General features: G+C 46.3%; 3 protein-coding genes and 1 long non-coding RNA gene across 15 annotated transcripts; 2 read left to right on the top strand and 2 right to left on the bottom strand.

The window, feature by feature from the left end:
* The first annotated feature begins 8,599 nt into the window (after positions 1 to 8,599).
* LOC119149460 (zinc finger protein 501-like) lies at positions 8,600 to 21,286 on the top strand. Of its 2 annotated transcripts, none has more exons than XM_037390725.1 (3): positions 8,600 to 8,658; positions 17,144 to 17,250; positions 18,529 to 21,286. In XM_037390725.1, exon 3 carries the CDS (start codon positions 18,540 to 18,542, stop codon positions 19,956 to 19,958), a length of 1,419 nt encoding a protein of 472 aa, XP_037246622.1. In that variant the 5' UTR covers positions 8,600 to 8,658; positions 17,144 to 17,250; positions 18,529 to 18,539; the 3' UTR covers positions 19,959 to 21,286. The 2 variants fall into 2 exon arrangements, with proteins under 2 accessions (XP_037246622.1, XP_037246620.1); XM_037390723.1 differs by having other exon boundaries at positions 18,526 to 21,285.
* A 283-nt stretch (positions 21,287 to 21,569) lies between these two features.
* On the top strand, positions 21,570 to 40,315 carry DDX11 (DEAD/H-box helicase 11). Of its 6 annotated transcripts, none has more exons than XM_037390716.1 (26): positions 21,571 to 21,752; positions 21,969 to 22,211; positions 22,576 to 22,662; positions 24,232 to 24,389; positions 25,524 to 25,569; positions 26,120 to 26,227; positions 26,782 to 26,869; positions 27,343 to 27,545; positions 28,119 to 28,271; positions 28,377 to 28,423; positions 29,228 to 29,307; positions 30,594 to 30,638; positions 30,761 to 30,828; positions 31,364 to 31,402; positions 31,869 to 31,992; positions 32,520 to 32,657; positions 33,119 to 33,231; positions 34,554 to 34,626; positions 35,002 to 35,105; positions 35,904 to 36,053; positions 38,011 to 38,079; positions 38,257 to 38,357; positions 38,782 to 38,866; positions 39,454 to 39,529; positions 39,708 to 39,862; positions 39,983 to 40,315. In XM_037390716.1, the coding sequence occupies exons 1-26, from the start codon at positions 21,687 to 21,689 to the stop codon at positions 40,010 to 40,012; spliced, it is 2,649 nt and encodes an 882-aa protein (XP_037246613.1). In that variant the 5' UTR covers positions 21,571 to 21,686; the 3' UTR covers positions 40,013 to 40,315. The 6 variants fall into 6 exon arrangements, with proteins under 6 accessions (XP_037246610.1, XP_037246612.1, XP_037246613.1 ...); XM_037390717.1 differs by having other exon boundaries at positions 32,523 to 32,657; XM_037390713.1 differs by having other exon boundaries at positions 21,570 to 21,752; positions 39,708 to 40,315.
* Positions 38,970 to 86,866, bottom strand: WASHC1 (WASH complex subunit 1). Of its 5 annotated transcripts, none has more exons than XM_037390719.1 (11): positions 73,883 to 74,061; positions 52,724 to 52,835; positions 51,868 to 52,014; positions 46,806 to 46,942; positions 45,742 to 45,877; positions 44,419 to 44,623; positions 43,761 to 43,925; positions 43,245 to 43,403; positions 42,530 to 42,598; positions 41,818 to 41,973; positions 38,970 to 39,357 (listed from the first exon to the last, which is right to left on the bottom strand). In XM_037390719.1, the coding sequence occupies exons 1-10, from the start codon at positions 74,059 to 74,061 to the stop codon at positions 41,822 to 41,824; spliced, it is 1,461 nt and encodes a 486-aa protein (XP_037246616.1). In that variant the 3' UTR covers positions 38,970 to 39,357; positions 41,818 to 41,821. The 5 variants fall into 5 exon arrangements, with proteins under 5 accessions (XP_037246616.1, XP_037246617.1, XP_037246618.1 ...); XM_037390720.1 differs by lacking the exon at positions 38,970 to 39,357 and adding an exon at positions 86,759 to 86,866 and having other exon boundaries at positions 41,195 to 41,973; positions 73,883 to 74,036; XM_037390721.1 differs by lacking the exon at positions 38,970 to 39,357 and adding an exon at positions 86,031 to 86,425 and having other exon boundaries at positions 41,195 to 41,973; positions 73,883 to 74,036.
* Positions 86,867 to 96,105: 9,239 nt separating this feature from the next.
* Positions 96,106 to 101,035, bottom strand: LOC119149455. 2 transcript variants are annotated; one of them, XR_005104693.1, is made up of 4 exons: positions 100,962 to 101,035; positions 100,202 to 100,427; positions 98,814 to 99,055; positions 96,106 to 98,682 (listed from the first exon to the last, which is right to left on the bottom strand). It is a non-coding gene; the product is annotated as an uncharacterized LOC119149455 (long non-coding RNA). The 2 variants fall into 2 exon arrangements; XR_005104692.1 differs by having other exon boundaries at positions 96,106 to 99,055.
* Between the last annotated feature and the right edge of the window lie 2,020 nt (positions 101,036 to 103,055).

The following is a 103,055-nucleotide window of genomic DNA, read 5'->3' on the forward strand; positions in this document are numbered from 1 at the left end:
AGGTTGTATTACCAAATACACCTGTGAACTCCTTAGACTTATGAATTAGTTCCAAGTCAGAGAAATAATTAATGTCTCACCAAGCTATACGTGAGACAATTAAATATTTTAAGAGTAAGAGCCTAACTGCTAGTTCAACCATTCAGCTTGGTAAGAATTCAGATTTAGAATATTGTGTGCAAACCTAAATATTCACAGAATTCCTGAGGGGAAGTGCTTTTAAGATAGCCCTCCTAACAACCAGGACGTTAAGCTTAATCTTGCACCCAGCTGTAATAATATCTACATTTCAAATAATTACATTGATGTCAACTGTTGCATAGGTAAATTATATATCAGACCTGCAATGCCATATAGAATAACTGGGTTTTTTACAACAAAGGTTTAGGAAAAGCAGAGTTTGAGATACTGCCTCCCTACCCCAAGGGGTGGGTACGGCTCGGTGTTAGTTTAGACCCTGGCTCGTTAGATGGTGACCTAAGAGGCAGGAACCACGAACAGTCCAAAAGTCAATGTTTTTTCAGGCCTCTTAAACAGACCTTCCTGTAACAGTGTGCTGTGGCACTTTAGGTGTTGTAAGTGGTACACATGAGAGTATCTAAGAACCCATGGCTTTGGTTTTAAGTAAAGTGTGTTCTCCATCAGCAGAAGTCAAGGACTGAACTTCTCTCAGACACTGGTGATCTCCATAGCATTTCATGCTGCTGCTTTATAGAAATGTGCTACAGGTTACTGCCATGTGCATTATAATAGTGAAGCAATGCATATCTGAATGTGCAGTTATGAACCGATATTCATAGCTGTTGTTCACCTCAAAAAAAAAACCCAATCTGCCTCGCAGCTGGATCCAGCCTCTGCACCTCCCCTGTCCTGCATGTTCCCATGTCAGTCATCTTCAGTCCATGGAGTTATGGTAAGTCTCTGAGGGGGACCAGCTTTTCGCTATATGAAGTAATGTGCTGCAGGGGGATGTGACTGAAAGAAAGGATGGCTTTACAAGCAGCTGGTGGTGTGGGATGGAGAAGCAATGCTTCTCTTTTGGAATTCTTTTTACTTGTGAGACCTTACGTTTTTCTTCAGTCCTTTGTGTCTAAAATTATGTGACTTTGCACAAGAATCTCAGCTTTCAGAAATGGGAAAATTATGTTTTTATTCAATATATATGCATATAGAGGGGCTGAGGAAGGAGTTTTGAAGGGTGTGCTGGGGACAAAGAGATTAGAAGGGCTGTAAAGAAGATGACATTGCCTCCTTCAGAGGAGCAGTGAGAGCAGGTCTAAGCAAGTTAGGCACAGATATATATATACTTCCCCTGGTCTTATGCTCTTTGTTATATATTTAGTTTGTTACAGCTGCTGGAAACAAAGAGCCACTATTAGGTTTGAAAACATGACTTGTATAAGATAAGGGAACCCAGAAATACAATGCACATAAATATGAGGAGAGAGAATTGCTTGCTCTCAGAAATGTGGAATAAATTCGCAGAGGCACAGTAAAAGATGAGAGATTATAAAAAGGCATTAGGGCTGTCACTGTAAAGGAGTCAGGGAATTACACAGCAAGCTCACATTACCAATTCAAACTGGAGTTTGCTGTGAAGAATGGCCTGGTCTTTAGAGGTAACTGAATAGCAGTGCAAAGTGCATTGAAATCTGATATTCTTTGGAGAATTCAGCAGGTTTATATGGGTATAGAAAAATTTAAATGGTAAGCATGAGCTGTGTACATGTAGCAGCTTCATAAAACCTCAGAGATAAAGAAAATTGTAAAACTGAGCTATTTCTTCAAAATATCAACCTAGAAAAGAATAGAACTCATGCTGATAGATTAGGACACATTACAGCCATGGTTTGAAGTAAGCGTAGATATATTTACACTTTGCTTTTCTGGCAGAGACTACACTGCAATGTTGGATCATTATTTGCATTTCACTGTGGTTGTGCTATAGGGAATGTAGCATTAGAGCATCTCCTAACACACATCATATCTGCATGTGCCAGGCAGAGAACCACAGAATGGGGCTGAGTAATGAGCCATGGTTCAAAGAACAGGAATTTCAACCATTTTCAAGGGCTGACAGGGGAGATTCCACTGTGTAACATCTAGTCCCAGATATCCTGTATTGAAAGGTCTACGGAAAAATAGATTTAAGATCCTTGAGATTTCTTTAAAAAGCTACTGGCTCTAAAACAGATTCTTTTGCTGATGAGCTTGAGAAACTGACTTTAAAACAGTCAGTCTCCTTTTATTTTAAAAGGTGGTTGACAACCAGACTTAATAGTATAGGACTAATCTGGGTGCTTATAAATATGGTTGAAGATATGCAAGAGTCATACCATTTTATGGGGAACAAGGATACTAAAGTGCAAGGAGACACAGCCTGCATACAAAACCAAGACTTTGTGGACTCGGAGAGCTCTGCCTGCCAAGGAGGTAACTTCTTTCTCCTTCAGAGTACGAATGCCTGAAGGACAGGCTTTGGGGAGACAAGAAGAATATGGAGATGAAGCCTGGGGAAGTAGCATCTTAAGAGACTGCTGAAATCAAGCAGAGAGCAGTAGAGCTCCTGAAATACGTATCTGTACGCTGTTAGAGCAGCTAATGCTATTTTATTTTTTTATTCTTTATAAGAACCATAGCAGGAAAAAAAGAAAAAGGAAGAGGGAGGTGTAATATGTGCTATTATTAAGAGGATCAGTGAGAACTGCTCTGAGAGGATCAGACTTGAGAGAAACTGGGGCAGAGAGGCCCATTCTGGTACTTATACTTGCTTACTGTATTATACATTTGTATTAATGTTCCCTACCATAAACCCTTCTTAAGGTCTGCCGCCCAAGAAACACAAACACTACTGAAATGGCATTTTGAACTTGTATGGTTGGGTGCTCTTGTGTCTGGTTTTCCTGTTTGTTTTTTTAAGCTGTGGTTCAAGGGTTTAAAGGGCAGCCAAAAGCAACTTCGCAAGTGTTTGCAAGCCTGTATCTTTCCACTTCTGTTAATGTCACTAACGCATCTCTAGCCACAGCCCTGTGCTCTTCAGCTGGCACAAGCACTGTCTCACCAGAGCTCCTGCCCTACCAGGTGGACGACAACAGCTCTCAAGTGTCTGTCCCAGTGGATGTGTGACTGACTCTAAGCCCCAGTTCTCCAGCTGGAGTTTCACCATGCTTGTGAGCTCACTTGCACTCGTGAGCAAATGCCCCAGACCTTTGGAGCCACCTGTTCAGGATCACTGCGTACCCTCTGCTGCTTGTGCTGCCTGTTGTAGGGAAAGCCCGTGTCACATTGATCTCCCCTGCCCAGAAGAGGGTGGTGATTACTAGCAAATCCTTCAGTTAACTCTAACCACACCCCACCTCCATGGCCATCACCTGTCTCACCTCCCCTGGCTTCTCTTTCCTTCCCTGGCCATTCCCACTTCCAGGACTCCCGCCTTTCTGCTCACACAGCTCAAAGGATGGCCAGAGCTCTCCTACGAAGACAAGGCTGCTTGGGGGTGCTGAAGCAAGCAGACACGGTGGGTAGGCAAGCTCTGGAAGGAGCAGATAGGTGTCGCGTTGGGTTGTGCACAGCACAAATGTGTCATCTTGGTAAAATAAAAGGACCGATGTTTTGGATTCTGTGGCAAGGTGTTAGGGTACAAAAGTCTTAGTGAACTGCCTGCTTACCGCAATGCTGAGAATGCATTTAAATTCAGTCTGATTTTTTTGTCTCATCTTTGGCTGTGACTGAATGGTGGCTTTGTTTATAGCACCTGTTTTCATGTACCAGTATAGCAGCTCATGTGGAGGTGATGTTCAGGTGAGAAAGGGTGAGTCTTTCTGGATGAGGAGGCAGAAGGAATTTAATGGGGATTCTCATGGTCAGAAAATTGAGTGCCAAGGGTGTATTGAACCTGATGAGACTTCAGCACCATCTCTGATCTTATTTCACTTTGGAGAACCTCTACAGAGAGAAGAAACTATGTCCATTTGTACCAGACTGTATTTCAAGGAAATACACTCAAAGGGTACCTTTGTTTGGTAGTGCTGAGAGATTAACTCCGTGAGAGATGAACAAAATGGGGATAAATGGGGGGTTTGCTGTGTTAGATATGCAACTCTAGTGGTGTGTTCAACTGCCCATTCTGTCCTGTGGCTTCTCTTCCTTATCTTTGGAGTGGTTACACTGCAATGCTGAAGGTACCCATTGCACCTCCACATGGGACCTCAGGAACCTCTGCCCTGCCTGCTTGTCAGTTGTTTGTAAGCTTTTCTGGAACAGCTGCACTTACTGATGTGAATACTCCAAAAGAAAGAATTTTTTTCCCCTCTTCCCTACTGTCCTCTTGCACTTAAAACTCTTCTGCAACAATTCTAGGAGACTTGCAGCATGTACCCATGTGTGTCGTATTCCTCCCACAAACAGCTTACTGACTACTTGCTAGAGACAACATGCTTGACTAGGTGTATCTTTGCATCTGAGACTTGTCCTCACACCTTTTCATCCTTATCTTCAAATTAAAGAAGGCAAAAATAATTTTGCATGTTACAGTTACACGTGAATATAAATCACAGATCTTTGGGTTAACTGCTTTTGAGTTGACAGGTTGCCTTTCAGCACCATTTTCTCTCACCTGTATGACTTCAGAGCCACGCATGTGGGAGGAATTGCTGCCTAGTTGGCTGCAGACACCTCTGTAATCGGGGATCCGTGGTCACCCAGGGACAGAACATAAATCTCTGACTTGTCTATGAGACATTTACTTTTCTATTACTTGTGAATGTAATGAGAGTCCTCAGCTACACAAATGGAAGTCAGGAAAAATGAGCCTGTTTATTTTAAGGCTATGGAAAAATAAACCTGACTTTCTCCCAGTCCTCAAACGTTGCTCTGGGAGCACAGTAAGGTTTTTGGGAGACTTTTTAACTGCAAATTTCAGTGGTTTAATGCTTCGTTTTCTTTGAAAGTTACCTGCAAAGAAACTAGTTTCTGGTTATTTCTTCCACGTATCTCTTGGTTTTCTGAAAATATCTCAGGTAACATACCTATAATTACAAAGTCAGATCTTTTTTGTTTTGAAAGGCTGTGCCTAATAGGCAAACAAGTAATTAAGATTTCCAGCCACAAAACTGTTCATTTCAGAGGGAGCTGGAATAACTGACTAAACTTTAGTCTGCTTTGAAAAACTTAAACAGTTGTTTCAGAATACTGGCAATAAAAGAAAATTAAATTGGACTCACTGAATCAGGAATTGTTGATTCTGGTTTCATGTTTGAGTTTTCAGAGTTATTTAAGGTATTCCTTTCTAGTATATAGTGGGCTGGGCTTTTTCAGCTCTTAATTAACAAAGAAGATTTTTTTAAAGACTTGAGTCCTTAACTGAAGGAATATGCTCTTAAGATGGGTAAGACTGTCAAAGTTCATAACCATCAGGGAAACTAGAAAACAGTGATCCTATTACCGCTGAGATTAAAAAAAAAAAAGGAAAATGAAGGTGAGGACTTGCATGACGAGCCTGTGAAATACAGTCTGAGCAGACTGACATTTTTGTACAGTCATGAAGCAAAGCAAGGCTTGTTAACCTTTTTCATCGATTCCAGTTTCCTTTACATTTAAATTGGAATTTGTAATGTTTCCTTTTTTTTCATTACTATGTATCGTAATACAGTTGCTGTTGTTATTAACCTTCAGGCAGACAGAAAATCAGTGAAGGCTGATGTGTGATACACTTTTATCTGGAATTAACAGCCCTTGCCCTCAGTTTCAGGGAAAATATTTTAAGACTTGATTTGTGATAAAAGTAGTGGGAATGAGAGGTAATGTGGCTCAGAAAAGCCATTTTCTGTTGTCTGATGGTGAACTTGACTTTTCTTGGTCACAGGTGTCTCAGTGCAGAGGAAGGAGTTAGAGAAAGCAGAGATAATTAAACCCCTACATAAGCTTAATGTTCCATAAATGGCACGCAGAGAAAGCACGGCAGTAGCTGCTTTTGAATCCCCAGTGAAGAAAATCTCCTGTTACCTGTGCAGGGGATGGGAGCAGCAGCAGATTGATAAAGATGTCATGAAACCTGCTTTGTTGGGCTGCGCTCTGCTGGGACCTGTGGTACGCGCCCCCAGTGGGACTGCTGCTGGAAATTGTGTTGAAAAGATGTGGACTCATCCTCCGCCCAAACAGGTGGCAAAATTTCTTTGTTATGCAGTGAGTTTTGTGGGCCTTAACATTCATTTGTAGGCAGCATCATCTGTGGGGAAAGAGATGTGGTTTCATGGGGCTAGTGAGTGGGATGACTCATATTTTCACAATTTCTGCTTTCATGTATGCACGCAGTGTCGTTCACATCATGTGGGTAATGTCTGTGGAAGCAACACGCTACACTGGGCTGCTGAAGATACAGCTGCCAAAAGAATTGTGCAACTGAAGTAGTATGAAACCAGGTTTATAGAGCACACTGGGGCAACAGATGAACTGTAAGAGGTAGGACCATTAGGTCCTTATATTTTGAGTTCAAAACCGGAGGTTTTCTGAATGGTGTTTAAACTAGTCAAGGCTATTTAGCCAGTGCTCTGGTACTACTATGGAAAATTCAGCTGCCAATTCTACTTAAGACACAAGCCAGTCAGGTACAGGACACTGACTGATGTATGCTTTCAGGAGCCAGACAACAACATGCCAATGAAAGGCAAAAATGTAGACAGGGTGGCACATTGCAACAGAGGCCACCGGTGATAACTGCACTTGGGTTCATAAATCATGTGGCAAACTCTGATAATACCAGTGCTCTTACTGTGGAATACCAATTAGCACAAAGTATTAAATCACAACTTAACCCTTTCATAATTTGCTTTTGATACAAAATGTTGTTGAAACAGATTTTTTCCCCTTAAAGTTTCCTGTCAGAGCTGAGCTGCGTGTGGCCTTTCACAGCACTCTCAACAATTAAAGGCAGAGGAGATCTTGCCCTGCCCGCCCATCAGAAATGCTTCCCCTGCCCTTCTTTACCTCTCACTGTTTGGACCTATGTTCTGGTAGCTGGACTCTTTGCACAACTGGTTTGGTTTCCGCTACCGGTGGTATTATTTTTACTTGCCTATGCTACAAAGGAGAGCATCTTCTTCAAAAGAAAGGCAGAGGGAGCTGGGGCAGGGCTCATAAGAAAGAACGTGTGATCTGTGCAAAGTCCTTCCCTTTGTGCAAAGTCTAGATTTGCTCAAGCTCTGTGTCTAATACCTTTGGAGTCTGCAACTGCATTGCTCAGGCGAGACTTGGTATCTAGGAATACCTCTGCTCTCTCTGCCTTTGGAAAAGCTGCTATCCATGGGTAGGAAGGGAAGGCAGTTGGGGTCGTCTTAAGGTGGAGACAAGAATAGTCTTCAGTGTTGCTGAGGGCAATTAGAAATCAAGAAATGGCCCAGTATTTACCGAGTTCTTGGATCATAAAGTTAATTTTCTTGAAATTACCTATGTGGCACGCTGTTGATGTTCTCTGCTTGTGTGATTAATGCTTTTCTATGTCCCAAGATCAGGAGGCTTCTGCGCAAGTTGGCAAGCTACCCATGAGCCACTGAGAAGTCACCCCCTGAAAAATTACGAACTTTTTCTTCAGCTGTATGCCTGGAGGGCCTGGTAAACACTTTCCCACCATTCCTCTCAGAAGCCTGTAGAAAATGTTATGGTAATTACTAGAAACTCATTGCCTCATACCTCATCCCCTTCCTTACTGCTGTATCTCATTCAAAGGCAACAGCTACTCCTGCATTCCACAGAGGGAAAAACACCTGGCTAAATGCCTGTGCATCAGCAGCACTTGCAGGATGTACAGTAACAGGTACACTTTGCCTGGGGTGGATGGATCCTTTGCTGTGGCATAAGCTGTATGCCTGTACGCCCTGGGATGTGCTGTGCTGTATCCAAACAGCAAAAGGTGGTGCGGCGACCAGCATCTCAGAAAAACCTTAGGCACAGTAGCAGAGTGAAGCCTCCTCACCTGAAGGAAAGTGCCCCCAGGGGAGAAAATACCACCCTGTCACCAAGAAAGCAGCTCTAGGCTTTAGCGTTGGTGCTTCCCTACCTGCCAGGGAGGCCGCAGGCGCGGTAACACGCAGCCAGTGCTGGGGAACGCGGGCGAGGAGCACTGCCAGCTCGGGGTGCGTGGTTCCCCGCGCTCTGGGTCGTGTTGTTGGCTGCTGGCTCAGGGGGGACCTGAGCGCGTCCAGCACGGGAGCCCCTCGGCCCCAGCAGGATGCAAACGCGCGCCCCGCCGCCTCCCTCCGCCGGCCTTGCCTGCTCCTCCCGGCGGGAGCCCCGGGCACCGGAGGGTGGCGGCGACCCGGCGGTCCCGCCCGGGCCCTGCAGCCTCCCTAGCCGCCTGGGGCGGGTCTCCGCTCCCCCGCCGCCTCTCGCATGGTGGCGAGAGGAAGCCTCCCTCCGGGGGCGGCCCTGCACAAGCACGGGGCAGCGCCGCCCGGAGACCCCCCGGCCCGGCGGAGGCGGCGGGGCCGCGGCCGGCGCAGACAGGGGTTAACACCAGCGAGCGGAGCGCACCGCACCGCCCCTCGCATCAGCGGCCCCGCAGCGCCGCCGCTCGGCCCCGCCGCCGCCCCCCGCCTCCCTTCGGCCCCGCCGCCCCCGCCTCGGCTCCGGCCCACCGCCGCCGCACACATGGCCCGGGCCCCGGTAAGTCCGCCGGGGGAAGGCGGCTCCTCCGCGCCCGCCGCAACAAAAGCGGGGCGGTGCCGGGGCGGGGGCGGAGGGGGCCGGGCCGGGCGAGCGGAGCCCCGCCAAGTAACGGGCCGGGAGCGCGGGGGTCTCTCGGGGCGGCCGCCGCGGTGGGACTGTCGGGGCGCCCGGGGGAGCGGGGCGGGGCGGGCACCCCGCGGGCTGCGGCGCTCGGTCGGGGCCGGCCAGGTGGCGGGGACCGCGCTCCGGCGGCGGGGAGCGGTCCGGTCCGGTCCGTCCGTGCGGGGGCGAGCGACTCCCGGCGGCCTGCAGCCCCGCCGTCCCGGTGGGAGGGCAGCCGGAGCGCGGCACGGGCCGTGGCGTCGTGGAGGGCCTGGCCGCAGCCATCTGCTCAGCAAAGCTCTTGCGTTCGGCTCGCTGAGCCCGGAGCCGGCACCCCGTGTGTACCGGCCCGCGGCGGGGCTGGCAGGGAGGGCTGCTGGCAGCAGTGCCCCGGCCGTGCCGCGGGAGCTGTCACTGCCCGGCGGCGAGAGGGGACGGGGGCCCCGGTGCCTCAGGCGGGGATGTGGCCGCTTGGGGAGCTTTCTGGGGAGAGGGGAACGCGCTGGTGTGGCAGGGTGAGGCCGGGGCAGCCTGCGGCTTGTTAGGGATCCCACCCGGCAAGGACTATGCCCGGGGCAGTCCTACAGGAAAGCAAGCAAGCACTCTTGCTCCAGGGCTTGCACGTTTCCCCTGTTACCTGCCTTCAGCCTTGGGAAAGGTTATGCTTCCCAAGACAAATGGAAGACTTTGAGATAGCCTTCCAAGTAGCTCTTCTAAGGATTTCCATCAATGGATAGAGACAGAGCCTGTATTTCGCTCACATGTGTTTGTGTCACTTAGGCAGCATAAAAAGAACAGGCGTCCCCAACTGTCTCCACGGGGATGTGCTTGGTGTTGTGCATCCTTGAGGAGAGCTGCCTTTGCCCCTGTCTCCTCACAGCCCTGGGCAGAAGAGATTCAGAGGAGGCTTGCGGGAGGAAAGGTGGATAGGGGATTCTCACTTTTAACGGTGGTCTCCTGAAAGCCAAAACCGACCAGTGCAGTTTAGAGCAGGTCTGAGGTAGCTCTAATTAATTCTGAGTGGAGATTTATAAAACGGGAGCTGGTTCCTGAAGAGTTCCCACTCTGCTTTTAGCAGCGAGTGCTGCCTCCAGGTAGCTTCGCACTGTTTTACTTACAGATATAGCCAGTGTTTATAAAAGGAACAGCACTTCAGCCAAAGTTCCCATAAATCAGACTCTCTCATTTTCTGAGAGACACAAGAGGAGGTTCCTAATGTGAATGTTTATCCTGTGTGTTTCATAGCATCATTTCAGAAGTAGATGACAACCATGTGCAAACACTAACACAAGGAGAATGCTAGACTAGCAGTTCCCTTGCAGGGTAAGGCCTTCCTGCATTTAGAAAGCATGCCTTGTGTATATATGTATATATATTTATACATATATTCCCAAAGAATATTCTTCCCTTAATGCTTCTGAGCAGAAACACTTCTATTTGATTAAGAAAGGCCAGCGATCTCCCATGACATTCATTGAATGACACAACAAACCCATCTCTCTGCCGAGGACAGAGAGCTAGTCATGGTGACACAAGCAGGAAAAATGGATTATTTTTCCATTTTGCCTTGTTCAAGAATCGCCATTTCCCAAATTGAACAATAGTGAGTGAACAGTTTTATGGGAGAGGGCAATATCTCTTCAATGCAGTTATTTCCAAGCAGATAACATCTTTCTTATTGAATCCCAAGCAATGTTATTTCAGGTGCTTAGGTTTCCCCATGCACTTGGAAAAGATGGGTTTTCCCCTTGTTTCCCATACTGTTGGCATGGGGAAGCACTGTCGACTTTGACAGTGCCTCAGCCTAGGAAGGAGGACTCCTTCTCTTGTTTTCATCTTCCCCTACATGCCCTCTGAAAGTGTATCTTACTCAACACCATGTAGAAGAGCCACAACGGTTGATCCTCCTTTGCTGCTCACTTCTCTCTTCTGTTCCCTGTGTCAGCGCTGGTTGTCCACTGAGACACATTTGCATTGTTCAGGGCCATCAGCAGCTTCAGAGCAGCAGCCTGCAACTCTTCATCCCGTGCTGCCTTCCCCATGGTCAACAACTGCTGAAGTGTTTGCAGTGAACTCTGCACATGGGTATCTTGTAGCCTCAGGAGGACATCTTGGATGTCACTGGTGGACAGCTCTCCTTGCTGATGGCCACTGGCTGTCACCTCCATGGCATGTGGGTCAGAATGATTTAGTTGCATGCTACTTGATTGTGGCGTGCCCTTAGGTAAGGAGGTGGAGATCACAGCTACTCCTGTGTCAGGGCTGGAGCGGCCTGGCTGGGTGGTTGTGGGAAGTGTGGGGAAAAGGGGCTGGTTTCTGAAGATGCTGGACAACCCTGCATCACTGCTCGTGGTCATGTCATTGAAGGTTTGTGTGCTGTCCAGCTTGGCTTTGCTCTCTCCTGGGCATGCAATCCTCTGTGGAGGAGAAAACACACCTCTGTAGAGTCGGTGGTCTTCAGGAACAGGCACCCCCATCCTGTTCTGTGGGGTTAGCACTCACTATGTAATCCCATCTTTCCCACTCTCTACCAAAGATGAGCTCAAGAAAGGAAAGAAACCTTCTTTCCTTGTCAAGTCTCCCATAAGTTGTAAGTCATCCCCTGTGACTCTCAGTTGTCTTTACTTTCCTTTTCTTCTAGCCTGCATGAATCACCCATTCTCCTGTAGTAACCTAGATTGTCTCAACTTGTTTGGGAATAAGAGCTGGAGATATGGGCTGAGGTGATCCTCAAAGGTTCATTTTCTTGAAGAATACCTTCTGCAAAGTCTCCTTTTGGCATGTGGGTGCAGGTGCCATCAGTGTAAGCCCACCAGTCTAAGATAGTCAGCTCGGTGATTGCCCCCAGAAGGCAGGCTGCCCATGGCTCTCTTCTATCCTCTCTGTCTTTCAGCCTACTCTTTTCCCACTTCCTCATTTTCAGGACTCTCCCTTTGCCCATTACTTGCCCAGAGCACACCATGGTCCTCAGGAAATAGCTGAATAACTCACCTTAATGAAATATCTTTTCCTAGTACAGCGATAAAAAGAAAAGGTGCAGAAGTTGGGGAAGGCAGAAATTCTTGGCAGTTCAGAGCATACGGGTCCTAGAAAGAGGCAAATAAAGACACAAACTTGGTGATAAACTATAGTGTTGGGGTCCCACTAGCCCTCAGCAATAACCTCACTGTTGAATGACATTGCTCCATTAAAACCCCCATGCCATTTGGGTGCCTCCCTGAACCCTGGTGAGAAACTCCACTGCTTCTTGGTCATCTCCATGACCCAAAGTGTGAGAGGAGGCTGGTCCTAGGGACATATGTGGATGCAATCAAGTGTGAGAGAGGATGCTCATGAGCAGAGGTGTCTTCTCCTCACTGCAGGACTCCTACCCACCCCTCTCCCCCACCAGCTTCTGAGAACCATCCCCACCCAGTGATCAGGTCCAGGGCTGGCCATGCAGGACCACCATCCATCTTGCTTGCCCTTGGGAGTCATGATGGCTTTACCCTCAGGGATGACTCCGTGGTTTTCGTACTTGTCCAGTCTCTGGACCAGGGGGTTCTGGCAGCCGTACAGTGCACGAAGGAGGCAAGCAGTGCTGGCGTGGCGGGCAGTCCGGAGAGACCTAAAGAACTCACGGTACTCTTGGTCAGAGAGTGGTGTTCCTGGCTGCTGCGCCTTTGCACCCCAAGGGCCAGCTGTGCAGCCCCAAGCCATGAGCACTGGTGAAAAAATAAAATGCAAAGAGTCAGAGAGAGAAGGAAACGCTAACCATGGCACATTCAGAAGAGCTGGAGGGCTGAACCTAGATCTCTGTTGCTTTCTCAGGGTGGAGGATCCAGCACAGGGAAAATGCAATAACAGGCTCAAGACAGGGGGTCCAGAGCTGGGGAAAACCTGCTCCACCCATGTTGAAAGGGTGTGGTATTTTGGGGACAATACATGGCTGAGAGCCCTTGACCAAAGCTCTGGAGATTAAAATCTTGAACTGGGAGAAATATCTTGGCAGTCATGGCTGAAACTGCAAATGTACCTCTGCTGTCGGGGCTGGATCAAGGATACTCTTTCCTTTCAAGATTTTAGCCTCTGCAGGTTCTGTTCCTCTGGGTAAGTTGGTCCAGACCCCCTGAGTTAATGGAGCGTGCTCCAGTGGACATGTGTATGCCCTTACAATGGTCCAAGCATTCACTGAACCATTATGCAAAACTTCAAGTCAGTTCTTCCCTGTACATTATGAAAGCTTGTGAAATCAAACCTTTGGAGGTTAGTTGTGCCCAAAGAAAAGCTTCATGTGCAATCATAATTTCACCTCCTCTTGCATACGCTTTTTATACATTTTTTAAATACACAGCAACCTACTCTTCTTTCCTAAAGACTTGGCAGCTCTTTAAGTGTAGAGACTGGACCTGCTCTGGCAAGGAATCAGTTTCCTAGGTTAGGCACTTACTATTTTCAGGACACCTGCCTCATTTCCCACAGCTTGGAAGGTGTATGGAAGAATGAATCAGGAAGACACTGGAAGGGCATGGATAGTTTTGTGGATACTCTTCCAACAAGTAGGTTTTATTTTTGGCTACACAACAGAGGCTCCTGTAGGATGCTAAACAAGTACCAGGTTTCGTAACATATTATTAATGGCATTTTCCTTTACCTTCTGGGTTGCCATTTATAGGAAGGCTGAGCTCTCTTGCAGTTTTGGAATCTGCATATGGTGTATTTTGAATGGCAAGTAAGTGCTACATTAACGTATGTACTCTGAGAAGCCAGGGCTGAGATATCTCAAACTGAGATTCTAGAAGTAGTGGATGTTTTTTACTTTAATCCCTCACTGACCTCATTTTGCCATTTGCAAAATCCCTATAAGCCTATTAATAGCTGTGAAGCTCTAAAACATAGAGTATGTAAAAAGTTCATGAGGAAATGAGCCATTCTGTCTATAGCAGAGTTCAGGTAAATAAATTGGAGTCAAACACTGAACAGTAAGGGTGACATAACGTACTGAATAAGCTGCTCATTAGAAAGGTGGTGTCCATCCAGGGACTAAAGAAGATAAAACCCATGTGAAAACAGTGAAGCCAGCTAATTAAAGTGCTGGGTTACTATGTCCATACATGACAGGAACAAATCTAATGTTCCGAAGTGACTGTGATTCAGGCATGCTCCAAGTTTGACTTTGCAACTTCTGTAAAAGTCTCTTAACCTGTAATATCTTTTTTTTAAAAAAAAAAAAAAAGAAAAGAAAAGAAAAACTTCCTCGTGGCCTATATCTGGTTAACATCTATGCCATTTTATTAAGACCTATCCGTCTGTAGATGCAGCAGGGTTAAACAAAAGCATGTAACTTTCTTCCCAAGAGGACACCAGGGGCTGTCGCAGTGAGGCAGTAGGAGAGGACAGCACACCGCTTTGCCAGGTGACTGGGGGTGGGGGGTTTGCAGAAAGCAGGGAACGAGGAGACTGTGAGATGTGAGACCCCTCCATGGCCTCCTGATAGGATGTGGCCAGAGCAGCCTGGCCTTTCTATCCATTGCTTTCAGATATATCCCTTTCTGTTTGCCTTTACTCAAGGTCCTCTCTCAGATCCTTTTCTCCTGCCACCCCAGTTGTATCACCTGGCCAGCTCCTCCCTTCTGGCTTTGTAGGTCAAGTCTAATCTCTGCCTTTGTGCTCATGTCTGGTCAGCTCGAGCCCTCCTCCCTGGCTCCTGGGTCACTCTCTGGCCCTCCTCAATGAATAAAATACCAGCTCCAATGGGTGAAGACTGGCAAAATTTTAAACATCCCAGATCTTTCCACCTGAGGTGTTCGAGGGTGCTCCTGTCTCTTCCCCTTGTGTCCAAACTGCCAAAGCTGAGGGGTGATGGGGAGGGGTAAAGAGCAGCCAGGTCGGCTGCCCTTCCTCGCGGCCTGGCCTGACGGAAAGGCATTTCCTACTCACCAGACAGAACCAGACAGGCCCAGTTCGCCCACATCACGCCGCGTGCGGTGCCTGTAACAGCCTGGGGTCCCTGCCCTGCTGGAGGTGTCGCCTCTGCTGCTCGGCCCGCCTCCCACTGCCGCATCAGGTTTCCAGGCAGCGGGCGGTGGCGGTGGCGTTGCTGTGGTGTCACAGCCCCTCAGTGCCAGCTGTGCCTCCCCTCCTGCCCCAGCGCCGCCCGCTGGGTCCGTGCTGGGGGAGGCAGCGGTGGCCGCCTGCCTGAGGCTGAGCTCGGGCACAGGCCGTCCCCGGCGGGGTCTGCCCTCCTCCTCAGTGCCGCTGGGCCCAAACTCAAGATTTATCCGAGTTCGGTTTCCCCAGGGTGACATGCACTGCAGCTTTCTGTTCTCCATGTCTCTCCTGCTTCCTCAAGGCTTGCGGTGGTCTTAGTGGTGGCTCGTCCACCCCCGGCCAGCCACGTCCTTCATCCTTCACGGGGCAGCCCCTTGGCCTCTATCTGTCCATCTTCACAGGAGCTCAGCACAGCCCGTCACCTCCCTGTGCTGCTGGTCACCTCTCTGGTTCCTCAGTCGGCCTCACAAGGACTGGGTTACCTCGTCAGGCCTGGGGACTTGCCTTTGTCCAAACGTGGCTGCTCTGCAGGCTGGCACCTTGTCCCTGTCTGGTGCTCGGTGGTGGTCCAGGTTTCACATCTTGTTTAGGGACAGATCTTTACTACCTGTTGCACAACACGCTTTTCTGTTGTATCCCACAACTTGCCTGGCTCTATGCAACATCAGTCATCTCCTGCAACCATCTTCTGCCTTCTGTAGGTGCTCACCTACCATTTTAGGGTGCGTGTTGACCACGTGCTTACAGTGGCTCTCAAACAACAGCAGGACGGGACTGAACCAGAAGGACACATTTCCCCTAAAATTAGAAGGATGGTTCAGCAGGGTCAGGCTCACCTACAAAGTGGTACTGCCTTGTAGGTGGATGAGTGTTGTCTGGGGAGAGAGACCTCAGGCTTCCCTGCCTCTTACTTGGGATCAGCACCTGCAGCTGCAGCCTGCTGCTGGGAGGAGTGGAAACACCCTCTCCCCAAGGGATGATGCCCACCAAATCCACTGTGGAGGAGGCAGTGGGGAGCAGCAAGGACAGGACTCCAGGCTGAGGCAGAGCCAACAGAACGCCAGTTTTCCATTTTATCAGGAGCTTTCTTTTATCATGGTGGTGTTATGCAGCCAGGGAAATCTTCCCTCTGTCTTTGGGAGGGTCTGGCAACTGACGTCTATTGCAGTACTCTCCTCTGGTACACCACTGAGCAGCCAGTTCAGTTTGTTTCTCACTTTGAAAGGAAAAGATGCTGGTTTACATTTCTTTTTCTTATGAACACCCAGTCATGAATAATTTTACATTCGTTCCTAGTGGCATGGTGGGAATCCACATGACCAAAATGGTGCAACGCCATTGCAGAGCTGGCATTCACATGTGTAGGTTTTAAGCGTTTTCTTTGTGTAACCTGTACATTTCTAGGACATCACTGAGCCCTCAGAATCTTAAAAAGCCTCTGTACAAACACCACTGCACAAACGTAGTGCTAAAGCTAAAAATGGGTGACCTAATTTCCTATCCCTCAAACTGCCCTCCTGCACGGTGTACTTCTGCTTGAAAAAGTGATCCTTGAGAGGTGGGGTTGCATGTTGGTGGTCAAAACTGGCCAGAATAAATCATCTTGGTGTTCCTGCATAAACAGCTGTGTGTGACTGGGTTTTTTCTGCTCACTACCAGCCCTGTAAACTCCATTTGGAATGAGGCAGCCAAATTGCCAGTTTTCTGGAGCACAGGACTGGAAATTCTGCCTTTGGACTGCTTCTGTCAATAATGTGTGAGCAGAGCAAAACCTCTTCTCTTGCCCAGACCTGTGCGTGCTTAGCTGAGCCACTGAGACCAACCAAGCAAAATACGCCTTCAGTAAAGGCAATAAATGGGACTTTAGACAGACGCAGAAAACAGTCCAGTTGTGAAGGTGGCATTTTTTCTCCGGCTGCAGAACAGAACTGCATTAACTACATTATGTTCTCATTTAGTTCACTAGGAAGAAAGGCGATGGAGAGAAAATGGTTTGAGGAATCAATATATTTCTTATACAAAACTTAATAGGAGACATTTTTGGTCTGGAAGCACAGCAGGAGGAACATCCAGACACTTGTGAGTAGGCAGCAAACTGGCAGGCAGCTCTCCACAGCATGTGTAGTTGACCCCATCTTTGCTATGTGAGCTGGTTATGGGACCCAAACAGTGGTGTCACGGTGTGCGTGGCAGAACAGACAGTAGTGACCCTTACTCATCTTTCTGGGTATGATTTTCCTCTGGTCAAGGTTGCTTTTGTCTCCTAAATACTTAGTCTCCTGTAATCTCACTCTACAGCACCACTACTATGACGGGTATTTATTACATCTGTTTTCTTTCCTCTGATCAGGATCTGCAGTCCCTGACTTGGCTTTAAGCTCCTGGATGAAGTGAAGAGAAACAGCTTTGTGGCCAGAAGCAGCTAAACACCAGGACAGTAGAGAGATTGCTCACAAGGTAGGAAATTGAATAGAGCATGTCTGGGAAGGGAAGGGAAGAGCTGAATGCTGAAAATTTGGTGTGTACTGTGCTGCACGCTCCATACACACCCTGCCTCTTCTGCTCCTGTACTAGATAGATTCTGCTTTCGAGAAGATGCATAGATAGGATATGATAAAGATGAAACACACTTCTGGGGTACCTAATACCCTTTCAAAAAGACCCTATCCAAAATGAAATTAAATCCTGAGTATTTTTCAGCAAAGATTATACTCAGAAAGTTAGCAGCATAACTAACCACAGTGTGGCTTTTTCTTCTTTTCACACTGACAACATTTTTAATGTTTTACTGGTCAGTTCACTGCCTTGAGGTGCATGCCTTGGGCCAGTGCTATACCTTTATTTGTACTACAAATGTTTTTTAGCCCCGAGTGTTGTAAACACAGTGCAGTTGTGTCTTCCAAAATCTGCAGATCACCTGAATCAAAACCTGAAGGATTTATCCTGCTGCATTTACCTCATATTCTGACCTCCTACACGTAAGAGGATGATGTTAACTCTGTAAGCGGTACCATCTAGCTAACTGGCTAACCTCATACTCCAGCAGCCATTTCCAAGGTGTCTTCTCCATGAGTATAACTAACAAAAAATCAGGATCCTCTAAATGTTTCAGTCCAAATATTCATTCCCATTCTTGACTAATAAAATAGTTTATCTTTACACTCGCCTGTCTGTTCTGTAGACAAAACCTAGATACAATTTGCTGCAGAATATGTAGGGCTTTCTTTTTAAGGGAAAGGGCTATGACTATAAAGAAGAAAGAAAATAGTCTACTGGGCAGGGGTGGATGTTCCTGTGGTGTTGGCTGCTTCCTTCCTTGATCAAGCATGGGAACGCTGCAAGACGAGCGGCAATTCACAGGCAATAGGAAAAGAAGCAGCTACAGGGGGGTTGTTGAGGAGAGCAGTGGTGGTGCTCCTCTAACCTCGCTAGATGTAGGAACTTTGAGGACAAGCAAGTGACAAGTTTTGTCCTTTAGGGCTGTAACTTTATGATAGGGGACCCTCTTTGCAATCTGTGCCACAGTGGCTGCCCATCCTCGGATCACACTACCTTCCCGCACTCCTCAGTCTCCATGCCCTCACTCTGCCCAGGGAACATACTGAGGGGCTGGCTCCTTTGCTGTTAGCCAATGGGTGGCTGATGTGCAGCAGGTCTCTGCAGTTGCCCTGTTTGGACTTCTCCCTCAGAGAAGAGCAGGTTATTCATTGCTAGTTCCTCTGTTCGTTCCAGCAGGTGACAGGACCATGGGTGACACACAGAAGGGCGAGCTTCCTCTGGAAAGTCCTGTGAGAGCTGAACTGCATCTGTTCTCCTCCAAAAAGCTCAAAGGAGATAACCTCCAGGACACCGACCAAAGACAGGACCACAAGCAGGAGCTGGAGACAGAAAGTGAGGTGGAGACATCTTTTGGAAAGAGACAAGGAATGCTAACTCCCTGTGGGATGGAAGTTTGGGAGTGTGAGGACAGTGGCAGAGCCCACATCAGCAAGGTTATCCTTGCTGGGGACAAGCCACCACCCCTGTGTAGGAATGGTGCCATTTGGACTCAGCAGGTGGGAGAGAAAACCTACGAGTGTCCTGAGTGTGGGAAGAGCTTCAGCCGGAGCTCATACCTGAGCCAGCACCAGAGGATCCACCTGGCAGAGAAACCCTTCAGCTGCTCCGAATGCGGGAAGAGTTTCACCCGCAACTCGGACCTGATCAAACACCAGCGGATCCACACCGGCGAGAAGCCCTACCAGTGCAATGAATGCGAGAAGACCTTCAGCCAGAGGTCCAATGTGATCAGGCACCAGCGGACTCACACAGGAGAGAGACACTACCAGTGCAATGAATGCGGGAAGAGCTTCAGCCAGAACTCGCATCTCATCGTCCACCAGCGAAGCCACAAGGGTGAGAAACCCTTTAATTGCCCCCGGTGTGAGAAAAGCTTCAGTGACCGCTCTTCCCTGATCATACACCGGAGAGTCCACACCGGAGAGAAGCCCCACAAGTGCCAGGAGTGTGGGAAGCGTTTCCGGGACAGCTCGGCCATCATTCGACATCAGAGAATCCACACAGGAGAGAAACCATACGAGTGTACTGAGTGTGGGAAAACCTTCCGGCAGAGCTCCTCGCTGGTGACCCACATGCGAACGCACACAGGCGAGAAGCCCTACAAGTGCCCTGTGTGTGGGAAGGGCTTTAGCCAGAGCTCGGCGCTCACCACTCATCGCCGGATCCACGGGGGGAAGGTCTTGCCCATGTACCATGGTGGCCTCCTGCCCAACCCCTACCAGTGCACTGAGTGTGGCCGGAGGTGCAGTGACCGCTCCACTCTGGCCAAGCACCAGACCACGCATGCCGAGGAACGGCCCTACATCTGCGTGGAGTGCGGGGACAGCTTCCGGCGGAGCTCGGCTCTCAACGTGCACCTGAGGATCCACCGTGGGGAGAGACCCTACAAGTGTGAGGAGTGCGGAAAAACGTTCAGGCACAGCTCAGCCCTCGGTGCCCACCTGAGGATCCATGCAGGAGCCAAGCCCTATGAGTGCAGCGAGTGTGGGAAAAGCTTCCGGAAAAGCTCAACACTTAAAATGCATTTGAAAATCCATGCAGCCAAGAAACCTTATAAATGTACAGTGGGTAGGAGAATGCTCACGTCGTGCTCACTTCTGCCGTAAGGGCTAGAGCAGATGTTCAGAGCAGGAAGCAAAAGCAGTGTTTGGAGGTACGTGAAAAAGGTGGGTGATGAGAACCACGGTGGGAAGAGACTGACTGGAGACACAGTAACTCTGGGTGTCAGGGCTGGGTGCTTAACTCCAGTGGCACAAAACCCCTTGGGAGGTCTGGAAGCAGGGAGCTAGTCCTAAGAGCCGAGCACTGGTGGTTTAGGGAGAGTGCTGAGAGCCTGAGGAACGGGCACCAGCTTCTGGGTGCATTGGGGATTGTGAATTTGTAGTAGAGTAACAATTGGGAGAATCAGGTTTGTAAAATAACTTTACAGTTACAGAGGAGATCAAAATAAAAAGTTCCATGTTGATTCTGACTCAAAACTTTGGCTTGTTAGATACTGTAGTAGTCTTAGGAACTCTCTTTTTTATTACCTTCCCTTATTTTTCATGAATGTAGTAAGTTTACCCAGTGTTTGACAAGGTGCTTCCAAATCTTTTGAGTCTAAGACTTCGGAGCTGAACTTCAATCTACATGTCTCTTCTTGCTTTTTTCCAAATGTTACATGGGACAATGAATTCCTACCTCAGCACACAAAGCCTGAGTGACATGATAGCTGAGTAATGCAAAACTGTTGTGGCTGTTTCCAGAAAACATGGATGCGCATGTCCAGTTGGAATGCTGCCCGTTGTCTGTGGCAGCTTCTCCCAGATTTGTCCTTGCTGGTTTGAAATACCTTCCAACTCGGGACATCAACAAAACATGGGCAAAAATGTGGCCTTACCTTATTTAACCAAAAAAAAAGTACGTCCCCTCCCCTGAAGTTGTAGCGTGAATATGATGAATATGGTATATGATGAATTCCTACTGGTAATCGAGACTGTTTGCAATTTTGTAGCCCTTTTTATGGTGGAGTACTCTTCTTTAGCCCACTATTGTTTGTGAAGTATTGACATACAAAGTTCAGCGTTAACAGTTAGGAATGCTATATTTGCATTTATTACTATGCTACTGACTGTATATTACACAAACCTCCTCTGTATTGCTATGTTTTATTACTAGCTATGTGTTTCCCTCCTGAGTAAAACCTTTTTTCCCCCGCATCTTCCCGCTTTCTGTCCTTGGACCTGACGGGAGCGGAGTTGCGCCGGGGCCCTGCCCCACGAAGCCGGGGCCAGGAGGTCGCTAAGGCCGTCGGGCTGGGGGGGCGGCCGGGGCGCAGCCGGGGAGCCAAGGCCGGGCTTCCTCAGAGCCCGGGGCTGGCGAGCAGCCCCCGCCGGCCCCTGCGGGACAACGCTCGGCAGAGGCGGCACGGCGGTGCTGCTAATGCCGGGCGGGCGGCCGGGGCAGCGGGGCCTGGGGCCGCACCGACGCGGCAGCCCGCGGCTTCCCAGGCGCCGCGTAGCGGGAGGCACGGCCCGGCGAACGGCCGGGGGCCACGCTCGTCCCACCGGCACGGCACGGCACGGCACGGCACGCCCGTCCGCGCTGCGGGCCTTCCCTTCCGCCCCTTCCCTTCCGCCCCGCGCTGCCCGTCACCGCAGCGTCACGGGAAGGGCGGGGGCGGCTCCGGCTCCGGGCGCCCGGTTCGAAGCGGGGCGGCGGCGGGCGGGATGGCGAGCTGGGCGGCGGCGGGCGCGGGGCCCGCGTTCCCGCAGGCGGCGGGCGGCGGGGCGGCGGGCCCCCGGGGAGGCCGGTTCCCGTTCCCCTACACGCCGTACCGCATCCAGGAGCAGTTCATGGAGGCGCTGTACGGCGCGCTGGAGGCCGGCCGGGTCGGGATCTTCGAGAGCCCCACGGGCACGGTGAGGCGGGGCGGCGGCCGCCGGGGCCCGGGAGGCCGGGGCGGCGGGAAGGGGCCGGCAGGAGGCCCCTCGGGGTGGGGAGGGCCGGGGGTACCCGGGGAGGGGCAGGTCTGGGCCCGGGCCCGCTCAGAAGCGGGCTCTGCCACTGCGCGGGTTGTCCCTGTGGAGTCGTCACCGGCCACCGGCGGGGCCTCACTCGTTCTTTTTTTCTGTCAGGGAAAATCCCTGAGCCTTATCTGCGGGGCTCTGACCTGGCTCCGAGACTTTGAGGAGAAGAAGCAGCAGGAGGAGGCGAGAATTCTGGCGCCTGAGGCCAGCGGGCAGGAGGGGAAGACGCAGCCAGCATCAGCATCAGCCGGGTCAGGGCACCCCGAGAGCAGCGGCGCGGCGGGGGAGCCAGAGTGGGTCACAGCGTTTGTGCAGAAGAAAGAAGAGCAGGACTTGGTGGACAGGCTAAAGGTTGAGAAATGCTCATGTGCAGAGATGGGTAAAATAGCGAGGTGTGAGGATCAGAAAGGCTGATGTCCTGGGTGGCGATGGATGGACACAAGGCAAACTTTGGTGGTGGTCTTTGTCTTTCGTAGGACTTTGTCTCAGTTATGAGGGACGAGGCATTGCCTTGCAGGTTGCCTAAGATAGGAAACTGTATCGCTCTGAACATAATAACATGTAATAGGCATGCACCCCAGGAGAAAGGGACAGTGTACTGACAGTTTTGTTTCAGAGTTAATTTTTTACTATACCTAGGGCATAGGAAAGCAATTATACCCAGGATTTTGGACTAAATACGCTTCATCCTTCCTTCACTCTCCCTTTATTTTAGGAAGAGCAGATCAGGAGGAAAAAGCGAGAAGAACGTCTTGAGAGAATTCGCCATAATGTGCAGTTAAAATACGCAGCAAAGAGGAAGGTGAGTTATCTTGCAGAGATTAGAGCTTTCTCTTTTGGTTACCTCAGGTGTTTTTCACTTGATTTTATTGGGAACTTTACACTGAATTTCTAACCCATCTGTTTGGGTAGCTCTGTGTATTAGGTTGCTGAAATTGGCCATCCAAAGTTTTTGGTTAAATATGGAAAACAATCTGTGCATAGAGAATTTTCTGTGACAATGTGTGTGTGTGGATGGAGAGGTGGTGTGTTCTGATGGTCTTCTGGCCTTCTGCTTTTAACAGCTTTAATACTTGGAGTTATTATTTTGAAGGCTCTCCGTTTTATGAGCATATGTGAACACACTGTACTACTGTACTAAAACCTGTAGAACTATGATTAAATTCAAGGTCATGAGAACAGAAGACCCCCACAAAAAAGCCAGGTCAGGCTTTGGTTGTGCTTTGCTCACCACCAGGGAACGAGTGTATTTTGTTTACTCTTATAGCAAACATGATTGTATTATTCAGAAATGTCACTTTTCTACATATAAAAATTCCACATATAAAAATTTCACAGATATCTTTTCCTGATATTTAGGTGGGTGAGCTGGGCTCAGTACTCTTGCCTCTAAATGCTCTAAGGTGGTATGAAGCAAACTTCCCAGAAATACATACTTCAGGTCCCCAAACGGGCAGATTTATTAGGCTGCCAGGCTATTAGTTTTTAGTGTGCTCCATCTCAAGTGCTGTGCTGTGTTTTGGTCAACTTTTGTGAAAAGGATATGGCAGAAGTAGCAACAGTGAATGGCATATAAAAACAAATGGAACAAAGAACTTTTGTCTCTTAAAGAAGAATGAAGATCATGTGAAATGAAAGCATGATAAAAAGCTAGAAAGCAAGTGTGAGAAATACTATAAAGACTTGGAAAAGCAACTAATTCTTTTCCCCTGTTGCTCATTAACTGCATTTCTTCATAATGTCGTGGTGAAAAAAAGCTCATTGACTGGAAGATACTATTTTCAGATTAAAAAATGAAGTTTTCTTTATCAGAACACAAAGTTAATCAGAAAACTATTCTTAACAGTTTAATGGAGTTTTTGTAGAGGGGTAGACCTGTGTTAGAACAAGAACTGCATAACTGGAGAAAAAACAGCAAAAGTTTGGTGCTCTGCATTCTAAAACAGATGCTGAGTTTATCTTGGCTTTGGGTTAAGTGTGGATGGTGTTTGATTATGTCCTTACATGTTTGTTTACACACTTTTTTCTCAGGCAGATGTCTTTTATGGGCCACTTCAAGCAAATAATACTGGATTACATGGATACTGTCATTTCAAGATCTGTTAGTTCTTAGTTGCATAGAAGTTTCCCCTTCATATATGTCTGCGAGGGCAAGTCTTTGGTTGTTGGTAACAGCTGCATTCTGTAGGGCTGAACAGCTTCAGACACCCTGGGTGCATTTCTTGTCCTGCTGGGGGTTTAACCCAGCAAGCCATTCCCTTGGCTACCTGTGAGGAACTGTGCCGTCTTCTGACGTGTTGATGGCATAAAGTGATGGGCGTGCTACCTCTCTTTCTGTGTGAGAAATAATGTGATCACATGTTCCTTTTAGAGGTCTGAGGAGGATGAGACAAAGCGCCTTCTTCAGCTCAGCAAGGAGGTTTTTTCAGAGGGAGATGGAGTGGATGTTCTAGAGCAGCTGGATCACAATGAGGAGGAGCTGATTCTTGCTGAATATGAGAGTGACGAAGAAAAGAAAGTGGTATATGGGTAAGGTCAGGGACTGAGAGGGTTCCATGCCAAGGGAACATTTTCTGTATCATTCTTGGCTTGCCTTGATTAAAGAGATTTCACTTGTGATTGTGCAGATCTGGAGTCTCTCCCCCATTCAAGCTGTGTAAGGTAGTGGTTGTTCTGGGGGTTTGTTTGTTTAATTGGCTGTTTGGTGTTTTGGGGCAATTTTATTTTTGTTTGTTTGTTTTCTAAATTTTTGTTAGACTGAGCAGAGTGTCCTGAAGTGTTTTCTGAGAAAGTGCATCTTTCTTAAAATGTGTGGCAATGCCCTGCCTTTATCTATGTCCAGTTTCCCAAAGAACACTTCTGGTTGCTGAGTGAATGACTTGAGATCAAGTTCCTTACATTAGAAAAGCGAAAGGGAACTCGGGGCATCATAGAAAGCTGTCAGTCCTGTGGATTGGCACTGGCATCTTTTGATACTCTAAAGGGAGAGATGTTCATATTTCTAAAGACCAAGTCTCAGCACGAAAACCCCATGCACACTTCTCTCTTTCATACATTTGCTTTATGCAGAAAGCCAGAAGCCATACTTCAGCATGAAAAGTCAAATACATTTAAAATACAAATTTACTAATTAGTATCTAGACAGATCCTTCTGCCTTAAAAATTGCAAAACATTTAACTACTTAGTTTACATGTAGTTTATCAAACATTAAACTGCTGTTGCCTTTGAGGAACTCTATGGCAGCTGAATATCTTCCTGAAGCTTTTCTGTATGCAACAGCTTGAGGGTGGTAAATTGTCTCTAAAGGGAAAGTTTTACAAAAATAAATAAATAAGCTCACCAAAGAATAGTATAGCACTGATTAGCTTATGCCCAGGGCTTAGAAGCCCCAGATTTAAAAAATAAAAAAAATCTTGAAGTTGCTAAAGACACAGCCCTACAGATATTTTTCTTTTAAAGAGCAAGCTTGACTTGATTGTGCACACTTACACTATTCTTAAAAGGTCGATTTTTCTTGTACCTTGTCAGTTAAGATCTGAGGCTCTTGAGATGACATAACCATCTCTCTTGAGGCCTTTCTCTTGTAGTAGAGCATTGTTTGATTCTAACTGTCAGTGATCTGCTGAAAGGAAACTGAGAAACTGAGCTTTCTCTTCTCTTAGGCTGGAAGCTGACGACGATGATTTGGAAGAAGAGCATGTGACTAAGGTGAGATGAGGAAAGTAAGTAGTGCCACCTCATAAAACGGCATAGGAGCGAGCAGAATTATGGCTTCCTTGCACCCTTCCCAGAGTTGTGCAGTAAAGGAGGATTTAGGGACTAGCATCCAGTACCTGCCAAATGTGTTGGTAATAGCAACCAGTTCTGCTGTGCTCATCTCCTTCTGGACTGCACTGGCTGCCTAAACAGCTTGCTCTGCTAGCACTGCTGAATTTTTGCTGTGGTTTGCTGTGAAAGCATGCTGCAAGAAACAGTTTTTTATTACTCTCCAATGGTGAGTGCCTTTTTGTTTTTTTAATAGGCACCTTGGAAAATTAAATGTAAACAAAGGCAAATGCATAGGAGAAAACAAAGATAAGGCTGTTGGCCTCAGCAGTTGTAAGATGGCACTCAAACATGTGCCTTCCCTTGTGTTTTTGAAGGCTTGAGCAAGATTAACCTTGTTGAAGTGCTTGGCTGATTCCCTGCAGGATTGGTTGTAGGTAGGGGATTGATTTCCACGTTCTTCTAGTCTTCCTTTTGTTCTTCCTTACTGTAGATTTACTACTGCAGCCGCACTCACTCCCAGCTGTCTCAGTTTGTGCATGAGGTGCAAAAAAGTCCTTTTGGGAAAGAGACACGTCTGGTCTCCTTGGGTTCCAGGCAGGTATGTGGTGTTGTTCACAAGTGACCCAGACTGCATGTTAAAGTTGATGGGAGAGACTTAGCCGAGGTGTGTGGGTTTGACACCACAGAAGGCATCTCAGGGACTGACTGAATCTCCCATTGAAAAACTAAAGCAGTCACGGGTTGTGACACAGATCTGTGATGTACATTTTTCATTTTTCTGTGAACTGTGTTTTGGCCATTTAACCTTTGGTGTAAATGCAAGAAAACTTTGGGGGTTTTTGTTACCTTTTCTGATGTGGAATATTACAGACATCTGGGTTACTGGGAAGGCGCTCTTAGTATTACTTCTGGTAGCATTTTTTAGAAGCTATTGTGTAGCAGTGAGCCATCTTAGTGCACCTTTTCCCATTTTTATTCTGCTTGCTAAGTTTTTATGGGTTTCAGGCATATTTGTAGCAGTTAGTATGCCCAATGTCTGACTGATAGACTATTCCATTTCTGAGATTGATTTGAAGAAATACTTTCTTGTACAGCAAAGGGGCACTCAGTTCTTAATTGACCACTTACCGCTTTGCTCTTTGCCTGCTAAAGAACCTGTGTGTGAACGAGGAGGTGCAACGCTTGGGGGCTCTCCAGCTCATCAATGACCGCTGCATGGAGATGCAAAAGAATAAACATGGTAGGAACACTTCTGGCCTGGGGAAGCAATCGCTGATAAAGCTGGTATGAGAGTCTGGAGACAGTGGGCACTGCCAGTCAGTTCTAGCAAGACAGTGGTAGGAGCCTGAAAATGGCAGGTTGGAGGAGCAGAGCTGGAGGTCCTCAGCACTTTTCTTGACGTCCAGTCTAGGATGCTGGTACCTGTATGTATTTTCTGAGTGTCTTAAGTTGGTCAGGCCTTCTGCAACGGAAGGATACTTGTCTTTGTAACTCACCACTAGAAACGTTGGAAAATGTCACGTGGCTAAATCTAACTGGTAAGAGCAGCGCCACTGTGGAGATGCAGATGTTACCGCTGAATAATTTTGAAATAGATGATAGGTCAAAAATACATGTGACAAAGCCTGCTTTGAAATCCAGGCATTTCTGCAAAGTGGTTGTTTCAGGCTAGGGTGTGTGTTGCTCATAGCTCGCTTTGATTTCTGCTGTTAGAAAAGAAGAGTCATGAAGAGAATGAAGGGAAGAAGAGACGTGTGAGTCGCACTGTATGCCCATTTTATTCCTACGAGCAAATGCAGTTTCTCCGTGATGAAATTCTAGTGGAAGTAAAGGATATTGAGCAGTTGGTGGCTTTGGGAAGGGAGACCAAAGCCTGCCCCTATTTTGGGAGTCGATACGCCATTCCTGCTGCTCAGGTAAGGTGTACACAGTTTTAGCAGAATTAATGCCAGAGGCTCTAAGAATAAACCAGTTGCCTGCTCCCTCCAGTACTGTTAATCAATGTTGCCAGAATTTGTAAACGGGCTGTATTTCTGTCAGCTGTAGTTTTACTGAGAAAGCAAAGGAAAATGAGAATACCCACGTGAAGTTAACAGGGAGGCTGTGAGTATTTCTCAGCGTTCTGAAATACTTGAAAGGCTCAATAACTGAGGCGATACTGGCATGTGGGTGTAATCTTACTTCTTGCCACCACTCTTTCTTGCTTGGTTCTCTTATCAGAAGACATGCTTTCAGTGCTTCAAAGGAGAGTCAGAAGGTAACCTGAGCCAACAGGCAATTGTGGCATAACTTACCTTCAGTTTAAATGCCAGTGCCCCTCTCAAGCATGGGCTGTCTCTCTTCCTACCTTTGCCATAAGTGTAACTTACTTGACTGAACTCTGCAAGGCCATCTGATTTGGACCCTTAGTGAGTGGTTGGGGAGTGCCCTAAGTTTGTAAGGATCTAGTTTGTAAGCTAGAATCAGGGCGGCGTGTGCTTTTTCTGTAGCTGGTGGTGCTGCCCTACCAGATGCTCTTGCATGAGCCTACCAGGAGCGCTGCTGGGATCAAGCTGAAGGACCAGGTTGTAATCATTGATGAGGCCCACAACCTCATAGACACCATCACCTGTATCCATAGTGCGGAGGTCAGTGGCTCTCAGGTGAGTCATAGCCTGGCCTGTTAATCCTAAGTGAGCTCTGCATCCAGCAGAACACCCTTCTTGACTCCTGCATCATAACGGCTCCTTTTTTTTTTGTTCATGTAGCTGTGCTGTGCCCATTCCCAGCTGTTGCAGTACATGGAGCGATACAGGTGAGGATCTCAGAGGCAAATGGCACAACAGCGGCAGGCAGTGTGGATGCCATGGCTTGTCTCATGTCTGCAGGGTCTTTCTTGCTTTTCCCCAGTGGAAAGTTATTTGCATTAATACTTCTGCAGTTGAAAAGCCACTTGCTTCATTATCTCTGTCTAGAATCCATCTAAGCCAGACTCCTGGGGCTGGTATTAAGCAGTGAGAAGGGGGGATACCCTGAGGATTCTGGCTTTCCCTTATACTGTCTGTTCCTTTCCCAGTATCTATCTCCCTCTAATCGCTCCTGCTTTGTGATGCAGAGTTTCAAAAGATTCAGCCTTTCATGTCTCTCCCGGACCTTAGTCCTTCATGTGCTTTATGGCTGAGGCAATAAGCTCTGAGGAGGAGGAAGCTATACGTGGGTTTTGGCTCTGCATCGTGGGTTTTGGCTCTGCATCGTCATCCCTGCAGTGGTTGATTATTGTGCTCGGTGCTAATAAATCTGAATTTGTGGAGCATTATTGCAACAGGGACTTGAGACGTCACTGCCATTGTAATAAACAAACTGTAATTAATGTGTGAGGAGAACAGCAATGGTAGGAACAGTATGAGGTGCATGAGTGAGTTATCTGGGATGACCTTAGGCAGGGTATCCAGAGGTCTATGCCTTGTCACAAATAGGGAGAGTGAGCCTAGGGGAAATCATTCTCGCTTCCTGTCTCCCCAAAATTAAAGGGAGTTCAGATGCTTGCTTCTGCAGCTCAGCTGCTTGAGTTAGTCCCTAAAGGCATTTTGGGGCCTAATACCTGTCTTGTTTTTCACAGGAAACGTTTGAAGGCAAAGAACTTGATGTACATTAAGCAGATCCTGTATCTGCTGGAGCGGTTTGTGGCTGTGCTGGGAGGTAAGCAAACCTATCTCTAGGGGTGCTGTTAGTCTCTGAGCTATTGGTGCTTCCTCAGGCTCTGTCCCCATTCCCCCTCTGCAGAGACTGTGGGGAAGTGTTGCTCATGTGTATGTTCAGATGCCATCAATTTTATTTCTCAGGCTGTTTTGTAACATGGGGACGTTGACTGGTGTATGCCTGAACCCCTCTCTTTGATTAGCTGAGGAGCAGCAGATGACATCATAAATTGATAGAGACAGTTTCCTTCTTCTGTGTGGTTTTCAGATTTGATCTCAGTGGGGATGAGGTAGGATGGTAAGTGAGGAATACAGCAGATGTATTACAGTGATCAGATGGCATAAGAGCTTCACAGAATAAATCTCCTGGGTCATCTGGTAGCAAGGCCTCTATCCATCAGGCATGCCTCTGCAGAATGAGTCTTTCTTAAGTGGTGCTTTTCCTTTGTGAGAAAATACTACTTTGCTGTGATTTTTAAATCCGGTGGGATTTGCAGGGCTCCTTTCCTCTAATGACCTGTTTGCTAGACCTCAGTGTGTCTTGAGGAGAGCCTGTTGTATGTTCATAAAGAACTTCCTCCTTGCTTAGGGAAAATGCAGTAATTTGGGGCAAGGGCCTGGTGGTACTCTCTGCCTTTCTCGGAAACATATACTTTTCTTCCTGCTCTGTTCCTGCCCCTGTTCTCTTCTCCACACTCAGTTAAGTGCTTTCCTTAGAAAATGCAGCTTGTGTGCAGCTTCTTGATTGAGGCTGCAAAATGAGGTGTGAGGTGGGTGTTAAATGCTAGGGCTTAAAATGCGGGGAGTGACAGCAATTAATCCTGTTCTGGCTGTTGGGGTCTGGGCATGGAGCTGGCTGGAGGCTTTCCCCAGTTCCCAGTCTCCTGTCAGCCTATGCGCCTCCCAGCTCCCCGCTGCTGCATTGAGGAGGGGTGAGGGATGCATTGCAGTCGCTGTCCCTTCTATCTTTGCAGCATGATGACTACGTAGTGTGTGAGCATTTGTATGCACCCACCCTACCTCCTGCCTCCTGCTTCAGAAGGAATGTAGGTGGTGTTTCTTAGGATGCAGCAGCACAGTTGTCCTACAGTGCAGGACTGTCATACAGAGGAAATGAAAACTGAGCAGGAACTGATGTTTTGTCTGTAATAGCTGCATTTTGCAGATGTACAGTTATTTCTTGGGTTTTGTCCTGGTGTGGGTGTCTGTTTCAGCTCAGTTGTTAGTTTCTTGCTTTGTTTTAAGATGGACTCGTAAGTTTCTTTGAATCGGTTTCATGTTTTACAGGTAATGTGAACCAAAATCCTAGCTGTCAGGCAGTTTCACAAACAGGTAAGACTGGAGTGAACACCTGGGGTATGCAGCCATCAGTCAGGGACATGGTTGTGGGCAGTAAGGGGCTGCAGGCCCAGCAGCTAGTAATTTTTTTTCTCATTTCCCCCCCTTTCTTTCAGGGACGGTGCTAAAATCTATCAATGACTTTCTATTTCAGAGCCAGATTGACAATATCAACCTCTTCAAGGTAATGCAAGTGTTGTAGTCTTCTAGGGCACTCCTAGGTGGTGCTGACTTGTTCAAGGTTATCAGGAAGCGTGTGTGAGAGGTGGAAGTAGAGCCAAGGCCCACATGGTCGAATCTGCTTTCTAGCAGATTCTCCCCACCTCCCCAGTAGGTCGATCTCTTCTGCTGCTGTCTGGATAACAGTGCATTAGAGCTGGATAGGTGGTTTTGGGGTAGAGGGAAGCAAGCAACTAAACATGTACGAGCGCATAAGGTGTTTGTGGGCAAAGCTAAACTGTAAGGGTTGAGGATGAGGAAACTACTACTCCAATAACCTCAACCCATCCCTTGAACCTCCAAACACAGCATCTTAACACCATGTGTTTCCACTCTGGAAGCAATGCCTTTGTCATAAACTGTTGTCTGGGAGGCAACACTCAACAAGGAATGGTGCACCCCTCCCCAAGAGCACACCCCTGCTGGACAGGGATCAAGGACGGCAGGATGGGAGAAGGGGTGCTGAATGCCAGTTCGTTTTTCTGTCTTTCTCCCAACAGGTTCAGCGTTACTGTGAGAAGAGCCTCATCAGTAGGAAGGTACTGCCCCTGAGGCTTAATGGTCAACAGTTTTCAAGTGCAGTATCACACATTGAGTTTGAAGTGGAAGATGCAGCAGCTGGGTCTTCTCCACCCTGCTCCGCAAACAAAATGGTTCCTGCAAAAAGCACTATGTGGGCAGATTACCTTTTGCTTATACAGTAAAGAAATATACAACATGGTGTACCACGGTTTTCCAGTGGGTGCTAACACTGTGCAGCTTGGCCTCGAAACTGCCAGCCCGGTAGGCTGCACCACACTGGAGGAACAAGCATCAGACACTTGTTTTGGTTTTGGTTCAGTGGGTAGAGGAAAGTAACAGGAGCTTGGGGCTGTGCTGATAGATTGTGATTGGGCTGGTTTGTGAACACCTACCAGGGAACTTTATCTCTGGCAGGCCAGCAAACCCGTTCTTGTCTGGTTCCTGCTGTTGGTAATATTAGTCTTTCTGGCTTTTGCTTGGCAGCTTTTTGGGTTCGTGGAGCGCTATGGAGGCACTGCCACAGCTGTGAAGACCAACAAGGAGAACCAGAAGTTGGCTGGTTTGCAGAACTTTCTTCTAACCCTCCAGCAGGGACCTAATAAAGAGGGTGAGTTCAGACATCCTCTACTTGTGCATCTGCAGACAAAGTGAGGAGGTACAATCTGCATCTATCTGCATGGAGAAAGGGGGGAGGCAGATCTGAAGAATGAGAGACTGCAGAAGCTGTCCTGCACAGGTGTTTTTTAACATATCTAACTGGAGGACCCAGGCAAAGATACATGTGATTAGAAGATCTCCTGAGGTCCCTTCCAGGCAAAATGATGATGCCATTCCGTGTCTACACTGCATGCACTCGAGCTTTGCACTGCTGTGACCTGCTGGCTCTGTGACCTGAGCTACCATGGGTAGCTCTGTTCAGTGATGCTGAACAGCTACAAAAACAGATTCCACCCTGCCCGCCCCCAGCAATGAGACAGAATTTGATTTCTCACCTTTATTTGGTCTTTGTTCTCTGCCTGCCTACGTAGACCAAGCACGTTCCTGTGGAAAGGACTCATCTGTATTTCGTGCTTAGTCCCTCTGTTTAGAAGTGTGGCCTAAGTTGCCTGCCTGTCCTTTTTCTCTTTGGGCCAGCAGGTACTCCCCAGAGCCCTCCCATGGAGGCTGAGAGTGACCAGCTCCGAACTGCCTCTCCGCTGATGCAGATTGAAGGATTTCTGTCAGCCCTTACGAATGCAAACCAAGATGGTAGAGTCATTCTCAACAGGCAAGGTACTGGAAAGGGCGAGCTGGGGAGAGGTTGCATGAGTTGCAAGCAGGATGCTTCACTGGCAGGGAGGGAGGAGATCCTGAGCTTGGGGGGAGCCTGCAGCAACGTATCTGCCATCCGTGATGCAGGCTGGCAGGCTTGGTCTGTCTGAGGACGCTCATGAACCTAAACAAATTCTTAACCAAGGATGGTGGGGCCAGGGTTTGCAGAGCTCTGCTCCCACTTTGGATGTCAATTTTTGTCCTGCAAATTACTGCACCTCTTCTACAGCACCAGGAAGATTAGGAAGCAGAACGTAACTTCCAGGTTTGTGTTACCTGCTTCTGTCTCTGGCAGTGCTGAATAACAAGTCCTTGCTTTGAGAGGTGGTGACCTGCCGCAGTGCCCAGGGCAGGGGGAGAATCTCTCGTCTCCGAGTGTGTGTCACAGCTAGCTCCTGATGCTGTTTCTCTTCGTTTCCCAGGCACAGTTGGTCAGAGCAGCCTCAAATTCCTCTTGCTGAATCCAGCTGTCCACTTTGCCAAGGTGGTGGAAGAATGCCGTGCTGTAATCATCGCTGGGGGCACCATGCAGCCGGTAAGGGAAAAAAGATGCTATGCTGAGGCCTCAGGAGGTCTGTGGTGCTATCTGCAAGCAGATGTGGAAGGATAGCAGCTTGGCCCTCTGGAATGTGCTCTTCTCACTTCCAGTGGTGTGTGTGTGGAAAAAAACCTCTCTCCTACCTCCCCTTTTATCTCCCTGGTATGTTTTCCCTGCGTGACATGGGCACACTGCCTGTTGGTGCAAAAAGTTGTAGGTGCAAGGGCAGGATTAACCTTGTCAGCCTTGTCCTCGGGACGATACAGGCTGAGGCTGAGCTCATGGTAGGTTGGGACTAGCATGGGCAGCAGTCAGAGGACCTTGTAAAACCATATGACCTTCTAAAGGGACAGGGATCCCACAGGGACCATCCCACAGAGGATCTTTCAGAAAAAAATCAAGACTTCAGTACTGGTACGGTGGCAGGGAGCTGATCACCCTTTCCCCACTGCTTTAGTGTCTAAGGGGCAGTGTGTCTGCGTGGTACAGGTGCCGTGGGGTGTCAGATACCCCCGTTAGTGACTTTTATCCCGTTCTGGACATGAGTGTCCTGGGATTTCCTCTTTGCCCTTGTGGTGATGAGGGAAGGGGGTTGCAAAGCGCCGAACCTCCTTTTAGCAAGGCCACCGTTCCAACTTTGAGCCCTTCAGGCTGCAGCTGGGAGAGCCGATGGGTTGCAGCCCCAGCCGTGCTCCGTGCGGTGCTCGGGGGTCCTGGGCCCGGGTAACTCTGCAACTGGAGCGTGTGGGCCCGGAGAGGCGGGGTGGTTCCAGGCAGGGCACCTGCCCGGTGCAGCAGGGCCTCGGCGAGGCTCAGGACCGCGGGCACGGACAGGGGAGGCCGCCCCCGCCCCCACCCCCACGCAGCCTGTTGTCCTCGGGCGGGGGGGCCCCGGGGCAGAGCGCGGCCGCAGGCTGGGCAGCGCGCGGGGCCGGGCCGCCAGCAGGGGGCGCTGCCGCCCCTCGCCCGGCCGGGGCGCTGCGGGGGGCTGCCCTGCTCGGGGCCGCCGAGGCAGACGCGCTCCCCGACCGCGGGATCAGGCAGGCCCTTTCTCCTGCCTGCCGTGGTCTCCAGCACGCCTTTCAGCCCTGGCTTGTGTGCTCGGCATTCCCATGCTCTTGGGTTCCCTCCATGATGCGAAAGTCATCCCTCCTGTGGGATGGTTGTGTGCCATCTCATCATGCTGCGGCCAGCAACCCACCTTATGGAGCTGATTAGCTCTCCCCCGACATCGGTGCTCGAGAAGCAGTACCAGTGTTGCTGATGTAGCATCTTTTGGGACACTGGTACTTTACGCCTCTTTGGCTTGTGGTTCATAGGTGGCTGATTTCCGAGAGCAGTTGCTATCCTGTGCTGGTATGGACCCTGCACGTGTCGTGGAGTTCTCTTGTGGTGAGTGTGTGGGGGTGGCAGGGAGAGATCATCTGTCTCTGCAAGACCCGAGAGCAGCAGTTTCTTTGGTGCTGTTTTGTCAGCACTCCATAAGCAACATGGCATCTTTCCTAGAAATCGGGGCAACAAAGGGGTGCTAGTTCCCTTCCACTCTCAGCTTCCTCAGTGGTCTTGGCCAGTATCAGCAGGCAGTGTGCCGTGACTTCCTCCCAGGGGCGCAGGGAATGGAAGCCAGCGCAGCAGAGTGACTTAGGCACTTTGGCTTAGGCAGGGAAACAGGCGCCTCTGTCACTGCATGCAGATAAAGCTTTTTAGCTAGCGGGGTTTGTGCTAACAGCAGCAATGTTGACTCTTACTACTTGTTCTTGTCTCCAGGACATGTGATTCCTCCAGAAAACATTTTACCCATAATCCTCTGCAATGGTCCTTCCAACCAGCAGCTGGAGTTCACCTACCAGACGAGAGACCTGCCCCAGATGGTCAGTCTTTCCTTTGTTCCCTTCCTTGGTATCTCTTTTTTTGCTTCACGTGCTTATGTTTTGTAGGATAGTGTGCTCTCTGTTTGAAAGGTGAGCGGATCAAAAGCCATGGCAAGGGAAATCCATAGGATTTGGGGCAGGTGTGTTGCCAAGTAACTGGGAAAGAGTAGCAGTAAAAGGGGTTTTGAGCTGCCTGCTCAGAGATAGCTGTTGGAGATGAGGAATGCTAGCAACTCCTGTTTGGCTGTACTGAGGTCCTGCATTTGTGTGCTGGGTATCAGAAGGAGATTTGTGACTGTGCTTTGCAGTCTGAAGGGCTCAGTGACAGCGGAGTGTGGCAGCCTTGCAGAGTGCAGCCCAGACCACAGGGGCAGCAGCAGATGTTTCTACACTTTCTCCCTCTTCCTTTGGTGGGTCAGTAAGCACCCAAGGTCAGACACTAGATCTGCTCTGCCCCTGCTGAATCTCCACCAGATGTGCTAGCTAGCTCTCCACATCTGTTCTAGTGTGACAGGTCCCATCCACTGGGACAGCAGACACAAACCCTCCTTTCCTGAATGACCACTGTTCCACAGCAGGAACAGAAATCCTGGATTAGGCAGAGAGGCCAAGCTGTGAAGAGCTATTTCATGATGCCCAGCTCCCCTAGAGAGCTCTCTTAGACCTGGCATATTTCCCACATTTTCCCTCCCCTAAGGTATGTCACAGGGGAGATGTGATCCTGAGATTGAGCGCAGAATTGGAGCGGCATTAGTGGGAGCTCCTGTCAGCTGCAACATGCTCTTGTCTCTCTTACAGATGGATGAGACAGGTCGTATCCTTTGCAACCTGTGCAACGTGGTCCCAGGAGGTGTGGTGTGCTTCTTCCCCTCCTATGAATATGAGAAGCAGGTGTATGCACACTGGGAGAAGATGGGGCTGCTCACCCGCCTGGCAGCTAAGAAGAAGGTAATTGTGCAGCCAGGGGCAGTTGGTACTTTAAATGGAGGCTTCAAAAATCAAACAATTATCTATGCGTTACAGACCTCTCTTGCCGAGTTGTTCTCATACTCTGCACAGCAGAGCAGAGCGGATGTTTATCTAGCCAATCCCTCCAGTAATGAATAAATGATACTTCCCGGGCGGCTGATCACTGAGCTGGGATCTAAATTAGATTAAATGCAGCTATAGATTCTTTTAAGCGTGCAGTCTTGTGTAGTGGCCATGGTGGGAGACAATCCTCGCTTTCCATAACCAGCGAGCTTTTTCCCGTGTGGCTGAGAGGCTGTTCAGGTTGAGCTCTTACAGGGAATTTGTTTTTCCCAGGCTCAGCTTGTGTGCCTTGAACACAGACCAGCACAACAGAGGGCTGGGCAGAGTGGGACTAGACTGCAGTTCATAGGACAAATGGTGGGTTTTTTCTGGTAGAAGTACAGAGATAAGAACTGAAAGAGTAGCAGCGGTGACTCCCATTGAAGAAGCGATAAGAAACATTAAATCGGGAGATCACTGCAAATATAAAATCTTTGCAATGACTCTCACACAAGTATTTGAAAGTTGGGTATTGAAGGTCAGGCAGTCTGTCTCAGGGTGTGGGGCAGGGATCTTGGATCACGTGCCAGGGGAAGAAAAAAGAATTACCTACACCCTGGTTGTGAATTCTGTTTACCAAAAGCTAAAAAGCTTCCCATGTGGCTTAGGAGAGCACAGTCCCAGGTATTTTACAGCCTCGGTGCAGGCATTCTGGCACCTGGGTATGCCTGTAGGTTTTTGAGGTAGAAGTATCATGCTTCAGCTTCTCCATGTGTTTGTACAGCTAACACTCATAGCGCCTTTCAGGTGTGTTCTGTCAGGGTCCCAACAGCCTGCCTGGTGCCTCCAAGGCTTCATGCCACACAGCTTGCTCTGCCTTCCAACTCTGGTTTGTTCTTGTTCAGCCTTTGCAGTCTGCAGCAAATTGGATATGCATTAGCAAGGCAATTTGGTCGAAGTGCCGCAAGTGTGACTTTCAGCTGCCCACACACAAGATCATATCATAGCAGAGGAAGGTTAAAGTCTTTCCTGAGGTGACGGGTGAGATCACACTGAGATTATATATAAATTATGCAGGGAAAATTAATTTAACTAAGAGGATTAACTAGCTACTGTTACAATAAGTTAAATAATTCTGGCTTATATTTGTAATTGCCAATTATTTTTCTAATGAAAGACTGATTCTGGCTGGTAAAATTTAATAGTACTTCTTGTTAACCAAGACAAAACACGTCCTTTTGGTTCTTCACCGTCACAGAAAAGACAGATGTTGCACCTCTTGTTTACAAGGAAAACAACTTGTGATTTAGGCCAAAGTGCAGCATCTATCAAAATGCTGCTTAATTAACTGCAGGGGCTTTCAGTAACTAATTAGGCATGCTAGAATAACATAAAGAAATACTACTTTATGTATGCTTTCCATAGAAAGCTAGTTTATTCAGTGGGCAAGGGGAGCTATGACATGGAGTGAATTGGTGATTTGAACTGATTGGTCTTGTCACTGTCCTCCAGGATCTTGCAGCTGCAGGGTCTCCTCATCCCACTGGATCTTTATTCGTGAGTGGAAGAGGTGCACATTGCCTTCCTGCCTTTCAGCTCTCAGATGACTTGTAACTTCTTGCATAGTTAAGGCAAGCCTGGCAAAGCTGAAAGGGAATGCTGGAGGGGCAGAGCAGCTGCTGGTCCGTTCAGAGCCTGGTTGAAAAGTGCTGTAGTGAGCATGCAGTGTGTTTCCAGGGTGCAGGGGAAAGGTGCTGGTTAAGTTGTTTTTTCAGGCAATTAGTCCTTCTCTGATCTTAGTTCCATGTGCCATTTAATGGCATGGGAGTAAAATGATTTGCTTTCCTTAAACTGCTTCCCTGTTGCTGCAACTGACATGCTGTGCCTGTGACAGATCTTTCAGGAGCCGAAGAAAGCCAGCCAGGTGGAGCAGGTGCTGGTGGAGTATGCCAAGTGCATAAAGGTAAGCTGAGCTGGCAGGCTGGTGGGAGCGTGGCGTCCCAGCTGCACACAGAGTGCTGCTAAAGAGGGCACTGCAGCTTTTAGCAAGGGAAGAGGACTCCAGCCCAGGTGTGGGAGTGTTCCTGAAGCACAGAAATCTTCCCTACTCTGGTTTAAGTTGCTGGTCCCCCTCCTGCAGCGCTGCAGCCAGGCAGGAGGACAGATGACGGGGGCCCTGCTGCTTTCTGTAGTTGGAGGCAAAATGAGCGAAGGGATCAACTTCTCCGATGACCTGGGAAGGTAAGGTGGCTGTTCCTTGGAAGGTGAGCACCGGGCCTGCGATGTGGTGACTCCAAGCAGGATGGATGCATCAGTACTTGCATAGATAGAAAATCCTAGGGAGGACGTGGCCTCGGCTGATGCATAAACCAATGGGACCGAGTCTGCTGGGGGGTGTAAAACCGAGCTTGACCAGACTACTTGTCATGTGAGTGATGCAGTCAGGCTTGCTGTGCTAGATAATCCCTTGTTCTGGCAACCTGAATCCCTCTGCAGCTTTCCATTCAGAATATGCTTGTCAGACTGCTGTGCTTTAATTGCCGCCTTTGGTTTCCAGGGCTGGCTGTCTTTCAGGGATGCAGTGACCTCTAATTCATCAGCCTATTGGCAGGGTGCTCTAGGATGAGACATTAAGAATAACGCAGTCCTCCCTTGCCCCTTGCAGGTGTGTGATTATGGTGGGAATGCCTTACCCCAACATTAAATCTCCAGAGCTCCAGGAAAAAATGACTTGGCTTGACAGAACAATGGTAACAGAGACACGTACACCTCTGCCTGTTTCACTTCTGCTTTTCAGTATTAACTTCCCTCCCAGCACACAAGTCCCAGGGCTGCCTTCGAAGATTTTTTTCCTTTTTTTTTCCTTTGAGCTTGCCCTCATTTCCCAGTCTGTGTGGTACTGACAGCGCAGCCTTCTCCACACTGTCATGTGCAGGGGGCTCTAAACACGGGGAAGAAGCTCAGTGGAGGGAAACACCAGTGGGGCTCGCTGGGAACTCCTTGAGTTCCAAAGGGAGCAAGGTCCCTTCACCCCAGGAGGTAGCAGAAGTCCTCTTGACTCACTTGTTCTTTCTCCCTGCCCACTGGAGATGCTGTTCCTGGGCAGCTGGGGACAAGTTTTCTGCCTTTAAGGGGGCCTTGGGCTGGCTTTTTGTGAATGCTCAACATAGTTTTCTGACTGCAGCCTTTCTTCTGTTGCTGCTCACTCTCAGCTTGGGGATTGCTTGGCTGCCTGCTCGCTCTGCAGGGGTAAAAGCATGTGCCTCACTTTGTCATTAAGACTCTATTTTGCTTTACACCTGGCTCATGTTTAGTCTTACCTATTTCTCCTTTCCAGCCCAGAGCTGCCGGCCAGGCACCTAGCAGAGTGCTGATTGAAAACCTGTGCATGAAGGCAGTAAACCAGTCGATAGGTAATTCATCCTTCCTTGGACAGGTTGGGGGATACAAAATGTGACTGCACTGGAGTAGGAGGGTGGGAAAAGGGACATGTTACAAATCTATCTAAGTACAGATGACAGGAACATGAGTTTCTTTGTCTGAGAACAAACTTTTGACTGGGCCATTTTAATGTGGTTGTACACTGTACAGGCAGAGCCATTCGCCATCAGAAGGACTTTGCCAGCATCCTGCTCCTGGACCACAGGTACACACGCCCTGCCACCTTTAACAAACTGCCACAGTGGATCAGGGAGAGAACCCAGGTGAAACCTGCCTTTGGATCAGCGTTTGCAGAGATAAGAAAGGTCAGAACTTGTATCTTAGATACTTCTACCAAAACTGTTTCCCACTGTACCCATCTGTACTTTTCTCAAACCTTCACTTTAGAGTAAGGCCAGGAGCAAACTGGTTTTGTGTGTTCCTAGTTCCATCGAGGGAAGTTGGATGCTTTGTGACGAGGACCAGAGAACAGGCTGTAGGTCAACTCTGTGAGCTACGCCTCTGAAGAACACCTGAAGCAACACAAGTTCCTGCTTTTCCATACCAAGGAGTTTGTGAATCTCTGCTTCCTGCCCCCCCTGTAGTTGTTTGCTGTTCAATATCTGAGCTCTGTGAAGGTGAGACAAGCCTTCAGCAACATAACTAGGAGGGAAACTGGTTGTAGGCCTGAGGCAGGTAAAGATAGTAGTGGCAGGTTCCTATTTGTTTACAGCTGTTAAGGTTTTATTTAAATTGATTAAATATTTTCAACTCAAACACTTAAGTATGGAGAGTATCATTATTTTGACTGAACACATCTGCCTTTTCCCATCCCAACGGAAATGTAGAGCTTTCCATAGGGTTTGTGTCATGTTGGAATTAGACAGTCAGACTGGCAACTCTAGGTAATATTTCTTGTCCCCTTCTTTCTGACTTGCCTCAAGCAGTCGACAGATTGAAGGGAGAGGTTTGTTCTTTCAAGGGTAATAAAGATATGGCCATAATACAGCACAGCGCTTCTCCTTTGAACACTGTTTAACACAGGATTGCTCTGCTCTTTTTACTGCCTAGGTTTTTTAATTCGAAGTAACTTTCTGTGGAAAATAGTAAGTAAAAGTTTGGGTTTCTAAAGTGTAACCTTCCTGGGCTTCTTTCCTGGGTTGTGGGTCAGTGCTGGAGGGCAGCAATAACCAGGACAGCTCTGTAATCCCACAGCTGTCCTCAGCACTTTCTGGCATCCTGAGCAAGCCTCTTTCCAGGAGCTTCGTTTGCCTCCTTGCCAGTTTCAGCAGCTGGATGCTAACTCTCAAGGCTCTTCACAATGAAGAAAGCACTTATAATTAGATACAAAGCTGGTGCCTGCTCCCTATTGTTAATTAGCCCCACAGGGAAAGAAGCAGCTGCTTCTGAGAAACTTCTGTTGTGAGTCTCCTGCCCCTTCAGTGGGTGCAGACCCCACTGTCTGGCACAAGCTCTGCCTTCAGCAGTGGGCAGCGCCTGCTTGTAACAGCTGATGCCCTGCAGCCCTGCAGCAGCTGGTGGTGCTGGGATGTAAGGCTAGCCCCTGCCTGAGATGAGAATGGACAGCTGGGCTTTCCCTTAATGCACTCGTAATTGAGCGTGCTTCCTGCTTTTATGAAAGTGAAGGCTGCAAGGACCTGCTTCCTTCAACTTTATTGAAATTTTTCTGACAGCAACAGGCAAAGAATTACCATAAGCCAGGTAGAGAAAGAAACCATTGAGTGCAGAGGCACCAGGAATTAGACCTCTGTGAAGGGATGGGGACACACACACACACACACACGTTCTCTCTTCTAGCAACAACCAAGCAAACAGGAGCTTCAGCAAGCACAGAGACAAATCGGGCAAGGGCTGTTTGCCTGCAAGAGATGCTTTTGCAGTCATCACCAGTCACATAGGAAAAACTGAGGGCCCTTTAAATCAGGAGCAATGCTAGTTCTGATCCTCTGAAGCACAGGCTGCCCCACTGCCTGCCAGCTGAGGCAGGATTTATTGCACCAGCATGAGCCACAGCAGTATTTGAGGTGGAATGCAGTAGCATTTAGGGTGGAGAACAGCACAGAGCAGAACAGAAACCCTCATTGGTAACGAGAACTTCAGCAGCAGTTGGCTCCTGTTGTTCCTGCTTCTCTTCAAAAAGAAACTACAGGATCCCCGTGCCATGCCAGTACCCACCCTCTCAAGGGTACTGCCGCAGGCTGGTGTCTCTCAAAGGTGCTTATTTCAAGAGCCCTGGGATTTACACTGATGCTCAACTGACCTCTCTATGACTCCCAGTCATCCTCATCCTCCTCACCCGCGGGCTGCTGTGGGGGTGGGAGGGGTGGTATTGAGTCTGACATACGAGCAAAGGCACCAGCTGGACTTCCAGGAGCATCAGGATTTCCAGAGGCTCCTGGCCCTTTTCCTGAAATACCTGTGAGGGAAGGAAAATCAACAGTGAGTGACACCTGGGGGCTAGAGAACACAGACGCTTAGCAGAGGGGAGGGGGAAAACTGCACCTTGTACTCCAGCTCCCAGCACCCAGGTGACAGGCAACGTGCTTAAATGCTGCCACAACCCTACCTCATGGGCTCATTTAACTAAAGCTCCACCGGAGCAAGTCCATGCCCTCCTCTGCCAAGTGCCGAGGGGGGACACTGGCCCTAAGTGCCCCGGCTACCTGCTAAGGCCTCAGGGCAACTCGGGTCCCCCACAGATGAGGGGCCAAGCTGCCCCAGCACTGAATTAAGACACTGCTGTCCCTTCCTCACAGGTAGCTTTCAGAGTCCATCCTCTGCCTCAGACACAGCCTCCTCCTGTGCCTCCAGCTGGACTTGAGGCAGAGATTCCTCTGCTCACCCTCTGTAAAGACACTCAGGGAAGTGTCTCTGTTCCTGTTTCTAGGGCTATGGCTGATACAACGGTGATGCCAGAAAGTGCTCTCCCTCTTGCCTAGGTGGAAGGAGCAGCCCACCCTGCAGGACAGTACCTTTGCGCCTCAGCACCAGTTTGTTGAAGAGGTCTGACATCAGATCTCCACCTTGTCCTGTAGCTCTCACTGAAACAGAGCAAAACAAGTCAGACAAGAAGAAGCATCAGTCTGAACTCAGCAATACAGTGAAAGCATTCTCCTGCAATACTACCTTCAGTTTAAAGACAACCCCAAACTTCTAATCTTGTATCATACCCCTAATCTTTCCCCCAATAGTCCAGTTTCAGGTCAGGAAAACACCAGGCACCACAGGGTAACGGCATCTTCTGGGGAGATCCAAGAGCAGAATTCCTTGAGGGGCAAGAGGGACAAGGCATTTGCAGTCTCATGCTGCTGAACCAGCTCATCAATCCCTCCACACACACCCCCCGCAGCTACCAAACTGGCTCGGCCCTGTCCCTTTTGGCCCAAGGGTTTTTCTTTGTGTGTCTGCCCCCATGCAGCACACGTGAAACTTCTACCTGTGCCCTGAGACAAAGCGGGTCTCCATCAAGAACATGAATGCTCTTCTGGCCGCTGGGGTTTAGCAAATTCACGGAGCTTTGGCTGAATGGGAAACACCCGAGACCCACACCAGCCTGTGAGGAGGGACAACACCTTTCTGCTCTGTATGTCCACTGTGCTCCTGGCTTGCCCGTCTGCCCCCAGACCCACACCTCCCCAGCCTGGGGCAGAGAGAAAGGAAGATCAGTTCGCTGAAGAGCCTCAGCACCTTGTTCTTGTTCCTTCTGCTTCTTCTTCTCCAGCTTCCTCTCCTTGACACTGCGGAGGTTGGCCTTGCCAATGCCACCAGCCTGGCGGATAGACTCCAGGAGACTGGCACGCCCAGTAGAGGGGTTCACAACCTCCTTCGGGGCTCCCTGGACTGAAGCTGCAGGGACAGGAAGGACAGGCAGCAGCAGCCATAGGTCAGTGCACCAGCTACAGGCCCAGCCAAATCCCTGTGGAAAGGGCTGCTCCCATACCCCGCCAGCGCCTGCTCAGGGCGGTGAGCCAGGCCCAGGCACCTCTCGGTGATGGGCTTACACTCAGCCCAGCCAGCAAAAGCCCTGCCAAGGGGGAGCTGAAGGCTTGCAGCTCCCAGGCAGGCAGAGGCAGCTTGCCCTCCCACCGCAGCCTCCCTGCTCTGCCGAGAGGCTGGGAAACCACAGGGAACCAACCAAGGACATGGGCTGAAGCCAAGGAGTCAGATTCTGCTGGTGAAGCTGTGGAGATGCCCAGCCCTTACCTGCAGGCACTGCACTGCTGCTGTCCTCGCTTGCTGTCTGGGCTGGCTCAGAGAGGGCTGTGGGCTGGGGCAGGGGCGGTGGTGGCGGCACAGTGGTTGGCATAACAGGAGGCGGTGGTGGAGGTGGTGGTGGAGGAGGGGGCAGTAGCTCAGCATCTTGAAGGTCTGAAAGATGAAAGAAGTTGCATCTGAAGAGTCCCAGAGGACAGCACACCGACAGCTTCAGCTCAGAGCTCCGCATGCCGCAGTGGCAACAGATCAGAGTCCTCAGCACACACCGTGCAGCAGAGCACTCCCACCCTGTGCAGCATCTCTTAACAGCAGGCAGGGCCAAGGCAGTTTGAGACTCCCCTACTCTGCCCTCCTCAGCTGCATCCCACTTGCACAAGGGCATCCCACCAGGCTGCCACGAGGCCAGTTCCCGCACAGCACGCTCTCTCACCCCTAGCCATGCAGAAGGTGAGGGATGTAAGGGGCCCAGGAAGTCTGGCCAGTTCTTGAGCAGGTTGCAGCTTTGACTTGGGCCCAAGCACAAGCCAGAGGTATCTCCAACATCCAACACAAAATCTCTGCCAAGGGACTTTCTGCCTTGTCTCCATCTTCTAGCAAGCCCTGCCTTCCTCTTTCACAGTGTCCTGGGATCAGGAATTGGAAATACCTGGTTGCAAAGGCTCCGCCAACTCAGTGTTGAAAGTGGGCAGCTCTGGAATAGCACTGCTAGGGGCAGACGGTGCGATGCCGGGGCCCAGATCAGCACTGTACATGAGATCTGCGGCAATGCCAGGTAGGTCTGGCAGGTAGGATGGCACATCAATCTCGGGGACCTGGCCCAGATCTGGCACGTAGAAGTAATTTTCAGCTACCTAAAAGAAACCCAAACCAAAAAGATAAGGCAGTGACTATGCACTTGCTTTCCCTCGCGGCAAACAGGGGCTGTGCAGGCAACAGCCTGGGTGGCAGTCACAGCTCGGCTTGTGTACCTTGGCACAGTGGCTGCTCATCAGCTAGCCCTAAAACTGTGCTCTTGTCCTGTGGCAGCTTCTCATATGCAGAGGCCATCTCCTGCAGGCCAGGCTCAGAAAAGGCAGGCTGCAGAAGGAGGAAGAGCTGCAGGACTCGTTCTCATTTCTTGCAGGTGGACTCTCTTCTCCTGAACATCTCATGCAACCACCTTTTAGAGCCTACATAAGCCTGCCCCTTCTCCTCCAGAAAAGAATGGTGCCTGAACAGTTTCTGAGATTAAGACGCAGGAGAAGCACAAGCAAGTAGTTACGGAGGTTTGGTTTTGTGTTTAACACACTGGCAAAACAGTACTGAAGGTGCACTGTGAATAAAGGAGTGAGTTTGTTTGCTGTATACCCTGCTATCTTCTCTGGTCCAACAGGATGAGCAAATGGCTTCCAGGCTCCTTTCCCCAGCCCCAAACCACACATTCAACCACGTACCGGCAAAGCTCCAGGTATGGCCTCTAAAAGATGTCGAGTACAAGACCAGCCATGTGCTGGGGCAGATGGGTTGGTGCACTGCCTGCCCCATGCCCACGTTAAGCACAAACCCTTCACTCAGGCTGGCTGGCCCTTCTGTTTGCACCAGCAGGCATGACGGATCAGACCCCCTCCCAGGCACCTTCTAGCAGTGGTACCTCACCCTCAGACTCCTCTTGAGGCGCAGGAGTTAGCACAAGAGGGCTGATCAGGTGATGGAGCCTCCAAACAACTCCTCTACAGCCCTGATGTCAAGCAGCAAGGCGAATCAGTATCACATTTCTCACACCACTCAGCAAATGCTTGAGCAGAAAAACCTGCCAAGCTTGAGGGTTTTGTCTCACCCATCAAACTCACACCAGGACTTCAAGCACAAAACCAGGCAAGGTCCTTCTGATAAGTGAGATGATATTCTACAATCCCATGAGTTGCAGGAGCCTCTCCACCCTACAGGAGCCCTCTCCTCTCAGAACCGAGCGCAATCCTCTGCATCTCACCTGTCGGTCCAGCTGTCCCCTTTTGGTGATGGAAAGAGGAGCATCAAAGAGCTTCTCTTCTGTCTCTGTTTCCAGAGCAACATGGGTTTTGGTCACTGCTCCAGCCAGAGGATCCAGGAAAACATACTTCTTGTACCTAAGGGTAGAGGACGAGTATTTCAGTGATGCCACCTCGAGAGCCAAGGCCAGAAGAAACAGTGTACCCAAGGAGGCCTCGGAGGTGGAGACCTCCTGACTCACAAAAGTGGAACATGTTGGGCTTTGCAGTTTCTGTCTTTTAGCCCCATTTTCCTGCATTTCCTTCCATAACCAGAAGGCAATCAACTCCCCATCCTGCCAGTGCAGCCTCCACATCCATCCTAAAACAAAGCCCCACTGCACTGCCATCATTACCAAGCTCTCCCTACCACCTGGCCTGAAACCGGCCTACAGCCTGCAGCAGGACACCAGTCTTTCCTGGTGACTTGTCACTCAAGGTCCAGGAGGAAAGCAAGTGGAAATAGTCAATGGCTCAGGAGAAGAAAGAAAAGGTTCAGCAGCTGAAAGCTCAAGAAGGGCTTAAAGAAGCTCTTCAATATGAGCAGAAGGAGGAACCAGGAGGCAAAGCCCAACAGGAAAGAGAACTGCATTGAAGAGTGGAGATACTAAAGCAGCGAGATTGGTGAAGTGTTGCTGTGAGGAATCATCAGGAGAAGAGGCGGTATCTAGGCTGGCACATGGGGCAGAGAAGGGCAGAAGTGAAGGCAGCTTTCAAGGCTGGAGAGAAATTAAAGGAGAATGACAGGAAAAACTTAAGTCAGGGAAGGGAAGTGCAAAACTGGGTTGAAAGCAGGTGAGTGGAGGATCAGATGCAGACGAAACAACTCTTCCACACAAGGGAAAGAGTAGGGAGGAAAGGGTTGCTAGCTGGAAGCCAGTGGAGAGGTACCAAACACTGCCCTGTCAGGAGCCTGATATGTAAGACCCCCAGGAATCAGGCAGTTACTGCTGCCCCCAGGGAAGGGAAAGCTCCTCTGAGGAAAAGCAGGGGCAGGCAAGCAGCACAGCACTGCTCCAGCTCTCACAGGTTCTCAGTGGTGTTGAAGAGCAGTAGGGAGCTGAGGGAGCTGATGTTCCTGGGGAGGCTGCCAAGGCCTTCTTCTGCGTCATCCTCCTGGTGAACTTTTGTGCTCACGCACACAGGGAAGTACTTGAGCTTCTCCTGCAAGACAGATAACAGGTGGTAAGACACTAAAACTACAGCTGCTGAGACATCTCTCCCCAGCCACCACAACCGACACTGCTGAATCCACTGCATGGTCTGAGAACCCTACTGCTCCTTCTCCACCTCCCTTTGAGCGAGGAAGCACATAGACAACATTGCAACCCCACACTCAAGGCGAATCTCAGCAGTTCAGACTCAAGGCATTTGCTTTTGGTGCCACAGATGGGTCATATTGAACAGGTGTTGCTGTGGCAAGGATCCACCAAAATAAAACCACCACTCGGGATCTACAGCCAGAGGCAGGGATCAAGCACTGCAGTCTAAAAGGCATTTGTTACAGTGTCTCCAACTACTAGATGTTTTCATGCACGCAGAGTCCCCCAAACATCTCTATTACCTCCCCTCTGCTGCCTTGAGTTGATGTTTTAAGAAATGTGATCCCAGCGGTGGGGTATGCAGGGAAGGCAAAGGAAAAAGAGGTTAGATAAAAACAGAGTGCCTGCACTAGGCAGGAGATCAGGCAGAAGGGAGCGTGCAGGGTGGAACGTGTGCCAGATGGTTTTGCAAAGCCTGAGGGATTTGCAGGAGTTTTCAACTCTAATGAACTGAAATCTCCTCTTTCTTGGTTCTAAAACTTCATGCATAATATATAGAGCTCCCTTTAGAAAAGGACTTATTATATCTGAACTGCTTGACTTTTATAAAGCATGGGAATTGCCATCCCAGATCAGACCAGTGTTTCAGCTAGCGTGACAGTGCCCACTGCCACATCCTCCGGGGAATGAAGCTCAGTGCCCATAACATACTTTGCTGTAGAGGGAGGAAAAGCATCAGCTCCTGGACCCTGAAACAGCCTGAGATGAATAAACTTCCACCCCAGACCTCTCCTCAGCCCCTTCCCAGCTCCTGTTCTTTCTTCACAAACTAGGACAAGCAGCAGTCTGGCAGCTACGAGGTCGTAAGTGTTCATACCAGAAGAAATCAGAGCACTAACCAGGACAGCTTGTCAGGCTAAATAATTGGCCACACTCTTGTGGTTTTCTTCTGTCACCAGAAGATGATCACTGCAAATACCGTCCACAGCTTCCTACTGCCTCACTACTTCCCGCATCCCTGCTCTTATCCCATTCTCTGAGTCCTTCTACCCTCTTTGTACTTATATGGGGGAAATGGAGGCCACCGTTGGTTCAGTTTTAAGACCACATCTCAGCAGCACAAGCAGTTCCTGCTGATTGAAATTTCAGTCCTGGACTTAGTAACCAGAAATCCTGGGAAATGGCTTAGTCACAGCTCAGTTAATCCACTAAGAGTTTGTATGATGCTGTGAGTCTATAAAATGCTCTAAGAAAAGACTTGAGAAGTTTTAATTCCCCCCTCCCCAAATAATACATTCCAACTTGTGAAAAATACACTCAAATAAACATCCTGAATTTTTACAGAACCAAGTAGGCAAAAATATATAAATTGTTTTTTAGAGACTGTAGAAGCAAAGAGTCAAAAATAAAGGTTCTTTTGATCATTAATATTCATTTTCCAATGTTTAATTTTTTAAGCATGAGGGAGTACTGACGTTTTTGCTAGAACTATTCACACACTTAGCCCTCAAGTCATACATATATATTCTTTTAATTCTCTCTTTGTAGATTTCAATTAGCACTGGAAGACTGTGCATCACTTTAAGGGTGTAGTGAGAAACCAACCATTACCTACATTTACTTCTAAGTCTCATCTAAGGCAGTTATAAAAGGACTAAGCATATTACTCTGAAACGTGAGGCTCTACAAAATCCTTCTAATTTAAATGCCACCAAAGTGCTAGTCTTATTCAAGTACCTAGATCTGTTTTGAAATTTAGAACACCTACATACTGTCAATAATATCCTGCAACTGTGAATTCCACAAGTAACATGCCATTGAAAGATTAGTTTTCTTATAGAGACGTTAAGGACTTAAGCCAAAGGTTCCACAGCCTCGACATACTGAAGTCATGGGGGGTGCTTGAATGCTCAAACACCCCAGCCTGGGGTTTGGAACCTGGCAGGATCACACCCCTAAGGATGCTGCATTTCCAGGCATTTTTCTCCCTAAGAGCCTACCGTTAAAAATATATAAATTCACCCTAGCTCTTAAGTTTAATTAAGCACACACTATTACAAAGGGAATTGGCGTGATACACCAGAAACCCCATTCCCCCCATGGCAATGGAGTGCCGAGGCTAGCTCGAAAAGCACTTGAAGATGAGCAAGTGCCAAAAACCTGGTTTGGTCTCCCCATGCCCATGGTGGACTCTGAGGGAGGCAGAACTCACAAGGACACACCAAGTTACTGACATTTTTGAAGACTAATACGGTGACTCCAGCAGCAGACTGTAACTTTTGCTTGGACCTCTTCCCAAGCCCAGGCAGACCCATGTCTCCCACCCTATTTTCCAGCCTCCTGAGGGGCACTTGCAGCACCCAGACACAGCTCCCGCTGCAAAGGCAATGCCCAGCGCCTGAGAAGCCCCACTGCTGGACCCTGCTTAGCTGCTACCAGAGCAACGTGCAAAGCAAGTGACTTTCCAGGCTTAGCACAAAGACTTCGTTTCCATCAGTGCTTACCTTACCAACATGAACAGTGTCCTCGTACTTGGGGTGTGGAGGGGGAAAGGAAAATTTCCCAGGAGGGAAGCGTTTTTAAATAAACTGCAGAACCACACACATTTCCAACTCAGCTGCTTTCCCCCCAGAGCACAAGCCCTAAACATTGAGTACAGGCTGCCACCACATGCCCTCAAACTGACATGAGCAGAGCTTGCTTTCCTGGTGGGGTGTGCATGTGCGTGTGTGAGTGAAGTTACCAAAGGCCACTTCAACTGCTCCCAGCAAAGAGGCCTTTATTAGAAGTGAAAACAGGCAGTGAGCCTCTGCTGAAAGCCCTGAATAATTGAGGAGGGCATAAATGCAAACATTAGACTTCCCTCTGTCACATTTCATTACTGCAAGACACATCAGGCTCCGTGCTCCGCTATGGCTGAGAAGGGCCTGTCCTTCTGGAACATGGTCAGAGCTCGGCCGCTCCGAGCCCCACTCAGCACACCAGCTGCTCCTGGTGCCTGCACAGGGCCCCTCCATTGTCCATCAGCTGACAGCTACTCGCCAGCACAGCAGCGTCCCCCCACGCCACAGAAGAGCTGCAGGAGCTAGTGTCTGTGAGCTTGATCGAGCAAGAGTAACAAGACCACCACATGAGGTAGGGTCAGCAAAGCCAGAGTAAGATCATTAACCTCAAAGGAGGATCGAAAGATGGGTCACAGGAGGGGAAGAACAAATACAAACATCCCCCAGGGCCGGCAGCGAAGTCCCTGTGGTGATGACAGCCTTGGTCACAAAAGGCAGAACGTGGCAATGGTACAGGGACTGTCTGGGAGAGGGAAGTGGTGGCATCACAGGCAGATGGCAGGGGCTGTGGGGAAGGGCACGCAGAGCTTACTGGAGCCAGCAGGCCAGTCAAATGAGCACAGCATTTGCTCTTTGTAGGACATTGCTTTTTACCAGCTCATGCTCTTCTCAGTCCCCTCCCTGTGCAAGGGGCTGTACATTGGCACCAGCCCTTCAGGCTGGAAGAGTATCCTTCCTGTCCACTCACTGCCTGCCTCTGCTCCCCCACCATGCTCTGATGGAATGGGGCCACCAGCCAGACAGCACACCACAGCTGGCCTCCCCTGGCCAGCCAGCAGCAGGTCCCAGGCAGCTCTGCCCTGTACTACTGCCTAAACTCAAAGGAAGCACGAGCCCTGCTCAGGTTTGCCAGCTGTCCATTCAGCCAGCAATCCTGCTTCCTAGGCCTGCCTGAAATATTCATAACTAACTCACTGCGTGAGGTCTCAACACCATTAATACTCAGGAAAGTTTAAGATGATAAATTACTCGGTGGCAGCTTTATTCTTGGGCCAAGGCACACAAGGAAAAGGAAGGAAGTCTCTTTAGGGGTGGAGAGCAGGGAAATTGCCAGGTTGATCCCTAACCTAGCCAGGAAAAGCACATCTGCTACTCCTGGCTCAGCGCATACTTTTAAACTTCAAGTGCAGCAGTTCTTCCTCCTCTCCTTCCAGCCCAGGGATGTTTACCCAAATTGTTGGAGAATCCTTTGCTAGCATTTCCTGCCAAACCCACCACTCCTCAGACCGCCTTAAGAAAGCCCCTCTCTGCCACTAAATCCACAGGCTAAAAGGGAACTCAGTACTTCAGGACCTCCTTCAACACCACCAGCTGCAGACTTCTGTGCTATGGGTACACACGGAAGCCCCAGCTGTGCTGGGTGCTGAGAGATTCAGCCCCTCCGAAGGGCCTGCAACCTACAATAGCTGAATGCAAGGCAAAGGAGAAGCAAAGTGCAAATGAAGATGTAAAAAACCAAAATCATCTTTCTTCACCTAGATGTAAAACTTCGCTGGGAACCAGGGAGAGATAATACCTAAGCGTGATGCTTTCCTGGGACAAAAAAAATGCTCTAATGACTCCTTTTTCTAATGACACACTCACAGGCACTTTTACCTTTCTCTTCTCATCATCACTTATATTACAGCCTTCAGAAACTATTCTTCAAACAGTTATGACCCTGATCCCAGCTGCCTTGCTACGCATAGCTGAAGCCTAAAGCCCAGCCAGCAGCACCCACAGCAGCATTTCAGGAAATGAAACTACTCTGGAGAGTTGGCAGCCACCACCCAGAGCACTCAGCCACCCTGACATGGCCCTCCCAAACTGGTGGCTCCGCAAGCTTCCCAGCCTGATCTCACATACCCCCACCCACAGGCCAAGCTGAAAAGATTTTCTGCTCCCAGCCTATATCCTAAGCCCTGGTCTACTTCACCAAAGAGATGAACAGCCTCCTGGCTTCTCTTTGCTTGTTCATCTCAAGGTCTGTTCTCCTCCTCCTTACCTGCAGAGCTTTTTCATCCAGCATTCGGTGTTTGCTCTGAATCTTGTGCCTTGGCCATTTCTGTTTAGCTGGGTCTTCTGCACCAGCAAAAATTGAACTGTACTCCTGTAGCCGTTCAGGGGCCGGATACTTGGCACTGGAAAATACCTGTGGACAAACAAGGAGGGTCTAAAAAATCCTAACAACTAGGCGATCCTACAATAGAGAAATACATGGAGTAGAGTAAGCACACAATCTGTGCTGCCAGTGGGAATGGACAGCCTTGGAGTCAACAGGCTCCTAAGGGCTATCTGCACAGACTCAGCCACGCGTGGGCTGTCACTTCTCAAACGGGAAACGCCAGAGCTTCTCTCTGTGTGTAAGTACTAGGAGATCATTGTCAAAAAGGCTTCCACTGGCAGGAAGGGAGTTGGCAATAATGTATAAAATGGAGCAAGAATGGGGAAAGAAGGATTTTCACCAGTTTTACGTGGCTCAATGGGATTAAGATGCACTAAGGGGAGGCTCTCTAGCAGCAGCTTTCAAATAGCCAAAGTGTCTATGAGTCTGAAGTGTGAGGGTGTGGGGCTTCGCTCAGCGCATGCCCTTTTTCTTTCTCAGAAAGCAGCTGGGCCAGTGACCTATACAGGCCTCATAAGGCCTGGAGCAGTGTGGGTCATGGGTCTAAAAATCATCAGTTGGCTGAGCCAGGAAGGGGATTCTTATCACAACCCTGCTCAGCTGCAGGGCATGGAGAGGTGAGTGTGCAGCAGCCACAGCAGCCAAGCACCTGCTCTTCTCCAGAGCTCACAGCAGGAGTAAAGAGAGAAGGCAGAAGAAAGAAGGGAGGCCGTGCAGCCTTCACTGAAGTCACTACCTTAATAGCCTTCTTGCTGCCCTTTATCTTCTCAATCTTCGCTTGGGCGAGTGTGACTCTCTCACTGATCGCCTGAAGCTGTGCCCGGCTGGCCTCCACCCGCTGAGAGATCCTAGGAGGCAAGCACCTTTCTAAAAATGAAGAATACAGAGCCAGAGATTTTTTGGCAACAGCCAGTGCCCAGGCCCTCAGGGAAGGATGTGAATCTCAGTGGATTGGATTGTTCCACAGGGCAGAATAGCGCTGGTTCAAATATGCTTGTCTTGGTCCCATTGAGAGCTTTATGTACTCCAACATGAAGGTAGATCTACTCCACGACTCGCAGCACAACATTCCTGCAGCAGTTTGAGGCACAGTGCAGAAAGATGGAGAGCTGCAGCATTTTTGACACCAGACTACCACAAACCCTATGCCTCTCTGCAGGTACTGCTGACAAGAAAGCCACAGCCAGTTATCAACTGCCAACATATTTTTAATAAAAATGACTTGTTACAAATGAAAGGCAACACATTCTAGTGAGCAGAGGTCAGGACTCATGAGGCTTATCCTGTCCTCTACTATACAAGCAGTTTGTTGCACAACTTCTTCCATTTGCTTCACAGCTTTGTGATTTGGTTTCCGTATCAGTTAAACAACATTAGGTCCTCATTTGGTGCAATAAAGCACGCTAACCTGCGTAATTTTTGCATAACTAGATGTGCTGGTTTTGTCTGGGATAAGAGTTAATTTTCTTTGCATTAGCTAGTATGGGGCTATGTTTTGGATTTGTGCTGGAAACAGTGTTCATAATACAGAGATGCTGAGCAGTGCCTGTAGAGTCAAGACCTTTTCTGCCTCTCACCCACCCTCCAGCGAGCGGGCTGAGGGGCCACAAGGAGCTGGGAGGGGACACAGCCGGGACAGCTGACCCCAAGTGACCAAAGGGATATTCCACGCCACATGATGTCATGTTCAGCATATAAACTAGAGGGAAAGCTGGCCAGGGGCTGCTGCTCTGGGTCTGGCTGGGCAGCAGTCAGTTGGTGGTGAGCAATTGTTTTTCATTTGCATAACTTGTCCTTCTTGGGGTTTATTTCTCTCTTTTTAAGTTTATTTTCCTTTTCATTACAATGTTTTTTAAATTAATTTAATTTGATTTTATCTCAATTATTGAACAGTCAACCCATGAGTGCTGTCACTTTCACCCTCCCAATTCCTCTTTCTCCCACATCCTGCTGGCACGAGAGTCAGCGAGCAGCTGTGTGGTGCTTAATTGCCACCTGGGGTTAAACCCTGACACTAGATCAGCATCAAAATGCTTTGAGACTGAGTTGAAAAGCCTCTGTGGCAGCAGGGGATAGTGGTCACTGGTTAAGTACCTCTTCGTTCACCACTTAAGACACATTCCTTTCGCACCTTATAGCAGATACGTTGCAGCCAGGGGCATGACTGAAACTGCCAGGACATCACGCACAGTCACTACCATGCTGCAGAAATTGTCACACAGGTTCAACCAGAGGCTAGGAGGGACATCGGGATCGGGCATCAGCTACAGGTAACTATGCAGTCACCTTCTCAGAAGAGACCTTCATCCCCATGCATAACTAGCGGGTTCTCCCTGGCTTCAAGCTCAAAAGCTGAAAATTGTTCTGAATCTTCACTCCTCTGAAGAAGCCAGCAAAGAAAATTTTTATGGCTATGCAACCCATTAGGAGAGAGAGCACTCCACTTCAGCAATGTTTTGTAGTAATGAGTTCCATCGGATCATTTTGTGCCTGTAAAAATCAGGCTCAAGTATTGCCTTTAAATTTCATCAGAAGTCCCTCTTTGTTTTTGAGTAGAGAGTTCCCATGCTTTATTTCCACTCTGTATAACTTCTTTTAGTAACAAATTTGACATCAGCAGTGAACCGTGATTCTCATTCTCAAACTGTACCAAACCCACCTTTTGAAGCATTTTCACTCTGTGCAGCACATTCCCTATTACAGTACAGAAATGGACTCCACTAAAGCCCCCCCTGCATTGTAGGCAGTGAAAAAACCAGCAAGTACAAGCAGCTTATTCACCTGGTATCACTCTGAAAGAACCTCACTTCTTTCTCTGAACAGTTTTAAGTGTTTCTGACACTTGTTTACAGCCGTGCTCCCCTCTTCCTGGAGGCATGAAAATCCTTCCTCATGCAGACAGCAGGAGAGCACACAGCCTGTTTCTGCTTTGTTCTTTCTGGAGTGGGAGATGAGCAAAACTGAACCTCATGAGATTCTCCCTCTCGGAAATATCCTCCATTTCCTCATCCTTTTATTTTAAACACAGACTAACAGCTTGTATTTTGTACCAACACTAAGTACAAATCTGTTCATGATTTCCTTCCCACACCCTCCCCCTGTCTCAGTGGAGTAAGTCCACATCACTTACACACTTGATAGGTTCTCAAAGTAGTTTCTTTTGCTCCTTTCAGTGTGCATTTCCTAGCGCTTGTCTGCAGCAAATTTCATGTGTCGTAGGGCTGTCCCATTGCCTTGTTTTGTTAGAAGTGTGAGACACCTCTGAAAGACCTAAGTCTTCTCTAACTGGTCTCCCCAGCAAATTTTCCCACCTCACAGTTCACCTCTTTTCCAGATGTTTCATAATTGTATTGATGGACACTATTTCCAGTACTGCTCCTGGGGGCATCTGACTATTTTCACTTCCTTCAAAGCTGAAAAAATTGGTCATTTATTTCTGCTTGGCCACTCTCCCTCAAATCAATGATGCAATTTTCCCTCTCACCTGTGAGCAGACCGCTCTCCTAGAAGAACTCAACAAAGCCTTCCTGAAGCTCCAAATAAAAGCAAGATATCGACTGCCTTTTAGATAGCACCCTGCTGACTTCCAGACACAATTCTCAGGGGCTGACAAGGCACATGTTTCTCTCCCAGAAGGAAATGTTAAGTTGTGCAAGCTCAGTCCTGGAAACCAGGAACCATTGTCCTCCCTTTCCATGGATGTGAGTGGGTCAAGTGAGGCAGTCAAATGCTTCCCTCACTGCCCCACGTTATCCCCAGTGCTTCACCAGGTATCAACTTCTTCCTCTCCGCTCCCACACTCACTCTTTTGCTAGCTATGAAGCAGCAAAGGAGCTTTTGAGGAATCCCAATTATCCTTACCTTTCACCCTTAACGACTTCCACATTTAACATCCATCCTCTAAGACACTCAGTTTAGGAAAGGAAGGGTGCCACAGCTCCCTTTACACCCTCACCAAACACAGGTAGTGCATGGGCTATTACAAAGCGCTTCTTGGTGCTAAGTATTAACAGCTAAGTATTAACAACACCAGAGGAAGAACAGAAAGCAAAGCACCTCTCAGCCTACCGTGCTGTACACATCTACATCTCTCTCATTTAAGGTTTGCTGGAACCTCTTCTAAAAGAGAAGCGTCCCTAAAAACAGAACATGACTGGCAATTACTGTGTCCTAGCTGCAACAGTAATGGTGCATCCAGAAGGGAACGAGGGAAGACTTCTACAGCTTGATCCATCCCTACTGCCCACCAAATATAACTGGGCAATTACATTCACCCATAAAAGGACAGTATCTGGCAGATGGCCTGCTCCCAGCACAAGCTGGGGAAGCTGTCCAGTGCCAGCTTGGGTGTTTCAAACCATGACGGCATCTGCTCTGAGGCACCCTGTACTTTCCCATGATCCCCTAACTCTAGGATTTGACAGGCCAAATCCCACTGACCTTAGGAGATCTGCCAAAAACCTTCACCTGAGGCGGTGTAGATGCAGACCTGCAACACAGAAGGAATACACACCAGTCTACAGAATTAATTCATTTGTTGCTGAGCAAGATAACGATGGAAAAAAATATTAAACTCCCTCAATCCAACTAATCCAAATTCCATCACATGTACAGGCTCCTAGAAGTGCATGACTGTTATGCCCGTACAGTTCAAGATACGGTTGCATATGTTAGTCAAAAAAGACAATATACCATATCGATACTGGAAAATTACATGGTAAACCCCCCTCCCCCCATGTTCAATTAACTCAAACAACTAGTATTTCTACTGCTGTGAAAACTGGACTTACCCCATGGATTCAACTGGTGTTTGTAAAGAAAGGAAACAGGAAGGGATAGAGAGGGTTTCAAGGGCAAAGTGTTTGAAGCAAGGTGGCATTCAGACCTCAATATTCATTTGAGGAGGAGCGTGTTACTGAGTGGTGTTTGTTTGAAAGGCAACTGCAATCAGAACAGGAGGGGTAAGTGTTAATAAAATGACCCATTACTGCCCCTCAGAACCCTGCGCTCAGCCAGCCAAAACCACCATCAGCATCTGAACCTACCCTGTGCTTATCCTATTAGTCATTTCTGTGTTATTTTGCTCTTGGTGCTCTTTTCTGCTTCAGAAACCCCTTCAGTTAGATCCAATGTGACTTTAGAGTTGCAAAGAAGCAGGAGATGTACAGCAACAGCCTCTCCCTTTGGGCAGGATGCAAGCTTTGGGACAAGTGAAAAGGGAGCCTGCTGAAGAAAGGAGAATACATCACCTGCTTTCAAATCCTGAGCACTGAGCCAAACCAACCTTCCCCTCCCAATGCTTTTCTTTGGGGAAGGAATACATGTGGCAGATTAAATCTGTCTAGTGGATTATCTCTTAATCCATACAGATTTTTATTTTTGATCTAAGCAGATATTAAAGCCAATCTTTCTGCTGCTTTGATTCGAGCTTTCACTTTCTCTTGTCCCTCTGAAATCTTTTTGCAGTTAAACCCCCTGCACCTTACACCCAATGTAGATCTTGTTTCTCCTTTCTCATAAAGCCCTCATCCTGCCGGATGAGAGACAACCTTCCAGAGAGAGGCAATTCTCTCCAACACCCACAGCAGGTCCCAGGAATACTTCTTCCCACCTCACTGCCTCCTTCACTAGCCCCGTATCCTCTGTCCCATTTGCAGCCACAGAGTGCAGATCACATTATTTCCTTATAACTCCTTTGATAACACTCACATTCAGGCAGCTACTGAAAGATCTCTTCTGCTGCATCTCTGTCTGCTTAAGGGGTAAATATAACTGCTCTCTTACTCACACAGGAAAAATATTTGAGGCATTACGAATCCAGGACAATGGACACTGCCTCTCAGTTCTCAGCAGTGGCAATACTACTGTATTTCTACGAGGGTCTCCAAGCACGCCACAGTGCCAAAAAAGAATTGTGATTTTTGTAATTTATATTTGCTAGGTATCAGACAGCATCAGAAAAAAAAAAAGTTTAAAATCCGAGCAGGTTTAAAGACAGGCTGACATTCCCAGAAAGCTAGCGTAGCATGATAGAACTGAGCTAGAAGGAAGCATCACAGCAGCAGGAGACCCTTTGCTGTCTATGTTGACGGTACACAACACCCCAAAGTGACAGGGATGACAAAATTCGGGAAGTGGGACAGAGAAGAAGCAAGCTCCCCACCAAGGTGAAGAAGAAAGGCGAGGAAGCAGAGGCTGGGAGCAAACATCTCTAGAATACCAAAGAACTTCAATTTCATGTCTGAAGTACAAAAGTAAGCAATCAACCAAGAAGAAAGAACATTATGGAGCAGAATGAAAAATGAAGTTGCACAGGAGAATAAGGCAGCCAAAGTATTAAATTACTTTTTCCTTAAATGAGGACTGTATACACCACAGCAAGTCAGGCTTCTGGTCTCCTCCCAGCTCAAGCTCCAGTCCTGAGAGATAGCGGGGGGATGCTTGGCATTGTTGTTCTAAACTTCAGGGTACGTACAGTAAATTTGTTCTGTAAACCCTTGGCTTTTTGCCTAAAAGTCAAGTTGCTTTTTTCAATAAAGCATGCTTTTATTAAATTCCTCCCTTACTGCAGAAGGCATGAATTAGAAGGGATGGAGTTTATGGTTTTGTATTTTATTACGTCCCCAGACTCTCCAAGTGGCTGGTGCTGGAGCAGGTTAACAAGAGAAGACAACAGTGCTGGCTGCCATTCATCTTTCCACAGCACCAGTGCCAAAACCAGCATGATACCATTACTCATGAATGATACCACTAAACCTCTAGGACATGTTTCAGTGGCTTTCCAAAAGTGAGAGAACCACTGCTGAGGTGAGAAGAGACTACCTCCCAGGGGAGGGGAGACAACATCCCATGATGAAAGCAGCAGCAGAAGGTCATGCTGGGAGAGCTAAATGTCCACCTTTCTCCTCAGGCTACTGAGGCCCTTCCTCACCCACTTCCTTCCTGAGACCCAGAGACACATCACTGTTCTCTTCTACTTGTATGCTGCGGAGAAAAGAAAATCTCAATTTCAAGTTTTAATTTGTCCAAGAATCATGAAAAAAGACCATGGGCTTTTATGGCTCCTCAGGCTGCTGAAGTGATGGGGAAACATCAATGCATTGCCCCTGGTACCCATAACTCAAGGCTTTGATGCACAATCCACTAGACTGAAGCAGGCCTAGAGAGCTAGGCTAGAATATCTAAGCATGTTCTGGCTGGCTAACAAAGAATAATGTTTTATGAGGCATTAGAGTGTGCTTTACAAACAGCCTCACCGCATGTGGATGTTCCTACACACTGCAGTGGGCCAGCTCAGAATCCATGCAGCAATGACCAGCACAGTCAAAAACAGACTGTGAGAAGCCCAAGCCCCACTTGCCCCCCTCCCATGCAGTGTCTCTGCCCCAGCAGCTGGCAACATAGCAGGATCAAGATGGAGAGAGCAAAAGGAAAGGCTGCTAAGACATTGCGGTTTACAGTGAACCAGGGAAGCACTCAAAGCCAGTTCACCAAGCGAATTCACCCCAGAAGTTTGCAAGGCAAAAAGCAAAAAAGCATGCTTTCATAAAAAGCCAAATACTTTTTAAAAGTATTTTAACCACTCAAAGAAAGATCAACTTGTTTGCTTTCTGCTCTTCTCTCTCCATATTTAAACAGTTTTAAAAGTCTTACTTCATGTCTGAGTAAGTGTAATCAGAAACTGTCATCATACACCATCTCTGACAGAAAGAAATCCCAAGTGAGACAGTGTAATCAACGTTCCTTCCTCCATTAAGGGTTTGGGTATTATACTAATTAATGTTTATCACACTTTGATTGCTCCTCGAGCCTGATTTGCAGGTGTTTCAGCATTCACATATTGCCCCGCTCCTGTGATGCTGAATGGCTTTGCAGATTAGAGGGTGATCAAGGTTGCCAGGTTATCCTCAGCAGGATCTGGCATACATCACTCTCCACAGGTCATGTTCTCACACAAAAATAATTTCGTTTTGATTTTTAATCTCTCATTTCACAAGGTGCTCTTGCTACTGTGAATTAAGTTTATGTAAAACTGGAAACTTAGAATTTTGACCTATCATCACAGCAACCTCCTCCCTCTTCCCTTGTAGCTTGTTCTCCTCCCCAAAAAAGCAGCTTATCTTTTTTATTTTTTCTCCCCGCCCATGCAAAAAAAAAAAAAAAAAAAAAAAAAAGGTCACAAATAAGTTCTTCTTTAACCTTCCAACCTTTTTACTTGCCTCCCACCACTGACTGATCTGAAAGCAGACACGCTTTACTTTTTTTAGAAGAAATATCTACTACTAAGTGAAAGGTCTCTATATACTAAGTAGAAAGTCTGTTTGCAAATAAATTACACTATTAGCTCTTCTATTTAAACTATACAGGCTACTTTTGATCAAACTACTTCTCCATTAATAGTGTTAAGATATATAAACACAACAGTTCTACACCATCACGGTGACAACTTTTGAGAAGGATGCTCTAAAAGAAGTCATGGGAAAAAACTGGTTCTTCTACCAGTACTGCTAGAGTTTTGTCAGTGACCTTTTGAGCTCCTTTGCTGGCAGTGTTGGGGCAGATAATGACCACCACCACGGAACTGCTACCCAGAGCAGCAGCCACAGGAACAGTCTCAAGATCTTAGGCAGCAGATGCTGTAAGTATAAAATCGTAGAATCACAGAATAGTTTGGGTTGAAATGGACCTTTCAAAGGTTGTCTAGTCCAACCCCCCTGCAATAAGCAGGGACATCTTCAACTAGATCAGGTTGCTCAGAGCCCCATCCAACCTGACCTTGAATGTTTCCAGGGATGGGGCATCTGCTACCGCTCTGGGCAACCTGTTTCAGTGTTTCACCACCCTCACTGTAAAAAATGGCTTCCTTATATCTAGCCTAAATCTACCCTCTCATAGTTTAAAACCACTGCCCCTTGTTCCATCACAACAGGCCATACTAAAATGTTTGTCCCCATCTTTCCTACAAGCCCCCTTCAAGTACTGAAAGGTTGCAATAAGGTCTCCCAGGAGCCTTCTCTTCTGCAGGCTGAACAACCCCCCCTGTTTCAGCCTTTCCTCATAGGAGAGGTGTTGTAGTAACTAATACTAATAATGTAACTAGTAAAAGTTACTAGTAACGTACTAGTAACTGGTTTGTTATCTATAGAGTCTTCACTCATCCTTACAGAATTCTCACAAGTATTTACTCACTGAAGCTCAATCTTCTGTAGTAATAGCCAGCCTTAAGTGGTTGTGTTTTGGGTTTTTTTAAATCATTTTTGAAAAGAAGGCAATCCTATTTGGACAGAATTTTACAAGACTGTCAGAAGTAAATTTTCTTTCCATGTTGCTTGAAGCTATGGATCTCATTTGGCAGATAGCTTGAGAAGGTGTTTTGGCACCCTGTAACCTTACATTAATCAACTCTGTACACAAACATTAGGTTTCTCTTTCTCCCATCAAAACTCCTTTCTTAGAATAGCCAAAGATCTTCCTCCCTGTCCACACTGAACAGAAAATGTGTATTACTACACAGAATCACAGGTAACATAAGCAGTGGAGGTGACCCTGTGGTGAACTATATCTGGGGGCAAGGAGAGCTAATGCCTTTAAAAAGGTCTCAGATTCCTCTGGATCACCGAGTGTAGAAGAAACTCCCCCTTAGCCTTCATTTGGGCACTGTGTCTGATTCTACACAAACAACGCTTCTGTTATACAACTCACCCTTAATCAACATTACACTCTGCGTTTCCTATCAGCAGTAGTCACAGGAGACAGATCAGCCTGGATTTAAATGTCTGATCTGTGCCTTCTCCCAGCTGGGGTTACAAAACAAATGCATAAGCCACCAGCTTATGTTTCTTCTGAGCTTCACCTGAAGGCAGCAACAGCAGGAGACTAGCACTGACACGGAGCCTCCCCTGCCCTTTTAGCCTGTGCCTCACTTGAGCCAAAGATGCCTCGGTATATCGCCATGATAATGTGGGAATAAAGCATGACACTTGTAGAGCCTTCCTCCCCACTGGCAAGGCAGCCCACATCAACTCCATGCTCCAGACAAGAGGACAGCCTGATTTATAGCAGGAGATCAGGAAGTCCCTCTTTATTCCTGGCTTTCCCCCACACCTTCCAAGTGGTTATGAATCAGTTCTCTTGACCAAGGTATGTAGCACTCAACTGTGCACGTGTGATAAGATTTACTTGATTTATTGAATATCCCTAAAGGTTCTAATAAGCAGCTTGCCCTAATGTAAAGCTGAACGTACCAGGTAAGCTGAGCTCCTGCTCATTCGCTGAGATGGAGGCTTTTTACATCAACATGGCACATAGCACAAATGCTGTTCCTAGTCTGCTTATCTCTGCTACCAAAACAAGCCATTGTCACCAAGAATAAGAATGCTGATCAAAACACAACCACCTCCCGAGCGGAAAATGATTCCTTGTGATAGAACTTCAAACTCTAACCATTCTCCAAGGAAAGCACTGCTTTTCTTTGCATTTAATCAAATACCATTAGAACTTCATAGCTTTTCACTCAAAGATCTCTAAGCAATTTCCAAGCCTTAATTAAGTCTCGGTTGCTTGTGAAACCACAAGTGGAATCATTTGTCCCCCATGACAAAGGAAATCTCAGGAAATTCACAGTACATTCCAGCAGACTGGATTTTCAGTCCTTCATTCACTAGTTTGAATAATTTTTGCTTTAATTCATGGGAGTTAACACCTACATTTCAGTAGTTGTTTAATTTTCACTTTTACTGCATTTAAGACCTCCTGTGCAAGTATTTCTACACTCTTTGGTGCTTCCCCATCACCAATCCATCCCACTGCCAGTCTCTAGAATAAACTACAGCCAGCAAGCACTGATGCAAAACATTGACTATTCTCTCCTACACGGCTTCTTTCTCTGGATCCAAAACATATCCTCTGCCCGTATTTAAGACATAGTTTGAAGGTAAAGGTTTCTGCATTGACTTTGAATTTTCCCCACTTCCCAGTAACTGATGGCAATCACACAGAATTTGACTAGTGTGCTACCAGTTGAACCCTTCAGTCCCCTCCTCCATAACAGATACTCAAGAGCTATTATTTACAAGCCAGTACTCACACAACAGTCACTAACTAAAATCAGTCTCTATAAAACCAGCTGTCCTGAACAATTGGAACAATATTCAGGAGAAGGAAAGCCTAACCAAGAAAAAAGACTTGCTATCATAAAGCAATCTGTTTCATCAACAGTGAAACCCTCAAAGACAACTGCATTTTATCTCTTCTTGTAACTCTTAGTTCCTTTCTGACTTCCGCCACATAATAGGAGTCTGCCTCTGTGGTCTTTCCTCACTTTGTCCTGAACCTAATGAGGTTGTCATCGGATATCTGGTTACCAGCTTTTGAAGGATGACTTGGAATATCCAGGTTGTTTTGTTTTGCTTTCAATACTGTGTTTCTAATCATCATATTTGCTGCAGTGACCACTGTACTTTCAACAGTTTACAACTCAATCAAATTTCTTTTACTATCTTCCACTTTTCCTTCAATTACATACTTCTGACCATACAAACATTGCCACTCGCTGCTTCAGTACAGCAATGATCCTCCTCAGCATCACAGGAGGACCTATGTCAATTCCCAAGATCTCCCGCAAATTTTGCTACAATGAAAACAAGCCCACCCATATAAGATACACTTTCTCAGAAACAGTTAACAGCCTTTTTCTAGTTACAAAACCTCATAGCTAGCTACATCTTTTCCTCCTCTCACCCATGCTTCTAATTTGAACTTCCTTCTCTTTTAAGACGGGGCTGCTTCTCTTAAAGGGAAGATCTTGTTCCATTTTTTTTGCAAATGGAGCTTTTTATTTCACAATATTTGCTCTTCAGAAACAGAGGTTGTTTAGTGTTACTTATTCATTTTCCTACAATCAATTGCAGTGACACTCAAATCTCAAAAGGCACCTTCTATGATATGCCCATCAACAAGCTAATTTGAGCATAAGTGCTTCTTCAACAAATGAGAGTAACTCTTTATGACACATTATCCATCTAACACCTTTCCTGAGTGATTACAGCACTTTCTTACTTTCTTGAGGGAATCTGAGTTACTTTTCCCAAAAAAACTTTGGGCGTCAGGCAGAGATTTTTTTTTTAACAGCATCAAAGAGCAGATGCCTCTGCTTGGACTGACAGCTGGTCTGTCATTTCAATAAAACAGTCTGTGGCACATCAGTGATCAGGTATCACCTTTAGAGCAGTTCTAGACATACAATTTAATTTTCCTCACTGACCTTTAAAAACTCATCTTCCCCATACAGTGACTTGCAAATAGTCATTAAAAATGGAAAAAGCAGCTTTGCAATAATACCAGAAAAAACTTGTACAGTATACTTTTCAAACGTCCTTCCCTAGCCCAAAACTGCCTGGATCATAAATTCACAAATTTTAATAGCTTAACCACTCACCCTGTGACATACTCGCACAACAAACGTTCTCATGGACCAATGCCTCAAGTAGCACATAAACCCTTCATCCCAGCTAAAAGTAAGCATGAAGTAATGAAGGGCATGATTCTGGCTGTGGAGTGGTTTGTGTCTGTCGTCCCGTCCCGTCCCGCCCCGTCCCGCCCCCCCCCCCCCCCCCCCCCCCCAAATCATACATGTGCTAGAAAGAACAAAGAAAACTCTGCCTGGTGCTCAGTAACTCAACAGGAGTTGGGAGCTTCTCACATTCCCTCCCTCAAAAAAGTCACACAAAGTCTGAATTTGTTCTGGAATCAAGAAAACCCAGGATGCTACTTAAAAAAAAAAGTATTGTGGAAACAAAACCAAAGAAACCCAGTCATTGAGCCAAAGTGACAGAACTGAACTGTGGAGACCATGAACTTTCTAGTTTCTTGGTGCTGAGCTACTGGCACGACTGGCATGTTATATGTATTTCATAGATAATCGGAAAGGCTTTTCCTGCTGCACTAGCACAGAGCAGAAGTACAACAGCACTACCTCCTCATCTAAAAGGAATTTTCTATTATGCCTCTTAAGTCCATCAAGCATGTCTTCTTACTCAGCTTTGATGGTAGATCTAAAATAAAAGTCCTAGAAGTAAAATAAAACCAGGTATTTGCATTTTAAAATTTATCTTAATCCAGAACAAGGATCATATTCTTGGATAAATTAAGAATGGAATCCAACTCAGAAGATACTAAATTTCCCACCTGGGGTTTCTCTTCAACACACTTTACCAACCAAATCCTTCACTCCTGGCTCCAAAAATAATTTCTATCCCCTCCCCTCCCTAAATGGCATAGCATGGTAGATTCCCTCAGTAAAATGATTGTCTGGAGGATTTAGATGGAAGAAAACCAAGAATTCCTTCATTAGCATCTGCAAATGGATCTGCTGTCTCCAAAAGCACTGCTCTGTCTTAATTGTTGCATTTATACCCAAATTCTCACCTACCCCATTTGGAAAAGCCCAGCAACAGCACCACAGCTAGTCAGGAAGGATGACCATGGAAAGAGAATTTAATCCGCCAGTCAAGTGTGAAGAACAGTCCTTTGGCACTGGTGTTCCCTCTCACAAGTCCCTTCAGTGTGCACACCCCAACTTACATAGGAGGGAGCCTGTAATACACATTTCAAGCCACTCAGTGTTATTTTCCAGACAGTTTTCTCCACACTAGATCGCTGATGGAAGTCATGCCTGTAAAACAAAGTGACTTATTTTCATCTCTTCCTCCAGGGCTGACTGAGTAGACAAAACTCATCCACAGGAACAGAAAATTACTCCAACACAAGTGTAAGAGTCCAGCATCTGAAGCTGGTTGAGAAGGTAGAGCTATCACTTCGTGTAAGAAAAGAATGACATAGCAATTGTGTCAACAACAGTGGGAGTGGGAGAATCTGATAGTATTTCAAATTTGTGGGCTAAGAAACTAGAAAAAAGGGAACATCTCTTTTGTTGTGAGGCACACAATGACTTGTTATGATCTGCTCCTCCTTGGGTATTTCCAGAGAGTAACAGCCACAGCCACTTGGTGTATGGGCCAAAGGTGGTGGTGTATGGGAGGGAAGGAATTACTCTCTGGATGGGGAAGTGCATAAAACCTTTTCCAAATATCTGTTAATTAATAGCCACCTCCTGCCCTAGTAGTTTATAGACACTGCTGGACAAAATCTCAGCCACTGTATGTCCCATCAAGTGAATCTGAATCCTCCCAACCCACAGCCATCCAGTGTACTTCAAAGAAAGAAAGTTTATTTAGCAGAATTTCAGAGTTCCCCTGGAGAACCTTCTCAGGGCACCACAACTATGGGAAGACATTAAGGAAGCACATGTAACACTCCCATGCTAAAGGACTGACGCCATGAGACCTCTTTGCATTAGTCACTCACAGGTGTGGCTGGGAGATCAGTCCCACCTCTGCTCTCCAGGAAGCCCTCAAGGCCCAGGTCACCGCCTGGACCCTGGATTGACACTGACATCCCACTAACCTACCGTGGGATTGCTAACAGCCGTGGTGCTAAAACAGCCAGAGCTGCACTGTAGCCCAACTCGTTCACCCCTGCTCTCTAAAACTCATTTCCCTACCACACCTTCCCACCATGCTCTCGCTAAACTGCTGCCTACCTCCAACCCAATGCCACCTTTAAGGCACCCCCAAACATTTCTGAACACCACATACAAGCGATACTCATGTTAACATCTGTCTGAATTGGGTAGAAACCCTGAAACAACACTCAAGAGATGAGCCTAGAAAAGGTGTCGACATGCCCACACAGCTCTGGCTTCAGAATTAACTGAAAATAAACATGCAAAGGTGGATGCTTGGTCCCATTGTGAAGACTTGCATTGCTCACTGGAACAAATCTTTTTGGCATGTGGTAAGGAGGACAGATCACCACCACTTCCACCTTCTCCCACTTTTTTTTTACTTCTTTCTCAAAGGGCTCTCAGTGCTCTTGCTATGTAGAATAGCCTGCTTTAGGGTTCAGTGTGGAATTCTCACATACTTTTAGACCATTATGGATACATCATCACTACTATTATTTCTAGAGCATGAAAGTAACATATCCAGGATATTACAACTATCAGCCATTTAAAGCCTCACTGCATAATGCATCAGTATTTCTGAACTCCATAAGCCTTCACAAGCAACAGCTGGTTCAGACCCTGCTGCACTCAGCTTCAAAAAAGGCTATTTCACTGGAATTGCATGGGCTCTGGGCTATTCACACATTGCCTTTTCAGTCCAGAAACAGTTCAGTAAGCAAAAAGTTACATCTTGTCAATAGAAAAGAGGTTCTGTTGGGCTTCCACTTCTTCAAACAGTAAAAGCAGGGTTAATTACATAGCTGTACTTTTTGTTACTAGATATCTTGATAAAAGTTTAAACCAATTTGTAGCAGTTGGGGGGTATACAAAGTAATCCATCCTTCCACTTAGTCACAGCTCTGTCCTCAAATTGACTGTACTTTAAAATAATCCTCGATGAAAGAAAGCAATGTTTATAGAGATAATTACTTCTTACCTATACAAACAGGTCTAACATTTGTTTCTTTTGCCTCTTGCTGCTACAGGCTTTAATTCCGTAGATGATTTTGAAACTGGCTTCATCTGTTATGGAACACAGCTTTCAAATAATAAAGAATGGTAACTAACACATGTGCCATGTCCCACATTCAAATCTTATCTCTTCAAATGTTTTAGAAAAGTTTTGCTGAGCCACAGGGAGTCTATAGATGGTCGTAAATTGATTTTAGCCTACAGACACATGAAAATATGAACAAAAAGCAAAGACAATTAAGTCAGAAGTCCAATCACATGCAGTTCATAGTGGCTCAGATGTTTTTTGTTTAATGATCTTCTTCAAGATGCAAAGTTCTGCTGTATGAGCAGAGTCTGCACAGCAAGAAGTTCCTCTGTTATCAAGAACTCATTTTTATTAAGTGTATTAAGATTTATCACAGATTTTTCTGGGACACATCTCTTCAGGAAATCCGACTCTCACAGTTGTAGACAGCAACGTCCCTGTTCCAGATGATTGGCATTGCCCTAATCAATCCTCTAGAAGCTAAGGTGCAATTTCCCCTTGTTCATGACCAAACAAAGAAAATAAACCAAGTAACTTCAAAGCAAAGCCCTCCTTTACTGAAAACAGCAACCTTGCCTCCCTCTGTTCTCTTTTGGTATATCACTCCTTCACCCTTTGAGAAGCAGCAAATCCTCCTTCTGGGAACAGAATTGCAAAAGCAGAATGAAAGTTGTCCAGAGGAAGGAACACATTCAGGCTTCAGGATGGTCAAGCCGCAATGCATATTCTGCTGGGTATTTTTCTAGCTACTGAATTGCACTTGCATAGGTAGATGCATCTCACACTTCCTACTTTTTCAGGCAGTCTGTCTTTAAGGGCCAGGGAGAGAATTAGCTCACAAGAACTTGAAAGATGCTACTCAATATTGAATTTTCTCCAACAAGGCAACAACTACCCTGTGGGGGTTAAAAAACCACAAACTAAAATAAAACAACAAACCATATGTACCAAAGTTACCTACGTTTCTCCCTACTGTTTGCCCCTCCTACTGCATATATCAAAATAGATGGTCAAACCTTCTCACATTTCCACTAGATATTCCACTACCATGAAAGGGCCTGTAATAGTAGAGAGAATCCTCTGAAGAGCTCCATTATGTCTGAAACTGTTGCCTGCCTCCTTTTGCTAAGCAGCTCTGAGACCAATTCCAGAAGTGGGAGAACACTTCTCTGGCAACTTTTGCATTTTCCTTCACTTTTGTACTGTCACAGCAAATAGATGTATCAGCAGTTTAGCATGATTGCATCTAAACCACTAATTTTATTTTTAGTAACTGAGGGTACAGGTAAGGCTTGTATTTCATTTGTGCTCCTGGATGGCCATTTCAGCATCCTGGACACAACATTCCATCATTTTATTTTCAGACATAGAATCAAGCACTAAGAGCCCTTCCTTCCCACAGAATGTTTTCTGTGGGTAACACAAACTCATCTCATGCTTTGAGCAACATGTTGCATTAATGCCAGCATGGAGGCTTTTAGTTATTCATTAAAATGTACCACTATTTGCAGATCTGCAATTAGGTTTGAAAAGTTTGAGTCTGCTTGGAGGAGGTTATTGCAGGTGAAACACTTCAATTATTTCTTTAAGTTGCTCATTTTAAACAATGCTGAAGGTCTTGTTAGTGTACAGAAGGCTACAGCTCTCATACCAAGCTCAAGCCTGCCTTTCAATCACTTAAGGCAGAACAGATTGATCACCCTCCTTCTGGGGGAATGGGATTCAAAGATAAACAGACTGATAGATAAAACTGATGTGGAAGAGTTGTTAGTAGACTTAAGAGCAAGGGCTTAAGTAACTGTCACTACATTTCAATGACAATGCCATAAAAAGCATTTTGCTTGCAGAATCAGATTTAGCATTCTGTTCCTCTCCTTCAAAAGACACATTTAATTTGTGGAAGTCCAAAAGACAGATTTTCAGCACTGTCTGAGATGAGCAAGAATCCTGTCTTTGTCTGAAACAAAACTAGACCTAGCATCCTCTCAGATGACCTCTGGGACAACTTCAAAGTACCACGAGGTGACTTGTTGCTTAACAAGAGCTGTTATCACTCTCAAACTAACTGCAGAAAAAATTATTCCCCGTGCTACAGCCAGCCTCCTGGTGTAAACTCACTCGAATGGTGACCCATCACAATGGAGCCCTCTTGACAGCCCTCCTCCAAGTAAGATCAAACCCTTATAGCCAGCAGTGTCCAAGCTCCAAGCTGCATGCCATAGCCATAGTACATAACAAACAACACAGTATAGCTTGCAGCCAGACCCCTCTTTGCAAGTTTCCACGAATGTTTAATAATACGTTCCACAGACCTCCTAAATCAAGTACATTCTTACGAATACAGTCACCCATTTCCATTACTGATCATCATGACTAATCACAGCAGTAAGTTTAAAACAAGGGAGGGAACACTCAAATGCACCTCATGATTAAGGTTTTGTCTGTATTTTCAATTTCAGGAGTACTCGCATCTCAACACTGCTGGGCTCTGCTGCCCAGCTGGCTACTCCTTACCTTCCTTAATCACATACTTCCCAGACTTCCACCTCATGCTTAGCAGGATTTCCACAGTGCTTTTGTTTTTGAACTACTGCTTTCAGAAGCGTGGCACTCTGTTAAAACTTTGTTTAATATTAAAGCCCTTTTCAAATATCTAATATGAAATCAATTTGAATCCAGCTGGGGAGGAGCAAGGAGGGTATGTCTGTTTAGCAAAATACTATTCCAGACAAGCAAAAGATGCTGAATAAAGATCTTTAAAAAGATCTACCCAGAAATTCTTCCATAAACTGAAAACAAGCAGCACAAGGATGAGATATTTTGTGTACTGGACAACTTGTAGGTGGATCACAGGCAAAGGAGACCAGGACCTTGTTAACAACATCCCAACCCCAAGTATTTGTTTTCTTTCTGCTGCTCTAATACTCCACGAGATAACTTGCGTAGGCAGTTTTCCACAAATCTGTTATACAAAAGCGTACACTCCTGAATAATGAACTGACGTATTAGCGATTATTAACATCTCCTGGCAACAAAAACTCTCAGAAACAGAAAATCCAGAGGGTAAGCCTAGCTGGCCAGGGGGCATCTCAGGAAAGCTAAACCTGTCACCTATCTGAAGTACTCATCACAACAACATTCCTGTAAAAAATTCCACAGCACAGGATTCCAACACAAGCTCTCACCCAGAAAAAGTTGGTAACAATGAAACTAATAGTTGAAAAACTACTGGTTAATTGAGTGTTTAAATTGGTCACTCTGCCTCCTGTGACCTGTACCAAAAGCCCTCCTTAAAAGTCCAGGAATTAAACTCATATAGATATATATTACATTGGATTGGCTATGTTAGAATATTTATGTTTAAGCAGTAATGACATGTATTAAAATCTCAGTAGCTACAGGCGATGAATCTGATCTTCACTGCAGCTTCCACAGCAGATTAATTACACAATTTCAGTTAACATACACAAGGTTAAAACTTCCATTACTCCACAAAAAAACCCTGGAACGTACGTGCAGCCTCTTGATCTACTCACAGTGCTGATAACAGGACCAAGAGGACGGGACTGTTGACAGTACTGACCTAAGACACCAACCTGTACTGCCCAGCAGCCGAGAGCCTGCCCAGGTCAGTGCTCTCCCGCTGCATGATGAGGTACTTTGCTGTTCTCCGTGTGGAAGAGGCCAGATGGGTCCCTGCTCCCAAGGGTTAGGAATATGACAGAGGGGGATGCTGAGCTACCCCCTGCTCTTTCTTAGTGATTCCAAATCACAGTCCAGACGCACTGTTAGCAAGGCAGAGAGGAGGTTTAGCTGCTATGGGTTGCTAGACCTACTTTCCAGGGCTGTTGCCAGTGGGTCTGCTCTGGGTCTCAGACATAGCTTACTTGTTTTTTTACACCTGCACATCCCTTGATTCTCTACAAACTAACAAATTCCACGAAGTGCCTTATTCACCATGTGCCTTGCCACAGTTAATAGCAAGTCAGCTTGTTTAAGAGCATTTCGAAAGAAGACAGCTTGGCACAGACTTGTCTCATGGGTTATTTCCCAGATTCCCCAAACCAGGGGGAAGGGGAGGAAAGCCGCTTATCTTCTTTCTCTCAATTCTCCAAATGCAAATGTGTCTTTCTTCTGTCCCCTTCAGAATGAATCAATTCACAGGCACTTTTCACGACTTCTGCTTCTGCACAGCCACTAACTGGCCAAGCGAACAGTTCTACAACCACAACAGTACCACAGTTGCCTTCAGCCAGTTTCCAAACAAAGAGAGAAAAAGCACACCTTCCTTGCACAATGGACGGATGCATTCATTTTAAGAATCCACACTCAATTTTCATGTCAGCAACAACTCAAAGCAGAAGCTTTGATCAGCTAACATGGAAAAAAAGATTTAGTTGTGGAAAGAGTCCTGTTTCCAAAGAGGGATTCTTTCACTCCACCTTCAACAAATTACAAATTGGCTTGCCACTCTTGAAAGCACTGTACCCATCCAACTGTTCCCACAAAACCACCCGAGAACATCTGCATCTTTGTAGTACTGAAGTAATGAGTTTGACACACTCAGCTGAGTCTGCCACACTGAACAAGTTTCCTCTCCATCAACACTGCAAGCTGTTGTTTTGCAGAACAGAACAGGCAGCTTCCCCAGATAAGGCAGCTCTTTCCTGGAAACGGAAGGCAGAGCTGCCTTATCGCAGGAAAGGGAAGATAAAAGGTCACTCTTCACTAAGTGGCAAAGTTCTCACCTTGAAAGCTTTGCCCCTTGATTGGCATGGAACAACCAAGGTCATGGAACTTTTAATCAGACGCCTGCATAATTACTAAATCATTATTAATTATATCAGAGCACCGAGACCTCAGAGGAAAGGCAAAGCAAACAAAGAGCCTCCTCTGTTGTTGGAAAAAATTGGTAATTAAAAGTCATGAGTGCACCAAAGAGTGAGGGAACAGCATCACAGTCACTCTTCAGGACTCAGGAGTGACTTGCATGCAAAACAGCAGGCTTGTCTCCCTGGGGAAATTACAGGGTACTGCATTACAAAGCAGTGAGTAGGAGGGAAGAAAAAAAACAAAAAAAGGAGACAGAGAAAGAACCACTCCTGCTTTATCAATAGCTTTATTTGCTCCACAGAGAAAGACAACACTGCCAACCAGTCCCAAGTTTGAGAGGTGCTTTCCACATGTTTCTGGCAGCTACAGACAGCTCCTCCCAGCCTTATATCATGAACAGTTTCCACACTAAGAAGTGCACAAAAGAATGAGACCTTGTGTTCAACCTGATCCAGCCTACACACAGCCCTTGCCCAGGAGGCCCTGCCCAAAGACTATTCCAGTGGAAATCCTTTATTCACCTCAACAATCTGAGCTCAGCCTTAGTGACTACCCTTTCCCCAGAGGCTGCCCTTCGAAGCATCACTATCAAAAATTGAAGAACTTAAATTTGCCCTTAAAAAAAAACCTCAAAAGAAGAAAAAAATGCCATGGTCCCACTCACACCACAATAAATCAAAACTTGGTTGTCATGATCCCCACCGAAAACAAAACAAGTGCTTTTGCTAATCAGGCTATGAGAAGATAAATGCTGATCTGTTCCTATACCAATGATACAACACACTATCTCACAGGGCATTGAGATATCAAAGATGGCGTTGGATGAAAAAAAGCACCACACTACCTACCATCATTTGCAGGCAAACACAAGAATCTCTCTGATCTGCTATATAGATAGTCTTAAAGATCTAATCCTAAAGATCAGCATATACAAAAGGTGGCAAATCTGGGCCAGATCCCTGAAGAGATCAGTTTAGATGGATTATGAGACTATGGTGAGAAGAACAGACACTCTAATGCACTCAGCCCTCCCAACATACAGAAAGAGAAGTATAAAACACCAGAAGCCCAAAAAGAACACTTTATAAGTCCCAGAGATCAGAACAAAGAGACATTTTCTACTCCACTGCTTCAAGTGTGACAACTCAGAAGGATGTATCTTCAAGATACTCTAAATAAGAAAGTCTCCCATTTAAAACATGAGCAAGAAGGAATAAAAGGTAACTGCAGCAGAAGCAGTAATGCAATTTGTGGGAGTCTGTCAATGAATAAAAAATTAATAACAAACAGCCTCTGGCTAACTGCAGCCATTTCATTATGCTTAACTCTGACAGACCCGAATCCAATACATTTTTATTGAAGTGCTTCTGGTCCTTTATCCCTTTTCCGAGCCTCCACTGCTTGCCAACGCAATGCCCTTTCACTGCTGTTACCTTATGACAGCACTCTGTTTTGTATTGCTGAACGCTAAGCCCTCAACCCCATGTGACAGCATGTACCTGTTGAAGATATCGCCCGACACCTTTTGCAGATACTGAAGTGCATCCGCCACCTGCTGAACAGCCTCCTCCCTGCGTAAGTCCGGTTGGATCAGGGGGACTGAATACATCTGCCCTTCCAAAAAATGCTTCTGGGCTACTGTAGCCATTGTGCCTAAAGGAAAAAGCAAATAGGTCATTACAGTAGACACACTTCCATTTTATCACAGCTTTTATTCAGGGACTCCCACTGTCTGCTCCCCTGATTATTTTTGGAAAGTGTTCCCAACAGAATTGGTGAACTGAGGAGAAAGGCACAAGTAGTAAGGTTGACATACTGGATATTTAATAAATCCAAGGCAGCAGTGAGGTGGGAGTCTCTTGCTTATCTAAATGCCCTTGGGAACCATAATTTTATTTTTAGCATGCTACTTAACAAATCACTGCTCAGTGCTGTGCTGAAAACAAAGACCACACTTTGGAGCAAAGTTGGCTCAGGGTGGGGATAAGACTCATCAGAAATCACCCTGTGTCCTCCTCCTCCCATCTTCATATTCCAGATGGATAAATTTCAGGTCATTCAACCCCATTAGCAAAATGCAGTATTTCTTCTTACACTTCTGCTCCAAGAAACACAACCGCTGCTCCGTTCCAAGAACGGCAGCTATGAAATTACAGGGCATGCATGTGCACACACGCCCTTGCTCCAAGTAGGTTAATAAAGGTTCTTCCATTCTGAGACTCCCAGGAGCTGCTCATTGCTTCTGGTGACTGGATTTTTCCTTAGTAACTATCTTGAAAGCAGCCTCCTTATTTCAGGATCCTTTCATGTATAAAACCTAGATGGTCACTGAAAATCTTTCAGTAATGTTCAACACATGCACCAGAGCAGTATGCATGCTCCTGGATGCAGCCAAGACCATTGCTCTACAGTTCAGCCATGAGAAGGCTATGCATCACTCATGTTTCCACCCTGCCAGCCTTGCTCACCTCTCCCCCAGCAGTTCCCAAAGGGTCTGCCTCCCATGCTTTTAGTAACAAAAATAGCAACGTTCCCAGACACAGAGGAGGTTATAGAGAAGAAATCCATTTCTCTGAGCACATTAGAAATGGTAAAGTCACAAATACATTACTGTTAGGCCAGTCTGATTAATGAACAGAATAGATTGTCCATAGAATTTTCTAACCCAAACTCTGCTGGTAGGCCTACACAACTCCCTTCAAACTTGTTTTCTGAGTGTCTTGTTCATTCAGACTGTAAAAAGCCACACTCTGCAGCTGCTCATTACAGGGTTTCATCACACAGAGCACTGTAGATCTGTATAAGAAAATATTCATTAAGCTGAAGAGAAGCAAAACAAAGGAGGATCAAAAAATAAGGTATTGGAAACAGACAGAGATATCTCAGGACACAACACATTCCCTCCATGGTACTTGGAGGTCTGCAGGAGCCTAGTCCAGGAAGCCCTGCTATGTGCAAACTTGTATTCCAGCCTGTACAGCAGAGCAGGCTGAGAATAACATAGAAACACAGCCCATACTGGGGAAATTCACAAAACAAGAGCCTGAAGAGATAGTCACAGCATAAAACAGCAGCTTAATGGGTGAAAGTTAGAGGGGACTTCATTCTTTAAATTCCCTGTCTTGCCTCACAAATAGAAAAGATATCAGATTAGACTTGCCTGCAGCCACTCCCGTACATTTAAGAAACACCATCCACCCCCTCCAAATTTGTCCTTTCTGATCCTACCACAGCAGGCTAGGAAAGACACTCTGTAAATGGGATGTGGCTGTTGTGTGGGTTTGTGTTTTGTTTGTTGGTTTGTGGTTTTTTTTTTTTGGGGGGGGGGGGGTGGTTTAGTAATGAATCATATGAGAGGTAAAAAGAGGAGGAAACCCAGGAGCCTTTCAGGCAGATAACAAATTTGCAAAATCAAGCCCAGCCATCAGAAGACCTGGCTGTGCTGCTGGAAGCCTAGACCTATTCTGTTTCACTTCATGCATCACGCGCAGCCAGACCCTGTATCCACACTCTTTAGCAGCAATGTTTGCACACTGATTAGTCTTCTTGACCGGGCCTATTCACCAGGCAGGAAATTATTATTTAGAGTTGTAAAGCATACAAGTTAATCTGAGAGGAGTACAGCTAATTTTGAGACGGCATTTTCTGATCTGCTGGCCACAAAGAAGCATGAACCCTTTTGCTTTCAAACCTACTATTTGACTAACAACGCCGAACAAAGAGACCAGCTAACACAGCAAGTGCGCAGTTAGGGGATACTTTGGCTCCAGCAGCAAAAAGAGTTTACAGTCCTCCCTGCCACTGGTCACAACTCTTCTGTTGCACCAGTGCTGCTGATGTTTGGGATGCCTATTTTTAACTCAGATCAGTTCAATGACCCAATTTACCGCAGCCAGATAAACAGCTGTAATTGCCCAGTCATGAAACAGAGTGGGAAGCAGGGGCAAGAAGGGGACTTCTTAAACTTGCTTCACTATCAAAACCATTACTGTGTAAAGGTAATCCTGCTCCACAGACTGAGAAAGCCAACTTTTCATCTCTTGAGGGCAGATGAGATTATACAGCCCCGGTAAGATTTCTCAGACTCTCACCAATCCTAATTATCTTAGTGACCTTTCTAAAGCCAAGTTCAGTTCAGCTGCTGACTGATGCTCACACTCAGAAGCAGTACTCCCCTAGCTACTACCAAACTGTTTTCTTCCCTGCAGGCAGAAGCTACAGACTGTCCTTCAGGTCCCACAACTTCCTCGCAAAGAGAGGAGCACACAATAGCAGGGCAAAGCAGGAAAAGCCCCCGGCGCTCCTGCTCCCACTGTCACAGTTCAGCTGTCAGTAAACTTAAGTTTCACGGGTTCTCAATGCAGCCTTTCAAATGAGCTCCAGATTCTCACCTTTCCTTAAAAAACACATTAGAGATGTGGCAGACTCTGTGGGAACTGCTGTTAGAGACAGATAGAAGAGGCAATTCTTTCTGTGCAAGGTAACAAAATTAGAGATTTATAGCAAGAAGAAAAACAGCAACAGCCTTTGAATGACTAGACTCAGACAAAATCATATGCTACAGCTGCTATTTATTAATTGTTGTGACCAAACTAACTGGAGAAACAAGCTAGTTTTACAAACACTGAGTAAAGGCTTGACCATACACTTAGGATAAAAGCAGAATTGCTTCACATTACAGACAGGGACTGCAGGAACAAGGAAGATTTTAATAGAGGAAATTGAAAATACTCCCAATAAAAGTCAGGAAGGAAAGCAAAGACTGAATGTCACTCAGGAAGACTGACTCTTCCTTTATCGTGACCTCCAGCGTAGTGACAAGGAAGCAGCATATTTCCTTGCCATGCTCCATTATCTGAATTGGGCATTACCTAAAATAAGTGTGCTGCAAATTAGAAATATCTCAACTCTACCACCCTGCCTAACAGATGCCAAGCCTTCATGTAGCATACACACTAAAGGTGCAAATAAACTGCTCATTATCTTACACATGGAGTCACTTCCAGCAAAGTAACAAATTGGTTCCAGTATCACTCCAGAATTACAAAAAAGGAGCAGGCATGTTTTAGCAGAAAGTACAGCATCCTGGAATTATGACAGCCAACATGAAATACTCAGATGCTACAGGGAGAAATGGACATATAAAACCCCAAAGCAAGTATGATTCAGAAAAGCATATGTCAGATCACCCAAGAGATTTAATCATTAGTGGTGTGACCACCTGTGGGCGACACAAGGCAGAAAAAACGGCAACATGGCAATTTTTTTATGATTAAAGAGGCTCTGGAAAAGAGCTGCAGCCACTCTTTACTCAATTAGTTTTTCTATGTCAACTTTCATAATCAAGACAAATGTGCTCTGGTGTTACATAATAACCTCATTTGACTTACTAAATTGCAAACAAAGAAAAAAAATTTTTGTTTTCTCACTGCACCACCTGCTTATGAGTGTTAGACTCTGATTTGGAAGATTTGACTAGGTAGGGCTAGCAACTGCTCAGATTTGTACTTTTGTCTTAAGCTGTCTATGCCTTTAACCTCAAGCAAACTGGTACAAAGCTCATCAGGGCTGGTGGCTCTGTCTGCACCCAAAGCTGATCTCCCCCTTTCAGTTCCAACATTCACACTAGCAAAAGCCGAGCGAAATGCAAAATCAGCCTCCACCAGACAGTCTCACTTTTCCAAAAGACTTACAGCAGGATAGATACAGGCTGAGCATGCCAGGGTTCTCAGGTATCTGGAACCAACAACTGGTCATACTGCTCAATCATCACAGCCAAATCTAATATTCCGATGGCTATGTAGAGATTTGTAGCTCTGAACTCAAAAAAGAAAATATATAATTCACTGCTCTGGATAGGTAGAGAAACATTCCACCTACTTTGCTCACCTCTTGGATTACCTCCCCCTAGAGTAAAAGAGGTATTTTTACCTCTTTTTATTTATTTTAATTAATTACTTCTATTTTATTTAGAGTAAAAGAAGTATTCTTGGGGTACCTCCCCCCAAGAATAAAACTCTTTATGTCAAGGCTAAGCCCAAAAGACCTTGTTAAAAAGCAAACAGAATCTGTACACTCCTCTAACTTCTTTAGAAAATATTGCTCCATGGAGTATCAATCACTGAGATGATTATCAATAAACCAAAAAAAACCCACAATGTTAAAATATCTTAATTTTTTAAGGCAATGTAAACAAAGGCAACATTAAGAAAATAATTTGGCTGTCCTCAACACAGACAGAGACTGTAAAGCTATTTACAAGCACTTACCAGATGCTTACTTTGCTATGAAAATAAAAGGAAAATAAAGCAAATCACCAGCACCACTTACTTCCTTAACATGCTTCAAGGGATTAAAAAAGAGGGCTCAGGGGAGAAAAGGGCTTGAATACTTTGGAAAAAAAAAATCAGTGTGCATTCTTCAGAGACACAAGGGCTGCTTTAGCAATTACTATGCTGCTCCTTCTGTCACTGCACTGGAAAGGCAGCATGAACTAAAGGCCTCTAATTCCCACATGCAGTAACATCTCCAAGAACAAGTGAGAGGCTCTCTCTAGCCCTATGTCTCACCTTTGTAGGACTCTAATAAAAGATCAAAGCCTTATAGCCACTGCAAGGATGCAAAGAGCAGCAATACACAAGTCTGCATATCCTTCACCACTACACCACTACCACCAGGATGGTTCCACAGTGGAACAGACCAAGTCACAAATGAACTACAGGTTAAGATTAAACACACTCAAAAAATGGAGTGGAGACAGGCTTTGGGCATAGCTCATCACAAGGTGCTATCTTCTCTGATAAAGTTGCATCCATTACTTGGTTCACAGTGAGAACTCATCCCAAATTCCTCACTGACAGTGATTTCTCACACATAATACTTTCTACCATGTTTATCTGGACACATGTTCTCCCATCCTGGCTGATAACAACAGACCTTTGTTATTCTCACTTTCCTCTGCTCCAATCTAGCGTACAACATCAGCACATTGCTCGCAATACCTAAATGCAGCTTTTATTGCTCAGAAAGCTCCCAGCTGCTACAATGTCTGTTGTGTGTCTCATCATAAACTTCTACTACTATACACTTAACTACAGTACTTTGTCGTACTGTACTTAAAATACTACTACATCCTTGTTCTCTACTTTCCCCACAGGCTTCCCACAGAATTTCAAATCATGATCAAATCTGCTCACATATTCAAGTCACACCTTGGTGGTACTAGAAACTTGCCTAGAGGCTATTCAACAAAATATCAGAGTGAACCCTTCCAAGGAAATAAGGGGGGAGGGGGGGGGGAGGGGAAGATAATTGTATCACCTTGCCTCCAAAGATAAAGCACGCTCCTGGGAGTTTATGAGCTGCGATGCCAGGGAACACTATTTAAAAATGAGACTTAAAATGCTAGAAAAACAAAACATGTCATTGCATATGTTTCCCCTGTTAAGGGACAGGGTAAGGCAGCATGCGCACAGGCGCTTACACAAATGTAGACACACAACTGAAATGAAAGCTAGATGTTGCTTACACTCTGGTGGTAAACGCAGTACAAAAGCGTAGATGTAAGTCCTATTTTATTGTGCAGCAAATGAATGCCCTGCACTGGCATTCAAAGGGTTGAAATTCAGTCCTCCAGCAGAGCAGACAATAGGCAGCTATCCTGGGTAGGAGAGCTGGTTGTATTTCTAGCAGGGAGGGGAGAGGTTCACCACAGTCCCTGTGCTAAGCCAACTTTACCTTTTGGGGGAGGGGGGGAGGGAGGAGGAGAGAAGCACTTTGATAAGTTAAGAGGATGAAAAGTCTATTTATATTTTTAATTAACCACATTCTACAGTGTTATTAAGCAGCAATCAAAGATGCAGATGGTACGGATTTCATTGGCAAGAGGTGCACTGTGCTGAATATTAAGGAACTCTGTCCCTTGTGCTGGTTTTGGCTGGGATAGAGTTAATTTTCTTCATAGAAGCTAGTAAGGGGCTATGTTTGGATTTGTGCTGGAAACAGCTTTGGTTATACAGGGATGTTTTCATTATTCCTGAGCAGCCTTACACAGAGCCAAGGCCTTTTCTGCTCTTCACCCCATCCCACCAGCGAGCGGGCTGGGGGGGCACAAGAAGCTGGGAGGGGACACAGCCGGGACAGCCGACCCCAACTGACCAAAGGGATATTCCATGTCAGCACGTCATGCTCAGCATATAAAGCTGGGGGAAGAAGGAAGGCAGGGATGTTTGGAGTCATGGCATTTTGCCTCCCCAAGTAACCGCTGGGAAGGATGGAGTGTGATGGATCCCTGCTTTCCTGGCGATGGCTGAACACCTGCCCACAGATGGGAAGTGACGAATGAATTCCTTGTTTTGCTCTGCTTGTGTGTGTGTTTTGCTTTACTTATTAAACCCATGAGTTTTCTCACTTTTACCCTCGTGATTCTCTCCCCCATCCCACTGCAGGGGAGTGAGCGAGCAGCTGCGTGGTGCTTGGTTGCTGGCTGGGGTTAAACCACAACACCCCTATAAACAGGCCTAATCACCATCTGAAGGCTAGAAGGTAGTGATGAAAGTAAGCATTAATAAGGCCACAATTAGGCCCTGCAGCAGGCTGTACTCCATCAAGGTGCTCATGTTTCTAGATGTTTCTTAGAGTAGGACCCTCAAATTCTGCTGTAGATGTTACTGCTTTGGATGTCAAGACCTCTAATAGCTATTTTAGGCAAAGCTATGACAAGTGTAATTTCTCTGTCTTTGGAGGGCCTGGCATCAGTTCGGATTTTACTTCCCAGTACCATTTCTGCAGCAAGACAGCCCCTCATTCCAGCTGTTACACCCTGCTCGCTCTCAACGACTGAATTAAACTGGGCAGCTGGTGCTCTCCAGGCAGAGAATGGCAAGGGGTGCAGGAAAATGAGAAGCTTTAGAAGCTATCACTCACTCTCCCTCCCTCTTAGAGCAGCAGAAGCACATCATGGCTGCATCTGCATTTTAAAGTTAACCTAGCCACAGCTATAAAAGCCATTTCGGACCCTCTGCACCAGTTTTAGAGAGATATTTACTCACTATCAACCTCATACTTTCAGCCTGTCTTTACACTATAGCGTTACTGCAGAAGAACAACAATAGAAAAAAGTCTGTGTAGAAAATGAATCCTACAATGCATCTCCTGCTACATGCCAATACATCCAAAAGCTGCTCATTGGTATGGGGTTGTCTGAACAGCCTAGAGCTTTCCAAAAGGAGACAGCCTGCCACATCACACCACAGCCCTGCAGAAACAGCAGAGCACTGAGGAGCCTGACCTGATACTCAGCAGGACTCAGGGGTTTGTGCTGCATCTCACACACTGCACATCCTGGCCTTGTGGACCAATATTCTGCTTGGAAATGACAACAGTGAATTTCATCACTGAAACAGTCTCACCTCACATCCAGGTACCACAAGAGCATTGTATTGCAGCACAATGTCAGCTACAGTGCTAGGTGCCTTTTTGTTAGCTAAAACTATGTATTACTGATAGCCATGTAGTTCAACCCAATATACTCTGGGGTGTGCATGAAAGGTATCCCAGATTCATTCAACTTGAAATATGTTTTGCTCAACCTACTGGCTGCCAACATTGTACTAGAAAAAGGTGTTAAGGTAATGCTTTTTACTCACTTTTTAAAACAGCAAGAGACACTCTGGTATGAGGTTTGCATTTAAAACCCCAAAACTTCCCCGCCCCCCCACCAGTGAATTCCCTAAGTTGCAGAGGGAACACAAGAGTGGCTTACTAACACAGTTTCTGTAAACTAGGTGCCTGATAGAAGCGTGTCTCCTTGGACCATGGGCTGAGTCAGAGACCAACAAACACCCATTGCTACTTATGTGTTTGTCTTATCCTGCTTTTCCTGGAGTAAAAGGCTATCCATATGTGATCCTTCCTGAGCATTCAGAGCTATGAAAGGAAAAGCACTGGCCTGTCAAAAATCTACTTCTGAAAGTGCAAGCCCAGTATTTCATGTAGCCCCTTCTCAAGAAGCCAGGGCTTGTTAACAACTTTGGTGCAGACACGTTGCTGTGAAAGAAGCAGTAGCTATTGCAGCTACTAAAGACAGATGACATTATGAGCAATATGACACTAAGGCAAAGACATTACTGACAGGTAACTAAATGCTCATGAACTGGAGGATTTGGATTCCCACCAGCAGCATTGTCTCTTAGATCAAATAAGCATGGGTCTGAACCAATGGATCAACAGACTTGGTGACCATTCCCAAATGAAGACGGCCCCTTTCCCTAAAAACTACTCAGAGCCACTTAGATTTGTTGGTTTGTCACATTACTACATTGCCCTATTTCACTTAGGCTAAAGAGAAAGAATCAGAACTTGACATCTTGGAGCCCAGCTTTACGATAGCATACGGCAACTCCTTGACAAACTGCAAAATACCTGACATTTAAAGATGGATGATGTAAAATCAAAAGATATCAACTCTCCAGGAGACAGAGTGCTATTACCTTGAATTATTTTTTAAAGAGAATCTGAAAGGTAGAGACTTAAAAGAATGTAGATGTGCACTTCAATCCTTTCAGCTCCACAAGCAAAAATGGCTTCTGAGCTACTACTGTCTTCAGGACAACCTTGCCTCTCAATGAAGAGTTCTGCTTTGCAAAGCACACACAGCAACCCTCACTCACTGCCATGAGGCACTGAATTGCAAGCTGCATCACCTTGCTGAGAAAGCCCTGTCCTCTAAGCACAGACTGAATTTTATTATTTTTTTTCAGCTGGATATATAAAGCTCATTTTGATGGACAAATGTTGGTATCCAAAGTTAATCAGATAATCCACTCTGCAACTGTCACCTTTGGCTCTCATCATTAATGGAGATAATCAGGTACCCTAATGAATGATTGATCTGATTCTAAGGCAGCCATCTACAAATGACCAAAAGCACTGTGCTAATTGCCTGCCTCCCCTTCCTCTCACTATTCATTATAAAAGAAGTCTAAGCAAATAGCTTAGCTACACCTGCAATGCAGACATCAAAAGTAATGCTGAGAATCCCAGCCCAAACATTGAAACACAGGTCTTAATTTGATTTCCTAAATGGAGGTATGTTGGTTTTATATGCCTAAAGCAGACAGAAGCCACTGGCTAAGCCAAAAGTCTGTCCTTTGAAGGGCCATTTCCCTGCAGTAAGTTCTCCTAAATACTGGAGTTTCAAAAGCAGGCTAGCTGAAATGCTGCTGGAGAGCAGTTTGGTTCAGTAAAACGAGGAGCTGCTCAATCTTATTATCAGACCACAGCAACAAATACATACATCCAAACCCATAACAATTTTCCTAAAAAAAATTTTTTTACAAAAATCCAGTTAATTTTCCCCTCTAATTTTCTGAGGCAAAATCAGCTTCAGTCTCCTGCACAGTGACCTTAGGTGCTGATCTAACCACTGCCATATTTCACTGCCACAAACCCTAAATAGCAGTGTTCTGTTTTTCACCTCCACATTCAGTATCCTCTGCTCCAAAGTTCTGGAGTTTTACAGCATTCACACTCCAAATGCACTGTATTACAACAGATCCCAAGATATTTAATGAGGGCAACAATCAAATCAAACTGACAACCAAACCAGTTTCTGCCCGTTTTATACATTGAAAAGCAAAGGGAATGCTTGCATTTCTGTATGACAGGAGGGGAACTCACTTACTGTGAGGAAGTGTCTTCCAGCCTGTTCAGGGTGGCCTGGATGACAGGAGCTGACAAAAAGCTGGGTCAAAAGAATGTCACCTGGGGAATCAATAACCCACTAAACAAACTGCTGGCTGAACTATTTTTTAGCAAAGGTTATCTTGTGAATAGGTCTAAGCAGAGTTGATTAGCTACAGAAATTGCTTTTTGATGATAAAAATGATTCCCTTCAGGCTCATACACCACAGCCCCAGGGAACAAACATCACAATTTCAGACATAATCCTCCTCTTCTTCTGCACACTACCTTTAATCTCAAAAAAAAAAAAAATTTAAAAAATCTGCCTTGCTTTCAGGCTTATCTCAGTCCTATTTTTCCCCAGTCCTCAATTTCTACCCTTCTCTTTTATTGCTCAGGCTAAGCATGCAGCAACTACAGCTACCTAGTATTACCAGAACCCAGAAGCCAGACTGCAGAGTAGTTCCCGGTGATTATTTGCTTTCAGTTTTCTTGCCAATGAACTCCTGAATTGAGAGAAGAGAATAGCACTTTTTATCTGAAGGAATGAAGATTAAAACCTCACTTTAAATATCCAGAGTGATAGAAGAAGGGCAGGCAGATGCTAAGACTAGCAGTCTGTTGCTCTGAGAATGCCTCAGGTGTTTTTCTGCCTGAGGGCTCTTTGGAGGTGTGGCTGCTTCGCTCCAACCAAAGCATCCCAGGAATACAGGGTTTATCAGGCAGCCTTTACCTCCCAGCTTTACTACGCAGACAAGACAAAGGTAATCAAATATCAGGAGAACTTATCAGACCCTAGCTAACCTTCCTAAAAGAAAGTCTAAGGAAGGGACAGCTGACTGGAGCATCTCAGATTCCCCAGAAAACTAAAATGCAGAAGCCTCTACAAGGACATGCCAAAGTCACTTTACTTCCAGCCCTTGCCTCTGGCAAGAGCAGCACTATCCGCTCCACTTTCTTTCACTGCTCAAGGAAGGCTCTGTATTTCAGAGAATTAGCAAGAAATAGAGACAGTTTTAGCTTCTCCCTCATCTGCTCCAGGATAGGTCAAACCTGTCTGCAAATCACTGCTAGTTAACACCCACCACACAACCTAAATGAAGTAAATAGGTCATCTCAAGCAAACTCCTATCTGATATTTGCCTGAATCATGTGAAATGCCACAACCACAGCTGGCACTATCCCACACTCCTTGTTGGAAGCTGCACTGTAGAAGCCAGCAGTCAAGAATTAGCCTACTCTCCCTAGGGACAAAAAAGCCTCTCTTTAGAAAGAGGCCTTTGGGAAAATCCAGGTGGTATCCAAACATCCAACATTTGAACACTGGCAGGGGGGAATGTGAACCTTACCATGACAGGGCTTTTGTTGATTACTAAAAGAAACACTAACAATGATCATCACTGCTGGATGTGGATTCACAATGTTCACTACATCCATGAGCAGCTTATCTTCATAGGTACAGCTAGGTCTAGTAGCTCTGTGGTCTTTTTACTGCTGGCTGACTCATTATTTTGAACACAGAAAAACATTAATACAATAAACGCACCTATCACAACAGCATTTGGGTTCACTTGCAAACACCGACAATGTGGTTTTTATTTGACAAAACATTGCAACAGCACAGTTACCAGCCTGGCAGTGAAGAACATGCCCTTGTGCAAATTAATCTGTATTAGAACTGATTTGCCAGTACTCCAGGTAGCAAACTGTTGATGTGCTGATGGACGAGAAGTTACAGTTTTTATAATCTGTGGTGTCCCTTGAGTTAGCTGACCGCTAATCGGTACTGAACACCCCCCTCCCCCAACTCCATTACAAGCCATTAGTTAACTTCCTGAGGAGAAGTTACATATCCCACATCCCTGAGTCCACTGACTTTCTATCTTGGACACCTTCTTCCCTTTCTCACACCTCCCTTCAGGCTGCCGCACCTAGCTGCCCATCCCTACGGGGCACCCAGCCTACCTGTGGGGATGGCCGAAGGCTGGGCCCTTCCCAGTCCCCAGAGCGCGACGCTCAGGCCAAGCGCCCTTACGGCATCGCCCACCCAGGCCTTCCACGCCTGCCTGGCAGGTTTTCCAACCGATGACGCGGCTCTCGGCACGGAAGCACCACGTAAGAAATGTAATAAAGGATTTTCTAAACCTGTTATCCCACCCGGACAGGTACGGTACTACGACTCCCACTGCACATTACAGGCCCTTTCTACCCAAGGCCTGGCGGGGTCCCCGACGGACAGGGCCTGCGGCCACCCAGAAGCGTTTCACCGGCGGGCGGCAGGCCGCAGGGCCCGCGGCACCCCACGGCAGGCGCTCACTGGGCCCCGCTCGGGCCGGCGGGAAGAAGGGCCCCGGGCTCCGGCTCCTCGCCGCCGAGCCCCACCGCAGCTGCCCCTCGCCTCGCCGTGCCGCGGGGCGCGCCCCACACCCGGCCCCCCCGGCGCCCTCCGCTGACCCGCGCTGCCCGCGGGGGCCCGGCCGGGCCGCCCCGAGCGCCGGGCACAGAACCGCAGGCGGGGGAGGGGGGGCGGAAGGGGAGGGGGGGGGGGGGAAGGGGGGGGGGAAGGGGGGGGGGGAGGGGGGGGGAAGGGGGGGGGAGGGGGGGGGGAAGGGGGGGGGGAAGGGGGGCGGCCCCGCCCCCCGCGGCCGCGCCGAGCCCAGCGCGCGCTCCCTGCCGCGTCGCGCGCCCCTCACCTGCCGCGAGCCAGCCACGCCCCAGCGCCCAGCAGGAAGCGGCTCCCGGCACCGCTTCCGCCCCTAGTTGTGCGTCACTTCCGCCCGGTTAGGGCGCCCCGCGTCTGGCGGCGAGGCCCAAGGCCGGGCTGGGGGTGGGGTCCGGGCTGCGCATGCGCGCAGTAGCGGGACGGGACGGGGCGTGGGGCGTGCGGTGGCCCGCGGCGGCGGTGGGCTGTCCTCCCACTCGTCCCGGCGCCGCTGGGCCTGGCGCTGCCTCGTCTGCACCACCTGAGTCCCTCCCCGGCACTGCTGCGCGCCCCGGCGCCGGCCGGCAGCGCGGGCCGTGTGTGGGCAGCAGGAGCTGGCGGTCCGCCCGCCCCGGGACAGGCCGCCCAGGGGCACCGGCGAGGCCCTGCGGAGCGCTGCTGGGTGCCGCGGAGGCGGGGGGGTGCTGCAGCACGCCTCCAGCACGCCTCCGCAGCTGGCTGCCCCGCCGGAGCTGCCGTGAAGGGGGCGATGCTGGCGCGGTCAGCCCGGCCTCGGCCCACGTGTTACAGAGCCACAACCAGAGAAAAGCCCGCAGCTGCTGGGTGCCGGGTGATCTGCGCAGCCCTGCTTCTGTGCTTGGCTGCTTCTCTGCTACCGCCTATCTGGTACAGAGCAGGGCAAGCAAAAGGGGAAATCTCTGCATCACACGCTTGCTTGTTTTCTCTCCAGTGTTCATGTTTAGAGTTGAGCAATTTAAAAATTGACTTCATAAAATAGTGATTTTTTTTTTCTGAAGTACGTTCTACTGATTTGTTCTTGTGGTGCTTTTATATTCCCCTTTTTGCACACATTCAGGCAATCACATTCTTCCAGCACAAATGCTGATGAAAAGTGAATTTCGAGAGTGCATTTGTAAATATTAAAACCACATTTTAAAGGAGTATGTGCTACACATGACAGGTATTGGCACGCTCATCTGCTTTAGGATCAGAAACAATTTCTCAAGACTTAAGTAAACAGTTACAACTTAACACTGTCTGAATAGCAAATACCAGCTTTTGAATGCACGCAGGAAACATTTGTGACCGATAGGTAGCATTAAAAACAGTGCACAAGGAAAAAAATGAGGCAAACCTCTTCAAACAGTGAATGCACCTAAAAACATCAGGACCTGCTCATGCATATTCAACATGGGGAAAAAGGGTAAATCCATTACATAAATTACCTGTTGCATGTTCTTTGCTTTTTACTCCTTTGCAGTGGGAAGTGCTGACTGAAGCATCAGAGTGATGTTAGGCCTGGTGAAATTGCACAGGAGATCAGCAATCAGCAGCAGCTTCCTTGTTTCAGAGCCTGCAGGAGGGTGCGGTGCTTGTGCCCTGTGCCCTGTGATGTTTTAATAAGGGGCCTGGTAAGACCCATCAGTACAGACAGCATAAGGGCACAAGGCTTAAGAGCTAAAGATCAGGGTGAGAGCTACTGAAACTCTCTCTAAAAGGAAGAAGGTTATAAAGGAGTAGAAAATCCTGCCAAAAACTCCAAGCAGACAAAAAAGCAGATCTAGCCGAGTCTGAGCAAGGAGCATGTGTGTGGGTGTCAGGACCTGTCAAAAACAAAACAGGGAAGCGGATGTAAGAAGATCAGAATCTATTCTGATCCATTTATATTTATATACTACTGACGGAAAGCCCTCCAAACGCTTTCTGCTGCTTGGCTGAAAATCCAATTCAATGCATTTATAAAATTCAAGAGAAAGCAAGAGGTCATGGCAGACTGATGCAAGCCTTTCCCATATCCCCCTCCCAGCCACCCTGAGGAAGAGGAGTCAGCAGGTTTGCAACATCCATCATTAAAAGGCAAAAAGGGAGTTGACAGAAAGAGAAAGGGAAGACAGCTGGAAGGCAGCTCTGTAGAGAAGGACCTGGGAGTCCTGGTGGACAGCAAGCTGCCCATGAGCCAGCCGTGTGCCCATGTGGCCAAGAAAGCCACTGGTATGCTGGTGTGCATTAGGAGGAGCGTGGCCACCAGGTCGAGGGAGGTGATCTTCCCCCTTTACTCTGCCCTGGTGAGGCTGCATCTGGAGTACTGTGTTCAGTTCTGGGCTCCCCAGTCCAAGAGAGGACAAGGGACTACTGGAAAGGGTCCAGCAGAGGGCTACCAAGATGACTGGGAGACTGGAGCATCTCCCTCATGAGGAAAGGCTGAGAGAGCTGGGCCTGTGTAGCTTGGAGAAGGCTGAGAGGGATTCTTATCAACGCATACAAATACCATAGGGGCAGGTGTCAAGAGGATGGGGCCAGGCTCTTTTCAGTGGTGCCCAGCGACAGGACAAGGGGCAACGGGCACAAACTGCAACATGGGATGTTCCACCTGAATATGAGGAAAAACTTCTTTACTTTGAGGGTGACAGAGCACTGGAACAGGCTGCCCAGAGAGATGGTGGAGTCTCCTCCGGAGACATTCAAAACCCACCTGGACTCTGTGACTGTGCAACCTGCTCTGGGTGAGCCTGCTTTAGCAGGGGGTTGGACTAGGTGATCTCCAGAGGTCCCTTTCAACCCTGACCATTCTGTGATTCTGTGAAGACAGTGAATCTTACGCCAGGTGGGCAGAGAGGTGATGGAAAGCAGGGATACAGTGAGCCTCATGTGAGAAGTGGTAGTAGGGTACAAGTGGACTGGACAAAGCACCAGGAAGACCCTATTAGTGAGTGAAAGGCTGTAAATCATAGTGAACTCCTGTGTAACCTTGTTGTATATCAAATGTCTTTCCTGTGCAGACAAGACCTATCTAACTGGGCACACGTAGGTGTGAATAACAGCACAGAAAGAGTCTGGAGGCAAATCAGGAGAGCAGCTGCTTAACACAGTGTTTAATTCAACATTAATTAGAGGCACTAGTCTTTGGCCAGCTGCATGTCTCAGCCCATGCAACTGGCAGGTGGAAACCAAGTAACACCATTCCCAGCCAGTGGAATAGTAGACACTATTTCTTCTCTCTGTGCCCGTGGAATAATGGTCACCATTTCTTCTCTCTCCAGAACAATGCTCACTGGCTACATCTCATAACCTTTCACTAGCTCATTTTCAGTGGTCCTGAGGAAAGGATCCTCTTACTTAAGAACAGGCTGTTTTGGGCGAACCAGCTGGCATCTGTGGCTGCCCAGCTCACCCTGCTGCTGCTTTGCATTGACAAGTTCCAGCCAACAAAACCAAACCCACGCACAGTATTTTTCTCCTTTAACAAAAGGAGCACTGCTACCCACTGTTGCCTAAGTACAGGAATGTTTAGACGGAGGTCCTTCTTCCCATACAGTCAGTAAGATGTGATTTTTCATAGGCTGCAAAAAGCAGTGCCTTGAGGCGTGCTAAGTCATGCGTGACAGCATGGCAGAGACTTTGCAGTTAGGAAGCACACTAACTGCTGGTTTGGAAAATGCCTTCTGGTTTTCCCAGAGCCATTGTACAAGATTATACCAATGGGAAACACTGGCGGGGGGGGGCTGCAGAGAGATCCTGTTTATGCATGGTGGCACTGCCACTCTCAGTCACTTTGTTCTGCGGTGGCAAGGTAGTGAGCTGGACCTCCCCCCCCCAGTCGGAACCTGCTTTTGCCCTTGGCAGGTTGAATTAATGAAGCCAGATGTTTCCACCAATCTTCTTGTGGGCTGTACAGAGGCTTTGCATGCTCTGCTTTGCTCTCAGTTGCCAGCAGAATCCTGTAAGCAACTGGCTGATCCAAAGCAGCTCAGGGCACGTCAGGTTTTCTGTGCTTTTGCACGCCATTCTCTGGCTAACTGTCTGGAGTGCTTATTCTTCTGTTACCTTTTCCATCATTGCAATATTCAACCACTTCTTCCTTGCCCAGAACTCTTGCATAAAGACATCTTTTTCTGTAGGCTAGACTCATTGCAATTATCTATACACAAACTGATCACTCATCTGTAGTTGTGTCACAGCCACAAATTCATGTGCAAGAGTCAACCCTTTTAGATTCACATTATATTTGAACTAATTTTCACTTTTCTGAGACTGCATTTTCCCACCAGAGTGCTTTTTCTTAAGTGAAAAAAAAAAGGAAACCAACAAACCGAGCCTTCAAAACATTAGATTAATTTGCTCTTTCTCTTGCTGCAGTATCTTTTACTGAGCAAAGTCACCTTGGGCAAGTAATTAGTGCTTCACTTCCCTCACTAGAAAAATGGAAACAATCATATTTTTCCATCTTTGATATCTTTAGGATGGAAAATGTTGCTACATATTATTTATTATAATGTTTTACACCAAAATTTAATAACATAAAACTCAGAACCTGAAGGGAAAATGTAAAAAGCGAAGATGAGGAGAATACAGAGTGCTGCTGTGTTGTGTGTTTTGAAGATGCTGGAAATTTCTTGAAGTCTGTTGAGTAGTGTTTATCAAACATTCAGGCAGAGCTGGCTGAGTCGCTTTTGCACAAGGGGACAGGGCCAGAAAACAAATCAGGTCTTACTCCAGACATCCCTCTTGTTTTGCAGTTTTTCAGATCTGAGGAATGTTTTGCTACTGTAGTTGGATGTAGGGTTGAGCTCACCTAAGACTTGTAAGTGTTTGGATCTCAAGTTTTGCTTCAGATTTGACTAATGTTTTGCTGGTAGTGTTGTCTTAGAAGAACAGGCAGGATCCTCCCTGAACATCTGTCCCTTGTTCTGTGTCTGGAGACAATGGGCACCCCCTCTGAGTACATGCTACCAATGGGTATATGCTCACAGGATGTTGAAACTAGACATAACTAAACAATGTTCTGTCATTTGAGAGACAAAAGTAATATGCTAAGTACTTCCCTCCCCTCCCCGACATATAGATGTTCTAAGCATAACATTGATCTGTATTACCTCTGAGGTGCCCTTATTGCAGGGGAATAAAATAAGGGCCACCTACAGCCACCTGTCCTTCTGCACAAGCTTTCTTCTGAGTCAGGTTTGTGGACACTTTTTGCACAAACTTCCCCTAGACATGTGGCCTTCCTCTTGCCCTAGTTATGGGGATTTGGGGTAAGATGCAGTGGAGTGGAACAAACTAGAGCCTGAAGTTGACCGAACCACCCTATCTGTCTCCCTTTGTCTTCTCTGCCACTCTTGTCGAAGTCCACTCCTCAACCCCTTCTGGTTCTGCACTTTCTTCCCTAACATCCAAGCATCCTCCTCTGCCCTGGACTCACAGCTTTAAACATCACTTACCAGCATCTCATCCCTTATTCTTTATGAATGCCAGAGCCCTTCTGACATCCTGTGCCTGCACTGCCTGTTGGACTGTAAGTTCTCCAGGGCACAACGTGCTGCCATGCTTTGCGTAGGGCTCAGGCTGTGGCTGGTCCTTAGGCAGTGCTGGAAAAAAAAATAATTAACAATAATAACGCAACTTCTTCATTGCATACATGAGTATCAATTACTATCATAGGTTAAAATGGTGCCTTTTTATACAGCTGCACTGAACTAGCGTCTCTTATTGATGCGCCTTGAACTGGTCTGTAAGGGAAGGCTGGATTGCAAAGGTCTCTGTCCTAAGTGTCACTGGGAAGACTGTTATCTATTAATTCCAAAATGCCATTTGTAGCATTACATCCACACAGTTTGGCACACTCATGGTAATTGCCTTTGCTGACAGGGAAAGGAAGAGCAGGGCAGGGAAGGGAAAAGAGAAGAAAAGAGAAGAGAAGAAAAGAGAAGAAAAGAGAAGAGAAGAAAAGAGAAGAAAAGAGAAGAGAAGAGAAGAGAAGAGAAGAGAAGAGAAGAGAAGAGAAGAGAAGAGAAGAGAAGAGAAGAGAAGAGAAGAGAAGAGAAGAGAAGAGAAGAGAAGAGAAGAGAAGAGAAGAGAAGAGAAGAGAAGAGAAAAGGAAAGGAAAGGAAAGGAAAGGAAAGGAAAGGAAAGGAAAGGAAAGGAAAGGAAAGGAAAGGAAAGGAAAGGAAAGGAAAGGAAAGGAAAGGAAAGGAAAGGAAAGGAAAGGAAAGGAAAGGAAAGGAAAGGAAAGGAAAGGAAAGGAAAGGAAAGGAAAGGAAAGGAAAAAGAAAAGAAGAGAAAGAGAAGAGAAAGAGAAGAGAAGAGAAAGAGAAGAGAAGAGAAGAGAAGAGAAGAGAAGAGAAGAGAAGAGAAGAGAAGAGAAGAGAAGAGAAGAGAAGAGAAGAGAAGAGAAGAGAAGAGAAGAGAAGAGAAAGAAAAACCTTGCATGCTTATGAAATGATTGTACATACAAGGGAAAAAAGGTAGACAACAAAAAATAGGCAAGAGACTAGAAACTCCCTGGAGTGGAGCATAGATGAGGATAGTGTTTCATATGCATGTTTTTATTCTGTGGCTCCTTTCCACGTCCCCACAGCACCCCTGACTCTGTGAGTCCTGAGCAGGGCTGACCTTGCTGAACATGTGAGATCTGATGAGAGTAGAGCACACAGCAATATGGCTGCAGGCTAATGCTTTTATTTTTGTAACTGTATATTCCTAAGAGCATGATAACAGGAGTTAGGGATCAAATCCATGCTTCTTGCATAACTGAACAGAGTATTCCTGCTAGACTACCTGGCAAGAGATGAAACATCCCATACCAGGCCTTTAAAAAAAAGGAAAGGAAGAAGTATTAAGGACAGCCATGGTCATAAGAGAAAAGCAACAAGTGTTCTAAGGCATCCACTTACAGGCACAAATTACTTGTTTAATTTAAAGTCAACACATACAAGACTCATCGAATTTTGAGTACTGTCCTATTTGCCATGCAATCCCGGTTACCATTGCATATTCAAACCAAAATCCAGCTATCCAAACCCTCTCCACTTTGTCGCAGACATGAACCCCATTGCTGGCTGTTCTTCTATTGCTATAGTGAGGTTAGGAGTTGTCATGGACTGACTAATCCCACTCTGCCACGTGAAGAGGACATTAACCCAAGGATAAAGGAGCCAGCTACAACTACCACCTACCATGTTACTCAGTCAGCATGAACATCACTCTTCTTTTGATTCTGACCACCTCTATCAAGTTCCTTTAGAACAATGCGGGTGCTAAATATTGACACTGTTTCCAAAAAAATTGAAGTTTAATATTTTTTTGTCATTCTGAAAGGCTCAAATAAATGACAGGATTCTGATGAAAATTCGCTGTATTCCCTACCTGGCTTTGGATGTGCCTTTTTTTTTTTTTAATTCTTTGGGACTTTTAATTCCTAAAAGAAGAGAGGCAAGGGGAAATAGAGAGAGATATGGAATTTCCAAGAACATTTCTTCCTTGTTAAAAAATTGCTCTTTTAAAAATTAATATTTTTCAAATCACGTATATTTAAACCAGGAGCTTTTAATAGCATTTTATCAGTTACCTATATTAGCTTCACTGTTTTTAAATGTACATTTTAATGCTTCGAGACATAAGTCATTGCTGGATACAAATGAGAGGATTTCTGAATATATCTGGAAAGTTAATAAAAAGAGAAGCATGAAAAGATGCAAGACCCTACATTAAAGATTAGACTTAAATTTAACTGGAGAGAGAAAAAGATGTTCTATTAAAAGCCTACTGAAAATATTAGTGTATATTAAGAACCTGCAGACAAATGCTTGTCTAAATAGTGACAGCAGGACACTCAATACATTTTAGGACTGTCTGCTTCCAAACAGAAAAATGAGGAGTGAAAGCAAAAAAAACCCCACCCAAACCCCAAAACCTTTCATGAAATAATTAGTTTTAATTATTTTCTCCATCAGTTAGGACTCAGTCCTGCATCATTTAATTATGCTTTTGACATTGCCTCCTAGAAAAATATTTCAGAAAATGAAGTAACACATGGTAAAGAAAAACTTGCACTGAAAAAAATCCTTAAAAAAATATCTTGTTCCTGCAGAGTTAGTTTCAAGCTGGAAATGACTTTTCAAATATGAAAACTAAGTTACAGGAATCAATACTCCTTGGGAATGAGACTCACCCTCTTTGCTGTCAATGGCAAGCTCCTATGTTAGGATTTAAGTGGGTGTTCAAATGGTTGGACTGTGTGAATAATTGATTATTCGATTCAGTTGTTGAACCAAAAAATTAAACTCTGCTTTTTTCCAAAGTCAACCCTAAAACACTGTTTTCAGTGTATTTGGTAAATAATAAAACCTCCATATTTTTAGGGTAAATTATTTGCTATTTGTTTGGTTGGAACCAACTTTAGTTCTGCCTTTTTTTCCCAGGTATATGCAATAAAAGCAAAGGACTAGATTCATAGGAGAGCCTAGCCATCACTGTCAGAGATGGTTTTACAATTTCTACTCAGCTGGAAATTGAGTGAAAACTTGAAATCCTTCCCTGAAATATTTTCTTTGTGAATAAGCAGTGAAATACATGTTAAACATTTCCACTGACATTATTACTCTTGCATTTCAATCTTTCAAATGCTTTCTATTGCTGTTAAGTATTCACATGAAGTTATTTCATTTCAAAGCTTACCATATCAGGCTATTATAATTCCTCTGTGCTGCAGGCCAAATTTCCTGGTGGTCTTTAAAATTATGCCATATTAACTACCTTGTAATAACTGTATACCAAGATGCCATGTTAATTTCACAGGATTTTTCTCTAGAAACATGAATTTGTTTTGCATCTGTATTATAACATCAGGTCCCTACTTAATTCTATTTCTAAGACCTACAGCTATAATCTTTCTACTCATTTACAAAGTAGTAGGATATATAACTCCCACTTCAGCCTTTAATTCCCCCCTCTGTTTTAGAGAGATGTGAACAGGCAAAAATAATAGTGTGCAACACAACATCCCTTTTAACAGTATCATTGTCTTTGTTCCATAATAAAACCAGTGCATTTATTTAATAAATATTTCTAACAGTACTTCTATGTGCTAGCTAAACTGCATTGCTCATTCTTTAAAAAATAGTCAAGTTAAGTATCAATAACTAACTACTGCAGGTTTTAATTTCTTCCCTCTTCTTGGGAGAAGACAAAGGGTTTAGAAAAAAAGCACCCTCAAAACTCACAAGTCTGGGGCGTTTCATACCAACTGGAGAGCAGGAAGGGAGTGCACCTTATGATCCCATGTTAAAGCCTCTTCTCTGAGAAATGGGTTACATTGGTGCACCCCTCTGGCATGTGACATTGGATCATTCTGTCATGGTCCATGTGAGCATCCTGACTGGGAGCTGCTGAACAGGACAGTAGCTCAGTGATGGTGTAGGATTCACCTGTGTCCCCATCACCTTACGACTTCATCTAGGGCACCTAAACAATTTGTTTGAAAATACATTGAAAAGAAGCATTTTATCATTTCTATAATATTGTCCTCATTGTTTTAAATGTCCAAAATATTCAGTGAGTGCACCTCAAATTCACAGATTATTTTGCATTGACAGGATATTTATTTTGGCAAACAAACAATTTATGACAATTCACTACATCCATTTCAACACGGCCTTCAGTAGTAAGTGAGCATATCCATTAACATGAGCCGGAACCAAGAATTTTCATCAGGAAAGAAGACAGGAACACAGCCAAGTTCCTAACCTCTCAGCTCAGGCTGAACTTCAATCAGCAATGAAAGGTGTGTTCTCAGATCTGTACGGATCATGAATATGTCCTTGAATTTCCCATTGAATGCAGAGAACCAGGGTTGAGCCCAGAAATCCCTTGTTTGTTCGAGGGGGCCTCTCTATCTACATTTGTCCAAGTATTTTGCTGCCAGGCAGAGATGCTGAGCTGGATTGCTAAAGATAAGCTGCATCCTGCACTGAATGGTGAGACAGCACAGGTGCCCTCTGCCTGCAAAGCCTTGGGGTACTCCTGCCTTTAAAGCGGGTGGTTGTGGATGCATCCGTGTACAGTGCAGGGGACTTAGAGACTTGACCTTTCTGGCATGCAGGGAAGTAGGCTAAGCACAGAGATGGCCAGGACAGGTAAGTCAAACAGCATTAGGAGCAAGAAGCTGGCTTGTAAGGAAAAGACTCAAAGGATTCAGGACCTTCACAAAAAAACTTGCTGTGGGTGGGAAAGAATATCTGAAAGGATCCAAATATATAAACATAAAGGAAGAGAAGGATTTTTGGGGGGTATGTCAAAATGAGTAAGTAGGACTTATCAGAAGGCAAACGAAAATATAAAACCACCTACAAGAATATTCCTTAAAATTCACACTGGCCTGGCAGTGATGGCACTAGCTCCAGTAGGGAATAAGGGCAGCAACTGCCTCTTATGCTGGCTGGTATTTCCAGTTGAGAGTTCTTGATTTTATTTTGGGCTTTATTCCCTATAGCCATGCAAACTGTGGTACAATACTCTACCCTGTCTCTGTCACTGCAAAGTACTTCATATTCACCACTACCTCAGAACCACTAGAAAAGCAATATAGATGTCATGCAGGGTGAAATCTCAGCTGCCACTAAAGTCACTGTGAGTTTTACTCTCTGAAAGCATGTAGTGAACCCTTGCATTTAGCTCTGCTTAGCTTGACTCTTACCCGTAAGAGAGGGTTTTAATCTTTCAGGAGCTCACTGAACAGTTCGCTAGCTGTAGCATAGCTGTTTAAGCAGGACAGGTTCCAATCAGGGCTACCTACCAGTTCAGCCGAAGCAGCAGTGACACCGCTGGAAGTACCAGTAATGATGAAGAGGGTTAACTAGCATGTTGGGTGGTAAAAATGCCAGCACTTGCCAGAACATCTCCACTTTGGGCCCCATCACAATAGCTCCCTGGGTTTATCTCAACCAGCACTATCAGTGATGAGATAGTTTTTGCTCCTACTCCTCTTTGAAGACCAAGCCAGGACAGGCAGACTGTCACATTATGAGTGCCTCCTGTCCCTCTTTGAATATAGGCAGCAGGATCTTGGCATTGGGTATGCACCATTACTTTCATAGAAGGGAAGGAAATACAAAAAATTAGTTTCAGAACCAATACTGTCTCGGTCACATTCAGTATTTTATAGGCCTGTTTTTTCAGTTTGTTGTAATAATATTTATATCCTGAAATCTATGCTGTGAAACATACAGAATGTACGTTACGGAAGAATTCCCACTGCTGCTACAACCTCAGCCTCTCTGTTTCCAGAAGCTCAGGACTGTACATCCATCACCTGCACAATGCACTAGTATGGGTTTGCACTAAGAAACAACTCTTTTTATTTAGCTCATCCTGAAATTTAACTTTGGTTCACTTTTAAAAATGACTGGCTTCATTCTGCAACCACCAGAGTTGAAGAATAAATACTCTGTCACATTTTTTCAGCACACCAAAACTCATGCCATACCAACAAAGTGTTATCTACATCTGAAAGACTGGCAAAAGGAGGTAAATGGCAACTGCAGGCTGATGTTCCAGCTATACAGATTTTTCTGCTTGGCTTGAACCCACTGATTTCAAAATGAGGCCTCTTGCACCTGCTTGCCTGGAGCAGCTTATAGGATTGGGGTCAGAAATGCAGCTACCAGGGGAAGCCTCTCCCTCAACTGTGCCTTCAGTTTTTTCTTATCACCATCATGCTTATATCATCTTTAGTAGCACTAATGCAGCCTGATCTCTCTAAACTATGTCATACTAGTAGAAAGGGAAAAAAAATGCTTGCCTTCTCTCTTCTTCTTTGTACTCTCCTTTATTTTCTTCCCCCCTTTTTTTTCTTTTTTTAATTTGTGAGGTATGATGACCTCTGTGAGAGCGCCAGATTTATTTTGGCAGATTTGGCTGATAATACATATCTACTAGAACTGAGAGACATGATCTGAATTTGGGATGTCTCTGTATTAATCATCTGTTTGTTATCTTAATAAATATTTGTGAAATATTTATCTGACACAGATGACATGTTTATTATTACAAATATGCTTATTGGTCATGATTCACACCGGTCTCTATTATTTTGGACAGTTTTCATTTATCTGTAGGCAGTTCATGCTGGTTTATATATTCTGTCACAGTTCGTTGTGTTTTGCCTTTTTGTGCTGATCCCTGTAAAAACACAGCACATAAGAAATTAAAAACCAATGAGAATGTTTCCAAAATCATCATTCTACCACATCCATCCAGCAGTAATTTAAATGTCTATGAAACAGAGTACAAACCTGAACAAGAGTACAAACCTGAACAGATGGGAAGCTTTTAAACAAATCGTAACTTAAGACATCAGCAAATAGCTCTGGGTCCTTTAAGATTCAGATCTGAAACTAGGACAGTCAATGGAAAGATGCATGTTGTCTTTTGACCAGGTCCCAGGTATCTATGTGCTCCTGCACAGTGACATCTTTGGAGACAGAATTCTGTTTCTGATGTGTCCTTGAACCCTCAGTCAGGTTTGTGATGCTGGCCTTGTACATGCTCAGTTCTGCACAGAAAGAGTGTTAGGTAAGTACAGCTGGAGCAAAGATCTGTTGCTCCCTGCTACAGGATGATACGAATGTTAAAAATGCAGACAAGTTCAAGATGAGACCAGACAAAGTGACAGAACACTACTGAGGGTTCTTTTTTTTAATGCAAGGGTATCATCTCTGGCTCAGGAAGTCTGGTTGGAAGCATATTTTGGGAAAGTATCACTTTGTGCTGCTCTTACTGTAATTCTCTTTCCTAGGCAGCTGATTTTTGTTATTTATATGCTCTTAAAATCTTACGCAGTGGACCTCAACCTAACTTTCAAGTTCTGAGTCTTCCTTTTGACCATAGTCAGTGTGTCTTTATAACAAATACTCATGCATTGTCTTCAGTTTACTGAGAAGCACTTCAGATACCTCCTGCCCTCACACTTTCTGCCTCCTTCTACACATTCACTTTTATTCCACAACTTCCGTCTCAGTCTTGCCTGCAAAACAAACATCAGCCTTCCCCCTGCCTCCATTCTGCCCACACCAGCGACAAATAGCCTAGCATCCTCCGTTCCCTGCCCCCGGTCAATTCTCACCAGTCTCCCTAGGTATCATGCTTCCCAACACACACTGGTTGTCTCTCCCCACCATCCAGCCACTGTTACTGCTTCTGGCTTCTAAGCCCTTCCTTCCTCCAGGGGCAAGACCCTCTTATCCTTTGCTATTTCTCTCTCCACCTTCCCAAGGTGAGCACTGCGGAGTGCTGCAGAGGGAAGGAGTAACTGAACCGTCATCTCTGCACGGGATGGAGAGGAGAAGCAGTGCTGCTGTGAGCTTTTGGGAATTTTTCTCATTTCCCTCTTTTATAAATGAGTGTAGTGTTTGAGAAAATACTTCCGCTCACTATCTGAAAAGGTCTGCTAGATTTCTTTTACTTATGAGATGAGCAAAAAAGCTAGCTAGCTCATCAGCGGGGAATTTCTCTCCAGCCAAATTAAACACTCTGTTTCAACTGCTTGCCTTGTCACTAGATTGGCTTCAACCATTGCCACAATCCCATCAGTTGTGAAGAAATTCACAGGACAGAATGGCTTGCACCCAGATCTTAACCTTCTGTTAAGCTGATGCATGCAACACAAAAACTAGACCTGTGATCTGCCACCATGACCTACCTCCTGGTCTTTACATCTGAGTGTCCCAAAACAGAGTGGTCTTTTGTGCCCTTTGCCAGAGGCTCTGTAGGCAGAGGTTCTACCGTATGGAGCCAGTTGCAGCAATGTGGATGGTGGCAGCTGTCTGAAGCAATTCTGCTATGCTCCTCAAGGAAGAGTCTGGAGCAAGTTCTGTTGGTTTTGTGTCACAGGATCCTTTTTGTCTCTTCATTTGCTCCTTGAAATTCTTTCAGTCACCAAAATAGAACACAGAAATATTTACCACAAGTCAGCATGTCTGAGCACAAGGGATCCTGTCTGTAAGCAGATTTGAAGGCAAAGGTTAACCCAAGCAGAAGCCTGACCCCATAAATAATGATCAACAAGAGACAGGAATGCATCTGAGCAGCGACCTCTTCAGCAAATATTTGGCCTGCCTGTAGTTGGACCACACTGTGTATCATCAAGTCTGAAGGATTATCTCAAAAGCAAGAAAAAAAAACCCAAAAGACTTAAGTTTTAAAAAACTGCATTATTTAGAGTTGAGTCCAGTCCATTTAGCTTGCTAAAAATAATACCATCAGGTGATCTGCCCAGTCACCTTCAAGGAGAGAAAAGCTTTAGGACTAAGGAGCTCTTTACCCTACTGGAGAACAGCACAAATACTCATGGCTGGAAAGCAAAAAGGATAAATTCAACTGAGAAAAATATTTCAAGTTGTCAACAATGACAGAGATTAACTATAGTGACAAAATGTCAAGGAATTAGACAAATTCTCTACCTTTCACGATCTTCACAGTGGTACCAGAGGCATTTCTGGAGATAGGTTTTTCTTAAACTCATGTTCCAAGCTGTATGAGGTTATATGGCATGTAGCACATCAGGCCAGATGCTTTATTGATTTGTCCTGCCCTTATTTTCCCTGAGAAGTCAGCATCTGCTTACCCCTGTTACACAACAGACTAAACAAGCCACACTTTCAAGGTGAAACAGGACACCACCGAGGGCCTGTAAGCAAAGTGGGCTCTCTTTGAGTAAAGCCAAGAGGAGTCCTCTGCTGTCTTCATCCTTAGTCCTGCACCTAAAAGCCCGGTGGTATGGTCTGCAGTCCTACCTACATTCTTTAAACTGAAATCTGCAACAAGGTGAATTCCCTCTGTCGTCTTGGGGCTGTTGAGTTGTTAATTCATAGGGATATCACAACATCAGAAGCACAGGGAAAATATCTTGTTCTATAAATGAAACGTATAGAGCTGAGATGTGGTAAGGACAAATACTTCAGATTCTTTCTATGTTGGTTTGGGTTTTTTTTCTCTTCAGTGGAGTATAGCTAGGTTGACATATAAATATTTTAAAACAGCTGCTCATCAGATAAATGGTATATTGTAGCCTTAGCTGAAATGTATCCTGTTTGCTCATGTTTTCTGTTTTCTTGACGGTATTTGATCTCTGACATTGCAGAAAAACCTTCTAGTTGGACTATGAGTTTAGATTTAACATTATTCCATTTCCCTCCCTCCCCCCCGCTTTTTTTCTGTGTAGCTTATGCAAGGTCAGATTACACAAACCTGTCCCATCGGAAAATCTCCATGTAATTCAGTAGAACTAGTAAGATAAGATTTAGAGAATCAACCTCATATTTCATTTTTTCATTTTACTGCAGTATTTACAAAGGACTGAACAACTGTCAGTTCAAACAAAAACCTGACTGACTGAAGAAAATGTCTCTGTGTAGCTTTTGCTCTCTAGAATTAATCAATTAAGTGGTCAAAGCTTAATTTCATGAGAAAGACAGGAGATAATGTAACATTTAGCAACATTAAAAGGAATGTGCATTCTAAAGAGGGACCTTGATTCCTTTTAATGTGCAGTAAATGATGCAAGGCTGCCAATAGCACAGTTCAAATAAAGTCAAGATTTTAAAATGTGTCAAAACTACACATCGCAGCTAAAGCTACAATACAGAATTTGTACCTTTTCCCTGATGAGCAGCTGTTTTAAAATATTTATATGTCAACCTAGCTATACTCCACTGAAGAGAAAAAAACCCCAAACCAACATAGAAAGAATCTGAAGTATTTGTCCTTACCGCATCTCAGCTCTTTACGTTTCATTTATAGAACAAGATATTTTCCCTGTGCTTCTGATGTTGTGATATCCCTATGAATTAACAACTCAACAGCCCCAAGACGACAGAGGGAATTCACCTTGTTGCAGATTTCAGTTTAAAGAATGTAGGTAGGACTGCAGACCATACCACCGGGCTTTTAGGTGCAGGACTAAGGATGAAGGTAGCAGAGAACTCCTCTTGGTTTTACTCAATGCTCACCTGAAGCAGAGAAAGCACTGCTGTTGATTCCAACAGTTTCTAATTACAGAGCCTCAGTGGCATCCTACATGATTGTGGGCAACACACTTTACATGGTCTTAGCTTCATTTTATCCATCTGTTTAACAGGTGTAAGCAGATAGTGACTTGGCTTAGACTCAAGATGGTGAAACATCTCTCATTGATCTGAATAGTTTTGGATGAGGCCTCAAGTGAAAGAAGCGTGAGTGAAAGAAGCATTCAGGAGATGCAGATTTTTTTCCCCCATCCATGAATTATGCATGAGTACATTGTGATTGTCTTGATTCTAACCTCTATTTTGAAATTATTCATCTGATTCCTGCAGATTCTTTTTGGTCTGTAGGCTGTTTGCAAGCAGTTCTGAGAATCTCTACTGAAGCAGCTGCTAACTTCCAGGTGGGGCTGAAAACGCCCCATCTTCCCCCAGAAATCAGAATGGAAGGTGGCAACACAAGACTGTGATCCTTGTGTCTCTTCCCTCCCATCTTTAATTCTGTATTTTTAATATGATTTGTGTTATGCTTCC

The sequence above is a fragment of the Falco rusticolus genome, chromosome 5 (assembly GCF_015220075.1).
Source record: "Falco rusticolus isolate bFalRus1 chromosome 5, bFalRus1.pri, whole genome shotgun sequence".
Classification (NCBI taxonomy): Eukaryota; Metazoa; Chordata; class Aves; order Falconiformes; family Falconidae; genus Falco; species Falco rusticolus.

Excerpts from the sequence above, each read along its gene's own strand:
- DDX11 (XM_037390713.1), top strand. The coding sequence starts at position 21,687 with ATGGAGGCGCTGTACGGCGCGCTGGAGGCCGGCCGGGTCGGGATCTTC. Across the intron at positions 25,570-26,119 it reads AAGAAGAGCATGTGACTAAG|ATTTACTACTGCAGCCGCAC; the intron begins GTGAGATGAGGA and ends TCCTTACTGTAG. Across the intron at positions 31,403-31,868 it reads AGAGCCTCATCAGTAGGAAG|CTTTTTGGGTTCGTGGAGCG; the intron begins GTACTGCCCCTG and ends TTTGCTTGGCAG.
- LOC119149460 (XM_037390725.1), top strand. The coding sequence starts at position 18,540 with ATGGGTGACACACAGAAGGGCGAGCTTCCTCTGGAAAGTCCTGTGAGA.
- WASHC1 (XM_037390719.1), bottom strand. The coding sequence starts at position 74,061 with ATGACCTATTTGCTTTTTCCTTTAGGCACAATGGCTACAGTAGCCCAG. Across the intron at positions 52,836-73,882 it reads TCGGGCGATATCTTCAACAG|GATCTCTCAGCGGGTGGAGG; the intron begins GTACATGCTGTC and ends CTTGCCTCCTAG. Across the intron at positions 45,878-46,805 it reads TTCAACACCACTGAGAACCT|GTACAAGAAGTATGTTTTCC; the intron begins GTGAGAGCTGGA and ends CTCTACCCTTAG.